At 38.1% G+C, this 144,179-nt stretch overlaps 2 protein-coding genes across 4 annotated transcripts; both read left to right on the top strand.

The window, feature by feature from the left end:
* Nucleotides 1–24,887: 24,887 nt before the first annotated feature.
* LOC111148366 (RIO kinase 2) lies at nucleotides 24,888–50,217 on the top strand. 2 transcript variants are annotated; one of them, XM_022504865.1, is made up of 11 exons: nucleotides 24,906–25,078; nucleotides 27,733–27,871; nucleotides 28,640–28,756; nucleotides 30,795–30,970; nucleotides 34,120–34,208; nucleotides 36,124–36,315; nucleotides 38,776–38,868; nucleotides 39,656–40,180; nucleotides 42,546–42,642; nucleotides 47,531–47,691; nucleotides 50,182–50,217. In XM_022504865.1, exons 1-11 carry the CDS (start codon nucleotides 25,013–25,015, stop codon nucleotides 50,192–50,194), a joined length of 1,668 nt encoding a protein of 555 aa, XP_022360573.1. In that variant the 5' UTR covers nucleotides 24,906–25,012; the 3' UTR covers nucleotides 50,195–50,217. The 2 variants fall into 2 exon arrangements, with proteins under 2 accessions (XP_022360574.1, XP_022360573.1); XM_022504866.1 differs by lacking the exon at nucleotides 50,182–50,217 and having other exon boundaries at nucleotides 24,888–25,078; nucleotides 47,531–47,959.
* A 13-nt stretch (nucleotides 50,218–50,230) lies between these two features.
* Nucleotides 50,231–109,462, top strand: LOC111148367 (limb and CNS expressed 1). Of its 2 annotated transcripts, none has more exons than XM_022504868.1 (6): nucleotides 50,231–50,282; nucleotides 74,717–74,880; nucleotides 92,500–92,640; nucleotides 95,093–95,188; nucleotides 104,459–104,536; nucleotides 106,472–107,154. In XM_022504868.1, exons 2-6 carry the CDS (start codon nucleotides 74,731–74,733, stop codon nucleotides 106,757–106,759), a joined length of 753 nt encoding a protein of 250 aa, XP_022360576.1. In that variant the 5' UTR covers nucleotides 50,231–50,282; nucleotides 74,717–74,730; the 3' UTR covers nucleotides 106,760–107,154. The 2 variants fall into 2 exon arrangements, with proteins under 2 accessions (XP_022360576.1, XP_022360575.1); XM_022504867.1 differs by lacking the exon at nucleotides 50,231–50,282 and adding an exon at nucleotides 57,396–57,755 and having other exon boundaries at nucleotides 106,472–109,462.
* Nucleotides 109,463–144,179: the final 34,717 nt, after the last annotated feature.

Genomic DNA, 144,179 nt, shown 5'->3' with positions numbered 1-144,179 from the left:
ATAAAACTTACAAGACTTAGTGAGAAAGAGAAAATACTGAAAGCAGCTTGGGCCAACAAGTCTGTAACATACAGTGGTAGAAATATTAAACTGGCAGCAGACTTATCCACAGAGACCTGGCAGGCCAGAAAGAACTGGCATGACATATTCAGAGAACTAAATGAGAAAAATATGCAGCCAAGAAACTATATCCAGCTAGGCTATCATTGAAAATAAAAGGAGAGATAAAAAGCTTCCAGGACAAACAAAAATTAAAAGAATTTGCAAACACCAAACCAGCCCTACAGGAAATATTGGAAGGGGTGCTCTAAGAAAAGAGAGAGCCTAAAAGTAGTAGACCAGAAAGGAACAGAGACAATATACAGTGACAGTAACCTCACAGGCAATACAATGGCACTAAATTCATATCTTTCAGTAGTCACCCTGAATTTATGTAAATGGGCTGAATGCCCCAATCAAAAGACACAGGGTATCAGAATGGATAAAAAAACAAAACCCATCAATATTCCGCCTGCAAGAAACTCATTTTAGACCCAAATAAACCTCCAGATTTTAAGTGAGGGATGGAAAACAATTTACCATGCTAATGGACATTAAAAGAAGCTGGGGTGCAAAGATACAGATGTAGTGAAAAGAAGGGCCATCTGTACCCCAATGTTTATAGCAGCAATGGCCACGGTCGCCAAATTGTGGAAAGAACCAAGATGCCCTTCAACGGACGAATGGATAAGTAAGATGTGGTCCATATACACTATGGAGTATTATGCCTCCATCAGAAAGGATGAATACCCAACTTTTGTAGCAACATGGACGGGACTGGAAGAGATTATGCTGAGTGAAATAAGTCAAGCAGAGACAGTCAATTATCATATGGTTTCACTTATTTGTGGAGCATAACAAATAGCATGGAGGACAAGGGGAGATGGAGAGGAGAAGGGAGTTGAGGGAAATTGGAAGGGGAGGTGAGCCATGAGAGACTATGGACTCTGAAAAACAATCTGAGGATTTTGAAGGGGCGGGGGGTGGGAGGTTGGGGGAACCAGGTGGTGGGTATTAGCAAGGGCACGGATTGCATGGAGCACTGGGTGGGGTGCAAAAACAATGAATACTGTTACGCTGAAAAGAAATAAAAAATTAAAAATTTTTTTTAAAAATGCCCTTTAGGGAGCAGGCACCCTGCTGGGGAGACTGGAAGAAGGCAACCCTTTTACAAAGGGACTTTTTAAAAAATAAAAAGTCTGTTTGCCAGATAAAAAAATAAAAAAATAAATTTAAAAAAAAGCTGGGGTGGCAATCCTTATATCAGATAAATTCGATTTTAAGCCAAAGACTATAATAAGAGATGAAGAAGGACACTATATCACACTCAAAGGGTCTGTCCAACAAGAAGTCTAACAATTTTAAATATCTATGCACCTAACATGGGAGCAGCCAACTGCATAAACCAATTAATAACAAAATCAAAGAAACATCATCCAAACAAAAGATCAATGAGGAAATAAAGGCCTTAAATGACACACTGGACCAGATGGACATCACAGATATATTCAGAACATTCCATCCCAAAGCAACAGATTACACACTCTTCTCTAGTGCATGTGGAACATTCTCCAGAATAGATCACCTCCTGGGTCACAAATCAGGTCTCAACTGGTACCAAAAGTTTGGGATCATTCCCTGCATATTTTCAGACCACAATGCTCTAAAGCTAGAACTCAATCACAAGAGGAAAGTTGGAAAGAACTCAAATACATGGAGGCTAAAGAGCATCCTTCTAAAGAATGAATGGGTCAACCAGGAAATTAAAGAAGAACTGAAAAAATTCATGGAAACAAATGATAATGAAACAAAATTGTTCAAAAACCTGTGGGACACAGCAAAGGCAGTCCTCAGAGAAAAGTATATAGCCGTACAAGCCTTTCTCTAGAAAGGTCTCAAGTACACAACCTAACCCTACACCTAAAGGAGCTGGACAAAGAATAGCAAAGAAAGCCTAAACCCAGCAGGAGAAGAAAAATAATAAAGATCAGAGCATTAATCAATGATATAGAAACCAAAAGAACAGGGGCGCCTGGGTGGCTCAGTGGGTTGAGCCGCTGCCTTCGGCTCAGGTCATGATCTTGGGGTCCTGGGATCGAGCCCCGCATCGGGCTCTCTGCTCAGCAGGGAGCCTGCTTCCTCCTCTCTCTCTGCCTGCCTCTCTGCCTGCTTGTGATCTCTCTGTCAAAAAATAAATAAAATCTTAAAAAAAAAAAAAAAAAAAGAAACCAAAAGAACAGTAGAACAGATCAATGAAACTAGGAGCTGGTTCTTTGAAAGAATTAATAAGGCTGATAAACCCCTTGCCAGACTTATCAAAAAGAAACGAGAAAGGACCCAAATTAATAAAATCATGAATGAAAGGAGAGATCACAACCAACACCAAAGAAATACAAACAATTATAAGAACATATTATGAGCAACTATACGCCAGCAAATTTGACAACCAGGAAGAAATGGATGCATTCCTAGAGAGATATAAACTACCAAAACTGAACCAGGAAGATATAGAAAACCCAAACAGACCCATAACCAGTAAGGAGCTTGAAGCAGTCATCAAAAATCTCCAAAAAACAAGAGCCCAAACCAGATGGCTTCCCAGGGGAATTCTACCAAATATTTAAAGAAGAATTAATACCTATTCTCCTGAAATTATTCCAAAAAACAGAAGTGGAAGGAAAGCTTCCAAACTTATTTTATGAGGCCAGCATTACATTGATCCCCAAACCAGAAAAAGACCCCACCAAAAAGGAGAATTAAAGACAAATATCCTTGATGAACACAGATGCGAAAATTCTCATCAAAATACTAGCAAATAGGATCCAACAGTACATTAAAAGGATTATTCACCACAACCAAGTGGGATTTATTCCTGGGCTGCAAGGTTGGTTCAACATCCAAATCAATCAATCTGATACATTACACCAATAAAAGAAAGAACAAGAACCATATGATACTCTCAATAGATGCTGAAAAAGCATTTGACAAAGTAAAGCATCCTTTCTTGATCAAAACTCTTCAAAGTATAGGGATAGAGGGTACATACCTCAATATCATCAAAGCCATCTATGAAAAACCCACAGTGAATATCATTCTCAATGGAGAAAAACTGAAAGCTTTCCCCTAAGGTCAGGAACATGGAAGGGATGTCCACTATCACTACTGCTATTCAACACAGTACTAGAAGTCCTAGCCTCAGCAATCAGACAACAAAAAGAAATTAAAGGCATCTGAATCGGCAAAGAAGTCGTGGAACTCTCACTCTGCAGATGATATGATGCTTTATGTGGAAACTCAAAAGACTCCACTCTAAAACGCTAGAACTTGTACAGGAATTCAGTAAAGTGTCAGGATATAAAATCAATGCACAGAAATCAGTTTCATTTCTATACACCAATAGCAAGACAGAAGAAAGAGAAATTAAGAAATCAATCCCATTTACAATTGTACCCAAAACCGTAAGTACCTAGGAATAAACCTAACCAAAGAGGCAAAGAATCTATACTCAGAAAACTATAAAGTACTCATGAAAGAAATTGAGGATGACACAAAGAAATGGAAAAATGTTCCATGCTCCTGGATTGGAAGAACAAATACTGTGAAAATGTCTATGCTACCTAAAGCAATCTATACATTTAATTCAATCCCTATCAAAATCCCATCCATTTTTTTCAAAGAAATGGAACAAATAATCCTAAAATTTATATGGAACCAGAAAATACCCCCAAATAGCCAGAGGAATGTTGAAAAAGAAAGCCAAAGTTGGTGGCATCACAACTCTAGACTTCAAGCTCTATTACAAAACTGTCATCAAGACAATATGGTACTGGCACAAAAATAGACACATAGATCAATGGAACAGAACAGAGAGCCCAGAAATAGACCCTCAACTCTATGGTCAACTAATCTTTGACAAAGCAGGAAAAAATGTCCAATGGAAAAAAGACAGTCTCTTCAGCAAATGGTGTTGGGAAAATTGGACAGCCACATCAGAAAAATGAAACTGGACTATTTCCTTACACCAGACACAAAAATAGACTCAAAATGTTTGAAGACCTCAATGTGAGATAGGAATCCAACAAAATCCTTGAGAGGAACACAGGCAGCAGCCTCTTCAACCTCAGCCACAGCAACTTCTTCCTCGAAACATTGCCAAAAGCAATGGACAAAAATGCACTATTGGGACTTCATCAAGATCAAAAGCCTTTGGCACAGCAAAAGAAACAGTCAACAAAACCAAAAGACAACTGTCAGAATGGGAGAAGATATTTGCAAACAACACATCAGATAAAGGGCTAGTATCCAAAATCAAGAAAGAACTTAGCAAACGCAGCACCCAAAGAACAAATAACCCAATCAAGAAATGGGCAGAAGACATGAACAGACATTTCTGCAAAGAAGACATCCAGATGGCCAACAGACACATAAAAAAGTGCTCCACATCACTCGGCATCAGGGAAATACAAATCAAAACCACAGTGAGATATCACCTCACACCAGTCAGAATGGCTAAAATTAACAAGTCAGGAAATAACAGATGTTGGAGAGGATGCAGAGAAAGGGGAACCCTCCTACACTGTCAGTGGGAATGCAAGCTGGTGCAGCCACTCTGGAAAACAGCACAGAGGTTCCTCTAAAGTTGAAAATAGAGCTACCCTACCACCCAGAAATCGCACTACTTGGTGTTTACCCTAAAGATACAAATGTAGTGATCTGAAGGGGTACCCGAATATTTATAGCAGCAATATCCACAAAAGTCAAACTATGGAAAGAACCTAGATGTCCATCAACAGATGAATGGATAAAAAAGAGGTAGTGTATATACACAATGGAATACTATGCAGCCATCAAAAGAAATGAAATCTTGCCATTTGCAACGGCGTGGATGGAACTAGAGGGTATTATGCTAAGCGAAATAAGTCAATCAGAGAAAGACAATTATATGATCTCCCTGATATGAGGAATTTGAGAGGCAGAGTGGGGGGGTTGTGGGGTAGGGAAGGAAAAAATGAAACAAGATGGGATTGGGAAGGAAATAAACCATAAGAGACTCTTTTTTTTTTTTTTTAAATATTTATTTGACAGAGAGATCACAAGTAGGCAGAGAGGCAGGCAGAAAAGCAGGCAGAGAGAGAGGGGGAAGCGGGCTTCTTGCTGAGCAGAGGCTTAACCTACCGAGCCACCCAGGTGCCCCACCATAAGAGACTCTTAATCTCACAAAACAAACTGAGGATTGCTGAGGGGAGAGAGAGTGTAGAGAGGGTGGTTGGTTTTTGGACATTGGGGGGGGGTTTGATATGGTGAGTGCTGTGAAGTGTGTAAGCCTGACGATTCACAGACCTGTAGCCCTGGGGCAAATAATACATTATATGTTAATAAAAATTAATAAAATATATTTAAATATATTAATATTGATATATTATATTAATTTATATAAATATATTTTTAAAAATCATAGTCTCTAAAGCAAATTAAACTCTGAAAGGATCACACTTATGCAAAAACAAAGAGAAAGAGAAAAATTGCCAAAGACATCAGTTATTCAAAAGCTGATGATGAATGCCATGGTTTTTCTTCCTGCTATTTACCTTTGATTCATAGGAAAAATGAACACATGGGATATTCTGAAATAAAGAAACACTGAATTGTCTTAAAACTAAGTATATCATTTAGTACACTGCAACTTGGGATACTACACTGGATTGAAAATTCAAGAATTTTTAATTAAATTCTTCATTTCATGATTAATTTTCCCTATTACTCAGAATTCATCTCTATAGAAGACTTGGTTAAAACCCAGTATAAAGGGATGCCTGGGTGGCTGAGAGGGTTAAAGCCTCTGCTTTCAGCTCAGGTCATGATCTCAGGTTCCTGGGATCGAGCCCCACATTGGGTTCTCTGCTCAGTGGGGAACCTGCTTTCCCCTTTTTCTCTGCCGGCCTACTTGTGGTCTCTGTCAAATAAATAAACAAACAAACAAACAAATAAATAAATAAAATTTTAAAACCTAGTATAAATTACAATATTGACCTTGAAAAAGTTTTATGAAGGTAAATTAAAAAATTAATGAAAACTAAACATATTTAAAATCAAATTATTAATAAATTATCACAAACAGATTGAATAGACCACTGTGTGAATGACCTAAAAATTATCAGCATGTCTGTTCTTAGTTCAGTCTGGTGTTTCAGAATTTGGTATTTTCAGAAACAGATTATAATACAACCAACTTTGCTCTCATCATAATAGAATAAAGGAAAGCATTAAAAACAAACTACTGCTATTGTTTGGACCTTTCCTTATAGATTCAGGATGTGTGAAGACTCAAGAATGTGAGAAGAAAGGATTTTGGGGGTCATCAGACCATATAACCCCGATGATATCTCTTGATAAAACAAGAACTTAACCATATATTCTAGAAAAACAGAATAAAATCTAGAAGTTATCAGAATATTTTTTACTTTTAATGATAATATGGAGTGAGGGGTAGGGATGAGACAGAGTTCTGAATCTTTAGTGATATATCTGTCTTCTCCAGGAGATGACAGGCTCCTCAAAGGCAGGTGCCATGTCTGCTTTTTTAATTGTGGCATACCTAGCACCTAGGCCATGGTAGAATACAAGTATTTTAATAAATGAGTAAAATAAATAAGAATATTGTGTGCTATCTGATAGTTACACTGTAAATTTTACTAAATATCTCATTCGGTATGGTCATAGAGTGGGATTTCTGATTAAGAATATATATATTTAATATTATACATTAAATTATATTATTAATTATATATAATAACATATTATATATTATATATTTAATATATATTAAAGAATACTATTAATAGAAAAGTCTCCTTTCAATTAGTTTAAAAAAAAGGAAAGACACATGGACTTTGAATTCAAGCTCACCTGAGTTTAATTTCTTTTTTTTTTAATATTTTATTTATTTGACAGAGAGATCACAAGTTGGCAGAGAGGCAGGCAGAGCAAGAGGAGGAAGCAGGCTCCCTGCAGAGCAGAGAGCCTGATGCGGGGCTCGATCCCAGGACCCTAAGATCATGACCTGAGCCAAAGGCAGAGGCTTTAACCCACTGAGCCACCCAGGCGCCCCCTGAGTTTAATTTCTAATTGAGTTTAATTTCTAAACCTGCCACTTAGAATTATTTAACCTCTCTGAGTTTGTTTCCTCATCTGTGATTAACACTGGGAGTAACACTGTCCACCTCATTAGAGATGGCAAAAAGACAAACAGAAAGTACATGTAAAGTGTATGGCATAGGCATTTGGTCAAAAGTGGTAACTACTATCATTGTTTTTTTAACTACTATCATTTTGAAGAAACAATAATTTTATTAAAATACTAAACCCTAAAATCCATTCCAAACTGAGTTTTGGGTGTTTTTTGCTCATTCAGGTCATACTTCAAGATCTTTCAGGGTTCTTATTTGAATGGAAAATAAAACAACAAAATAATTGCAGAACTGGCAGTTAACAGAGACCCAGCTGCTAAAATTGCGTATAATTAAAGATCCTCCTAATACGCTGAACTACTATGCAGCAGGCATCTGCATGACAAGCACATTGAACAGACAAAACTCTCTTAAGAGAGTAAATTTTGTGGGAGTTGGATGAATGGGGCCAGGAGACAGACAATTAATAATAAACATTATACATACGGTATTTCAGCAAGAGATTAATGCTATTTTTTTTAAAGATTTTATTTATTTATTTGACAGACAGAGATCACAAGTAGGCAGAGAGGCAAGCAGAGAGAGAGGGGGGAAAGCAGGCTCCCTGCCAAGCAGAGAGCCTGATGTGGGGCTCAATCCCAGGACCCTGAGATCATGACCTGAGCTGAAGGCAGAGGCTTAACCCACTGAGCCACTCAGGCGCCCGAGATTAATGCTATTAAAATAGAGAGTAAACTATGGGAAGATTGGCAGTACAGGGTGGGTGGGGATAAGAATTATCATTTCAGTGCACCTGGGTGGATCAGTGGGTTAAGCCGCTGCCTTCGGCTCAGGTCATGACCTCAGGGTCCTGGGATCGAGCCCCGCATCAGGCTCTCTGCTTAGCAGGGAGCTTGCTTCCTCCTCTCTCTCTCTGCCTGCCTCTCTGCCTACTTGTGACTTCTGTCAAATAAATAAATAAAATCTTAAAAAAAAAAAAAAGAATTATCATTTCAAACTGGGTGGTCAGAGTAGGTGTCTGAAAGAGGACATTTAGGTAAAAATCTGAAGGAAGAGAGGAACTTGGCTATATGGATATTATTCTAAAATAAATGCATATTCAGTAATTTTAATTTATGTCATTAATTTTATAGTTTCTTAATTATCTAATTATTAATCCTCTTTTTTCTCATGTCAATTTTTTCTTACTCTTTCTTACTTGAAAAATCCATTTCAGGTCATGAGTGTGAAACAATGATCAAAAGAACACCATTATTGGGTGAGCACTCAATAACCATATTTTTAATAAATGTCTTTTAAGAGGAAAAATAAATTAGGATGCTTAAATTTCAGAGATGACGCTTCACTGAATTGAATTATCTTTTAAAAATAATGCATTTAAGGGGGACCGGGTGTCTAAGTTGGTTGAATATCCAACTCTTGACTTTAGTTTAGGTCATGATCTCAGGGTCCTGGGATTGAGCCTCACTCAGCATGGAATCTGCTTGTTCCTCACCCTCAGCCCCTCCACTCCCCCTCAGCTCTCTCTCTAAAATAAATAAATAAATAAATAAATAAATAGTCTTTAAAAATAATTAATTTAATAGTGGCATCTCTCTAAAATCACTTAAAAATGTGACTTACACTTTTTGGCATAACAGACAAATATGACTATCATGCTAAATAGACCGGCAGGTTTGTGGTTCTTGTGGAGAAAGATAAGCATAAACTACACTTGTTTCTATAGGAAAGCATAATAAAAAGAGCTGATAAATAAGATTCTTCAGAATAATTATATGGATTTTTCACTAATCAGATCTCTGTGTGTGCCCCCAAAAAAGAAGCAATTAAACAACTAAACTAAATAAAATCACTTTAAGAAAAACAGAGAAATGGTAAAAATCATACAAGATTAGTACCCTTTAACAGAAAAAAAATGAATCATATAATAGAGCTATGAACTCTAACAGTTCTGAAAAATGTTTAAGCTGAATTATAAACATTCAAATATATATTTTAATATCCTCCCTAGCACATTTCAGTATTTCCCTGAACCAATTTTATGTACATGTAATTTACGTTTCTGTGTCAAACACCTGCATGTTATAAATTTATTAGCACAAAAACCTATTTTGGGGATTTTATTAAATCAGAAGTATATACTAGTACGCTTCCATTCAGTTGAAGAAGTTAATACAAGAATTGTTGGCTAGTTATGGTACAAAACTGAGCCAGGAAAAACATTCATTTATTTATATACTGTAGCACCTGAAAATGTTTCATTTACACTGTGCCCAGAACCACAAAATTTATCAAATAAATTTCCAAACTCTCCCATCCATGTGAAGGCTACATTTCCAAAGACACTGTAAAATTCACATTAATTTTAAAAATAAAAATTAGCCCTCCATAATTGTATCTGAAAACCAAAAAAAAAAAAAAAGAGAAGAGAAAATAGTATTTGTAAATAATGAAAAGAATAATACATTAAAGATTTTGTAAAATATGCAGAAGCTGGGAAAATGATCTTAAGAACATTTTATACAAGAAAAAAATTAAGACTGCATATGATAAAGATGAAAAGTCAGGGGGTCTGGGCTTAAAACATATTATTGTAGCAAACATGGTGAGACCTGAAGTCTTCAATTTTTAAATTATTCTTTATTTATAATACTTACAATCAGCCTTTAATATAGCATGGGAAAATTATGGCACCTAAATACCCAAATCAAGTCAGCCAGCACCCATAAGGATGGAACCTAACTAAAAATTCACATTCCCGTATTTCATTGGTTCACAACAAGGGGTGATTCTGCCCCCGCCCCCTGGACATCTGGCAATGTCTGAAGACATTTTTGGATATCACTACTGGAAATAGGGGAGGAAGGGCTACTGGCATCTAGTGGGTACTCAATGCTGCCAACCATCTCACTGTAGAGGACAGCACCCACATTAAAAAACTATATAACCCAAAATGTCAATAGTGCCCAAGTTGAGACACCCTGCTATTTAAGATAGATGCCTTTGTTTAAGACCCCATCCTTGGGTCAGTCATCTGTAACTGACTGGATAGTGGGATCTACTTGAACAAAGTAGATAGTGATTTCCATAAAGAATCCCTCAGAAAAAGGCAATATATGAGAAGGCAACGTGATTGGCCTATCTCATACATTGGCAAAATACAGAACACCTTCTTTTCCACCTTAATGCAATTGCTTCCAATACTTGTCCCATGGGTTCAGAATCTCTACTTGTTTGCAAGTTTGTATGTTTGAATCCTCCACATGTTTGTTTGCTTGGCTGGGTTTTTGTTGTTGTTTTGCTTCTGACTGGAAAATCCATACATATACAAAAAGAATAGTGTAATATAGCCATCACCCAACTTTAACAAGTATCAACATTCTGTCATTTTTTAGCGTGTCATTTTCATCTTTTGTTTCTACCACTCTTTTGTTGAATAGTTTTATTAGAGTATTTAAATGCAAATCTCACATGCCACATTATTTCACCAATGAATATTTCAGCTTCTCTGTATATGTTTACCCCTCAAGAAAGATATTCAAGACGACCTGGATGTGATCAACCTAGAAAGTGGATAGCAATAGAATGAGATTAATTAGGTCATCCTGACAATCCAAGGAGGGGAAAAAATCCAAGATGGGTAGGGAATACACAAATGATAGCACCTATGTTACCAAGTTGTCATTTTTTCTCTGGGGGCTATAATAAAACCTGGAGAGGAAACAAAGCTTCCATGTAAAAGACAGGCATCACCTGAGACTCCAGGGGGTCAGAACAAGGAAACCAAAAGTAGCACACATCATACTGCAGAGCCATACAAAAGGCTGGTGGTCTGCTTTGTTGGCTTCCTGCCTATCCATTACCAAATGTGGATGGCCCTACGCCGACAAATTTGTTCAAGAAATACCAGTAAGAGGGGCGTCTTGCTGGCTCAGTCAGTGGAGCATGCAATTCTTAATCTTGGGGTTGCGGGTTTGAGCTGCAGGTTGGGTGTAGACATTACTTAAAATCTTAACAACAAAGTTACTGCATGGCTTGCAAGTGTGCTATGACGCCAAATTTAAAGTTAAGACACTAAGATTCCAGGTGTGTGCACTCATGGGAAGGATCTAAAGACATTGGTTTAAATCAAAGATGTCTAATTCATAAACACACAGTCTAAGGAAAAGACCATGGACCCTGGGTCCGCTGTTTTCCAGTCTCCAAATAGCAGCCTACATGTTCTTTTCAAAATACAAATATGATTATGTCACTCCTTGTTTAAAACACTTTGGTGTTTCTTACCTTACCCCAGAATACAGAATACAAAATCCTAACACAGTCTGACTTGGCCCTTGCCTAATTTTCCTCCTCCAATGGCACAACATTCTGCCTCATCCTATCCACACTGACCTCCTTTCAGTTTCTCTTTCTCAAATAAAAATCATTGTACATTTATTATGCCCCAGGCACTGTGTTAAATACATTACATTTACATTTAATTCACTCAAAATCTTACAGGATAAGAGTCATTATCTCCACAAAAGAAGTAAGTGCCTTACCACTGAGAGCCAAGTGTGAAGCCTAATAAAAGGCTTCACTACATGTATTTCAACTATTTGCAATAAAGACTTGCAAAAATATGAAAATTTGCTTTTAGATCACAAGCAAGCACTACTCTCAAGTTATTCAGTCATGTTTCTTTAAAACAAGGTAGCTATAAAAATGCAATAATGCTTCCACTTAACTCAGGTCAGACCTCTGACAATCTCTAGTCTTGTACTAAAAGTTGGTTTAAAAAACTCTGAAAGGCTTATCATGAAATCCATGAATGTTACACAACAGGAAAAGCAGAATTATATGTAGATTCCAACAACTTAGTAAACCATATCATGGTATTATATGTGGACACAATAGCCAGTGAGCAGTAAAAGCTGGTAGATCATTTAGAAAGAGTAGACCAGATCTTGTTTTCTTTTTGTTTTTTCTAACAATCTGAAGGCATTCAGTTTTAATGAATGATAACACAACATACTCAACAACACGTCAGTGCATCACTGTTTAGTTCAATATTTGAGATTTAAATAGGATTTAAGTAAGGGAAGCCAATCAAGCATTATACAAATATTCTCATTTTAAAAAACTAAAACAAAAGCTTTGATCTTCATAGATTTAAGCTTTGGTTATTTTTAAAATTCTATATTATCTCTAAAACACTGCCTAAATGGGTATTAGTGTACAATATAGTGGCCAGTCATATATTAAATATTCAAAATATAATTTCTTTGAGAACTTGAGAACTAATTGCCCTAAATATAGGACATGAGTCTATTGTGTTAATGAAGACATTTGTGAGATTGTATTGTGTTTGAACATGTATATGTACATTTAAACACTGAGCATGAACAATTTGTAGCTGTTTTATAAGCCACAGGAAGTGAACAAACCTTGTAAATTTTAGGTTCATTTATTCAGGAGAACAAAATGTATTTACTTTTTCTCTGTGTTCCAATGTGTCCTCACCATCCTACTATATGTATACATATATGTTTTTAAGATTTATTATTTTTTCTGATTGCAAAAGTAGTGACATACATTGTACATATTTCTGAAAATGCAGAAAGGGAAAAGGAAAATTTTAAATACCACAACTCAAAGATGATTACTCCCATTAACATTTTGGTATATGTTCTTCCAATTTACATATTTATTCTAACAAAACTATGAAAATATTATAGAAACTGTGTAACTATTTTTAATGTAACAATTACCTTACCATGTTCTTAAATACTTTCTCAAACACAGCTTTTAAATAACTATGTGTGGGTTTTTACTGTAACCTAATTCAAGTAACTTTTGGAAACTGGTAGACTACAAAATGGAAAAAAATATTAACTCTCATGGTATAACATTAGTTTAATCTGATTTTTATCATTATTGAAAGGAAAAATAATCTACATTATACTTTAAATTAAAATAAATTGAGGGGTGGCTGTGTTGCTTAGTTGGTTAAGCATCTGCCTTCGGCTCAGGTCATGATTTCAGGGTCCTGGGATCAAGCCCTGCTTCAGGCTCTTCACTCAGCAGTGAGTCTGCTTCTCCCTCTCCCTCCGTGATCACTTTTGTTCCCTCTCAATTAAATAAATAAAATCTTTTAAATAAATAAAAATAAACTGAAATATGACTCCTGAATTTAAATATATGTTCAAATTATTCAATAGAACAAGAACTCTGTAACATTCAAATTTTTCAAACATGGGGAATCATGGGAACAAAAATACATTGTTACAGGTTTTAAAATTAAATAATTAGTTTGATGAGGACTGTAAAGACTATTTCTTTTACATAACAATAAAAAATAAATAGCCCACATAATTCAGGATCGGCCTGGTTTTTTTTTTTTTTAGTCACATAATTTTTTTTAAAGATTTTATTTATTTTAGATAGACAGCGATTGTGAGAGAGCAGGAATGGGGGAGCAGAGGGAGAGGGAGAAACAGGCTCCCCACTGAGGAGGGAATCCATTGCTGGATACGAGGCTCAATAGGAGCTCAATCCCAGGACCTCAGGACCATGATCTGAGCCAAGGGCAGAGAGTTAACTGACTGAGCCATCCAGATGCCCTGGGTCACATATTATTTTTAAGAGGATTCTTTCTGAGGGATTTGCCCAATAAAGGAAAAGAGGAAATTCAGAGCACGCAAATTACAGTAATATTTAAAACATAATTTTGAAAAAAGTTTATATTTACAGAAATATTATAAAGAAGGTTACAGCTGCCTTTAAACTCCCAGTCTTAACATCTTACATAAACATGATAAATTTAGCAAAACTAGGAAGTGAAAATGGGTGAAACACCAATAACTAAAATTCAGATTTCATCAGTTTTTTGAGTAATGCTCTTTTTTTGTTCCAGGATCCAAACCAGGATGTCAAGATAGTCTTGATCTCTACTTAGTCTCCTCCAATAGCTGTCAATTTCTTAGTCTGTCTTTGTTTTCCATGACTTTGATACATTTGTAAGGTACTAGTATCGTATTTTGTAGAATGTTCCTCAATTTGGGTTTGCTTGATTTTTTTTTCTCATGACTATACCAGGATTAGGAATTTTTGCGACTACTACAGAGGTTATCATCACATAATATCAGAAGGTATATGATATCAACTTTACTTATCTAATGACGGTAAACTTAATCATTTGATTAAAGTAATGTCAGCCAGTTTTTTAATGATAAAATTACTATTTTTCCCTTTCCATTCTACTTATTGGAAGTAAGTCCCTAAAATCCTGATTACCCTGAAGGGGGAGAACATAACTCAACCTCAGAGAGAAGAGTATCAAAGCATTTTTACACATATATTAAGTCACCAGAATAATTAATAAGTATTTGAGAAGAGATACTTTCAGGCTATGCAAATATCCTGTTTACTCTTTATAGTGTTGCCCCCTAATTTTAGCATTCATCAGTACATGAATCATTACTGGGCTGTGCTATGATTTTCTATTTCCCTCATTATTTTTACATTTATTATTTAGAATTCTTTTGTAAAAAATATTTGTCTTTTGTCCTCCATTCATTTATTTATTCAATTACTTATTTGTATCAGTATTGACTCACAAATATCTATTTTATACTTTAAGTTATAATTCATTACTATTGCTATTTATTTTGTTGCTCAAATTATTCCATCTTTGACTATGGTTCTTTCAGTTTGGCTCCTGCATCCTCAAAGCAGAGAAATTTTTATTTCTTTTTTCGGATGTCAAGGAAGAGGAAAGGATGGGTACACAGCACCACTCCCACAAGGCCAGGTGGAAATTACACCATTGTCTCATCTCACACACAAGAGCTAGAAGTACTTGGCTTGGCCACAGAACCCAGGTTCTGGGAACAGCCAGGCTAGGTATCAACTGGTCCTCAGGTCCTTAGAGCAAGAGGACATGAAGGGATCAGGTGAGTTGGTAAGTGCCCCACACACCATGGACTGTGCTGTGAATGACAAAGCAGAATAATTTTAAGTGTACAGTTCAGTGCCTTTTAGCATATTTTCGAAGTTGTACAATGGTCACCTCTAATTCTAAAACATTTTCACCATCCCAAAAAGAAATGTGGTTCTTCTGATACTTTTTTTTTTTTTAAGATTTTATTTATTTGACAGAGAGAGGTCACAAGTAGGCAGAGAGGCAGGGAGAGAGGAGGAAACAGGCCCCCCGCTAAGCAGAGAGCCTGAAGTGGGGCTCCATCCCAGCACACTGGGATCATGAACTGAGCTGAAGGCAGAGACTTAACCCACTGAGCCACCCAGGCGCCCCTCTTCTGACACTTCTGACACCAACTATGTAGAGTTTTCTCCACACCAACACCAAGTAGGTGTCCAACAGACCCCACAGGTTATGAGCTCAGTCCTACAAGACTGTGTCTACTTCAGATGCTGGATACAAATGGGGTGCTCAGCCTATCCACACTTCTGCCTAGCCAACTACAAATTCAGAAGTTCCCACACCTATCAAGTTCAAGAATTCACAGAACTCAAAAAACCACTTTACTTATATTTTCTGATTTATTATAAGGGATACAACTCAGTCCAGCCAAATGGAATACATAGAACAGGGTATGGGGAAGAGGACTGGCACAAAGCTTCCATGCACTCTCAGGGACACCACATTCCCAGTACATCGATGTGTTTATCAGCCCAGAAACTCTCTCAGAACTCTTATCTATTTAGCAATTTTTAATGGAGATTTCATATTGTAGGCAGTGCTGATTGACTCACTGGCCATTGTTGACTGAATTCAGTCTCTAGCCCCCCTCCCTTCCCTGGAAAGTCAGTGGGTGTGGCTGAAAGTTCTAACCCTTTGGCAACTAACTCCTATCCTAAAGCAATCTAGGATTCCTCTAGGTATTATTTTATTACCATACAAAAGACAGTGTCAAAATAAAATAAAATGGAGACCAGGTTTGAAGAATCCCTCAGGCAGCACACAAAATCATGCAAGCAAAACTTAAACTAGCTTACTTCATGAATGTAAGCAAAACTTAATTTAGATTATTTCTTATAAATGCCTCAGATAATCATAAATAAAACTTAAGCCATCTTCCTGAAATAGTATAAGATAATCACTTTTAACCAATCCCTGCCATCCGGAAATCTCCTTTGTAATAAGCAATTATTGTAAAGGTTACAACATCCTCATTTTCACTTTATAAGCCACCCTGTAATGTCCTGCCTCTGAGCTTCATACCACTTTTAAGTTTGACGTCTCCCTGTTTATAGTTTGTTTCTCACCCAATATAATATTCATATCAAGTAAAGCTCTGAATTTTCTTCTAATAAGAGTACATTCCAAGTCCTTTAGGAGCCCTCTGCTAGGAACACAGGACAAACACCAAATACTTATTTTTTATTATACCACAAAACCCCATTTCAATTAGAAGTCATTCCACATTCCCCCTCCTCTGGCAACCACTAATCTATATTTTGTTTCCATGGATTTACATATTTTGGACATCTCTGACAAAAAGATTCATGTAGTATGTTCTCTATTATGTTTTCTTCATTCATTTATTACAATGTTTTCATTTTTCAAGCTTACAATGTTTTCAAGGTTCATCCATGTTATAATACAATCAGAACTTCATCCCTTTTTTTGGCAAAATATTATTCCATAGGATGGATATAATACATTTTGTTTATCCAATCATCAGTTGATGAACATTTGGATGGTGTTCACCTTTTGGCTACTATATATATATATACACACACACACACACACACACACACACACACACACACACATATATATAAAATGATGTCCTATTTTTTACTATATATATATATAAAATGATGTCCTATTTTTTCAATGGCAAATCCAATTAAAAAGCTTTTTTAAAAAAAAAGAATATATAAACTTTTATGTATATATATATATATATGGAATCACCAAACACCTATTAATAAAATTAAATTCACTAAATTTAGTTATATACTTAAATCACATATAAGATTATATATAAATCTAGAAATATTGCTTTGTTCCACTTAGAGCTTGATGAAACAATTTTATTCAAACTCTTCACATATATCTTCAACATTTGGTTCTTCACCATTAGCCCAGCCATTCATACCATAAGGACATTTCAAAATAGGTGGCTAAGAAATGGATAGACAATTCACCTTTACCAAGTCTATAAAGCCTTGACCTCTAGAGTCTTCTTTGAAACTCCAAGTCATCAGAAAAATATTTACTTAAAATCTTGTTTGTATTATTAGGTAAGAACAAATCTTTTGTAACAGAAGACCCCCAAATACAGTAGCTCAAAGAAAGTAGAAGTGTGATGCTCTTCCATGTAACATTCAGAGCCACGCAAGTGGAGTGGAATCGGAAGGAAGACTGCCCCTTGATGTCACCCAGGGATCAGGGCACTTCCACATTATTTTTTAGATATCCCCTCAGAGTATTGCCTTTATCGGCATGGTTGAAGATAACTCACTACCATAACAGTTAAGGTCCAGTCTATAGAAGAATGGAATAAAAGATGGATCTACAGGGGTGCCTGTGTGGCTCAGTGAGTTAAAGCCTCTGCCTTTGGCTCAGGTCATGATCCCAAGGTCCTGGGATCGAGCCCCGAATTGGGCTCTCTGCTTAGCGGGTGGGCCTGCTTCCTCCTCTCTCTCTCCCTGCCTGCCTCTCTGCCTACTTGTGATCTCTGTCTGTCAAATAAATAAATAAAATCTTTAAAAAAAAAAAAAAGATGGATCTACGTACTCAGTTTTTTAAAGGCAAGACTTAAAAGGTGCATTTATAATTTCTACTGACACAACATAGGTAAAAATTAAGACATGTAACCACATCTAGTTCTAACAAGGCTGGGAAATATCATCTCCAGCTTAGGGCCCATGTGCCCAGCTGGAAATCAGAAGCTTCTCTTGCTAAAACGAAAAAGGGAAGAATGGGCATTGGGGATAATTAGCGGACTCTGTTAACAAGTCTTATAAGTAAATTCAAAATTAAAAATGAATATTGAAAAAGAAATTACTGAGGAAGTTTAACATGAAATGCTATATTCAGAATATACTTTTAAAAATAAAAATGTATTTCTTTAAAAATTTAGTCCTAAAATACCTCAAACATGCATAAATTATAATCTATCTTGACATTTAAGAAACTAATGTTGAGATCTTTGGGATCTACTTTCAGTGATCTAGAGAAATAGTGGAAAATAGTGGGGAAAAAATCCTTAGATAAGCCAGGACCCTCAATGTAATCCCGTCAAACTCTCAAATATTTTATCTGAGCTAATAAAATAAAAACAACAATAAAAATAGCATAGTTTTTGTTTCATCTACTTTTATCCACCTATCCTGAGTTAAACAGGTAGGAAAATGCCTAGAGCAGGAACAAAAGAAAAAACCCAAGAGAGGGGTTCAGTTTATTCACAAACTAAATAATTCCTCCAGTGACTGTAAAGAGGCCACATATTACATACTAGAAGACATCACTTCTTTTATAGAAATAGTGAAAGTTCTAAAAATTACCAGCCAATGGGTTATTTTTGGCTAAATTACACTGTGTGAGCTTTATTCCATGCAGGCTTAACATATGTTAGATATGTTCAGAAAAATAAATCAGTTCAGCATGAACTAATAATCAGGTGGCAACCAGATCAGTTAAAGCCAAGTTCTGACTTCCTTGATGAAAACTCCTTAGTAGGTTAATAAATGAGTTTGGAGTATCAGAGTATTAGGGACTATGATAACTCCAGTCACTTTTTAAAACCTAATTCCAACATTTCCAGATGTCTTCTGACTATAGGTGGCAGCTTAACGAAGTTGAGAATTCTAAGAGAACTAAACAATCTTATCCTTAGAAGTCCTGTTTGAAAGAGGACACCTGCAGTAATAAAGGTAGAACCATCTGAACATGTCTTAAGAACACTGATTTCCCAAAATGAGAATGAAAGAGCCCATATTTGAACTGCTCTGTTCAGGGTGGGCTTTCAGCAAGTATTTATATAAATTTACCTTTGGAAAAGAATTTGCAGCATTTGGGGGTCTGGCATGAGTACTACCTTTCATTAAGCTTAACTAGAACCATTTTCACAATTTGGATCTTAGAGAATGTGTATTTTTGGAACATCCCATATATTTTATATAGAAAATAAAAGTGTTTTCATTATTATTTAAAATAAAGTTTCAACTGATAAACAGAAGTGACTAAATAACTACATTTTCATACATTTATTAATGTCAACAGACATTTTTAAGTAACCAGCTAATTAAACCACCATTCCACTTTTGAACCTCATTTTTAATATTTTCTATTTATTTGGTCATTTCCCACTATAAGTTTAATACCACATTTTATATAAAGTCTACTTTAATGAGAATTCCTTGTGAGCAAATAATGTTTCCAAATTGAAGCATAGCATATTAAACTATGTTAAAAGGGGAATAGTAAGAATGTTTAACGAAGTTTGGAATTCAAGTAGCAGCTTAGCCTAAAAAAAGCTATTCTAACAGAAGACCAGTTAAGTGCTCCACTGTCAGAAAAATGTTTTTAAAACCCAGACTCACAATTCAAAGAAAAAATCATAAAACTAAATAAAATTGAGGGTGTGGAAACTTAAAATTTAGGGTGTGGAAACTTAAAATTTGGAAGAGTAACGTGGAATAATAGGTCAAGTGCTTAACTTGTATTCAAAACAATTACACTATTTTTAGGGAACCCAAGAGCCCTTATTTATTAAAAGTATGTAACAGAATAATGAGATGACTTTTGATTCTTGTAAACAATAAAATAACAAGAACAACAACAACAACAGACTAAAACTGATACATCCATTAATTCAAGTAAAGCAATAAAGTAGAAGAACAAAAATCTGAAACAAGTTATTTATTCTCTAAATCAAGGTACATAAAAAGAAAACACACCAAAAAAAGACAAACCATAAAAATCTCACTTGATAATTACTCAGTGCAGGTCTATAAGGCAGACAAGTAGAATATTAAATCTCAAAAATCTTTTAGAGATTGTGCCAGTTATTAAGCTATTGTCTCTAGGTTTCAAAACCCAGACCTCTAACCCCACTTTCTGGCACAAGAGCTGGAACCTTGTAAGCCACATTTCTGCTTTGCCAGCTAGCTCCACACTGCACTCCCGAAAAGCAATCCTAAAGGAGGAAGAATTAATTAATCCTAAAGGAGGAATAATCCCTGCTTCCTGTTTGCTTCCTCCAGGCTTCCTAGGTATTTCATTTTTGTTAGCATTGTCCCAACACTTATTCAACCCAGCAGCATCTTTCCATAGCAACACCTGAATCTAGTTTGCAGTTGTTCCAAACTTGCCAAACTAGTCTTATCAAGTCTTCCTGCTCCTGAACTATCATCACCAACCTGGCAATGCCCCTCCTCAGAGGTCTGGGTCTCAGGTCGATGGTGCCTTTCCCCTAAGCTTCCAAGTCATTTCAGTTTTATTTTAGTTGCTCTAGCCTTAGTAGTGGCAGTTGTGGTGCCTCAGTATTCTCCTTTCCCATTTTCAGTTTTCTATTTAGCTTTATGCCAAATTCATGAGTCTTAATATTAACATCTATGTTTAAATAACAAATATGGTTTCTGTCCTGACTGAACTCAAAGTGATTGTTCAGTAGTTCCTTAGGTGCTATCAAAATCACTAAGGCGTGGGAATACAAGGCATATCTATTATCACGTTACATAATTTTCTATTTGCAAAATAAAAGAATCTTATTTTCATAAAATAAATCTTAACCAAATATTCTTGGTTCCTAGGGATATACAGAAGAGAGTGATTCTCACCTTGAGTGGAATGGAGATTATGGAGCTTGAGATGGGAGACTTAAATTAACAAAAGGTTTAGAAACACAATTCAAGTTGAGTCCTTTCATAATATAAATAAACAACCTAAGCATCATTAGACCTATAAGCTCCTTGAGGAAAGGAACTGAGTTTTGTTTACCAAAATATGTTGTATAATAAACATTCAAAATAAAAACTTGTATGAATAAGAAAAGTTAAAGAGAGTACCTAAGATCAAAAAGCTAGCTAGTGGCAGAATTAAGCCTCAGTTGGCTGGTCTTATTCTGCCTGTCCCAATTTTTTTTTTTAAGATTTTATTTATTTATTTGTGAGAGAATGAGTGAGAGAGAGCATGAGAGAGGAGAAGGTCAGAGGGAGAAGCAGACTCCCCACGGAGCTGGGAGCCTGATGCGGGACTCGATCCCGGAAGTCCGGGATCATGACCTGAGCCGAAGGCAGTCGCTCAACCAACTGAGCCACCCAGGCGCCCCAGCCTGTCCCATTTTTATAGCAGTGCCCTATTAACACTGCACTGAGGGCCCAAGAAAGCAATGTTAAAGGTTGAGTTCCTCAGGAACCAAACCTGTACTGTATTAGGGGTATTAATTACGATCAACCCCTGGAGGAGAACGGGGAAAGACAAGGAGTAAACAAAGGAAGAGGTTTAACTAGAGAGCAGTACCAAGGGAGGTTGCAGTTGACTCTACAAGAAATTTGAAAGATTCCATGATCCTTTGGATTATGCTGAGTTATGCTGAGCTGGCAAAGAATTTGAGCCTTTAGACGTCTATGTCAATCAGCCATTGGATCCAGGCAAACCCAGAAAGGAGTATGACCTTCAGTGAGGTAGTTCCATCAACCTAGACAATCCCAGTGGAAGCTGACTACTCAGCATTTTCTGCTGGCAGTACTTCCAGGAGCTGGGGGTGGGGGGAAGTAAGTCCATCATTCCTGGAGGGGGACAGCTGGGTGGTATATATCACAGTGTCCACTAGAGTCCAATCCTTGTGCTACCAAATGCAAAGACATGCATTTTTATAAGACAGAAAAAGAGAGAGACACACATAGAAATGGAGAAGGCAATGTGACTCCAGAGGCAGAGATGGAGTGATACAACCACAAGCCAAGAAATGTCAGTAGTCATCAAATGCTGATAGAAGCTGAAAGAGGAAAGAAACTGATTGTCCCTTGGAGCCTCCAGAGGGAGCATGGACCAGAACTGTAAAAGACTAAATTTCTATGGTTTTAAACCACCAAGTTTGTGGTTATTCGTTACAACAACCCTAGGAAAATAACATAAGGATAATAAAGAAAAATGTTATGGGATGAATAGTATTTTATGAACAGTAGGTAAGACTTAGATATGTGGTGACTAGAAAGAAGGAAAAAAAATGTGGGAAGGTAAGCATTACAGATGAAGGGAAATGGCAGTAAGACAGGAAATCAAGGGAACAGTACTTGACTGAACTGTAAAAAAAAAAAAAAGAGCTGTTCAATTAGGCAAGAGCATATGTTATTTGAAAGTAAGCAATGATACAGATTATTGAAGATCCTGAATGTCAGCCTAAGAAGTTTAATTTAATTTCAGAAAAGAAGTTTGAACTTCCATCTACAGATGGTCAAGATCCTCTTCCAACTTGTGAGGGCAAACTGTGTGTGTGTGTGTGTGTGTGAGAGAGAGAGAGAGAGAGAGAGATGGGAGTCTGGGAGTGGGTAATAATAATATGCTAAATCCTTTGCACACCTCTGTCCTATTATTCTCCTATTTTCTATTCATCTTCTTCTATCTCAAGACTTAAGGGTTAGGTTTCTTTCCCCAGGACCAAGCAAAAAATCTGGCATGTATTTTTGATAAATAGTAAATGAGTGAATAAAAAATACTGTGTAATTTTTGATTGTCATTACTAAGCATGGTAAGACAAAGTAAATCAGGATACTGAATAATACCTGAATCACTTCTACTCTTCAAGGGTCTGATTAAGATAATTGTATTAAAAATAAATATAAATATTGAAAGTAGAAGAGATTTGGGCTCAATGTGATTCTCAATTCTGGAATGCTCCAGAAACGGGACAACTGTAGCCAAATCCCATCAATTAGCGGTGGTTGTCTGGCGCATAGTTTAGAAGTAACATAAGGTTTGTGCCTTAATAGATTAGCGATGTCTGCTAGAATGTTGGATTAGTAATTGACAGCCAAATGACTTATGTTTCCTATTTCACTCTCGCTCCATAAAAAAACCTTTCATTTTTATGTCTTACGTGAAGTACAGAAAGAAAAAGTCCATTTCAGTGTAGGTTTCCAATAGTTAAGCATGGTTAATCAAAGGCATACTGCATTCAAGTGTGAAAAAGAAGCCAAAGGTTGTAGTGTAAAGGGGATAGAAGATGGTTCTGCTGCTTGTATTCTACGGTTTCAGAGTTTTAACTATTCTGACTTGGAAAGAAAGGGAATGTTCAGTTGCTTGCCTTGGAACTGCAGTCAGGTTTTATGATAAAGCTAACTGTTTTGGACAAAGCAAGATACTCAGTGGGGCCTTGGAGAGTTGGAATATGGGCCCACTGGCCAGTAGAAGCCCAGCAGGAAAAAATGGACTCTGTAAATAATGAACTCCAAAGTTTATACTTAAAGTTTGAGACTCAACCCAGAGAGAGGCTAAACAGCAGTCGCTGGAAGTGAAGTCAAGGCTGAAGTAGGCCACCATCTTCCAAGTGACCGTATGTAGTACCCACACCAAACGTGTGAGGAGTGTACCAAAACAGGTAATTGTCTTTTAAAGGTTTAAAACGTAGTACATGAAACAAGACAGAAACACGAACATTATCACACGTTTTGTTACCCTTGTTGCTTTTGTAGGGAAGGTAGAGTATCCACCCTCTGAGGAGCAAGTTGTTGAAGGGTTGCCCCAGTTACCATTTTTTTTTTGACGTGGAGAGGAGTTCCAGGTTCAGTGTGGGTAGCTCTCCTAAAGCCCTGAAATCAGGCTTGGTCTTTGATAAACAGCCCTCGTACATCCTTTCCAACTCCTCAAACTCGCCAGCTTTTCTCTGGAAATGGGCGGGAGAAGCAACCACGCCAGCACGCTTGCCACAGAGACACGGCTCTGTGGACCCTCACACCGCTGCCCACGCCCCCTCCCGCGCCACGCCTCCACACCCCCACCGCCACGCCCCCTCCCACCGCCTAGCCCAGGCGCAAGAGCATTCCGAGTCTGGAGAACTAACCTAAAGCGGGTACCGAAGCCAAGAGAGCTCTCTTGAGCTACGCCTACCTCTTTTCTAAACAGGAGCGGTTAGGGAAGGGACTAGCTGTATGATTACTGTTTTTATTTATTTTTTTAAAGATTTTATTTATTTGACAGAGATCACAAGTAGGCATAAAGGCAGGCAAAGAGAGAGGGGGAAGCAGGGTCCCTGCTGAGCAGAGAGCCGGATGGGGGGCTCCATCCCGGGACCCTGAGATCATGAGTTGAGCCAAAGGCAGAGGCTTAACCCACTGAGCCACCCAGGCGCCCCTTTATTTTTAATCGCCTTGTGTATCTGGACGCTCTTGGGTTCATTTCACCCCCGTCTCTTGTTGGAACTCACTTTGCCTAAAGTAGGAGTTGCTGGTTGGGGATGAAATTTGCTCCTCCCATTTGTTACCGTTCTGCTCTCACAGGCGGAATGCGTCCTCTACGCAGCCAGTCCTGACAGATATGAAAAACTAAATGACTTATCATAGACACTCAAAATCCGTTCACTTACATGACAAAAATCCCCTTACAAAAAAAATTTCTGCGTTGTTCCATTCTACATGATCATAGGCCCAGACTTTCATTTTCCCAAGCCAGACAAAAAAGTTCTTTTATTTATTAACAAGGACCTGCCCGGAGGAGCGGCGCACGCGCAAGCCACCCGCCGGCTGTGAAGCTCGGGAGAGGCCAGTGTACACGCTTACCTTGTGCTCTCCAGCTGTAGTGAAGGAGTTTCCTGGCTTGATCTCGGGCCGCCATGGGGAAAGTGAATGTGGCCAAGTTACGTTACATGAGCCGGGATGACTTCAGGGTTCTGACCGCGGTAAGAAGTTTGCTGTTTTTCCCTGCCCCCAGTCCTTTCCCACCGCGCGTTTTTCTCTTCTGCGATTCGGCCGAGAGCTGAGTGCGCTGTAGGCCCTCTGAGGAGACTCAGGCTGGGAATGAGGAAGAGAGGACCCCGACGGTCAGATTGCTCAAAGCCGTTGTTCGGAAGCTTTTGTCTTCCCCCAAACTGATTAAAGTCCTCTCTTCTAATCATTTCCATCCTTTTCTGCTCCCCGACTTGTGCTCCAGAGCTTCACTGGCATCTCAGTGGCCTAGAACGCTTCTCTGACCCTGGGCCTCCGACGCCCACCACCCCCCCCAACCCCGCCCCGAGAAGAGTTGAAGGCTCCTGAGAATTGATAGCACTGAGTTCCTCCCTCACAGATTCCCTCACATAGCTTTTATTCAATTTCATTCTGTCAACACTTACTTGTCTGGTTTTTAGTCACAATTTTGGGATACAAGACGAGGGTAACAGATCATCGAGTAAACGAGTAAATAAATGAGGAAGACAGTATCTGATAATAAGTGTTGTGAAGGTGATAAAGAGGAGAATACAACAGAAACTATTTGCACGTTTGGGCTGGGGAGCATGAATGCCATCTTTAAATTGTGTAGTCAGAGAAGATTGCCAGAGTGAAAGAATCTTGTCTGTTAAGTGTTGTAGCCAAAGTGTTAAGGCCTTTTGAAAAAGTTCCTGTCGTTTGGTAGGTACTGAGTAAATATTTGCCAAATGAAAGAAAGACTGGCAGGGGAGAGGGGGAAATAATAGGAGCTGAATGAGAAGGAGGTAATCCAGTGGCCTTGGAAACAGCTGTACTAAGTGAACAGCTGAGCTAGAAACAGTTTTTGAAGAATGGAAAGGCCAGTGTGGCTGGAGCATAGTGAGCAAGAGGTTGACTGGTTGGAGATGAAATTGGACAAGGTGAGACAGATCATGTGCTGTAGAGCCTTGCAGGCTTGGTAAAGAAATTGGAATATATTCTAAATAATAGGGGAGCCACTGAAGGTTTTAAGCGGGGAAGTGACAAAAACTGATTTTAATAGTGGTAGTCTTATGGCACAAAGATCGACAAAATGTAGATTAGGCATCTCAAGAATAAAACCATGAATTTTTTAGAAGCTGTTATCTTTTGCGTAAATAGGCAATACTTAAAATATCAAATTCAAATTCAGTATGAAATTTAGAAGGCACTCAATTCATCTGCACGTTCTCTAAACACCTACTATCACTTCTGAAAGATACCTTCCTTCTCTGCTTCCTCACCACATTGATTTATTCCTAATGTGGGACAGAAACAGGGGAGTCAAGAAAGAGTATTAGAGGCTAACAAGGGAATGAGTTAAGGTGTGAGATTTTGGTTGGGACATCATAACAGTTCCAGTTTTGTCTTCCAAACCTTTATCTCTGCAATATTTAACTTCTTTTTTGAAGCTCACCAGTAAATGACCTACTTGTTAAATATATTTCGATCTCTGTTGAGTTTTAACCATCCTTGGAATCAGCAGCCATCTTTCCTTGACTCTCTCTTTACTTCTCAGGCACTCCTACATCAATAATCATACTTTGACTGACTGCCCTTACCTTTTAATGTGAACTTCCCCCAAAATTCTGTCCCTCAGCCCTCCTTTGTCTTCCATTATCTCTTGTTTGATGATCACATCCACTTTACAGCTTTATCTGTCACCTCTTTCAAATAATTGACAATTTTACCCTTTAATTATGACTTCATTACTGAGTATAGATAAATCTTTCCAAATTACCTTAAACATCCTCGTTTGAAAGACCTTCCAGAACTTTGAGTTGTGATTAATGTCCTTAGAACATCTCTGTTCATGTATCTCCCTTGTGTAAACACCTTCAGGGGTTTTCAGTTTTCCTTAACAAGAAATCTAAAACTCCTTGATCTACATTTCAAGGCCTTCCATACCTTTCTCAAAAGCGTTTTCAAGCGCCTTTTCACGAATTCTGTTTGCCATCGTGTATGAGGTAGCACTGTCCTAGCTGTTGCTCTGCTTTTATTTTCTTGCCTGTGTGTCATATCCGAATCTTTTGTCTTTCTCTGATATTCTCTGATATTGTGTGTTTTTTTGGTTTTCCTGCATCTGAAAGTCCGCCTCAAGTGCCGCTTCTTTGAAACTGATCCCTCAGCTAGAATTATTTTTGTTCAGCCCTGAGCCACTTCTTTTTTAGCTCTTTCCATTTCTTGTCTTCTAATAAAGTTAGATGTCTAGGTTCTTATTTCCACAATCAGATAATAAATTCCCCAGGGGTAGGGATTATTTTTATATATGTTTAAATCTTCCACCATGGCTGCATATGATACTTTCATAGTAAATAACTTCTCACTGAATATCTGAAATATGTATAGTTTTTAAAGATAAATATTTAGATGTCAACAAATATCTTAGTATTTGCCACATCAGTAACTGTTAAGTACTTGCAATTTTTACTCTTAGTAGAGAGGCAGAATATGAATATTTGTGATTATATAATCAGATTGTGATTAGAAATATGTCTAGAATTACATCTCAGAGTTGGCTGGGTAAGTGCATGGTTAGAGAAATTTGAAGAAGTTAATTACTTAGCAAAGTTTTGGTAGACAACAGCTCTATGTTGATTATGATTACATATGATTCCTTTAATTTCAGGTTGAAATGGGCATGAAGAACCATGAAATAGTTCCATGCAGTTTAGTTGCTTCTATAGCCAGCCTTAAACATGGTGGCTGTAATAAAGTTTTAAGAGAATTAGTGAAACATAAACTCATAGCTTGGGAGCGTACCAAAAGTAAGTATTTATGGCATTATTTGTGATTCTTCATGTATCTGGGTTCCCCCAGAGCAGGCATTTCAAAAAGTGGAAAGTGAAAGTTGCCAAACCAGCAAAGTACTCTTTGTAGACTTGAAAGTGGCATACATTTACCATATTCTATTAGAGCATTGACAGGGCCCACCCAGATCAAAGAGAGTAGAGAAATAGCCTCCATCTCCTGTTAGGAGATTAACAAGTTCTAATTGGCAGAAGAGCAAGTAGGAGAGAATTAATGCCACTATCTTGGGCAAATACATTGTACTGCACTACTCTAAAGTATTAATTCTCAAACCGTCTGCAATGAGGGTTGTTTTTTTTTTTCAACCTATCATGCATCCATACTTTAGTAAAATAACAATAAAAAAGTAATTACTAGAAAAGTGAAATTTAAAAACTGATAAAATACAGGCACAAATTCCTTACTAGAGTTGAAGACAAAATAACTTGGTCTAAGTAATATAAAAATTTCTTAAGGTAACCACTTCATTTCAGTTTCTGTGTCTTATCACAGACTGGTAACAAATATTTAGAGACTGGTCTCAGTCTGTGAGTTACACTTTGAGTAACACTGCTCTAGAGAAAAAAATACAAATTATAAGAAGAAATGCCACACTCTGAAGACTGGGTAAGCTAATCATTCCAACTAAGATTTCTTATGTTTAAATTCCTCTCATGACTTGAACTAATGTGACTTGATTGTACAATGTAAGTAATATACAGTCTTTTTTGTTTTATTTTGTCTAGCTGTCCAGGGCTACCGATTGACAAATGCAGGCTATGATTACCTAGCTTTGAAAACACTTTCTTCTAGACAGGTAGTTGAGTCTGTTGGAAACCAGATGGGTGTTGGCAAAGAATCTGGTAAGTGCTAACAGTACTACTGAAATCATTTTCTTCGCTCTAGTTTCTATTTATATTTCCCCCTGAGAAAGCGTTATTTTTTAATTTTTCCATCTTTTTCAACTGAGCAGTGAATTGAAAAGTTGGTTGGAAACAATATAGATGATGAAATTACCCTTAGGTTAGGTTATTGTTTTTCCTAAGTCTGTCACTGAAAATTCAGTTATAGCAGGAATTAATTTTCTTCTAATGACTGACGTCTTTGGCAAATATTTTTTTTGCTTTTGTTTTATATATGGTAAATGGATATTTGTAATAGTTAAAATGTGTAACACAAAGGAGTATTAGAAGACAGTGAATATTTAAAAGCCACAAGCACGTTTTTCATCATAGAAATATGGTAAACTTAGATATTTGTAAAACACAGAAAAAAGCATTCTAAAATAGCATTGAGCAAATAAGTATTGCAGGAGTGCTATTTAGCACTGTTATATTTATAACACTGTGTGTGTATGTGAGAAATTTATTATGTGAAATGTATAAAATGAGGTAATGAACACCTTTTCTTAGATATGCTGCCTCTTTTTTATGTCCAATTTTTTTATTTTTAAAAAACGGCTTTTTTTTTTTAAGAACTTCACTACATGGAAATGATAAATAGTACAAAAGAAAGTACAATAAAAAGTAAATCTTACTCCTAACCCAGGTCTCAATCTGCTGTTATTACTTCCCAAAGTTGTTACTGTTGAATAATATCTTATATGTCCTTCTAGATATATTTTGTTAGTACATAAGGTACATAAGGTACTGACGATATATGTATATGCATTCACATATCTTTTTAATCACAGGTGAAACCAAATATTACTTAACTATTTTACACCTAGATTTTTTCCACTTGATGCTTTTATATATATATATATATATATTTTATTTTTGAGTAATCTCTACACCCAACCTGGGGCTCCAACTTACAACCCCAAGATCAAGAGTCCTGTGCTTTACTGACTGAGCCAGCCAGGTGCTTCTTGGTGCATTTCTGATATCATTTCATGTTAATAGATGGGTCTTTTTCATAGTTGCAGAGTTTTACCTAGTAAATCAGTAATTGATTTACCAGTCCCAGTTGTTAGGGCATTTATGTTACTTCATCTTGTCTTTTGTAAGTAATGACGTGGTATACATCCTTGTGCACATATCTCTATGCAAATGTGCAAATAAATTCATAAATACAGTCTTAGAAATTTAATTATTAGAGCAAAAGTTATGTACATTTGAAATTTGTAGTACCAGATTTCCCTTCAAAAGTTTACACTAATTTATAATCCTGCCAATGTGAAAGACAGTTTCTTGATGTGTGATAATTAAAATTTCTCATGAATAATTAGGATGTGTTTTAAATATCAAGATTTCAAATAGCAACTATTTTTTGATAATTGCAATACTTATGGGAAGATCTCCATTCTGATTACTATAGGATTATATATATTTTTTTATTTTTAAGATTTTTATTTATTTATTTATTTAACGTAGAGCACAGGCAGGGGGAGCAGCAAAGGGAGAGGGAGAAGCAGGCTCTCCACCAAGTAGGGAGTCCAATGCAGGACCCTAGGGATCACGACCCGAGCTAAAGGCTGACACCTAACTGACTGAGCCACCTAGGCACCCATACAGGATTATATTCTAACAATTGAATATTATTCACTGAAGCAGTTGAAGGATTGAGCTTCATATTGTTGAAAAAGGTATTAAATCACTTATCATATATGTAGGACACTAAGGGACAATGAGATTTTTGCCACTAAATTGAACTTAGTATTGAGCACCTGTGGGAGCAGTAACCTTTGACACACCACATCTCTGTTTTCTTTTGTATCAGATATTAATACATGTCATCTTATTTTGCATTGTATTTAAGAGAAAGAATTTTGCTGAGTAGTAAATATTCCTGGTTATTAGGAAAGAAAATTTGATACAAATAAAATCAAAGTTTGGAAATTACAAATGAACTTTTTGGAATGATAGTATAATAATGATCTTTTCTAAATCTTGGCTCTAGATATTTACATTGTTGCAAATGAAGAGGGGCAGCAATTTGCATTAAAGCTTCACAGATTGGGAAGAACCTCCTTTCGAAATCTGAAAAACAAACGTGATTATCATAAACACAGGCATAACATGTCTTGGCTTTATTTATCTCGTCTCTCTGCCATGAAAGAATTTGCCTATATGAAGGTATTTGGTGAATAATTTTATATTTCTTAACCAAATAATACATGTAGTCGAAAAGATGTAGTGACAGTTATCAGTCTGCTGCCCCTACATCTCTATACCCCTAGTCCCAATTCTTTCGCTTACTTTTAATTATTGCTTTTTTCTGTTATTTGCTTTTCTGGTGACTCTTTTTTTTTCTGATATGAAGGCACTTTTCATTGTTACTAGTGCACATCAAGGCAAAATGGGTTCTACAATACTAATAAAATATTATCTTGTAGTATGAGATAATATTCTACAATATTAACAAATGACCTTAATAATTAATAACCTTAATAATTAATGATGTAATTGCCTCACAAATGTTTGTGTGAATGTATATCTATTCAGTATACATAAATATGCATACATTTGTCTCTAATTGAAAATCCCAGGGAATTACCTATAGTAGTTATCTGTAGAAACCTTAGTGTCTCGGGTAAGTTGACTAGTGTTTTTCCTTCATGTAATAGAAAAGAAATGTTGATTTACAAATATGGATGCATATTAGGAATGGTAAAAATCTTTAGCCTTTAACCTTTCACTTTCAAAATTAAGTTCAGGATAGATTTATTAAATATCTCTCTCTTTTTTTTTTTTAAAGATTTTATTTATTTGAGAGAGATAGAGTGAGAGAGCACAAGCAGGGGGACTGGCAAAGGGAGAGGGAGAGGGAGAAGTAGGCTCCCACTGAGCAGAGAGCCTGACCTGGGGCTCCATCCGAGGACCCAGGGATGATGACCTGATCTGAAGGCAGATGCTTATCCAACTGAACCACCCAAATGCCCCAAGATTTGTTAAATATCTTTAATAACTAAATTAAATATCTTCAATAACATTTAATTAAACAGAAAATAGTATCATATTGTTATTATTCTCCAAAATAATAGTGTTTATTTATTACTACTTATCTTCACTTTTTAAAATTTTGATTTATTAAAAGTCACTCTAGGGGCGCCTGGGTGGCTCAGTGGGTTAAAGCCTCTGCCTTCAGCTCAGATCATGATCCCAGGGTCCTTGGATCAAGCCCCACATCAGGCTGTCTGCTCTGCAGGGAGCCTGCTTCCTCTTCTCTCTCTCTCTGCCTGCCTCTCTGCCTACTTGTGATCTCTATCTGTCAAATAAATAAATAAAATTTTAAAAAAAAAAAGTCACTCTAGGAGCACCAGGCTAGCTAAGTTGAAAGAGCATGCAACTCTTGATCTCAGGGTTGTGAGTTTGAGTCCCATGTTAGGTAAATAGATTACTAAGAATACATACATACATACATACATACATACATACATACATTTAAAAAAAAAAAAAAGGAATCCCTCTAGTATATGACCAGTATATGAAACTCTTAGGAGTGTTGAGTAGGTTATTTTAATTCATGTGCTTAAATTTTTAGTAATCATGGGAGAACTCTCAAGACAATATAAGTGATGCTGATACCGTACATGATAGATGTTTCTTGTCTTATACTGATGGTTTGTAACCAATCATAAACAATCAGTAAGTAGGCAGTTTGGTAAGGATTGTTACACATTTTCCCAAAACTGCACTAGGTGTTTTCTCAGATGTTTATTTGAAGGTACTAGAATAGAACCAGGTTGTGCATAAATATGCTTCTTAAATTTATTCTCTTTTTTCCTAGAGTGTAAAATAGGATTAGGGATACCTTAAAGGATTAAGCCATAGTGCAAGGGCTAGACCACTATGACAATAGTTAAGATTATTATATGCTATTGAGCTGCCAAGGCATGTTCAAAAGTATTTGCATCGGGAGAAAAAAAAAATTATTTAAAGCCAAACAAACAAAAACCTTTGGGGAATGAGAAGTAATTCAGTTCCTCTCACAAAAAAGGTAGGAAGTAAAGAGCTTTCTAAAACTAACCCTGTTAATAGATAATATATTAAATATCAGTTGTATGCCTACCACTGTATTAAGTAGCTGGCATACAGTGGGGTGAAGGTGTGTATACCAAAGAAATAAGTAATGCAGTCAGTGTCTTAAAATTAGGAACACAACACAAATATATATATATATAAAGAATAGTTTAAAAATTAAATTACGTCTTATATTTAGAGAAACTTCTGTAGACTAGAATAGTTGATAACGGAGGTTTCATAAAGTGAGTAGGAGTTGAATAGAGTCATGAAGCATGCATATAATTTGTCTCTAAGGAGAAGATAGTAAGACAGTGTACTTTGCAGAGGAGCCACTATGGGCAAAAACATGAATATGGATGTAAGCCCTGTGTGTACTCCAGAGTGCTTATTAAAAAGAGTACTGGAAAAACTAGGACTGGATAAGTAGATTAAAGAGAGTTTTGACAACCAGGAAAAGTTTTCCAGACTGAAATCAATACATACAACATTGTAGGTTTTCTTAAATGGAACATTGACATAATATTTAAGTTTGGTATTGGTACACAGAGTAAAGGTTAGATATTGTGGCAAAAGCTAGAACCACTGTTGGAGCAAATAGGTGTAAGTAACAAAGGCCTACATTGAAATAGTAGCATTCCAAACTGTAGAGGGCATAAATTTCCCAATTACAACTTATTTCCATGTGAATTTTTAAAGATTTTATTTATTTATTTGAGAGAGAGAGTACAAAGGGAGAATGAAAGGGAGAAACAGACTCCCCACCAAGCAGAGGCAAGCCCGATATGGGACTTGACCCCAGGACCCTGAGGTCACAAACTGAGCCAAAGGCATACACCTAACCAATTGAGGCACCCAGGCACCCTCCATGTGAATTTTTAAGTACACTCCCAATTAGTGACAAAAATTTAACAAAATAAGAAGATATATCCTAAGAGACTGTAGGCTTCTTGGGGACAGACTTTTTAACATTCATTTTTGTAACTCTAACACCATGTATAATATTCAGTAAATGTTCAATTAATGCTTAATTAATTAATGCTTTGTGAAAAAGTGAATTAAGTAAACTGGTTTAAAATTTTGTTTTATGTATAGTTCATTTTTGCTGTGAATAAGCCATACATAAATAAGCGTGTGTTAACTGTAATTTTGTAAAGACTTCTGTGTTTTTTTTCTGGTTGTGAGCCAGTATGTTTGCTTCTATTTTTCCCTAAAAATTAATGACATCTTCATTAGTTTATACCTGTTTTGCTATGTTTCAGGCATTGTATGAGAGGAAATTCCCAGTCCCAAAACCAATTGATTATAATCGCCATGCTGTGGTCATGGAACTCATAAATGGCTATCCTCTGTAAGTATTTATTATTCTGGAAACTATGGATCCTAATAAATAAATATAAGGTTTAGTTTTCAAAATGTATATTAATTAAATGGAATATTTAATAGAGATAAGAAATTAATAGAAAGCTGTAGTCTCATGCAAATTAAAAACTCAGTTTCATTCTAACAGTATGGATTTTGTAATCTCTGTGATTCATTCAACAAGTATTTATTAACAATCTAGTATATACCAAGCACTGTTCTAAGGTATACCAAGGCTCAGCAGTGAACAAAACAAAATCTCTGCCTTCATAGAGCTTATATTCTGTTGGAAGGAGACATGTAATAAATAGCTAATTAAGGAAATGTATGATTATCAGATGGTAGAAAATGCAGTGGATAAAAATAAAGCAGGTAAGGGGGACAAAAAGTACTGATGTAGGTGGAGGAAGCTGCTATTTTCACATAAATGGGCAGGAAGAGTCTCATTGATAAGGTGTTTTTTGAGTACAGTCCTAAAGAAATGAGAGAGAAAACCATATAGCTATCTAAGAGATCCAGAGAGAGGGGACAGCAGCTACATAAATCCTGAGATGGGAGCATGCCTAAATGTTCAAGGACCAGTTGAGAGGCTGGTGTGGCTGGAGTTAAGTGAGTGAGGGCAGAGACTACAAGTGATAAGATCAGAGAGGCTGCTGGGAACTAGATCATTTAGGCTTTAAAGGCCATTGCAGGGAATTTTTAATTTCTTTTTTAATACATTTGATATATAAATATAAACTGTGCAACATGTTGATTTCACACATTTACATATTGCAGTGGCATTGCCAGTGTAGCAATAGTTAGGACAAGGGCTTTTTTATTTTGATTGGGATAGGAAGCAATGGAGGATTTTGGACAAGAGACATGGTGTGACTATTTTAATAGGATTACTGAGGCTATTGTTTTGAGAATAGACTGAAATGAGATAAGGACAGAATTAGGAAGACAAATTAGGTGATTATTGTAATAATCCAGGCAAGAGATAATGGTTGTTTAGATCAGAGTTGTAGATTTTAAGGTGATAAAAAGTGTTCAGATTCTGGATATATTTTTTGGGTAGAGACAACATGATTTGTTTGGGATTGGATATTGATATGAAGGAAGAGGAATGTCAAGGGTAATACCAAGGATTTGGGCCTGAATAACAAATTAATTGGAGGTTCAAAGTTTTCATTTACAGAAATGGGAAAGATTATAGAAAGAGCAGCTTGGAGTTAGAGGGTGAATTAGAATCAGCGGTTCACTGTGGGACTGAGATGTTAAGTTTGAGAAGCCTTAGAGTTCAGAGAAGTCTAGGTTGAGGTCAGTATATATATAGTGTTTAAAGCCATGAGCCTGAATGAGATCACCAAAAATGATTGTAAATAAAAGCTCCTAACAATAACCTTTGAGGAGCGCCAAAATTTAAAGGTCAAGGAAAGATGAAGAACTAGTCAAAAAAAGGACTAAGAGTAACAAATATGGAAAGAGGATAGCCTGAAGAGTTGGTATACCAAGGGTAAAGTGAAGGAAGTATTTCAACAAGGGTGAAGAGTTTAACTGACAGACCAAATAATGACTACTGGACTTAGCAACATGGAAGTCATTTGTAGCTTTGACCAGACTTATTTCTTTGGAACAAGGTGGATGAAAATGTTTGAAATGGGTTCATTAGAATGGGAGGGAAAAAATGAGGAGAAGTTTGGCTGTAATTATCAGAGAAAGTCTATAGTGGACAGAGGATACAGAATTGAGGCAGTCATGGCTTCTTTAAAAAAAAAAAAAAAGTGGGAGCTGTTATGTCTATATGCTGATAGAAATGAAGAAAAAGTTGTTAGGGAATTAATGGAAATATTAATACACATACATGCTTGCTTTCATGAAAATCGTAAATGAATACAAATAACCTATTTTCATACTTTCAGATGTCAGATACACCATGTTGAAGATCCTGCATCAGTATATGATGAAGCTATGGAACTGATCGTCAAACTTGCAAATCATGGACTAATTCATGGAGATTTCAATGAATTTAATCTCATTTTGGATAAAGATGACCACATCACCATGATTGACTTTCCACAGATGGTTTCAACTTCTCATCCCAATGCTGAATGGTATATGCCAAAACTGATTCTGGATATGGGTGTGTTTATGTGTGATGTAATAATTTTTTTCTTAATTTTTCAACATTGTAATACTCTCATTTGGGTCAGTAACTGGTTTGAAACAGCTGATGTTAATGGTCTAAAAAATTGTTGCTTTTCTTTAAGATTTATTTATTTGAGAGAGCGTGCATGTGTGGAGGGAGGGGCGGTGGGAGAGGGAGACAATCCTAGAGCAGATTCCCCGCTGAGCACAGAACCTGACATGGGGCTCAATCCCAGGACCCTGAGATCATGACCTGAGCTAAAATCAAGAGTCAGACACTTAACTGACTGAGCCATCCAGGTGCCCCTAAAATTTAGTTTTTTATTAAAGGATGTCAGACTAGGATAATCCCCCCTATAAGAGAATCTTTCTTATTCAGTGTTTTAGAAGGGGAAAAAAATGCACTTTGATCCTGTTTTTAAAACAGGTCATTAAGTATATACTGTAAATGGGAAATCTGAAGAAACTGCCCGCTTTATAACCCATCAAAAGAATTTCAATTACTTGTATAATCTGACAGACTTTTGAAAGTCAGACTTTCTTAGTCCAAGGACCCTTTATTCATACTTTTAGGTGAAAGCCCAGTTTTTAAAACAGGCCTGCTCAGAAAAAGTAGGGACATTGAGAAGGAAACTGTAGAACCCCATCTTCTCTGCCTTTCCCCTTTTCTCTCTGCTCCATGGTTGCCTCCAAGAGTGTTTCACCAAGCATAATTTGATAATTATGATGGTCTTAATAAAAATTGTGATTTTGGAGTGGACTCGGTTGCCAGAACAAGAATATCTCTCCTCTTTTTTAGTTCTTATTTTATTATTAGGAAAGAATTCATGTAAAACCTCATCCCTGACACAGGACAGAATCACTTTATATACTGTGATAATCTCATTCCTCACATTACTTAACATATAAGCTAGCCAAGCTGCAAAATATGACAGAATATTTTCCCTTGTATTTTATGATGAAACTGATGGTAATCAAGTTAAAGTTGAATATTTTTTTTCTTCCTGTTCCAAATTACAATATGAGAAACTTCTCTTTATTCCTGAAGATAACACTGCTATCACTTAGATAATAGAGATAGTGAATTCTTGGAAAGTAGGAGTTCAAACCAGTTTGTGTTCAGTCAAGATTTTCTTCCTCCTGATCCTCATTAGAAAATGTCTGTACTTACTCTAGAAAAAGAAATGTCCATTAAATATAAACTTAAAGAGTATTCCCAACCAAACAATTACTAATAGATTGTTAGGTGCTTGGGTGGTTAAAATATTTTTGGATGATGACTAATCAGCATTTTTATTATAGGGGATAACATAGTCACAATGAAGGAACATCCAGGAACCACCAGAATTATAGAAGGAAACGATGACAAATCATGGCATTTGAAATGTAGGCTGCATTATTCTATAGGGAAACAGTGTGATTTAACTTGATAGTTAATGGGCAAGTGCTAGGGTATAGAAGTTGTGCTAAGCACCAGAAATTAAGATATAAATTAATAAATAATTAAAATATAAATAACACCTATCTCTGCTTTTGAAGATTTTGAGATTTTATCTAGTTAGATGAGACATAGACATATATAAAAAGATAATTTTTAAATAATTTATTAAGGTTTTTCCCCCTGGTGTCCTAAAAGGAAAGAAGAGTGGCATTATCTTTCTGTTTCCAGACTTCATATTTTTCTAAAATATTAATTAGTTAATATTCAAGCAGGTAGTCAATTCCACAGTACCCTGTTTCTTTATTCTCCCTTATCTAGGAACCTAGAAAATTTAATCTGTTCTCACTACTTTACAGTGGCCTAAAAAGCAACGTGATATTCACAGGTCTTTCTACACTTAGACCAGATTAACATGTCTTCATATCATTATTAATAAGCCACAGTATTATTTATATCTCTTGGCTGTTGTTGCAAATTAGCTAACAGATAATAAAGGTATATAAACATAATTAATAGTCCCCAAACTTTTTCTTAGGTGTCACTAACCTATTTTATCTTTAGCTTTTGCAGTTGATTAGGTTCTCTTGGTATAGCTGATGAGAAGTATGACCAGACAGACTGGAAATTAAAGAGGAAAAGTGGAAACCCACCCCCACACCACAGATCCAGAATCTTCTTTTCTGAAATTCATATACATCTTATCTTCTCTTAGTATGTCTGTTACAGTATGGGAAGATGTTGAGTTTTCTAACTATAGGGACTTAATGCCTTTGACAGTCAAGCTTTTATTTCCTCTTCATTTCTCTGCTTTTAGTTTTAGTTTTTCAAACACACTGGCAACTGAGTTCTTTTATTTTTTTCTCATGAGTAACTCCTTTTTCATACAGTGATTAAGAGTATCATTATTAAGGATATTGTCATTGACTAATAAGGAAAAACATGAGCAACACAGGCTATATATAAAAAATGATTCTTGCTTTTACAGGTATTTTGAAAGAGATGTTAAATGCATTAGAGATTTCTTCATGAAACGTTTCAGCTATGAAAGTGAGCTTTATCCAACTTTTAGTGATATCAGGTTTGTACTCTGCTTTGTTTAAAATGATAAAACTTTAAATAACCTGATTTATTTAGTTCTAAGAGTTTTAACAGTTAGTTTCATTTTAAAAATTTCCAAATAGTGACCTCCAGCACATTATAATTGTGGAGTATCATCATTGTTGAGTATCATTGCTGTCTAATGTATAAATGAAACTTAAAAACTAGAAAATTCCTACCTTTGGTCTACTAAGGCAATGTTACTGGATTTAGGGGAAGAACATACCTAGTTTCTTACAAATTCTCAAACTTTTACTGCAAAGTGCAGCTTAATAGTGAATAACCCATTTTTAAGGAAGCAAGTGAAGTGTTCTTTGGGGTTTATGTTTTCCTTTGTTCAGAAGAGAAGCTATATTTAATTGATTTATGGAACATTAATTATATGTAAATTCTTAAAGCAAAATTTCCCTATTTATTTTATATACTTACTTAATATACAGTTTTCTGATTTGGGATGATTGACATAACTTAAAAGAAGAAATCTTTAGCCCCTTTTGAAAGTGAATTTATTAAATAAATATCAACTGATGTTAATACTTTCTACTAGTAATTGTTGCTTTCCATAGTCACTTTATTCTTACATGACAATAAGCCTGTATCTTTTACATTTGAATACTTAACTAAGTATTAGATTTTAGGGAAAGAATAATCTTTAAAGCATACAAACTACTAAACTCATTTGAGGATTATATTTTGTCATAATAATAAATACCCATGTCAGGTACATTTTTTTTCCTATTACTTAAGCAGTCATTCTTTTTTCCTAGGAGGGAAGACTCTCTTGATGTAGAGGTTTCTGCCAGTGGCTACACAAAGGAAATGCAAACAGATGATGAACTGCTTCATCCAGTAGGTCCAGATGATAAAATTACTGAAACAGAAGACGAGTCTGAATTCTCACATTCTGATGAAGAGATGTTAGAAAAAGCAAAGGTTTATAGTTTAGAAAATCATAGTGATCGAAACTCTACAGATGAAACAGCTGACTGCTGTTGCATATCATCTGGAGATCTTGAGCAAATAAAGGAAGATGATTTGTCAGATGAGAGTGCTGATGCACACAATTTTGAAATACCTGAATTTAGTCAAGCTTTAGAAGAAATAGAAGAGCAGGTTGTTAACAACAGTTCTGTAACTGAGTGTTCTGAGGAGAAAAACAAAACTGAAAATGATACCAGCCAAAATGGTAAAGCAGGTCAAGGAGGAATCTGCATGGGCTATGAAGAATATGAAGATGTATGCCCTCATCTGATTGCCTTGTCGTCATTAAACAAAGAAATCAGGCCTTTCAGGTATAGATGTCTGTGGATTGATTTTTTTTTTTTAACACTTTAATGTGGAGACCTATACTTTCTTCAGGGCTGGTAGATGAGTGGGTGTGTTTGTTTATTTTTTTCCCAAATGTTGTAGCAGAGTTATATTCTTCCCCCTTACGTGTAAATATGAAAGCAAATAACCTTTTGTTGTTAAAATTCACATTACCCTTTACAACCTATTATGTCAGTTTTAAGCAGTTCTGCCTTAAAAATGCAAACCAATTACATTAAAAGAATTATTTACAAACATTTGATAAATTGATCTTTTTTAAAAGATTTTATTTAATTCTTCCCCATTACGTGTAAATAATGAAAGCAAATAACCTTTTGTTGTTAAAATTCACATTACCCTTTGCAACCTATTATGTCAGTTTTAAGCAGTTCTGCCTTAAAATGCAAACCAATTAATTAAAAGAATTATTTACAAATAGTTGATAAATTGATCTTTTTTTTTAAGATTTTATTTATTTGACAGAGCAAGATCACAAGTAGGCAGAGAGGCAGGCAGAGAGAAGGGGGGAAGCAGGCCCTCCGCCAAGCAGAGAGCCCAATACGTTACTCAATCCCAGGACCCCGAGATCATGACCTGAGCCGAAGGCAGAGGCTTAACCCACCAAGCCACCCAGGCTCCTCAAATTGATCTTGATAAATAGAACAAGTTGTAGATGGATGAATGTTCAGATATTTTTGTGATTTTACATCTAATGTATGTTTGATTTATGTGTAGTCCAATAAATATGCAGTAAATGTGCTCTCTTCCTAAAATACCTACTTATAGTGAATTTTCTCTGGTACTTTGAATCCTGTATCCTTATTTGCTCATTTACAGTTAAGATTATATAATGTTACTATGTTATTTTTCTTGTAAGAGTTTTTTTCTTGCAAATATTAATACTAGCAAAAGATATAAAAGATTTAATTTCTAGACTTGGAATAGTTTATCCAGAATCAAATAACTATAGTTCAATGAAATGGAGTTTTTTTTTTTAATTATTTTTATTAACATATAATGTATTATTTGCTACAGGTCTGTGAATCGTCAGGCTTACACACTTCACTCACTCACCATATCACATACCCTCCCCAATGTCCATAACCCAACCACCGTCTCCACATCCCCCTCCCTCCAGCAACCCTCAGTTTGTTTTGTGAGATTAAGAGTCTCTTATGGTTTGTTTCCCTCCCAATCCCAATTTGTTTCATTTTATCCTTCCCTACTCCCCAGACCCCCAACTCTGCCTTTCAAGTTCCTCATATCGTATGATATGAGGGAGATTGTATGATAATTATCTTTCTCTGATTGACTTATTTCACTCAGCATAATACCCTCTAGTTCTATCCATGTCGTTGCAAATGGCAAGATTTCATTTCTTTTGATGGCTGCATAGTATTCCATTTGTGTGTGTGTGTGTGTGTGTGTGTGTGTGTGTGTGACATCTTTATCCTGAAATGGAGTTTTATTCAAAATAGTAATATGACAAAATTAAATTAATAGTACACTTATTAGGCATTTCTCAGTACATGTTCAGGCTTACTTGCTAAGACTGTCTTAATCTTTAGTTTTATTGTGAAGCAAAACACAAAAATTTTGTGCCTTTTTTGTATAACCATATCCAGAATCTCAGGGCTATTACCACTCAAATAGTAAGCTTGTAAAATTAAATTAAAATCAAGGGTGGCAGTGGCTGAGGAGTTTGAGTAAGTAATAGAAGAAAATCTACATAGGTTAAATAGTTTTAGTATGGAGTAATTTGTTCTCTTTGAACACATGTTGGGCAAAATTTTTATTATTCAGAATGGAAACAAGATAACATTTTGATGAAAAATACTGTTAGGGGTTAATGTTATCTGAGTTTCTTATACCTTGTATACATAAAAACTTTGAGCATATGTAAAACAAGTTATTTTCCATCATTTTTTCTGCCTTAACAGGGCAGACTACAAGAGTACTCTCTGTGCCCTCAGTTGTTGTCTAGGAGATGGCAGGAAAGTTTTACAAGGATTTACGTTGTAAGAGGCAGATATGCGTCAAGTTCAGTGAAAGAAAAGGAGATGATTAGTGGGAAAGATATGAATTGTGGGGACGTGATAACAAATTCGATGGCTGAAACATTCTATCATTTTGCAATTTTGATAGTGACTATTTGAATGCTGAAAAATGAAGTGTTAATAAATTGGGCTGAATTGTGGATAGTTTTACCTACACAGAAATTTTAAATATAATGTTCTTTCTGGCATGTGTGTTTTTTAAGTTTTACTATATTGTAGGAATACTATAAGTTAATTGCCATAATTAAATAAAAAATTAACTGGAAAATTTGTGACTTTCTTTTAATTTTAGAGATGAAGAAAATACAGAAGATATTAAACAGTGCAGAACAAGAACTCTGAGCATTACTTCTGCGGGCAGTGTTTTAAGCTGTTCAACAATTCCTCCGGTAACTATTCAGCATTTTCCAAATGTTGATTAGGTCATAACCTAACCTAATGGACAGATTGTAGACACTCATATATATGGTCCAGTCTTTGCAGTTTAATAATGAGGAAATTGAGGCCCAGTTGGTTACATGACTTTGCTCAGGGTTACCCAGTGACAGCAATGCAGCTAATTTCACTAGCTAGTTCTTTAATTTTGAAGGAGAAAAATGGGTGATTTAAAAATGTTGGTTATCTTAACTTTTTGTTACACATTTAGCAGCTGTGTTCAAAACAATTTCTTAAGGGGCATTTTCTGTGCAGGAGAGTGAACACAAATAGTCCAGCTTCTGAGGAGCTTTACTGCCTGCCATCCTTCTCTGCAGGGTACCCTGTAGGAAGTTTATTTCCTTAGTCAATTTTTTTTTTTAAGATTTTATTTATTTATTTGACAGAGATCACAAGTAGGCAGAGAGGCAGGCAGGTGGGGGCGGGAAGCAGGCTCCCTGCTGAGCAGAGAGCCCGATGCGGGGCTCAATCCCAGGACCCTGGGATCATGACCTGAGCCGAAGGCAAAGGCTTTAACCCACTGAGCCACCCAGGCACCCCTCCTTAGTCAATTTTTAGGGAAAGAAATAAAATTATGTTATTGGTGTATATTCCTAATGCTTAAAGGCATGAAGTTAAATACCATTGAAACCAGTTTTTAGTGATAACTTAAAATGAACAAAAGAAAATCAGTTTAGAAGTTAGAAAGGGGGGGGCACCTGAGTGGCTCAGTGGGTTAAGCCTCTGCCTTTGGCTCAGGTCATGATCCCAGGGTCCTGGGATCCAGCCCCACGTCAGGCTCTCTGCTCCGCGGGGAGTTTGTTTCCTCCTCTCTCTCTGCCTGCCTCTCTGCCTACTTGTGAGCTCTGTCTGTCAAATAAATAAAGAAAATCTTTAAAAAAAAAAAAAAAGTTAAAAAAATAAAAAGAAGTTAGAAAGGGGGAAATAAAATTATGTGGAATGTGAATTCAAAATAAAAGAACTTTGTTTTTACAGAACTTCTGATTTCCAAGTTCATATATTTTGCCAGGAAGTTAAAATGTATGTCCTATGGCTATAATATGAGATATTTACAAAATTAAATCAGAATTATCAAAGACAAGCCCAGGGGCGCCTAGGTGGCTCAGTGGGTTAAAGCCTCTGTCTTCAGCTCAGGTCATGATCCCAGGGTCCTGGGATCAAGCTCCGCATCCGGCTCTCTGCTCAGCAGGGAGCCTGCTTCCTCCTCTCTCTCTGCCTACCTCTTTGCCTACTTGTGATCTCTGTCTGTCAAATAAATAAATAAAATCTTTAAAAAAAAAAAAAGATAAGCTAAAAATAACATTCTATATTTTATAACATAGCACACTTTTAATGGTTATAAGAACTTTACTTGATAGAAACATTTAGAGCTTGTCAGCCTAAAATAAAAGTGTGTAATTCTGTAAATGTATTGATTTTTATATATATCAAATATATATTTAGTATATTAAAATATATATATTATATTTAATAAATTTATATTTGATATATATTAAATATAAAAAATATAAAAATATATTTGATATATATATATATTTTATACATATATATGCATATAAATGTATTTACTCTTTATTGTTGGCCTTATAATTTACCTGATATTCTGGATGTAAAATTTAAATCTATGAAATTTTTGAGACACATATTAATTATATTAAAAAACAAAAGTCTTCCTTTAAGTATTAGCAGCCTGTATTTATTAAGAATTCTCACACTTTTTAGGGGTGCCTGAGTGGCACCATCAGTTGAGTGTCTGACCTTTGGTTTCAGCTCAGGTGTTGATCTGAGTCCTGAGATCAAGTCCCAGGCCCCAGTCAGGCTCTTACTCAGTCTTATGTTTAAGGCTCTCCCACTCTCTCTACCCCTCCTCTCTCTCTTTCAAGTAAATAAATAAATCTTTTAAAAAGGAAAAGAATTTCTCATACTCTTTGATTGTCTATTCACCCTTGGCTTTGATATTTTCTATACTTAATGAGTTTTTTTTTACCCTTTTTTCTTTGATTTCTCAGATTGAAAACAAATGCTTTTATGTAATTACAGTGGTGTAAAACCAGCAATTGCATATAAAGTTTAGATTACTAATTAATGCTACTTTCTTAAATTCTAAGTTATGCTGTCTTCTGTATACAAAAATGATGACACTAACATTATCTTTAGGTTGTTTTGACTTTATCCCATTTCCCTTATAGCTAACGGGAACTTAAAGGTTAAAATGGGGTCAAACCAGAATGAATTGCATTATAAAATACAAATTTGCCTTCTAAAGAGAAAAAATATCTCTTAAGCCTAGTTTGATCAAAAAGTTTCATGTAGTCATTGGAAACAAATTGATCATCTTAATTCTTCTTTCTTTTGGAAGTTTGGTCACACTGTTTTCCTTGAGGTCACATTTTATTTTGTTAAAAGATCAGGAGAAAACAATGTTTGTTACCTCTCTCTCTCTCTCTCTCTCTCTCTCTCTCTCTCTCTCTTTTAAGATTTTATTTATTTACTTGACAAGGAGAGAGACAGCAAGAGTGGGAACAGAAGCAGGGGGTGTGGGAGAGGGAGAAGCAGGCCTCCTGCTGAGCAGGGAGCTGGATGCGGGACTTGATGCCAGGCTCCATCGCAGACCCTGGGATCATGACCTGAGCTAAAGGCAGACACTTAATGACTGAGCCACCCAGCCTCAGTAACCCCTTTTGTTACCTCTCTTAATTTGATGATTATTGTTTCACTATCTGGTAAAAGATTTTCTCTGTGCTCTTTGAAACTGTAATTGTAAGATCTGTTTTCTTCATATAAATACTTTTATAGTACTCTGTTTATAAGCAGTTGCCACCTCTTAACCCTGTTCTTCCTAATATGTAACAAATTCTAATTAAACATTAAGGTATGTAGCTTTTTAATAAATATATATGGCCAACAATAACAAAACAAACAATGGAATCAACAAAGTGCATGATTTTTGTTAATTTTTTAATGTACTCTAATAATACACAAGTATTTTATTTTGTGTTTCTTCATTTTAAAAAATATGTAGTAAGCGAGATTTTTCTCTCCCTTTTTTAACATGAAAAATTAACCTTGTAGGATTCATAAATTATTCCAGATTAGGAGTAGGTGCATGCATAGTAATCTGTTATTTCCTTAGTTTCTTCAGCTTCATGGTATGATTATCCTATGGTCTCATCAAAGTAAAAAACCAAGGGAAAATTCAAGCAGAACATTTAGAAAAGAAATTGATTTTTCTTTCTTGGCAATATTCTAGAGACCTCTGTGAACTCTTGTAGTTTAAATGTGGTTCATGTTCTACTATTGTCTTCCTGGGACTCTTAGTTTCCTATTTATTGGTTGCCTTCTTTCCTGTTCCATCTCTTTCTCTTACCTAGTGTACTTCTTTATTTGGCAGTACAGATTCCAGTAATTACATGAGTGAATGGGAGGGTCGTACTTTATTACTTAAAATGTCTTACCCTGTTCTAACACTTGATTGGGAGCTTAAGTGTTTGAGTTCTGGTTTGGGAATTATTTTCCTTCAGAATTCTGAAGGTATTGCTGTTTTGTCCTTGTTGTAGTTAAGAAGATGCTTTTCTAATTCAGGATTCTGGTCTTCTGTTGGGGTGAGGAGGTTATGGTAGTTTGCTAGTCTCCCTAGGGTATCGAAGAGTCCTGGGGGCCAGTCACACTTATTCTAAACTTTCAGCCAATCCTACAGCTTTCAGTTCTGAAACTTTGGGATACCAGTTCCTTCTAAGTCTCCTGCCTTACTGGTTTGGGTGACTACATCTCAAGGGGTTTTCTGCAGGGACTTGAATTCTGATTCTTCCATCTGTTTCTATCCTTTATTCTCTTGCCTTTTTTCCCATTGAGAATCATTAAGACTAAAATTAAGAAGGATAACTTGTTAAAGCCTGTTGATTGAGTATAGTGTCCTTAACTGTGTTAAATAATGCAAAGTCTCCATTTAACTAACCTGGTCCAAAGTTTTATAGTACACATATACAACCCAAGAAACAGTCTATTAGGCAGACTAATTCTTCTAGCCCCTTTTTACCTGTTATGCTTTAATTTTTTAACTTGACAGATATCTAATAAATTTTTTTTGTGCCTAGCATAGGGTGAGGCATATTAAAAAGAGATTCTTGCTTCAACCATTGCAGTATCTCTTTTTTAGAAAATAAGTTGGATGATACAAGGTTATATACAATTAAATAACAGGCAGTAGTGCTTCAGATGAAGAAAAGGTTATTGGGAACAGAATATTCAAACTTTTTATTCATATTGTAAGTGACACTAGGAACCTGAGTCTTAACAAGAAATCATTTGAATTTATATTGAGAAATTATTCTACATTTCCCAGGAATTGTATAAAGACTTTTTCATGTAAATGCTGCCATCAGGTCATCCCTATACCTGAAGTTAGAAAGACTCTTGGATACATTTTAACCAGTTGTGAATGCTTTCCAACATACTTTTCTACTGCAGCGCCATTTCTACTTTTATCTTGAACACGGAGAAACAGTTTTTATCCTGGGTTTTTTGGTTTTCCATTTTTGGTTTCAGTTTTCCTGATGGACACTAGGTGGCACTATGGAGATTTGTTAGTCAAAGAATTGTGTACTACTTTTTGCTATAATCTGTATTTCTGTTAGTAATTTAATTTCTCCTATTTTGTAACCATTAGTTTGTGTTTATTTTATTGTTGGTTCATATAGGACTGTCAGTATTTGGAATTCAAGAAATTCATGCTCTTAATAAATTTTAAAAAATATTAGCAATGTAAATCTTTGTTTTATTGAATATTTACTCCTTATCAAAGTGGTCAATTATCAGTAATACTAACTCATGAAATCTTTCCAGGAAATGGTGAAACAGAAGGTGAAACGTCAGTTGACGAAACAGCAAAAATCAGCTATTAGACGTCGATTGCAAAAAGGAGAAGCAAATATATTTACAAAACAACGAAGAGAAAACATGCAAAATATTAAGTCAAGCTTAGAAGCAGCCAACTTTTGGGGAGAGTAATATATTTAAAATCTTAAATATTTTTCAGAAAGTTATTAGGATCCCCTTTGAAGCCACCTGTAGTCTCTTCTAGACCAAGACAGATAAATAGATAAATAAACTCTCTTTCTCCTATTAATTTGATTCATTTAGTACGTGTCTTCCAAAGAATAATTATAGTAATTCTACTAAAGCAATCTAATTCTTCCAAGTATTTTAGGTGACTGGTTAATCTGCCAAAATTTGTTTTTCAAAATAATCTTTATTAGGAATATCTGGGTATTTAAAAAAAAAAAACACTATTTTTGTTGTTTTTTGTTCTACTACTTTGTGGGTTGTTTTGAGGACTACATAAGGTAACACACAGAAAGCACTTAGAACAATGCCTGGCACTTTATAAACATTCCTTAAAGTGTAGCTATTAAAATGAAATTGTAACGATGTTTATCTTTCTGCTGTTCTAATGATTTGGTTGCATTCCATTTAACCACTAGAAGAATTTAATCTATTTTTTTTTAGTTTCCAGTATTAAGGATCAGCCACATAATGCATAATTTTATTTTCTGCTTTTTAAATTGGTAATGCGGTCATGAGAACAAAAAGTTGCCATGGTCTCACCACAGTTTCCACATTTGCCAGTTTTTATGCAGGCCTAAGCAGAAGAGTTAGGTGTGTGAGGAGGTAGACAGGATGAGGAATGAAAACTTAGCTGGGTGGGTCCTAAACATTAAAGAATATTTGACATTAGCAAATACTTAGCACAGGAAAGAAAGAAAATACATAAGACATGGTTCCTCCCTCAAAGACTTTATGATCCACTGAGATGTGAAGATGAGTGCTAAAGTGTGTGTACCTGATGATGAATTCAAGTCTCCAAAGTGTATCTAACCTGATGATGAATTCAAGTCTCCTCAACATTGCCCAGTGGACCAAAAGGGGCATCGCCTATGGTGAAAAATGGCCACTAGATGGCAGTGTCACTCCATAGTCACCTGGCCAACTATCCTAAAATTACTTGGATCTGTGATAAAAATAATGGATTTATTTCCAAGAATGATAAAGACAGCAGATTCCCTTTCACCTTTGCAAAATTCATTCTACTATTTGCAAGACGTATCATCTAATAAATTACCTTTAATAATGGAGATGCAAGAAAATGTCTAATTCAATTCCTCTAAAAATTAACTTACACTAATTTTGGAAGTGTTTACCTAGCTTTGAATTTTAGGTGTGCCTTTAAAGCATTTACTAAATAAACCTATTTTAAAGCATTTTAATAGCATAAAATGGTGTTGAAGACAGCTTAATAGAACCATAGAATATTTCTCTTGTAATACATACTATAGTTAGAATGTCAAAGGGAAACTGGGAATAAAACTATATGACTTCACCCTCAGTTTTACTGAGTTGATGGAGTCTACTTTTGGGTACCTACTACATAAAAAACATGCTGCTACTTAAGGAACATCGAAGGCAAGTAAACATAGCTCTTAATAGCCTGAGATTTCCTGTGGTTTTCAGAACAAATTAGTCAAATGCACAAATCTAAACAAATGACCCAGTGTGTAATCACGGCAATTTCTAAAAGATGTTTTTGAGTAGCCATCAATTAGAAGTCAGTTTGCCTTATCAGCATGTAACCCTCATGTTTTAAAACACCCATACTGAATAGTGAGCAAAAATAAAATAGAAGTGCACTGCTAATACAGTCGAGACATGTACTATGATTGCTATTAAAACACTTTTGAGTCTGGGAGTTCCAAATTTAAATACTGGTTCTACCATTTCCCAAACTTAAAGTGCCTTCTGTAGCCTGTCTAACCTCACTTTTTTGATTTGTGAAACAAGGACGTTTAATAGTGCCTGTCTTAGAGTTATTGTAAAAATTAAATAACACCTGTAAGGAGTGTAGCACAGTGCCTGATAACGTGCTGTATGTTAAGAAGTACTGCTCAAATGATTTCAGGTTACCAAAAAAAGGATTCCTGAGGAATCTTCCCTATTTCCAAGGTCATTGAATTTTAACCATGAACCTTTCAGTGTTGTTTTATCTAGATGCACAAATGCATTGCTTGTAGGCTTTCATCCTCTACTTGTTACTCCTATTAAATAAGTTTTTCCTACATGATAATGCAGTTTATACTTGTTTTAAATAACTGACATTGTTAGCCATTGGTCTGTTCTTTGGTTCATAGCTGGATGGCTGTCTTTAAAAAGCTTTCTCCAGAACCCTGTAGATCTTTACAGGGTACTAAGCAGAAGATAATCCCTCTTTTAGTCATGTACGCAATAAATTTTAAGAAAAAAATGAAGAGTTACCTAATTAAAGAACTTTCCACGTAAACCTGCTGCCTTAGAAGTTTATCAGACACTTCCACAATGTGGAGGGATGAGTTCATCAGGTTCTCAGGGAAAGCACTACCCTGAGATATAGATATTTTCAAGTCACATGCAATATTCTGGGTGGTTAAGGTTCACCATCTCCACTCTTCTTCATCTCTCTTCAGAACATCTCCATAGAGAGCATCAGACCATATCTTAGTTTGACCTTGATTTGCTGTATGAAGGTCTCAACCATCCTATGCAACTGTAGAAGGCTGGGAATGAGGTAAAGTTCATAATGGGACTTACACAGTTGTTTTATAACTGGGAGTGTGGAAATTACTCCAAAGTCTACAACACTTGGAGTGAGTGACTAATACTGTTATATTTTAAATATTTTTCTTTTACCTTAATATTATAAATAATGACATTAAAATTAGCATTCTATATACCATTTACAATCAGATTATTGTAGCTTAACTCATAAATAGGAGTATGCCTCGTAACACAAAAATATTACTTGGAATATTTGTCATGATATTATATGCTTCCATTAAAAAAAGTAACCACTTGAAATGAATGAGTCAAAAAAAAAATGCTTACTATAACTGCTGTGGATAGAGGTTTGGCTTACATGAGGAAAAAAAATACACTGTTCAGATAAGTTTTGCAAATGCTTGATGTTGTCTAAAGATATTAGGGGAGTATACAGATTTTTAAAATAAAATTTTTGTTGACTGAAGGCCTCCTCTGTGTTTGGGGAGACAAAAATAAACATGCAACAATTACATGATGGTACAAAGTAGACTGTACTAAAGAGCCTGATATCATTGATCTCATGCCGAGGAACTTCAAAGACAGTGGATAAGTGAAAGGCTAGAGTAATTTCGAGAGTTGGGAAGACGGATTTGTTTGAATAAGTAGGCTGAAAAATACCTTACAAATAGGAAGTCATGCAAAAGACGAATATAATATGCTATAGTTGGGAAGGGGATATTAGGCAGCAAAGGACCAAATTAAAGATGATTTTGAAAATTTTTATGGAATTAACTCGATGTATTGCAAAAGGAGCAATTGTAGATTTTGAGCCCTGTAGTGATTTGATTTTAAAGGTGTTGGAAGGGTGCTTCACTGGCTCAGTTGGTAGATATGCAAGTTTTATTTTTTTACAGATTTATTTAGTTGAGAGAGAGAAAGCGTGCACACACATGCATACGTGAGGGCAGGCAGGGCGGGGGTGGGGGAACAGTGGGGGAGAGAGAAGCAGCCTCCCCACTGAGCAGGGAGCCTTGCAAGGCACAGGATCTATCCCAGGACCCTGGCATCAAGATCCTAAGCTGAAGGCAGACATTTAACTGAGGTATCCCAATCATGTGACTCCTGATCTTAGGGTCATGAATTCAAGCCCCATGTTGGGGTTGATGTTATTTTAAAAGTTAAAAATTTTTTAAAATTTAAAAAATAATAAAGGGGAAGGGAGAACTAAGGGAACTTTGTCAATATTAGACAATTTTTTGGAAGAAATCTAACAGAAGCTAAAATATTGCACAGTCAGCTTAAGTATTAAGGTTAAGAAAATCTGGGATAGAATCCTATTATACTAGAGGTATAGAGATTCTTGATTACCTTATTTTTATTTTAGAGGTGAGAAAGCATTTTTATATGTAAAATTACTTGCCCAAAGTCACTTGGAGTAAATAGGGTTGGGAATAAGGGGGAGGAAAAGATGGAATTGATACATAACCAGAAAAGCAAAAGGTAGAAGAAGCAGAGTACTCAAGTGGTTTAGAACTGCAAAGTCACCAAGGTCCACAAGCTTTGACTTGTCTTCCTGGTATGGAGGTTTGAGAGGAGACAGTCCTATACAACCAGGACAAGGTTTTGAGTCCTATCCCCCACAAAATTTCCTCCCTTTTTAGAAAATGGTTTTTATTTGTTTTTTCCATGATAAACCTTTCATTTTTCTCAAAGTTCCAAGAAAACCCATCTCAATAGACTGAAGCCCTGAGTGGAACACTTCTGGTTTTTCATGGTAGGGTGGGAGGGGAGTGGGGTGGTAGGGTGGGGAGTAGTACTTTTTTCTTTGATCTCAAGGCTACTAAGGTACCTGGAGAAGATGAGAAGAATATATTATTCTCTAACTTGGTCTTGCTGTAGTTTTCATTTTGTGGAAAAATGGGGCCCTTTCTATACAGTTTTCTATTTCCTTTCAACAAATTTTTGAAAATAAATATTTCTTTGGTGTCAACAGGATGCATGCTAAGTGCAGTACTCTGGTAGTTAACTGTATAGGAAGTGAAATGGAAATTATAGTTTACAGTGTGAAATGGATGGGCGCAAGGCTTTTATCTTAATGTAAGCTATCCATAAATATAGCCTGAATTGAATTAAGAGTTTACTAATGATGCAATCTTTACAGAAACCTTCATCTAAAATATATGGAGCTATGAAATTACTGGCTTGCTTAAACCTAACATATGCATCAACGAATCTCAGGTTTAAGTTGTTTATTTACAACCGGTCAACATTCTTCCCAGGTTTGTTTTAATCTAATATTATTAATTTTTTTCATAGTCTAGGTTTTCATTGTACTTTGCTTATTACTGTTGCAAAGACTTAAACATTCCAAAGATCTCATACCCCCCAGAAATATGACTATCAAAAGAAAGGAAAAAAAAAGGTAGCTTTAGTTAGCCTATGTAAACATGTGTCCCATCCCTCAGCATGCCCTTCCTTTATATAACAAAGACTCAGCTGAAGTTCAGACACCTCTTTTAGAATCAACCTGATCACATAAAGTCACAACTTGTATAAAGTTGGTTTTGTTTTTGTTTTAGCACCCAGCAAAATAAACTTCTGTCCCAGGCAGAAGGTGAGGGTTGGGGGGCATGGGAGATGGTTCCTTTGAGGAAATGTAAGGAGAGGGAGAAGAACCAATAATTAGATAACCCTATATGAGAGAAAATATAAAGTCCACTAGAAAAATTCACTCCATAAACAAAACATTAAGCTATTCTTTCCAAAATATATATTACGCTGGATATCAGCCAGCCACAGTTAAGGTAATGAGTTCAGTTTTCACAGAACATGTATCTAGTGACCCAAGGGCTTGGCGCCATTGTCTCCAATCTTGTAAATGAATATTCAAATTCTCTCACCTTTAAGTATCTCTTGAGTTTATCCTGAAAATTTAACCTGTCAACTAGTAAAACCTCCTCTGGTGAGATCTTTGGCCTCCAAAGTATTTCTTAAAGAATCAATTCTGACTTTTCTTCCAAGGCCAAACACCAAGACAGGGCTGCATAATTGCTTACGTAAACCGGTCAAGAAGGGGCGCCTGGATGGCTCAGTCAAGGCTTCAGCTCAGGTCATGATCTCAGGGTCCTGGGATCAAGCCCCAAATTGGGCTCCCTGGTCTGCTGGGAGCCTCCTTCTCCCTCTCCCTCTGCTGCTCCCCTTGCTTGTGCTCTCTCTCTCTCTGTAAAATAAAACCTTAAAAAAAAAAAAATGTGAAGAAGGCATGGGAAGGTTCAAAAAAACAGGTATACTTTCATTGTGCTTTCTGGTTAAGAGTGTTGATTCTGAATGCCTGGACAACCTTAAAGAGCAGTTCACTAACAGTTTTACCTGGGGGGGGAAGGATATTATTTTAAAAAAGCATTTTTTGTAATATTGTATGAAAATGAGGAGATGTACATTTTTCTAACCTGTAAATGGGATATTAATTCTCTAATTATCTATTCATGTAGTTAATTAAACGGATTAATACTTATTGATGATTTCCTAAATGTAGTGAAATATCAAGGTAAAAATGTCTGAGATAAAGTTATTTTATGTTACCTGTATTTTTTGAATTTTGTCTGAGGTTGCTTTTCTAACTGACCTTCTCATAAATACCTTGAATCAAACATCTCATTGGTCCTTTCCCAGTTGAGAGTTTAAAAAGTTGATGCTAAAAAAAAAAAAAAAAAGTTGATGCTAACCAGCCATTCATTCTTCCTACTAGTCTCTTCGGCTTTGTTTAGCTGACACTAAACCTTTAGTTATTGCCTCTGCAAAGTCACTTTCTTCCTGGCCTTGCCCTTCTTCACCCTCCAACATACCCCTAGAGACAATCTTGCTCACAGCCCTGACCCTCTTTTGCCAATCCAGCTCTTAGGCCCTTCCACCTCCCTTCACCCAACTCCCATTGGAATCTGGAAGGAGCTGCTATCAGTCATTTCCCATTGTTTTTGTAGAGGGTATACTCTCTCTATTTAACTTTAATTCTTTTTCATTTTATTTGCTTTATCTTAAATTGTAAATTTTTAAGAATCAAAACATTAGCAAGTAAGTGAAGAAATTATTTCAGGAAAGATAGTCTTCCAAAGTTTCAACCCATGTTTTCTCCGCCCCTCCGTCACTTGATTTCCTACAGATGAGTAGCTATGATTTGGCTCAGGCTCAGTTACTGCAGGCCTCTTCTTTGTGGAGTCTGCATGCCTGCCCACCTGAAATTTCACCCTCTTCACTACAGCCACACCTGCAGGCCCAGTCTCCTGGTTTACTGATTCCAGCCTCCTCCTCCAGGACAGAGCAGATCATGAAGTGGGGAGGCAAGGAGAAGAGTAGAAAGGTTCTTTCCTGTTTTTAACTAAAGATGATACTTTGATAAATTTTATTATGTGTTTTAACATGATGGATATTATTTCAATTGGTGACCCCCCCACTTCCTTACCCCTTTTGTGCCTATAATGAGCCACTTAACAACAAAAATATTACTGGAATGATAAAAATGAATTTTCTTTTCCTGTTTCCATAGACTTTTTTGTTGCATTGTGCATGAAATGGTGCAAAATATACCACCTTGATTTCTTACATTCTCAAGAGTTCTGTACTCCCTGGGAGCTTAGTAAGTGTGCTGTTGCCCTGAGCCTTCCTCTTTTACCATAGGGTAAAAGTTTTGAATACTAAATATGTCAGTTGGATGCCATTTCTCACTCTTCTGAGTAATACAGAATTTGTAAAGACATCATTTTGGTTTTCACTGTAGTCATCTACCCTTGTTTTAATACTTGAGGTTTTTTTATGGCCTATGACTACAGGTAGTTGAGGTTGACAGTGAAATCTAGCATGTGAACCATAGAGTCTGTATGAAATAGACATATTGCTTAGGGGTTTCTTAAGCTTTGCCAACTCCATCAGGTACTTTCTACATCAAAGACAGAGAACCGGGAGAAGCCACTGAGTTGGTTTTTTATGTCTTACCTCAGAACTCTCGGGTGAGAAGTCTTTATGGGTGGACAAGGAAAAATGTTTATCAGAGGATTTGGAAAACTTCTGCTGAAGCTTTGGACCTGAACTGAAAGAAGAAACTATACTATCCAACTGGAATGTTGTACAGTCCCCTTTCTATAATTCTTTTTTCATTTCTTAAAATATAACTCAGTAAAGATCATGATATTTTTATAGAATTATCTTTGCAAAGCTGTTTTGTGGTTCTCTAAGCAGACTCTTACAGTTTGCCTTCTTTAGAAAAATCTTGGGGAAGTTGAAGATTAATTTTCTTAACAAACTCCTAGTTGGCATTAGTGATGAGTATCTTTGAATTGACCCTATTAATTTGTATCTCTCATTTGTTGAAGGGATATTAGGTTTACTGTGGAATTTTAAGTGATCTATTTGAAGACCAGTCCAGCTTTTAGGAAATAAGTGTATTTTCAGAAGGCTAGACAATGTGTGATAATATTTGTGGTCATTTGTAATATAGCCACAGTATCATAGATGTTAAATCTGAATGAAAGCATCCGACTCAGCTCCCTAATTTTCTAGGGGGGCCAATGGTGAGGACACTGAGCCCAGAGATGAGTAACTTCTTCAAAGTCATAGAGGTAACAAAAATCAAATCCTAGATCTTACTAATATAAAATTCAGTGTTCTTTCCACCATACGACACAACCAAAATATTTTTATATACTGCTAGAATTATTTATGCCCATTAAAAAGTCTATTATTGATTGAAATCTGAGTATCAACCAATTTTTATATTATCAGTCTCATTCCTTTGAGAATTTCTGTTTCTCTAATGGGAACTTCCCTTAAATATCCTGGTTTCCAATTTAGCATAACACTGAAAGTACTTACGTTCATTTATATGTTGTGTCCAATCACTGTGTAATAATAGGCATTTATCTAGTTTCTCTCTTAAATTTATAAACTCATGAATGGCAAGGATACTGATGGTTTCTTATTCGGCTCAGCCCACATAAAGTACACTTTGGGACCCTAAATAAGTGTCTTAACATGAAGTGCTACTTCTTTCAAGTTCTTTCTTTAATAGTATCTGCACAGTGGGGCAGCCCCATGTCTCTGTTGTGCGTAACATATACTCTTGGGGGCATTTACTAAGTAATAGTCATTATGATAAGAATTATTAGTATAGCCCTATTTCTTCTGTTTCCTTTTATCAAGCCCACCCTTCTACCAACTAGCTGAAGAAGCCTATCACATGCAAAACATTTTACTTTTATATTGCCTTTAAAGAACTTTTCAGTTAATCATATACCACATAATTATGGAATCTGAAAATTGGAAAGAACATTGGAGGGCACTGTCTTGTGCCTACTCTGGAAAAATATTTTAAGTAAAAGAGTGGTCCTCAGCAAGTCTTCAGTAACTAACATAGGTCACAGCCATTAAAAGTCAGTTCTGGTATAAATCCTAATTACTGCAATGGAATCCCATGACTTATATTTATGTCTCCTGTGGAAAAACTATTTAACCTTGTTGTGAGTGGTACGGGAATTAGAAAAAGGTACTAAAATCTGTTAAGATATTTTAGTAACTATAATCTTTAGAAAAAGACATATTTTGCTTATCCTGAAAATTTTAATAGAAGGAGTTATCATGAACTAAAAGGAAGTGAGTGATATCAGATTTCACTGAACTCAATCCTAGGAATGATTGCCTTGAAGAATTAATAGGAAAACAAACATTCTCAGGCAAGCCAAAAGACAGTGCAAAGGTTTTACTTACTACTACCCTCAGAAGTTACTATAACTTGGGTGGAGGTGGGTATTTTAAACTTGGTTCCCATAGAGACGCTCTGAATTCAAATACAAAGCATAATCTGGTCCCTGGCGATATCCATAATCTTTTTTTTTTTTTTTAATAATCTTTATAGCACTTCTTTACCAAAGAATTTAGATTGTACTAATTCTTAACTAGAAATCCTGAGCTGGAAATTCCTTTGTTACTAAAGTAATTTCCTTGAGAAATAACCTTCTTGATTTTATACTGGGGACAGCACATTTGAAGGTGGGGGACCAAAAGAAATACCCAAGTCAGAAAGCCGTACACCATTCAGGCAGAATCTGGTTGGAGAGGAAATCTGGTCCCATGATTATCGAGCTTCCCCTGCTAGCCTGTAGGTGGGTGTGTTTAACAGAAGGAAGCAATGGGAACCAGCCTGTCAGCCAGCCTTTAGAGCTAATTAGCTCAGCCTACAACAAAGATAAGTGAGCCTGGGAGGAGGGCCCCCTGAGGGGTCTTTAGATTCTGGGAAATGTCTGATTGGCAGATGTTAAAAGGGATTCTTTGGTAATCCTGTGCATCAATGAGCTGCACAAATTCAGTCCAGGACTGCAAGAATTCAGGCATGAGGACACTGTGCAGCAGGCTCACACAGGCAGACCCAAGATGGACAGAACCTTGGAATCCCTGAGACACATCATTGCCCAAGTCTTGCCTCACAGAGACCCCGCTCTAGTCTTCAAAGACTGTAAGTACTGAAGGGGAAAAGTTTTCTGAAAATAGTCCTAAACGTCTAGTCACATCCTATTTAAGTATGATTTCTCCTAAATCTCTGTAGTCGTGTGCTGTGGTCTAAGTGATATTTAACTTGTTCCTGACTTCAGTCAGGAGAATGATTTCATTTCACCTACGTGTATTAGTTGCTGGGTTATTTTGTCAGTGATACATCTTACTAACTGTTTGGAAGTCTTTCCTAAAAATAAAGACTGTCCAGAGACTTAATGAACTCTTCCAGATGCTTTTATAAATAAAGAAAGGCTGATTGCTGCTGAGATTAAAGCTAAAAATAACTTAGATATGATAATAAATATTCTGTATTTGTTAACCTGTTTAATCCTCAAAACATATTAACTGTGTTAAATTAAATACTGTGTTTGAAAATTTTTTTTTCAAACAAACAACAATAAATAAATCAGTGAGCTTTTGAATTTTGGTAACAAATAATAACACTTTAATTAAAAGGCCAATAAAATTAGAGTCTTCCCACCTCTGCAACATCTCCCCCTCCAAAAAAAAAAAAAAAAAAATCTGAACAGCTATGGCAAAGTTATTTCAAAATCTTTTCTTTAATGATTACGAAAAATAATTCAATCAAGCTCTCCAATCCTAGCAATACTATTAAACCATTTGTCATGTAACTTAGTTTCTGGAACCAATTTGATTTCCTGCTGCTGCAAAACAGACTATCTTCGTGTTGTATCTTATCTACAGTGAGTTTCATATTACAAAGGGCTTCTGAAATAGAATTTTGCTATGAAACTGCCCAAAAGGTAAAATGCATATGGATTTTTTTTTTCTTCAATAAGTTACAGCTTTCTTTGTGAATCTTGTTATGTTTGTCTCCATCAAAACATCAATGCTTTGGATTTTTGCTCTCTGATTGGTGAATAATGTTAGTTTCCAGATGTCCTTTTAGTTTATATTTCTATTATTTGTGATGAAGACAAAAATGTTAGGCCATTTTTTTCTATAAAATTTTCTTCTTAGAAATTAAATTGTTACCAATGTGCCCTTCAATACCATATTTAAGTGCTTTATTTCCTTCCTTTCTTCCGTCCTATCTTCCTTTTTTCTGTCTTTTTAAATATTCTTTTCAAGAATATGTCAATAGCTATGCTAGACAAATAAAAATCACTCCTCCCCCAATCTAACCTGGAGTCTATTCAGGTTTAGTGTGTTCCTTTAAGTAAAAAGGGAAAAAGTCTTTCTCCTACAATGGCACTGAATTCACTAGTGAAGGGTGAAAGGGCTCTTGACCTGCTCAAAGCTTTGGATAAGTTGTATAGAACCAGGGGTCTTATGCTGCGGGTTTGGAGAGTGGAAGCAGTAAAAAGAAACAGAGGAGCAACTTTTCACTGAGTTTCTTGTGAATTTAAGAAGTTTAGTCTGTAATTATATGGTCACTTTCTAAGCTTAACTAAACCCCACCAATTGTTTACAGTTTAGCAGAGAGAATAAAATAGAAAAAGGGTTAAAATAAAACATACATTATGTTCTATCATCCAGACCTTCGCGGGAACTCTCTTGTATGGAAAGATAAAGAAGTCTCCTATTTCATGTATCTCATTCATTAACATAGAACCTAAATGTGATCAGATAGCATTGCCTGCTTACCCTCAAATGGGTTGTACTCTGCAACTGCTTGCATGGCCTAAATAGGTATGAGTATTAAACTGCTGATGCTCTCCACTCAGGTGTTTCTAATCTGAAAAATGACTAAGTGAAAGTAAGCCAAATGGCAAATTTCTGTACCAGCACTTTTTATAACATTGAAACATCCAGCCACTCACCATCCTCATGGAATAAATGGAAACAGGCTTACTCATTTTCTGGGGCAGGACATCAAAAGTCTGCCTGGGGGTTATGCCATACCCTGGCAGCCTATCACGCACATGCCAGAGTTTAGCACGTGGACTCATTTTCTTTGGCACACCCATAAGCTGCTGCCACCACACTCATCTTTTTTTTTTTTTTTTAAGATTTTATTTATTTATTTGACAGAGAGATCACAAGCAGGCAGAGAGGCAGGCAGAGAGAGAGGAGGAAGCAGGCTCCCTGCTGAGCAGAGAGCCGGATGCGGGGCTCGATCCCAGGACTCCGAGATCATGACCTGAGCCGAAGGCAGCGGCTTAACCCACTGAGCCACCCAGGCGCCCCCACACTCATCTTTTAACACAGCTTGTAAAAAGCTGCCATTGGCCCTGAATGGCAGGTTCTGAGCAGCCTCCTCTCCTAGTTACTTGTGGCCCTTTTTCCCCCACCCCAGTCCAGTGTCTTCCTGCCAGAAGAACAGAGCTAAGCACTTGAGTACATCACTGCCAAATCCTTAAGAAAAATTGCTACCTTGCTTTCTTGCAAGGTGAAAAGCCAGTCCAAGAATTCTTAAAACCCAGCTCAGTTGAACAAAGGAGCATTAACACACACACACACACACACACACACATACACACACACACACACACTGTCTCTCTTTCTCTCTCTCTCAAAATGTTTTTCTTAATTTTCTATAAATGCAGGGACAGGTTTTTTCTCTCTTCATTCTTTGGAAACACATAATACAAGAGATATAAATGATCATTTGATTTTTTTTTTTCTTTTTGGCCTTCAGTGGCTTTTGATTTATTTAAAAACAAGCAATTGTAAATTGAATTTTCTCTTCAAGTTGGTCAGGAAAAGTACCCAGAGAGTTTTCTGGTCTGAGACTGATACACATGGGGATAGTTACATTCATTTAAGGAAATATTATTTAGCTGCTTTTCTCAGCCAAGGAGGCCCTCCAAGTGGCATTTTGCAATGCATTAAATCTCTCATTTGTTTTAGACAAGGTGTTCATCTGGCAATAGTTGCACCTTGTTTTTTTTTTTGTTTGTTTTTTGTTTTTTTAATGTTCTTTCCTGGAAGGAAATGAATTCCATAACAATTTTTTGCTTTTTTCCAGAACTATTTCACATTTCAAATAAAAAATAATGGAAAGACATTTTAAATAAAGTGGGCTCTCAATTTGAAATTTGCTCATCTAAGCTGATATTGGATTGTTCTCCACTGTGTAACTGTCTCAAATTTGTAACAAGTAGCGCTAGGAGTCTCCAAACCACCAGCCAGAATCTCTTTGCAGGGAAATTAAGGCATATCTCCATGTTGCCTTCCATTCCTGGCTTTGTTCAACGTCCAGTTTCTTTTTGTTTGTCATATGTCACAACCAAAGATGAGCTATCCTAAAAGCAGCCCTTGTCAGCTCTTTTAAAATGTGTGTCTGAGCTTACTATTTGTTTGCCACTACTTGACAGTTCCTAGTATGCTTTCTCAAAGGAAATCTACATGATTTCAAGATGGCTGCACTTTCAGATTCAACTCTGAATGTTAACTCTTCATATAACAAGAGTATAATATGCTTATCTGCCATCTTTGGGCTTGCTCTTTATCCATTCATAGTAATGCTAGGATATCAAGTCCTCATCATGTGATGACCAGCATTATGCTAGGAACATTTATTCACAACAAACCAGTAATGTAGGCATTATTGTTGTTTGTAGGTGAGGGAACTGAGTCTCCTGGAGGTTAAAGTGCCTTGCCCAAGTCCACACAGTTAATGAGTGATAGAGCCAGAATTCAAATGCTATTCCAACTCTTCACCTTTAGCCACTAGATGATATTGCCTCTCAGAAGTATTATATTACCTTGTCATTTGTGCTGTCATGGGAAAATGGGGGGTTGGGAGGGAGGGCAAATGAACTCTTCTGGGAATATGGAGGAAACTCATTAAATAGGCCCATCTGAACAGGAATGTGACAGGAGAGTCAGAGGGGAAGGGCATTTTTTGAGGAGAAAGAAGAGCTTGTCCAAAGACATATCAGGCAATACAAAAACTGCATTGGGGAAGGTGGCGACAAGGCTATAAAATCAGGTGGAATCACACAAGTGCAGGCAACAGGGAGCCACTGGAGTTAACAGTGTTGTTAGATTATTTCTGCAAGTTTATGGCCTTATGTTGCATTGGAGGAAATATTAGATTGATATGTGTTGGAGGTACACTTCCTGATACTAAGGAAGAATCGCAGCTTTTTCAACAGCAGAAATTCCCTTGCCCTCTTGCCCAGCCACACAAGATGCAAAATCTGCAAATGTATACAGGCCTGTAGTGAGAAATCACTTTGACTAACTGAAAGCCAAAATCAAGGCAAACTTTCTTAAAACAGATTGTTAAAAAACAATCTTCAGGGGCGCCTGGGTGGCTCAGTGGGTTAAAGCCTCTGCCTTCGGCTCAGTTGGTGATCCCAGATCCTGGGATCGAGCCCCGCATCAGGCCCTCTGCTCAGCCAGAAGCCTGCTTCCTTCCTCTCTCTCCGCCTGCCTTTCTGCCTACTTGTGATCTCTGTCTGTCAGATAAATAAATAAAATCTTAAAAAAAAAAATCTTCATTGTCGTTAAAGCCTTGAGATCTGTTGGTTTCCAGCATTGACTGACAAAGTGATGTTAGATTTCATTAATATGTTTTCCCAAATTTCATAATAAAAAAGTGAGAAGGAAACTTTACTAAACATTGCACAATTAGAAGCAAATTTCTCACATATTTGAGGTGCATTAACTTCCATTTGGGAAACATTTTTCTGCATGAAAGGTTTTATTTATATCAGGTAAATATTTCAAAAGGTACATTTTTACCCTTTGGAAAAATTGGACCAGACTATAAAGCTATTAAAAACATCTTAGTAATATGAATCTGGCTGTATGCAACCCAAGAGAGCAAAAATCCTCAAGAGTAAAGTGTTTTCTCCATCCCATGCTTTTTAGTGTAGATATCTGAAATCTATAAATTTGATGATACATTTATGGTTTTTGCATTTCACAAAAAGGAATGGAGTAGGATGTAAGGGATGAAGGTACTTGTGCAGTAAAATCTCTACATATGTTGCATTGCATTCCACCACGTAAAGTATGCCTCAAAGAATATGGTTAAGGAAAAAAAAAAAACAAACCCTCTGCTGCTCACTAGCTTATTTTGCGTTAACAACATCATCTTAATTACAATAATTTGAATTCTGATAATTTTAGCATCTAAAGTGTGAGCTGAAGCCTACTCACATGCTGGTTTTACTTTATTACAGGATACAACTAGTTTTATTTTAATTATGCCAAGAGACAAATGCAGATTTTGGTTTCAGCCATTAGTGCCATAAGCACTGTTCTCTAATCCTTTATTCAGTATATATACATTTGGTAGATTTAAATACTGAAAGTCTCAGCCCCAGAGGAAAATTTTTCAAAATGGAGAAAAAAATCAGTGGCCTCTTGATCGTTTAATGGCCATCTGTCCTAATACGTTTATTTTTTTAATATATAAGTAAGATTTAACAAATAAACTACATTCGACATTCAACCTGTGATCAAATCTAGTCCTTCTTCATGGTCTGCCATGTCATCTCACCATAGGCTTTTTTTTTTAACAGTTAAGATTTGTTAGCCTGATCTCAACTTTAACAACTTCTGAAACTCATGTGTTAAGTTACAGCCATAATAGGATACAGCTGCACAAGGGTGAGTTTCTAAGTCATGATTTTTCTGTTTAAATGATATGGTTTTACTGATTATGTGCTACAGATTGATTTAAGAAATGTAAGACAACTTTAGAAGCCTTTCATAAAAGAATCTTCTGTATTTAATACATTTCATATTGAAGTTTTAACCCCAAAGGCTCTTACTTCTTTTCCTCCATGTTCAAATGCTCATGTAAGTTTAGTCTGTCATGGTAGTTAAAACCATCTTATTTTAAAAGAAAAAGAAAACAAAAAGATTCTTATTGAAAGCTTAATATTGACAAAATAGTCAATTATTACACTCCCTGTAGTTCTCTATATTCTATATTCTTTCTCTGGTGTCTGTGGAATGCTGTCTGAATTACGGTCTTTTTTTTTTTTTTTTTTTTTTTCCCCTGCTGTGATGATAATTAGTTGATCCCTATTTTGACCTCATCCACTTAGGCAGCTGTGGGAACCCGTCATTTTGTCACCACTCCTTCGGCACTCATGGCCTATACTATGTAGTTTACATTTCTCTTCTGCATTATGAGTTACAGCTTTGCTGGCATGTTTTTGTCTACACCTAAGTTGGAAGTCCCAGGAGGGCAAAGCCATATCTTGCACTTCCATCTGCCCTCCCACAGGGTCAGGCACCTAGCAGGTGCACAAAAGACATTTTTTGGTTCCTGAATAGTTGGTTTTCTCCCTCACAAAAAGGGAGAAAGATTTTTACTATTGCCAGATATTCTCCTTTACTGTAAAATAAACTGTACCTTCTAAAACATCATCACTGACCCCTTAATCACAGCTTAATTGCATGCAAGGTTAAACTGACAGCCAGATGAAACAGGATGGAGGAAGAAGGGGCTCTGGAAATAAACACAGCCACCTCAGACAACTTCCCCAGAGCACTGTCTTGGGTTGCCCATGGTAGAAGACCCTAAATCATTCCATACACCACAGTGGCACAGTAATTTAGATTGCCAGTCCTCATATTCATCTTCAGGGTCTAACCTCAACTGTGGGTAACTCAAAAGCCATGCGCCATGCTCTTTAGAGCAAAACTCTATCTATCTTTGAACTTGTACATAAACCCTAGTTAGATAGCTATTGCAGAGTCGTGAAGGGTTTTCTTATGACTTTTCCTAGGGAGAGTACATTGTATGCCTAAAGCCACATTTGCACAGACTGACCATTTTAGCTAAACAGAATTTGTCAGCAAAGCAACCAGTGTTTGCTTTTATTTTTTTAATCTTTGATTAGTTACCTATAATCAGCAGTCCTACAAAGTCTCCTAAATACAGTGTAATGTCAGTGCCTGATGGGAAATGGGAGAGATATATTCTTTCTGATTGGTTAAATAGATTACATCAGGTTTTTATTTTATGTAGCTTTTGTGATTGGATGACATCATCTCAACACGGTGCATGTATAAACCACACATGGAAACTCAGGCATACTGATGCTGTTTAATTCTGGTATACTTAATGATCTTTTATTTTCATTTGTCTTTGTGATTCCTTCTTGCTCCTTCATATTCTCTCCCCTTTTCCCTCTTAAGAAAAATTATGCAGTACTTCCAAAGATATAAAAAAAAAAAGTCACTTTAATTTCCCCCAAAATGACTCAAAGTTCAGCAATTTTGAACTCTGAAGGTGAAAATTAAACGAAAAAGAATGGGATACTTTTTGCACATTTTGGACAGTCTCCCAAGAGGTTAAATTTGTAGAACAACCCAAAGGATCATAATTCCTTCAAGAAAAGTGTTCAGGGAAGCACATGGGACCAGAGCAGAAGAAAAGAAAAAGCAAACAAAAGGAGAAACACACCAGCTTTCCAGCTGGTCAAAGAGCTAGGTGCTGACTCTGAAACATTTATACTAAAGGAGAGTTCCTCTCCTGGGAGTATAGCAAGACTCCAAGCTGTCTCAGTCCTGCAGTGTAGCTGTAGCTATCTTTGAAAGAGTATCTACACCTAAGAAAAAGAGGCCCAAGATTCCTACAAGTTGTACCTGACCTGATACACAAGCTGTGTCAGCAAGATTCCATTAGCCTGATCAAAATCTCGCAGAACGTGAAGATAGTTATAAATGATTAGACAACTAGGTTTTTTGGTCAGTGTCCTGGAGTTTACCAAGCCAACCACAAGACCCAAAGATACTCTGTTTTACAACCCATTTGGCACAAATCATAAATTGACATCACATCTTGAGCTTGCCCTTAAATTATTTGGGGGTCCTTTTTCTATTAAAAAAAAAAAACAAGAAACAAACAAAAAAAACCAACAACTAGGAAATCACATTTGGCAAGTTGTATATGATCAAATTGCTAGAATAGAAAATACTCATTAAGCTTATTTTAAAATGTCACCTGCTAAAGCTAATTTAATTAAAGATTATATTAAAATATTACATAACATAAATCTATCTGGTTGGAGGCAGAGAATCAATTTGAAAATATATTAATCATCTTGAAGCCTTTTAATGATTTATCCTTAAATGGTAGCCTTTCCAATTTGTCTTTAACTGTTTGGCAAGGGGTATTTTACCCAGCTAGAATTTTTTCTCTGTAAGGCAAAAAGAAAATGATTCCTTTTTTCTGATAGATTTATAACATACTTTTAAGAGCCCTTTTTGCTGACAAATGACTGTCTCTCACACAGGACTTACCACATATTAAGTAATTGAACTGGGCAATGGACTGTAATGTTTCTCTTTTCCTGAAGCATAAGCAGTCATTTAAACATTAATTTTAAATAAAAGTTAGCTCCTCTCGTTGTTTCTCCTAAGAGCAGTTCTGTTGCCTTTAGCATCCATTAGAAAGTGAATAATTTGGACAAACATCCCTATTTTCAGATTTTGAGATATAGCATTTCATCCATTATTTTCTGGCTAGTTTGAAGTTTTGACTTTACTAGTGAATAATATCAAAAGAGCCTTCTCTTTTCCATCTCTGAATTCTTTACATATTTTGGAAATAAATAGCACAATATGTGCAATTAGAGAATTTTCAGATGCGCAGACTTTTTTAGAATGTTTAATGATATGGTTTCTAACCCAGGAATAGTCAGTTTCAAAGATTCATTATGCAAGCATATAATCATGCCATTTCCTTTCCTCCTTCACCTTCTTTAACCACAAATAATAGCTAACATTCTCGTGCTTACTATGTGTCAAGCTCTATTCTGAGCATTTTCCATTTAAACCTTATAGAAACTTTGTGTAGGAAGTACTGCATTTTACAGATAGAACTGGGGCAGTTAGGTAGGTATCTTAGAGTGGTACAGACAGAATTCGAACACAGGCATTCTGGCTCCAGATTCCATGCTTTTAACTACTAAGTAAATTGCCTACTGGTTGATAAAATGTAGAGAGACAAGATCCAGTATACACGTCGCGGTGTTTGAAACAGTGACTATATTTGAGGACTCTTCTATAACATATTCTATAATCCATGGGGCATTTACATTCTATACATCTCAGAATGCCCATATGAAAACATAGATCATGCGTCCTTTTTGGCATCTTTATAGCACCCAATCCATGAAAATGACAAGTTCTGAATTTGTAAGATAAAAGCCCTCTGAGCATCCAGTTATTGATGATCTTGTCTTAAGGGGCTTTGTGCTCTTCCAGGCTGCAAAATGAACCTTCTCTTGCTTGTCTCATCCCCTACCCACTTCTCATAGATTTTTATGCCCAAACTCCTCCCAGAAACGTTCTCCTTGGGGTCACCCAGATCTACAAGAGCAGCCAAGCATTCTCTCCACATGTCTGGGCCCTCCTTCTTGAATGGAGCCACCATGAGCACAATAGCATCTTAGGCAAAGACAAAGGGCAAGGGACTCTGTGCTCCTGCCATTCTTACCCACTCAGGTAAAGCTGGGGCACTAGAACAGTAGGCTTGATTTCCAGTTCTTAGAAGAAACTAACTCCCCTTCCCCTGTCTTCTGTCAAATCATACCCCTTTCCTATGCCTCCTTACAAAATTCCTTGGCTGAGGCATTTTCGTTTTCTTACTCTTCTTGTCAAGCCATCCTTACTCCTTTGAGAGCACAACTTCTCTCTCATCATGGCTAGATCTCTTCTCAAGTGGCTCAGCTTAGCTTTTTCCAGGGCAGATTTTTCCTGAATTTTTCAGCCCACATTCATTTGCTTTACCCCCTGTGTTGGCTTAATTATTGTGCAATAAATTTTTAGGTTTTAAATATTACTTTAAAATCATATCTGTTGGGGGATGCCTGGGTGGCTCAATTGGTTAAGCCGATGCCTTTGGCTCAGGTCATGATCCCAGGGTCCTGGGATGGAGTCCACATCTGGCTCCTTGCTTGGTGGGGAGTCTGCTTCTCTCTCCGCCTCTGCCTGCCTGCCTCTCTGCCTACTTGTGATCTCTGTCTGTCAAATAAATAAAATCTTAAAAAACAAATAAAATCATATCTGTTCTACAATGTAACACCCTTAACATTTTCTTCACTAATTATATTACACATACATTATTTCTTCAATCAATCAATTTTTATGGGAAGAAGCCTGTTTTGAACTTTTTTTTTACTCCATATCACCAAGGTCAGTGTTGTCAAATAAACCATGCCAGTGCCACAACACTGGTTAATTCTGGTGTTCTTTTCCACTTATCCCTGAAGCTACTTTCAAATCCTTTCCAACATGATGTTGCAGGCAGTCAACATAAATGGATTGGGGTTGGCACTCCAAGATAAAATTACTCACCATCTCCATTCCAGGATTTTTCTAAACCTTAGCTGTTATGAAAGTAAAGACCTAGCTAGAAAGTGACCAAAAAAATCATGTGTCTACTCTGACCAGGCATGATCTATCTGTACCTGCTCCAATCTCCAGCTGAAGCATGGCTGCCACCATCACATCCATGCTGTGTGAGCATCATAGTGGTTCATACATGAAACCTCCTGTTCAAGGAAGAAGCCTCAAACTCTCCAGGAATCATAGTGACTTCACTTACTTTCTACACATTCATTCAGTTGCATTCAAATGGCTCAGAAATGTAGAGTCTTCTTATATTCCAAGTGAATTCAACAGTTGCTTCATATGTTGGGTACCAAAGAGGCTAGAGAGAAGAAAGAACCAGAGTCCCTGCCCTCCAGAGTCTCACAGTCTGCTGTGAATTAAGTAACAAAACTGTATGATATAAGATGAATTCTTATCATAAGGCATTTCATTCCTGCAGCCAGAAAGAAGTCCAGCCAAGTCTGACTTGATCAGTTTAGCCTGGAACACCACATCCATTTCATTAGCATGGTTTAGAGGAGATTAAGTGCTAAGACACAGGACCACTAATGGAATGAGAGCTCAGAAAAGGAGATTCATGTGGGCCAGAACCAGTGAGTAAGGCATGATGAAATAGGTGGTATTTCCTCTGAAGTTTGGGAGTAAGTGGGGTAGATAAAGGGGAGCAGCAGAAACAATACTCCTGGGAAAACTTGAACCAAGGCACAGGTCAAACAAACAAACAAAAAAAAAACCACTCTACGTTCAGGGACAATAAAGACACTGCTTTTCTGAAGCTGATTGAGGATTTCTATAGAGCAGTTCAAAGGTTGGATGGTCAATGTATTCCACATTGTTGGATGTCTTCTCAGTTCAACTGCCTTTTGTGAAAGCCTTAATACTCACCTTTTTATAATCAAAAAGAAAGCCTGAGGTAGGGAAAAACAAAAACCTCATTCAAGAGGGATTTACTTGGGGATTGAATTACCACTCTCAAAACTCTGTCACGTTTCAAATTTCAAAACACTGTGACAAAGAAGTTAACTATACTAATGCCTATAAACTACTTTGCAAACTGTCTTGTTGATACACAAAATATTCAAAACTGCTAAAGAGGTTTGTGTTAGCTCAGGCTATTGCAAAAAAATGCCTTAGACTGGGTGGCATACGTAACAGGAATTTGTTTTCTCACAGTTCTGAAGGCAGGGAAGTCCAAGTTCAAGTTGTCAGCACATTTGCTTCCTGGTGATAGACCTTTTCCTGACTTGCAGATGGCTGCCTTATTGCCATATAGTCACATGGCCAAGAAAGGCAGCTCTAGTGTCTCTGTCTATTCTTAAAAAGGCACTAATCCCATCATGGGACCCCCAGCCCCATGACCTCCTCTGAACCGAATTATCTCCCAAAGGCGCCACTATCCTGTGGGTTAGGGCTTCAGCATATGAACTGGGGAGAGGGAAGGTACAGGGGAGAGAGGTAGAAGGTACAAATATTTAGTCCATTTCAGGGTCTATCACTTGTGTCTGAGAAAGCGATTTGGGGCCATGCAATGGATTTAAAAGTTTGATGTGCAAAGTAAATTCAGAGGCTAAATTGCTTTCTTTACTCTCAGATGTTATAAACTGAGAGAAGTCACAAAAATGAACTGGATTTCATGCAGTTATTCTGGGATCTCCCCAATAATTCTCTCTCCTCCTACTTCCTCCCACATCCCTTATCTCAGCCATTTAATATTCTACTTCTTCATAGTAATTTTACTCATTTAATATCAGTGACCTTGATAAAGGTACCTCCAGTAGAGTAGACACACATGAAAACAACTTAAATTCCGTCATATTAGAGAGTGTCTTGGAATGAACAAAGAGCATGGACTATGCACTCAAGACAGCAGTAGGTTAAAAATCCCAGGTCTAAGACTTTGTAGCTGTGTGATTATACCTTAAGCATCTTTAATTTCTAATCTGTAAATTGTGGATGATAATTCCTGTTTCTAGGGGATGTTGTAAAGATTAAATGAGAAAATGCATGGTGCCTGGAATGTAATAGATACATAATAAAGGAGATGAGAATAACAACTTCTTCCTACAAAAAGGCTTCTCAAACTTCAATGCACATCACTTTGCCTGAGAATCTTATTAAAATGCAGATTCTGGTTCAATAGCCTTGGGGTGGGGCCTGAAATCCTGCATTTCTAACGAGAACCCCTGGTGATATCTAGGCTGCTTCTTAGAGGGCTGCAATTTCTGTACAAGGGTTTAGTGATTATTTTGTTTTTATTTTTAAGTAACTGATGGTGGAGGGGAATCTTAAAAGATGAGTAGACCACACAGGAAGACAATAGTCAGTGGAAAAAAGGGCATTCCACATGTGGGAATGGAAGTAAAGTGTTTGCCAGTAGCATAGAAAGCATGGGAGCCTGGAAGGTGTCTTGAGGAGGAGAGAAGTATGGAATGAGAAACTGTATCAAGACAGAGGGTCTTCTATGCATTGCCAAGGAGTTACTTATCTTGTAGGTAATGAAGAACTCACAGAAGGATTTTAAGTTGTGAATGATTTGATGAGCTATGAGATGTAGATTACCTGGGAAACAATGGGAGGATAGGAGAATAATGGAAGTCAGGAGGATATTGTATATTTGGCGAGATAAGAACAAATGCAGCAATGGTAGTACAAATTGAGAGGAATTGAGAGGAAGTGAGGACTATAGGAGGCATCAGGATATAGAATCAATAAAACTTGGGGATTTATTAGGAAGGAAAGAGGACATGAAGTTTAAGGTGCCTGCCAGGTTTCTGATTAGGTTATTGGGTAGGTGATAATATTACTTTCTTTTTTTTTTTTTTTTTTTTTAAGATTTTATTTATTTATTTGACAGAGAGATCACAAGCAGGCAGAGAGGCAGGCAGAGAGAGAGGAGGAAGCAGGCTCCCTGCTGAGCGGAGAGCCGGATGCGGGGCTCAATCCCAGGACTCCGAGATCATGACCTAAGCCGAAGGCAGCGGCTTAACCCACTGAGCCACCCAGGCGCCCCGATAATATTACTTTCTAAGCAATTCAGGAGGAAGAGAAGAGTTTGTGGGAAAGAAAATGAGTTGAGCTTGGGAAATGTTGAATTGGTGTCACATCTGACAAGGAAGTATCTGTAAACAAAGTTGGAGTTATAGGAGAAGGTTGTGGAAACTGTCAGCTTATATTATGGTGGATGGATGGAGTAATGGAGATAGGTTCTGTCATTTAAGGAGAATGGTAGAAAGAGAGCAAGAAAAGACAAGGACAAGATTTTTATTCAAATCAACATGAAGGGTGAGCAGAAGAAGAGAAACCCACAAAAGAATTTGAGAGGAAACAATTAGAAACAGAAAAGCAGAATGAGGATAAATACTGTCAAAAAAGCCTAGGGATATGAGAGTTTCTAGAAGAAACTGATCAGCTGTGTGAAAATGCAATTAGACGTCAAATACATAAAGACTGAAAATTAGGAATTGGTGGTGTTTGCTAGAGCAGTTTCTGTGGGATAAATTGTGGAAGAAAGTCAGATTATGGAGAGTTAAAAATAAATGGAAGATAAGGAAGTGGAGATAGTCATATAAAATAGTCTTTCTAGCAGCTTCTTTACAATAGGAAAATATTAGTAATTAGTAGTCTGATATAGTCTGATATAGTCTCAAGGTTGAGTGTTTCATTTAATTAATGGATTGATTCATTTATTCATTCTCTAAAGCATACTTTTAGCTGCTGAAAAGGTGTGAATAAAGAGGAAACCTTTAAAACTAAGAGGTGAAGAGAATTACTATGGAACAATGCCATTTGAGACTGGAAGAAAATCTTATGGAGCTGGGCACTTGTGCAGATGGGTCACTAGATGTGGGGATGGATATCACATGCTTGGTAGCCCAAATCTGTTCTGAAATAAGGAAGGCGGGATCATCGCCTGAGCACTGAAGGGCAACTGAAGCTAGGGACTAAACTGTGTAATGAGGCCTCTCTTCAAACTTGTGCTTTTCTTCAGCAGAACTTGAGCTTCTGCTTGCATTATCTGTGACATTGTCCATGAACCTTGTTGCTACTTCAAAAAAATAAGCACGTGTTTCTTAAATAGAGCGTCCTCTGATATACTGCTCTTTGGAATTCCAAATAGCAAGCTGGCCCTCTTCTCTCTGCACTCCATTCATCTGGTTTTCCAGTCGACAAGAGGAGATAGAGATAGAAAGATGGATTGTGTGTGTGCATGTACATACATTGTACTCTTTAGAGGTGATGACATACATAGGACTATCAAAGAAGTCTTCTAGGGTTGTAGAATGAAAAATTTGAAAACTGCTACTTTTATTCATGTAGAATTCTACTTAGTACATACCTTTGAACTCTTTAATCCACATAGCTTTACATGCCAAAAGTCTCATGTTCATTTTACCTGGACAGTCATGAGTCTTCATCTTCCTACTCCAGTACGCAGCTCACATCCACTCAACAACAAACTAACTTAAAATCGCAGGCTAATATGCCTTGTTGACTATCAAAGCAACAGGCCGGTTTTTGTTTTAGCCTTCAATCTTTAAGACATCGTGCTGAATTCTGGAGGTCACCTGCAATAGAAATGCAAGTCAACCAACTCAAAAATCCTTGTTTTCTTGGAGTTGGGAGGCAGGAGAAGATGAGAGATAGAAAATATTATTAGATATTTTGAATAAATGAAAAACTCTGTAATGACCAATGTCACCTTTACCACTTCAAAATGTACCTTTTTGTTAATTCAATTATTCCCTATGATAGTCTTACCTTTTCCCAGTTTTTTTTTTCCAAAGCACTTCTTAAATACTCAACACTGCAGTTTTAAAATATGCACAGGCATCTGATTCCTTAGGCATCTTGAGAATTTGCCTGAACTACACACGGTGAAGCTGATCCATGTCCTAGGGATGAGGTAAAGGAGGCAGGTGCTCTAGTAAACAGCTTAGAAAGTGGTTGTGCATTATTTTTGCCTCCAGGTCAAACTCTGTGACTTTCTTGACACCTGAAAAATATCAAAGCCCACATTTTGAAGCACAGTTAGGAATGTGTTTAGGAGGGTGCCCAAGGGCAGAGACAACATGTTATACAAAGACTGGAAGAAAAAAAAAAATGATTTAATTGAGAACTTGAGGAAGCCTGGGAGTTCTCTGTTTTGGTATACTTTCATATACAAGTGAGAGACATCAGTTCAAAATGATTTAAGAAAAAGGTAGATAGATGTGTTGCCTCAAGGGCTCAAAGTGTGTCAGCAGAACTTAATCTTTCTTTCTACATCCCTTGGTTCTACCCTTCTCTCTGTAGGCTTTCTTCTCAGCCAAGTTTTCCCCCTGCTTCAGCTGTGTCACACTTATCTCCTATTACCCCAGCAACCCTAGCGAAAAAGGAGAATCTCATTTTCCAACATTTCCAGCAGAAGTCCTGGACTCATTCATTGGTTCTAAATGATTTGTCTTTGGTCAAATCCCCATCCGTCAACCCCAGAGAAGACATGGTTGAATGAAGGAAAGACTATTGTTTAAGGAAAACCTTTGTGCTGTTCCTAGGCAGGCAAAAACACAGATGTCCTTATATTGCCTTTGTGCATGCAGTGGACTCTCATGTGGATAAGGGTATAAACTTCTGTGAGACCCCAGAAATGAAAAATAGACCACTTGCATGAACTTCACAGGAAAGCAGATTTCAGCTTACTCCCAAGAAGGATCTTTTCACAACAGGTAGAACCATTAGGAGTTGAAATGGGCTGCCTCAAGGTATGCCAAGTACCAGGTCCTTCCATTTGTTCAGGCACAAACCAGATAGGCAGCTGTCAATAGAGTTGTGTAAGGAATTCCTACATTAGGCAGAGTTTTGCCTAAATGACCTGAAAGGTCTCTTTTGACGCTACAATTCTATTATCCTTGTTAATTTCCACAATTCAATTTGCAGTACAGGATAAACAAACCAACCAAATTTGATCTGAAACTTCTGCAGGCTATCACAGGTCATTTAATCTAAACCACATGGCTATAGCCATTACTCTGTTTTCTGAAGTCATCTAACAGACGTGGTCCTTAACAAGGTCTCCATGTTATTAGTTTCACTTATGGCTTTTTTCAGCCTCCTGCTTATTACTCAATTGCCTTTCATTCTCCTTTAGATTGGCATGGAGAGGAGCATGAGAGTTTTCTTCTTTCTGCCTTTCGCCTCTTAAACCTTATAATAGGTGGGCCCCAATTAAAATTACATTGTTTATACCTTTACCTCCAAATTTGGCTTTCACTTGGCAGGTTCAGGAATCGATCAGAAACAGGAGCAGGAGCCATGGATAACCATAGCTCTAAACTTTATTGAGGCAAATTTTCAAAGAAGGAAGAGTGAGATTTTTAAACTTTTGATATTAAAAATTAATCTATAAAGTGAGATTAACATATTGCAATATTGTTAGAATTAGGGTACCAAACCACTTGAGCCATACTCGAGAAGAAATAAACACATTTGCGTTAAACAGGATTTGCTCCTTTCACAACTGAAAGCACTCCCTCCCCCCCATATACAAGTATACTCTGTTCTGCTTAAACTGGAAATGACATGTTACACAATCCAGCCTGCAAATAAAATTTTGCTTTTGCCCGAATACATCCATCCTTAATAACTGATTATGTTTTTTTTTATGTTTTTCAGTGAATGTTGTGTCAATGTTACAGGAATTTTGGGAAAGCAAGCAGCAGCAGAGAGCTGCATTCCCAAGTGAAGGCGTGGTGGTCTATGAGTCACTGCCGTCTCCAGGACCTCCCTTTGTGAGTTATGTGACCCTCCCAGGGGGAAGCTGTTTTGGCAACTTTCAGGTAAGAAACAACCATAAATTGGTCAGTAAAAGTTAATTGGGTTAAAATAGAGTAAGTCCTTTAATAAAATGGTAACATTATCAGCTTTCTTGGTTGTAGTGAAAAGAAAGTTGTGTTGCATTCCATTATATACCCAGGAAAGTTGGCCAGGTGTTTCAATTTTTTAAAAATGCAAGTGTTTTATATTAGAGTGTCCCCTGATATTTCTTTATGGAAAATTAATTTTATATCATTTTATTTGCCTGATAGCTGCTGCCTTCCTCCAAAATATTTTGAAATAAACCATAAAGAACAAGGAAACTTCTATAAAGTCCTTCCATCAGGGCCCTTCCATTACTAGGAAGTCTCCACTTTCATGAATTTTGAATCAAGTCCTAATCAATCTACTATACAGCAAAGCATGAACCAACAGCAAAGGTTGAGACTTACCAGTTTTGGGTTCAGGCACCTGTGCTAAGCCCAAGTTCTACCTCTGAATAACTGTATATTCTTGGGACACTTACTTAAATTATTGATTTCCCTGACTTTGAAATGGGGAATAATATCCATGGTGTTGGTTGAGAGCCATGAGATATACATACAATGTATTTATCTGACACATGCTAGGTATTCCAATTATTTTTTATGATTATTATAAAGACCCTTCTAGCTGGTGAAAGCTTTATTATGTCTATGATAAGGGTAATGATGACCATCAACACCTGATTGTCCAGTGTATATGACAAATATTTGTTCAGTGACTAGGAAATATCAAGCATTGGGCCAAGTAATGAGGATATAGTCCATACCTTGAGGAAATCAGTGTGCAAAAAAATTATAGTAATTAAATAGGGTTATATTTGGGGTTTGATGAATGCATAAAGAAGAAACTTCTCAGTTTATGAATACTCCTTTAGTGTAGTAAACTGTCTCTCAATTTTCAATAACTTTCAATATGGACAATATGCTCAACAAGCATTCAGGTGTCCCTCAAAACTTTAATAAGAGGCAAATTTTCAGTGTATCTCTTGGTAGTGTAAGTCTACAAAACTTAAAGTCATGTAATTTTTTGGACTAATGTCATACTTGATATTATTTATATTTCACCTTTACTCTCCCTTTGAACCTAGCCGTGCCTCACTCATTTATTTTATCCTGTTACTGTATATCTATTACATGTTATTTCAAACCTTTATGAAGTGAAGGGAGACTATAGTTTAATAAATAGACCCACAAACCTATGTCTGACCCAGATAAGTCAAAGGATTCATGGGGAGTGCAAACACAAGCTGAAATATGCAGTTGAGGGTGTCTTTGCCAGTCACTACGTGACATTCCTAGCATAGGGAGCAGTATGTGAAAAGGCCCGCCTGGAGCAAGAGAAAACCACAAGCACTTTCAGAATTTGGGAAGCCTGAGTGCGTCTGTGGCAGGGAAGTGGTAGGAGATGATGAGTTAGGCACTCATATCAAACCATAATGGGTCTTTATGCTCTGCAAGGAAGGAATGCAAGGAAGAACAGGTTTTATTCCATATAAAATCAGGACCTCCGAAGGGTTCTGAGTCGGAGACTAATATAGTCAAATACGTTTCAGAAAGATTATTCTGGCAGTAGCATGGGGGTTATTTTAAGGCTAATTAAAGAACTATTTTCAAAATTTCTGGCCCAGACAGCCTCCAAAGTCTTGCTTTCTCTTACCCTGAACATTGGTCCACAGTGGACCTCTGTTTCCCCTCTGTCTAGTGACAGTGAATTGCCTGATGAGGGTGATTTGAAAGTGGGTCTAGAAGCCTCAAAACAGAGCTTAATAGGTGCTCTTGGGTAACTCAGTTAATTAAGCATGTCCAGCTTAGTTTCAGCTCAAGTCATGATCTCAAGGTTGTGAGATTAAGCCCTGCATCCAGCTCTGCCCTCAGCAGAGAGTCTGCTTGAGATTGTCTTCCTTTCCCTCTGTCCCTCCCACTACCCATGACCCCCTCCCCCTCTCAAATAAATAAATAAATAAATAAATACAGTCTTTTAAAAAAAGCCCAAAAAACCCCACAAAAACACAGAGCTTAATATAACCACAGACAGACAAGGATGAGGGGCTGGAGAGGGGGAAGAAAGCAGCAACTGAGGAAGGGATTTCCTAACCCATGTGAGCCTGGAGGTCCATCATGAAGCATTCTAAGGTGAAATCAGCCTACTCATACAGAGCTTCCATCAGACTTCCCATTCAAGGTAGACCTTCTAGGGAAACAGAGCACAGACACAGAGCAAGGTCTTGCCAGCCAACTGAATGAATCTCTTTGTCCATGAATGTTATTGGACTAAAGACCACCAAACATTTGAAGAAAACCAAAAACAAAAGAGAAAGGCCAAGTGAAACAAACAAAAGGATATAAATAATTCAAGCCATAGATGACATAAGAGAAGATTCCAGTGAGTATCCTCAGAAAATTGTGGGAAGATATTTATCCCTAAAACAGCTATGAAAAAAGGAGCAATCAGGGAACAAGAAATTTAAAATATGATTGCCAAAATAGAACAATAAAAATAAAAAAGAGTGAATAGATGAGTGGACATAGGTCACAGCCAAATTAGTGAAGGATGACAGAATAAAACATAAATAATAAAGTAATTCTTTTAGAACACAGAGCAAAAAGACAAAGAGATGGGAAAAAAATAATACAGGAGGCATGAAGATAAATCCTGGAGGTAAACATTAACAAGAGTTCCAGAAAGAGACAAAGGAAATCGAGGGGTGGAAATAAGTAACGGAAGCAATTTTCTTTTCTCCCCCCAGATTTTCTTTTTCTTTCTTTCTTTCTTTCTTTCTCTCTTTCTTTCTTTCTTTCTTTCTTTCTTTCTTTCTTTCTTTCTTTCTTTCTGCCTGCCTGCCTTTCTTTCTTTCTTTTCCTTCTTTCTTTCTTTCTTCCTTTCTTTATCTATTTGAGGTGGGGTGAGGGAGAGTGAGCATGAGTCTAGGAAGGGTCAGAGAGGGAGGGAGAGAATCTCAAGCAGACTCCCCATGAGCTCAGAGACCCAGGGAGGGCTCAATCTCACAATCTCAGATCATGGTCTGAGCCGAAATTGGACCCTTAACTGACTGAGCAACCAAGGCAGCCCAACAGAAACAATTTTCTTGAGTTAAAGAAAAGCACAAATTTTCATATTGAATTGGCCCACCATATTCCAAACAAGATCATGATGAAAGAATCACAGGGCTCCATGGCTATTAGGAACTTAGGGACAACTCTCTACATAAAAGATGGATCAAGGTGCTTTTTTTTGATACTGGATTTATAATTGATCTCTGGTTTGGTTTTTAGTTTTTAATTTTATTTTAATGTAGATTGAGTGTATACATAAGATATGGAAGATCTAATGTAAAAGGGCAAAAACTGGCAAACCCAGTCAACAAAACCAAACTATTTTTTAAAAAAGATGAGTAAGAAAGAAAAATCTTTGGCATTTCTGAGTAAGAAAAAATGCAAAGCATATACTACACTAAGCATGATAAGAGGAATGCAATCATGGGTGTATGATGTAAGAATACTACATAAACAATTACATTAAACAACAAAGATGATATTGAATGCTTTTTGGGAAGTCTTTGTATTATCTGTGAAACTCTTCCATAAGTCTAAAAAATTAAAAGTTAAAAAAACTTCAGTGTCTCCCTATTACCTTCTTATTAAAGTCTGAATCTGAATTCTTTACTCTGAAAATAAAAGTTCTGCAGCTGACCCCAGCTTTCCCTTTCAGCTTTATCTCCCTGAATTCCTCTTCTGACACTCAGTGCTTCATCCTAACTGTTCTTCATTCATGCCTTTACTTCTTCTAGCTGCTATTTAGGCATGTTCTGTCTCTATAATAAAACATAAATGCCTCAGGGACAGGGTCTGTATCTTCATATCCCTATGACTCCAAGCACTGTGCTTTGCATATAGTAAGTGCCCAATAAATTTTGTTGAATGAATAGCTAAGTGAGTGGATAAAAAAATCTCAAATATCAATGGAGTTTATATTTGTCCACTATTATGTATAATCACTATTGATTGATACACAAAATAGTGAGTACTATTATATACAATATAACTATTATATACAATATAATATATCTAATAGGATATTTTACCTAATATTTTACCTAATAAGATGGTGGGCTGGCAAAGAAAAGTCAGGAACATTAAAGTCAGGTAATATTATTATGTTCATATTTGTGGTTTTAAGTTTTGAAGGTGGGTTAGCTTAAAAATATTGATGTAAAAAAAACAGCCAGTTCTCTCTGAATTTATTTTGTGCATAGTAACTTCCCTTCCACCAAATACCCATGACCAAAAATAAGCAAGATTTGGCCATTTCCTCACCCAGGTGTGCATTATGTTTATTTATATGTAATAAATGCACTCATTATAATCTCTTAGAATGTAACATATTTGACAGATCAGTGAATGGATCTAGAGGATATAAATTTTAGAAATTCAAATTTCCTTATTTTTGTTTTTGCTTTCACTATCTTGAGAATTATGAATTTCCCAAGCATCTCATAAATTTCTCCTCAAAATGATAGGACTTCCCCTTGATAGTACATTCAACATCCTCCTTGTGGTCTTTAAAAAATAGAAGACAAAATGAAAAAACTGAACTCTTCAAATGGGAGGCCTCTTGATGATTTCTCTGATCATTTCAGGGCTCCTTTACCTTATGTTTAAATCATTATATTTTAAAGTTCTCAGGAGGATTGTTAACATCCTTGCTTTAAAAGATGCAGAATTTCCTGAATCAAATGTTTTGAAAATGTGTTCGGTTGATTGGCTGACAAATCTGACCCCTTAACCCCTTTGGCCCCCCAAAATATGATTTGAGAAAGGAAAACCAGGAAGTTAAAAAAAAGAAAGAAAATTTCTCCTAAAGCAACATCCTTACACTTTTCTTTGACTGTTCAAAAGCCATCTTAAATGCTATTTTCACCATATAACATTTCATCTTGTTTTTGCCAGCAATTGGCCAGTAAGAGCCTACATGCTCATTCCTGCAATGCCTTTCACATAATCAAATGTCACCCTTGTGCATTGCAAATCATTTCATGATGGATTATTAATGCCAAGACCATGTGCTGAGACATGGAGAAACCATTATGCCAGCAGTAGCCTTCTTACTGAGCCATGGACGTCACCTCCAATGGTGCCAAGTAATTGAAAATACTTGAAGTGGAGTTTGGGACTGGATTGAAGGATTAATCCTTCTGGTTTCATGAAAGCTGTAAGAGATTATGCCCATTCATTCTTTAGAAAAATGGTATTCAGACTGAGCTTTAGTTTTCTGATTAATCAAAGGAAAGCAGTCAAAGGCTCTGATGGACATAAACCACTGGTTTTATGCAAAGAAACCTCCCACTGAAGTAAATGGGAGGCTTGTGTCCAAGAAGACTAATTAAGGAATTTTCAGTTAGTCTTGACACCACAACCCACAAAAAACAGAGAGCCAGAGGGAAAGAAAGCAGTCATAATCTTGTTTAAACTTTGCCTTCATAAGCTACTACAGTATTAGAAAAAGAGAAGTGAAAATGATTCATTTTTGAATTTCAAAACAATAAAATGATCTATTCATATTAAATTATTTTTCTTTTAGAAAGTTATATTGAAACACATTAGTTCTTATTGTGTCTTTTATAAAAGAAACCATCCTCTAATATTACAGGCATTCAGTAGGAATTCATGCATTTTGGACATATTTTCTTTATGCCATTCTCGTCTAGGCAGTTAATCCTTCCCTAGCCACATATCATGACCATGAAAACTTGCAGTAATTTCCATTTTTTACAATAAGAGCAACACAAGGGCCATCAGATCAACGTCTGGCTCCCCTCTTGATGAACTCAGAAGGAAAGCCACTCACTGCTTCAGCAGCTGTTTTTGTTTTCAAGTGCAAAAGGAGAACTTATTTGAGCATTTTATCTTATTTTATATTTTGATTAAAAGGTTTGTGATTCAAGTTTTTTTTTCTAACCAATGACGTGACCTTCCATGTCATCTGCTAGAGTGATTTGGATTAATGAATTTCATTCTTATTTGGAATAAAAACCAAAAATTCCTTTGAGTGTAGTATAAGACCATATGATTATTTGTGTGCATAAGTTAGGATTGATAAAAAAATGTGTCCTCTGGCTAAAACACGGATGTGATAGCTTGATTTATTTGAAGTGTAGGACACTAATTCATTTGGGTATCATATATTTTTCACGTTATTATTTTTTGTTTTGTTAAAATTTCTTCATGGAAAATAAATATAGGTGTTAAACACGGTTTAGGTATTTAGGCTCTTTGTGTATTGCCAAGCAACCCATGGAACTGAGACATTTAATATTACCATAGGCAAGCTGTTACTGGTTTTTGTTTTTTGTTTTTTTCATTTTCAACCAAAGCTTGGTGTCGCATAATTGGGTGACATGAGAGGACAAAGCAGATAAGCTCCTGGCAAAGGAGCCTTTGCCTCTTTAAGCAGTGAAAAGCACCTTAATTTTCAAAGCAAAACCTTTGCTTATGAAGATACCTAGAAAAATTACTTTTCCAAGATGCGTACTGTCTAAAAGAAGATAGGACTGTTTGATTTTGTTGTGTTTAGTTTCTTGAGGCAGTAAGCGTACTTCACCTGTATTATCAGATATAAAACATATGTTTTACACTTCCATGCATTGAATGATTCTTCTCAAGGTCCAGGGAATTGAAAGTATATTTAAATCACAATAAACTAAGTTTATGAAATTAAGTTTTTCCAGGAGAGAAGGACTAAGAGAAATTTTTATTAATTCATAGACTTGGCTAATTCAAATCGTAAGGCTCTTTTCACTGCTTATTAAATGAGGCTTAACCTTAACAGTCTATGTCTCAAATACAGATTTAGCTCCTGCCACAAAACTGAGACTATTGCACTGCACTGAAGCTGTTTTAATGCCAAGTGTTTCTATTTAAAATCATCCATGACCTCTTCTTTGTCTCTAAACTTGTATACCTTGACTCAAATGCACAACCCACTATGCAATGTAACTTAACTTCTAACGGAGGCATTTCCTGGTAGGAATCTCCACAGGAAAGCATCCTGTTTTGTAACTAATGAGACCCAAAGATAGGAAGGTTAGTTATAACCCCTTCCCATTTGAAAGCCGTATGTCAAGACTTTAATGACTTGCCCATGAAACTGGGAGTGCATATTGTTTTAATGAGACGTTGTATTTATTCCCCAGTCCCATTCCCTAACTTTAATCTGTGTCTCTTAGCAAGTAAAGTGAATAGAGATGCTTGGCCTCCAAAGAGAACAGGAGAGTGCAGTGAAAGAAATTCTTAGGAAGAGAATCTGAGTGGTAAATAAAGACTTGGGACTATCTTCACAGAAGTCTACAAGCCCCTAATCGATGAGCTTTAGGAAGATGCTAACTGTCTCAGGAGTTGCTGAGTGAGGAAGAAAAGCTGACTCCATCTTTCCCCATCCCCCCTCCATCCCTCTCAGTGCAATCAGAGCCAAGTCCTTTTACATCAAAGCAACTATAAAAATAAACCAAAACGTTGAGCCTGATCAATTCATCTTGTCTTCACCTTAACTTGAAAAAAGAAAAAGAAGAAAAGAAAAAAGGGAAAAGAAAAAAACCTCAAGGAGCAAAACACAACATGGTTTTGTAATAGTTACCAGGGACCTTGCTCTAGGTATGTGTGTAGAATACCATTTGTGGCAGAGGTAAACGAGGAGGAGGCCAGGTGGTTTATATTATAAAAATAACATTCTGACCTACCATGTGCATGAAACATTTCTTTCAGTTGACAGGAACTGGTGAGTTTTCTCTGAAAATTGGACTCCCAGACCACTCCCCTCCCCCATACCTAGCAAAGACCCCCATTCCCAGCACACACAGAGCTCCAAATTGTTCCCAACATACTTGCAGGCAGCCTGACCTAGGGAGAAAGAGACACAATATTAACTTGGGTGACTGAGTTTCAACGGTTGCCCTTTTTCACATCACCATCTGGAAGGGGGGGAAATGCTAATATATCCACAATTAGATAAATTGGAACACATGCAAATGTTCATGCTTAGACCGGGGCAGTCAAGGTCTTAAGGAACTGAAAAGGGGACAATTAACAGCAGGGCCTGGCTTGAGGCACTCTTTGTGCCCATGCCTTGCTGTCAGGATGAAACAGAGGTGTTGGTGACACTGACCAGAGCTGACAGACCGTACACACAAACTCTGCAAGACACTTGCTGAGGCTTGAATTCTGATTCACAAAAGCAAAACATTCCCAGCCACCTGAATGACAGACTTGACAGCCTAAAAGATTTGGGCAAGAATTCTCACCTCTCACAGGGTCAGTTTATTTGGTTTTGCCACCTGCAAAGCCCCAGCTCAGGAGATCCCTTGGGTAAATGTGCTATTGAATGAATGCCACCTAAATAACATTGACCTGCCCTTGACCTCCCCTTCTCCACCTCCCCTCCCCTGTAGGGGGAGTGGGAACAACATCTTCAGCTTTGAGTTCATATGTACATTCAATCTGTCACATTTGCGACTATATTATTGTTCTTATTCAAAAACCTCATTCCTTACCACAGACTATTTTTCAACTCCTTGGCTACCATTGGTAGTGGCTGAGTAAAGTGTACCTAACTTGGTTTTATACATTTTGGATCTACAAACCTTTTTTTCCTTGATATCTTTAAAATAAAAATACAAAAAATCTTTAGAAGTCAGTTAAGGGGCACCTGGGTGGCTCAGTGGGTTAAAGCCTCTGCCTTCAGCTCAGGTCATGATCCCAGGGTCCTAGGATCAAGCCCAAAATCGGGCTCTCAGCTCAGCAGGGAGCCTGCTTCCTCCTCTCTCTCTGCCTGCCTCCCTGCCTACTTGTGATCTCTGTCTGTCAAATAAATAAATAAATAAAATCTTTAAAAAAAAAAAATAGAAAAAGAAGTCAGTTAAGATGGAGAAAAGTTACCTAAATTGATGTCTTTCTACTTGCTTTCCAGTAGGAAACACTGTAGTTGAGATGCATGTGCAATTAAATCTTGGCATCTAGAAACAGCTTTCAACATGTGTATCCTGCCTATTTTCTAATACTAAACCTGGGGAAAATTATTAATCAAATGAAGGCTACCAGGAAAGTAACTGTTCAGAGAATGTCAGCCTTGTTAGAAATGGTTTCTACAAACAAGTAACACAGTTGTCAATAATTTTTAAATATTTAATAAATAATTAACAATAAAACTAGTTTCTTAGTAGGCATTTATATTTTTATACACATACATGACTACCAAAATTTTATTTCACTTAATTTAAGAACCGTACATCTTGGGGCACCTGGGTGGCTCAGTCATTAAGCCTCTGCCTTCAGTTCAGGTCATGGTCTCAGGGTCCTGGGATCCAGCCCTGCATTGGGCTCTCTGCTCAGCAGGGAACCTGCTTCCCCCCACTCTCTGCCTGCTGCTCTGCCTACTTGTGATCTCTCTCTCTCTGTCAAATAAATAAATAAAATCTTAAAAAAAAACAACTGTACATCTTAAAAGTTGATAAGTCACTATTTTATTTCAGGACAATCTACTTGGCCCATGAATTAATCTTGGTTGATTAATTTGCCATTGTACAGTGTCACACTTTGGAAAATTATCATGGTAGAAATAAAAACTGCTCAGCAGAAAAGGAAAATTGAGACCTCACTTACTTAAGTCAGCAGTGCTTATATACTTCCTAAGGGCCTAATTTCAGAACTGTCATAAAGAACTTTTTTTTTTCAACCTGAACACTGCTTTCCTTGATTCTTGGGTAGAGGCAATTTCACTAGTGAGAAATAAAGATTTTGATGTTAGCAAAGGTGGACTTACCATTGTGATATTGTCATTTATAAAAAGAAATATATATTTGGTCTTTATCCTGGTCCCTGGCACAGAGCTCCTAAAACCCTTAGAATTTCCTAAGTGGTAAGAATGAAAAAGGTATCTTTTATTATTCATAACAAAACCCTTTCTACTATACTTAAGTTTATGTTAATGAGGTGGTTTCTGAAAAGTCCCTAATGTTGGTGACTGGTTGCCTAGGTAACAAATCACATGATTAGAAGGTTGAAAGTTTCAGCCCTAGCATCTGACCTTCTTGGAAATGAGAAGGACTAAAGATTGATTTAATCACTGGTGGCCAAAGATTTAATCAATCATGTCTATGTTATGAAACCTCTATAAAAATCCTAAGTGTTGGAACTCAGAGAGATTCTAGGTTGGTGTACATATGGAAGTTCTGGGAGGGTGGTGCACCTGGGAAGGACATGGTGCTCTGGGCCTCTTCCCACACTTGTGCTCTATGCATCTTTTCCTCTGGCTGTTCCTGAGTTCTATCCCTATATCATAAACCAGTAAGCTCTTAAGTGAGCCATCTTCCTGAGTTCTGTGAATTGTTCCAGCCAATGATAGAACCAGAGGAAGGGGTCATGGGAGTTACTCATTTTTACCTGGTTGATCAGAAACCCAGGTGACAACCTGGAATTCCTATTCATGTCTGAACTGGGGGTAGTCTTGTAGGACAGAACCATTAATCTGTGGGATGTGATGCTATCTCCAGGTAACTAGTTTGAGAATTATGTTAAATTATAGAACACCCAGCTGGTGTCATGGAATTCATTTGTGTGACGCAATTAGTTGTGTTGGTGAACAGAGTATAGAAGTGTAGAATGATACAGTGTAATAGAGGAGAGACTTCCCTTTTCATGAAGCCAGTGAAGCTTCTGCTCAGACTTCTTCTAAATCCAATGTCAGTTTTTCAAATTTCTTACTGTTCTTCTTAAACAAGATCCCCCAAATTATGTAAACTTCATGCCCCACAAAACCTGGTTCTGCTGCTGACATTTAGAAATGGGACACGGAGAGATAGAAGTTAGAGCAGTGTTCCTCTGAAAATAGTCATGGGTTCACTTGCCTCAGAATCACCTGGAAGCTTGATAAAATGCAGACAACCTCCCCCCACCCCCACCCGCCCCAGTACAATCCAACTAAAGATACTGATTAAGTAGGCCAGATTGGGGCCTGGGAATCTTCATGTTTAACAATTTCCCCCAGGTGATCTTACTATCAACACTAAAGTTTTTGAACTCTTGGTTCAGATTCCTGGCCTAGGTTTATCATTGATCTTCGTGTACTCTGTGGGCTTCTAGCATCTTGTTGGTGATCTAACATGCAAAATAAAATATAAGGCAAGAATGAGTTGATCTTGGGATAATTTCTTATCCAATAGAGCTGGAAAAGTTTAATTTAAATGATTTTTGCTCTTGAAAAATTAGCAAACACTTCTTAAAATTATTGAGCAATCTTATGTGGCAGAATTCCAAATTCTCTTGGCCCCATACTTAATCAAGGGGTCACTTTCAGGAGAACCCTCCTACACTGTTGGTGGGAATGCAAGCTGGTGCAGCCACTCTGGAAAAAAGTATAGAAGTTCCTCAAAAAATTGAAAACAAAGCTATCCTAGGATGCAGCAATTGCACTGCTGGGTATTTACCACAAAGATAAAAATGTAGTGATCTAAAGGGGCACCTGCCCACCAGTGTTTATGGCAGCAATGTCCACAATAGCCCAACTATAGGAAGAGCCCAGATATCCGTTGACAGATGAATGTATAAAGAAGATGTGGTGCATATATATACAATGAAATATTATGCAGCCATCAAAAATGAAATCTTGCCATTTGCAATGATGTGGTTGGAACTAGAGGTTATTATGCTGAGCAAATAAGTCAGTCACAGAAAGATAATTATATGATCTCACTCATATGTGAAATTTAAGAAACAAAACAGAAAACCAGAGGGGAAGAAAGGAAAAAAATAAAACAAGACAAAACCAGAAAGGGAGACAAACCATAAGAGATTCTTAATCTTAAGAAACAAACTGAGGGTTGCAGGATGGGAGTGGGGGAGAAGGTTGGGGTAACTGGGTAATGGACATTAAGGAGGGCCTGTGATGTAATGAGCACTAGGTGTTATATAAGACTGATGAATCATAGACCTGTACCTCTGAAACCAATAATACATTATATATTAATTGAATTTTTTAAAAAGGGGGGATCATTTTGAGCCAGCATGAGAAACTTCCTGTAGGACATTTGATCTTCTCATCTAATCAAGCTGATGCCTCTCTCCATGTTCCTTCTCCCTATAGTACAGTAGAGGAAAGCATTGAAAAGACAGTAGAAGGGAAGCAGATATTAAAATAATTGTCAGCACATTGCCCTCCTCATTGAGCACATTTGCTTGCCACAGTGTGCTGCTTCCACATTTGGCCTTTTGTTCTGAATGAAGTTGAGTTTGTTATGCAATGGGTAGAGATAAGCTTGAAGTCTTTTGTCAAAATGACCCACAGAATATCAAAGTAGAAGGTTTGGCTAAAAAACTATATTGATTTGTAGAGTGCTGTGAGATTTTAGCCAAATTATATATTCTACTTCAAGGTGAGTGATCATTTCTGTGATAAGCAGAATAGTGTAGTAGTTAAAAATTTGGACTCTCAAGTCAGGCAGACCTGGGGATGAATCTTTTTTTTTTAATCATCTTTTTTTGCAGTGGGGCGGCGGGTGGGGGGTCCTTGCGTGCAGAGAGAGAGAGAGAGAGAATCTTAAGCAGGCTCCACGCTCAGCATGGAGCCCAACTTGGGGCTCAGTCTCACAACCCTGAGATCATGACCTGATCTGAAATCAAGAATCGGAGGCTTAACTGACAGAGCCACCCAGGTGCCTCTTTTTCATCACTTCTTAAGTTGTATGACCTTGGGATATGACTTGTTTCCTCATCTGCAAATTAAGGATAACAACGAAGAGAAATGCCTTTATATTAGTGATCTTTGGCTGGGTAACAAATTGCCTCAAATCTTAACATTCATTGTCTCATATTGTTTCTGGGTATCAGGAATCTGGAAACAGCTTCGTTGGGTAGTTCTGGCACAGGGTCTCCTGGACATTGTAGTCAAGCTGTTGGTTGAAGCTGAAGTCATCTGAAGTCTTGATTGGTTCCAGAGGATCAGCTTCAATCTCATTCAGATGTCTGTTGGCAGAAGGCATTAGTTGCCTACCATGTGTGTCTTTCTGTAGATCTGCTTACAACATGGCAACAGAGTCTTCCCAGAGCAAGCCATCTAAGAGAGAAAGCAAGTGTTACCAAGGCAGATGGTCACAGTGTCTTTTATAACCTAATATTGAAAGTGACATACCATAACTTCTGTCATATTCTATTGGTTACATAGACCAACCACAGTATAGTGTAGGAGGGGATTGCATAAGGGTAGGAATGCCAGGAGCAGAGATCACAGGGAGCTGTCTCAGGGCTGGTTACCCCTGCCTTCAAATAGTTTTCCTCAGCAACGAGGCACTCTTTTATTTTTCTATTTTTTTTTTTTTTTTTTGCTTTAATTTTAGATGAGAGCCAGGAGACTTTGAAATGATCATAGTGGTTCGTAATGTAGCAGCAAATGAAAGGCATCTGAACATCAAGATAAATGTCTGAGTGGGTCTACTAGCCACTTGAAAAGCATGTGGCTCCACATGCCTAAGAAATCCATAGCTGACTTTAGTAAAATCTCAGATATTAAATATTGCAGCTCTGCACTCTAACAAAGTGCAAAGGACAGAAGTTGTCTCTCTATGTTAACAAGTAAGAATGGTGAGCGGATAAGGCATGGTTTACAAATCTGTATTTATGATTGGGGTCTGGCTGAAAAACAGCAAGAATAAACCATACAACCTGGGAAGTCTAATTCTAGCAGGAAGTTGTTTTGAAATAACATCATACTTCATTCACTCCCCAAGTATGTCTTTGATGACCGGTTTGGACACATCAATAAGATGTCCTGTCACTTACCATATTTTATTTTCTTGCAGCATTTCCTACTGATGGTAATTCTAATGGTGCCTGTTCTTACAGTGGAATCCACACTCTGATTTAGATTTGCCGAGCAGATTGCTCTTGGCTAAATTTCTTGCCCAAGTGCAGGCCCTTATGCTTTGAGAGATCTCATTTAAAGATCCCTAAAGAAAAATCCAAGCCTTTACTGGCTTGGATTTGTAGCTCCAAATTTTAGAAGAAAGCGGCTGGTTAACATTATAGACATTTTGAAGTACTTGTCTTTCAGAAATGCGAAGAACAATAGCAAGAAAAACCTTTTGATGGTTCAGAATTTATTTTATTTTATGTACTTATTAATTGGTACACTTTTCCCCCCCATTTTAACCAAAGATTCTGTACATTGAAACAATAAGTAAAGACATGTGTCTGCTTTAAGATCTTGATATTGGTTAAGTCTCCGTAGTCCTTTTTCATGCTTTCTGGGAAAAGGCTCTTCTGTTCTCTCAGCCCAGCAGTACTTTGATCTCAGAAGCAGTGCCATTTGGTTGTAAATGTATGTGGTGCCTTTGATCTACTATTTAGCTGGTCTTTCTTAAAATAGATAGCTTCTTTTATCTAAGTAGTGTTTACTAGGTCTCTCTCTATGAAAGATGGCTTAAATTGCTATTATTTAGATAGAAAGTTATATAAAGTTTCTTAGGATTACCCAGATCTGAATCTAGTTCTCTAAACTCTAAAACCCCAATGGCTCTATTATAGATTTTGTAAAGCAGATTCCTATTAAAATGGGCTACTCCTCCAGATGTCAGGTAATATTTGCAAAGACTTTGCTTGCTTTTTGATAGGAAACTGATTTTCCAAAGAATAATAAACATATCCTACACTTGGGCAAAATGGTAATTTTAGAGTGTCTGAACTTAACCAATTACCCCCTGAAATCAAATATTTATATATTTTTATATTACATACCACATAGGGTCTATTGAGATGGGATTTTTTTTTTTTTTAATAATGAGTATATATATTTAATTCTCTTCTTTATGAGGATTTCTTGAACATTTTGTCAGGTGCCTTAATGACTTGTGTTTGACTTTTCTAGGCCTCAATCAGTTATTCATTCAACAAACTGTCTATTTCAAGTACAGAGACACAAAGATAACTTAGTGACAGACTCTGCCTTTAGATGGCTCACAGCCAAGGGTTGTGGGGCAGAGCACTTGCAGACAATTTCATGGCAGTGTGGTGAATGCCTCTCATGGACGGTGATCCTCCCACCCTGGCCTTGGGAATGGTCATGGAATACTTTCTAGAAGACGTGGCATCTGAGCTTCTTTGCAAGCCTGTAATGAAGAACTCAATGTCCTATAAATTCCCAGCCAAGTCCATAAGTCAAAATCGACCTATCTGTCCAGACCTCCCTAATTTAATAGAAGTGTCCTAAACCATAGGAAAGGTCTAAAGCTTCAATGGCTTTTGCTGCCTGAAACTACCCCAAAGCCTTCTTACTTGTCATTCAACTCTAAGGAGGAAATCCCCAAACCACTTTCACATACATTTTAGAACTCTTGCACCATTCTTTATTTAAAAGGAAGTATTGGAACTCTCTTTGTGTTGTAAACAAAAATAACTGTGTACATTTGTTGGGCTACCAACACGTGGTTTGTTTTCTTCCCCCCTCCCCCATCCTCCTTGGTTTCATGTTCCTATTTCAGAAGTCTTGTCATTACTTCATCTGAATATTAACCATGTGTGAGCACTTCCAAATGCTGACCCTGAGAGCAGGCACTCTGGAGGACTCTCAAGAAATATATAAGTGACCCTTCCCAGGCCTGAAGGTTGGGAGAGGGACAGAAGGAAGCAATCTGTAGTCACTTTTGGGGTCATTACAGTAGCAGTCACAACTGTCCAAAGAGGGAGGTCAAAGCAGAAAAATCAGAGGGACCTGGGGCCTGACCTTAGGGGACTCCTACAGTGTTCATGGAGATGGAGAGGAGAGGCCAGCCTCTAGAGGATACAAGAACATGAGTTTGGAGCATTCTTCGGTCAGTGCAGGAGTGGTCAGTGTGGGACAGATGAGGTAGAGGCGGGCATGTGTGGAAAGCAAACTGAAGGGGTTTGGCTTTTTCCCAGGGGAGTTACTGAGTCCTTGAGGCTGCAAAATGGGAAAATAAAGTATAATCTTTGGTACTTGTCCTGTTCTTTCACATCAGTCACCAAACATTACTGATTCTGAGAATTATGCATTTTAGGTGGTAGAGTCCTAGAGATCAGAGAGACTGGCCTTCCCATTTGTCCAGTGAGGAAGTAAGTCCCAAAGTTCCAGAGGCCTGGGTCTCACAATCACTAAGTAGCAGAGCCAGGGATACCGGTCCACCCTGTTGACCAGGACCTGAGCCTGAGTTTCTCTTCCTAGGGCTTGTTTCCCACCAGGAGTTTTTTAAAGTAGGGTCTAGGACCTTTGATGGTTCCCAGGAACCTATAGGAGAAATGGCATCCCACCCTCCAGTAGGAGTGGGCTCCAGTGCACTTCTCATAGGGCTTCATCCCTTTATATGGACCCCCAGGGTCCACACCAAACAAGAATTTGAATGGGAGCTGTGATTGGTAACAAAAGAGACAGAGAGAATAGAAAAGAATCAGGATACATTGAGCAGGCCCAAATGAGCCACAGGAAAGCCAGGTTAGGAGAATAGAGAGCAATATTACTTTTAGGAGAATTTTTTTTTTTAAGATTTTTATTTATTTGACAGACAGAGATCACAAGTAGGCAGAGAGGCAGGCAGAGAGAGAGGAAAGAAAGGAGGCTCCCTGCTGAACAGAGAGCCCCATGTGGGGCTCGATCCCAGGACCCTGGGATCATGACCCGAGCTGAAGGCAGAGGCTTTAACCCACTGAGCCACCCAGGTGCCCCTACTTTTAGGAGAATTTTTTAATGAGTTGCTAATCATAGTCTGCCTATGGTTCCTAACTTCAGAAAAGCCTAATGGAGCATGTCCCACCCAAACTGTGGCCTGAGAGCAAGGTAGATATGGTAGTCCTCAAGAAAATCAGGGAACTATTAATAGAAGGAAAGTGAGAGGCTAAATGCTGGAAAAACCAAAACAATAGATTTTGACAGCAGTTCCCTTGTCCTCACCTGGACATGTGAGTACATAAAAGACTGGGATAGTCCCATAGAATATATATACCAGGTATTCTCATTGCTTCATGTATATTTAGTAATTGTGTCAATCCTCAGCTCGATGACATAAGCATTACTAATATTCCCATTTACAGAGGAGGAAATTGAGGCACAGAAAGGCTAACTTGCCCACAGTCATTCAGCTAATAAGTACCATAGCTGGGATCTGAATCTAAGCAGTCTGACTCCAGAACCTGTGTTCTTAATTATTGCATTAAAAATATACCATTTTCCTTCTTTCCTTACATTTTTTCCCTCTGAAACAAGAATTCGAGGAAGGTACTGAAAGTGAATGTAATCCCTAATTATACCATGGTAGCTATTTCTAATTTTATTACTATTTATTAATAGTATGAAAAGTCTCTGATGCAGAGTAGACATTCAAAGACTGCAAAATAAGGCAAAAATCATTTGAAGACCAACCAAGACATTTGCATGGACTCTAGGGCAGAAAGAAAATCTGTATGATCTTCAGGGGATTAGCAATGGGTAAGAAAGAATAGGAGCAGAGTAATGTATGAATGAAAATGTCCAGAAATCCACTGAGGCAGTGACAAAAATGGTGAGATGCCAAATCCTGTAATAATTTCCTTTCTCCTTCCGTTCTCAAGTGCTGCTTAAGTAGAGCTGAGGCCAGACGGGACGCAGCGAAAGTGGCCCTAATCAACTCCCTCTTCAATGAGCTGCCCTCTCGAAGGATCACTAAGGAATTCATTGTGGAAAGTGTGCAGGAAGCAGTCGCCTCCACCAGTGTGAGTACCCAGCAGGGTAGAGAGCTGGATGCACTGAGACATCGAGGCCCTTGAATCTGGGGAAATAGTAAAGTGAGCAAATTCAATGAGAACTGAGCAAGTTTAGGAAGACTGGCTGACTTGGTGGTGAGTTTCAGCCTCACGCTGGGCAGAGAGTTTACTTAAAAAAAAAAAAAAAAAAAAAGAATTGTGCAGGCTTCATTTTGACCCATGAAATCATTATCTTCAACAAAATGAACACTTGGATTGAAAATCAAGAAATTGGAGCTGGTTCCCTATGCCACACCTCAGAAATATTTTTTAGCTGCCCTGGATGACCCTTAATCAAATTTTAAGTCAGGGGTGCCTGGGTGGCTCAGTGGGTTAAAGCCTCTGCCTTCAGCTCAGGTTGTGATCCCAGGGTTCTGGGATCAAGCCCCGCATCAGGCTCTCTGCTCAGCAGGGAGTCTGCTTCCCCTCCCTCTCTCTGCCTGCCTCTCTGCCTCCTTGTCATCTCTGTCAAATAAATAAAATCTTTAAAAAAAATTTTTTTTTTAAATCAAAGTAGACAGTTTGAGCCGTCCTGATTTATTTATTTGAATGTTTGCTGTTTGAAAAGTATTGATTTTTTTAGGGTCTGGGAATGCATGCAATTGAATACTGCTTTAATCTAGAGATAAACTAGCTTATTTTTTCCCCAAACTTGACTAATCATAAAAATTATCCTAAGTGCTTATTAAAAGTGCCAATTCCCCAGTCACTGTGGGGATCCTGCAACCTGTATTTTTAAGGAAAGGCTGACTGCTTAGCATGGAAAAGGCATATGTCCAATTTTTTTAGCTCTTAAATTATTATGCTCAATATTAATTCTTTCAGAGAGCTGAAAAAAATTTTTTTCGGAGAAAATTTCTGTTAATGGCCATAATTAATGCAAAATGCTTTAAGAGCAAAAACTCTTGTCTTGGAAATTTAGATAGAATATCTTCTCAGCAATCCAGGAGTAGATGATTTGCCCCATGAATTATTTAGAACTTCTGATACTTGATACCTACCAATTACAAACAATGGAGGAAGCCTTGGTTTCCCACTGTAGCAGGTGTCTTCCTGTGAGTCCACCAAAGGCAGAAACTTGGCATTACTGAGGGAATTAGCCACCTCCTGGCTTTGCCTTTAGCATGGACAAACCCCATCTAAGATGCACATTCTCTGATCACCTTAATCTCATTATAAAGGTTCTGTCATTTTGGAGAAGCTGCTGAAAACGAAGGACACATTGTCACTCTAGCAGTGACCCTTTTGTTCCTTTTTCCCTCATAAAAGCTCTTGTCACTCACAGAAGAGATAAGAGAATGGGCAGGGGACAGAGAGTGGTTGACCTGGCAAGGAGACATCAGGGAGATCTGTTCTGTATCTGCTGTCAGGATGAAAGGAAGCTTTTATTTCCTTGACTTGTAAATTTCAAGGGCCTTTGAGGAAGAGAAGTTAGGAAAATGATGCCTGATTCATACGTGTGGAATTTACTCAGGAGCATGGAGGGGCCCTCAGTGTAAATGTAATTTATCGTTTTTTCATGGAAATTTCTAAGGAAAGAGAATATATAAAGTTTGCAGGCTTCTGGATGGATTTCCTCTGGGATATTTAAAAAGCCAACATAAATATTTCAACAGCAGCACGTTAATGTTATTGCATCCAGAAGCTATAAATTTGCTGCTATCTGATGCTGGTAGTTGTTTGTTCAGCCTCACAAAGGCATTGCCCACCTTCCCAGAAATCCGAGGCCCTGGGATCCGGCAAGATAGGCCCCAATGCCAATCCAGCACTTGCGTTAGCTTTTTTTTTCTGCCACTACCCCTAACCAAACTGAAGGGCAATTTCATTTCTACTCGTCACCCCACCCACTTTGTTTCCTAAAGATTAAGGAGTCCAGATGTGAAAAAAATACATACCAAGATCCGTGTCTCTAGGTCAAACACCAGCGTATTATAAAAAGCTCCCATTAAGAATCATGGCAATAAAATATGAATGGTCCAAACAATCAGAGAATTCTTTCCCAGTCAGTTATACAATCTTGCCTGGTTCCCATCAAATCAGAACAAGGTCAGCATTTCAAGATTTCAGACCGATGAAGGCAGCCTTCCAGAGGGCAACCACTCTAACATTACCACCATCAACAGCAAAAACTTTGTGCAAAGATACAGGAATTTCTCCTTTGGGAAAATTATTCTTTTAGCAAATATATAATCAGTTAACATTCGAATGAATGTTCAGATTGATTACAAAAATCTTCTTTACTCTGAGTCATGGTGAGATTAAGAACTTTATCCCAAATCAACTGGAGACCTAGTTGTAGAATGCACACCTGAAGGCTCAATATAATAGAAGTTTCACTGTAGGGCCACAGCATTAGCTCATGACCACAAAAGAAGAGAAGGGAAAAATCCATAATATTTTCCTTTTCTGGTTTCTTCCCAAGGGCACTTTGGATGATGCAGATGACCCCAGCACCAGCATTGGAGCCTACCACTACATGTTGGAGTCAAACATGGGGAAGACCATGCTGGAGTTTCAGGTACCTGACTTCCTGCTTCGTGTTTATTTCGTTACCCAATCCAGAAACCCGGGAGAATGCCACTCTTATCGTTAACATCTCCCATCCCAAAAATCTAGTCTTTTTGTTGTTATTGTTTGGGTCATTTTAATTTAACCTTCTTTGACTTCAGCATGGTAGCTCTGTCTTAGCCACACCTCAGGAGGCTAAAACAAACAAGCAAGCAAGGCAAAGTCTTTGCTTTCTTGAAGCAGAGTAAAGCACTTACGTCTACGAAACAGCTGGGGAACCCCACCCTCTGACCTGCAACATTTCACCAGCTTTTCAGTGCAAAGTTCCCTTTTAAGTCAGTTGAACAGTTTGAAGTGTTGGTTGTGACCATTTGGTTCTTAATTTTCCGCAGTCATAGACATAGTTGTCTGTACTGTACATTAAACAATGCCCCCCCCTCAGTTCTGGTATTTCCATTAAACAAGATCAGCCACCACCCGTTGTTAACTAGATCAAAACATTCAGCAAACTGTAATCCTGTTTCATCCACTGCTGACAAGCAGTAATAGAGCTGAGGAACAATACCACCTATTATTTGCAAATTAAATAACTGCCTGAATAACATTAACAATAAGAATAATAGTAGCCAACACTGATTGGATGCTTACTTTCTCTGACACTGTGCTCACTGTACTAAGCATTTAACAAATGTAGTTTAACACTCATGACAAACGTGAGTATTTACGATCCCCAAGTCATCGTTGTAGGAAGGAGTGCTGTATGGCTTAGTCAATTGCAGAACAAGGACCCACACAGTCTGATTTCTCAGCTCACACCCCCAATTCTTATCTTCTATGGGCTGGGCAGATGAAAATTCAGTAGTTATTGGGCATGAAATGTGTGCCCTCTACAAATACTAACTTTGAATGTTGAATAGCTGCATTTCTGTAATGCTAGTAGGAATCAATACACGGTGTTATAATGAAGAGATTGTGCCCCCAGTATTTCTATTGCTTTAGGTTAGAGTCCCAGAAACAATCAGAGATACAAGTTTTATGGACCAAAATATTCATCATAGTGTAAATTACAACAGTGTTTCATCTGCGCCCTGAAACCACTAACTTTCAAATACCTTTCAGACTGTTTCTGGACTACAGTGGCATAGTCACTTTGCAGGCAGATATGTACCTCCTGCCCATTTATTAAAAAATCAGTATTTTTTGTTATTAGTCCCCATGTTTAGCTGAAGCAAAAATACTCTCTCTTCATTTGGTCATCCAGTTTGTTTTAAGTGGCAGTGGTTTCACTGAATTTTGATGTTGATTGCCTTGGGTTTGAAGACACCAAGTATCCCTAAATCCTACCCTCTGGAATAGACAGATGTTGATTCTGAGCTCAGCGGCTGAAGTGGGCTGGTCCGGTTTAGCTTGCCTCAAGTCAACTTTTCACCTCTAAATCTGTTTCCTCATTATATGTCTATTAGGGAGACTAATAGTACTAGTGCCCATGTGAGCATTAAATGGGACAATAATTGAAAGAGTCCAGAACAGTTCCTGGCATATGGTAAGCACTCAGTGAAGACCGACAACTGTTATTATACATACTTCTGAAGAAGGACCACTTCACTTGAAATGCCATACTACCGGATGGATTCCCTTGACAACTTGATCTAACTTAAAGGTTTCAAATGAGGACAAGGCAACTCCCTGCAAACATTTCAGGCCTCTTTTTTGAATAAAAGGGTGGAACTATAAAGGGCCTATGCTTTTTCCCCCATAATGATCTAAGGTCAAGGAGAGTAAAAACAAAAGGGAGGACCGTAACACAAGAGAATTTTTACAAACTGAACAGAACTGTGTGTGAAACCTGCTCTACCACTTTCTGCCTGCACATATAATTATCTGAGACTCAGTTTTCTCATCTATAATATAAGAATCATAATGCCCATTGTGTAGGATATTTGTGGAATTGACATAACATGTAAAACATAGCATCTAGTATAGTAATTTCCCCAAGGAAGAACCCCATTTATCTTAATTCCTCCCCTCTCAATCCCAACAAAAGAATATTTTACATCTCTTATTATAAAATGAATGTTGCCTGCCCTGGTACATAGTAACTTATATGTGATTTAGTAGCTATTTTCAGAAAATTAAGAATGAGTTTTGAATGCAGTCAAATTAGTCTCCCAAATATGGAGAAGGTAAGATTATTTAAAAATTATTAAAGTTTTGTCCAAGTACTATGAATGGCTGTACTTAACCACCTTGTGGTAATTCTCAATCACCCTGCAATGGGCTGTATGTTTTCCGTGTGGTCTATGTAGTAAGTTACTTAAATACGTGAAATAATAACTTGAATCAAACTATGGAAATGCTTCATAAATTCTCATAAAAGAGGCTGGGAGCAGGATGGGGGACACAGGAAGAGGAAGATGTGAGGGCAGGAAAAATCCAAACTCGGTCCCCCAGTAGGGATGCTGGCAACCCAGGAGGAGGGCCATGGAGCACAATCCTTTTCCTTCCGCCAGTTTTAGGTTGCCTGCTGGGTCCAGCACATTCCTTGGTGGCCTGGGTTCAATACATCAGCTTGTTTCTGCACGTAATGGAAATTGACCACAGACCCGGGCTGTTTGTAGCCAACACAGCACTTCAGTGCCCTGGTGGGTAATGGATGTGTGTCTGTATCTAGCTACGGAAGACTATCCTGTATAAAAACAAGGCTGGTGTCTCCTGACTGCCTGCAGGCTTTCCAGGGAGGCTGTCAAGGAGGCAGCACTCAGAGGAAACATGATAGGCTTCTGCTTACCTTTACTTCGTGGGAGGGAAGCGGAATAGCCTTGCCATACAGAAAACTGCCTGGTATCTGGGGGGAGGGATGGCGACAGCACTAGCCACTGGGTCTTGTCAAGGTCAGATTGAGACGGACTTTGACTGAAGCTGGTTAATATATTTATTCTGAAGCCTAATGCAGTCCAAGACGAGTTGTTTATTTACATCTTTGCTAAATTCTCCAGGTCGCCTTTTAAAACCTCATCCCATAAACAAATTTCCTCTTAAATCCATTCTCTTGGGTGGGGAGATGGTGCCCACCTGTTTTTCAAGTTCTCCATTTACAGTGTTTGTTTTTCTTATTTCTGATGAATCACAGAACCAAGCGAGTCTCCCAGACAAAGTTCCAGAGCGAAGCATAGTGCATTTTCTCCCCATGAAGTAGCTGAAAAGGCAAACATTGCTCCTGATAGGAGGCAACACCAGGAAGCACTGTGAGGACAGAGCCCAGCTGTTGGTGGTTTAAACGGAATGAATGACAAATAAAGCTATAAAATGAAAGCTGCAACTTGCAGAAATCACAGAGCTTTCTTCTCCATTTGATTTCAAATTTACCTTACTGGTCGGGACTGGCCACATCATTCTAGGGGCCCATACAAAGTGAAAATCCAGGGCCTTTTGTGAAAAAATTACTAAGAATTTCAAGTCAGCGGAGCATGAAATCAAGCTTGGGGTCCGGTGCAACTGCCCACACCACAAGCTCATGAGGCCGGCATTGTCCCTGAGAGAGACTCACCAGAAGGGACCAGACTAGGGTAAGGAGAGTTAGGCCTTCACCCCAGGCACAAAATTTAAAGGAGTGTCAGAAAACTCAGTGATCAAGACAATATTATAATGCACTATTTTAAAAACTCAAAATGAATGTGTAAAAATTCATAACAAACAAAATATCAAAATTTTAAATAAAGACAGAATATTTTTTAAAAGATTTTATTTACTTAAGCGAGAGAGAGAGAGAGAGAGTAGGGTGTAGGGGCAGAGGGAGAGAGAGAAGCAGGCTCCCCACTGAGCAGGGAGCCTGACATGGGGCTTGATCCCAGGACGCCGAGATCATGACCTGAGTCAAAGGCAGATGTTTAACGGACTGAGACACCCATGTGCTCCTAAAGACAGAATTTTAAATAAAAGACCCTGAACTTTCATGATTCACCTTAGATCTTGCTTCACTCTCCTCACCGTAGTCCCAACCCAACCTATATGCCAGCTTCTTGTTTATCTGTCAGCCTACCCTAATTCCTCGGGGTTCTAGATCAGTCACATAACAAATAGCACAGTCCAAAGACTTGCATGAGGAGTGGGACAGATAGCTCACCAAACAGATTTCCTTTAAAGTGATAAGGCTTTGACAGAAAAACAGTGAAAAACTGTGAAAACCAGGCAACAAGGAATCCTGGTGAAACTAGGAAGTCCTTACTGAAGTCCACAGCTCCCTCCTTGCCAGTCTATTATAACGCAAGGATTTCTGATGGAATCCATACAAGGATTTCCTGGGCTCATACAGCTTCGGGAAGATCTGAGGATAGTGAATTTGGTCTTATGAGGGGGGAAATAAAAGAGGTGGGACACGAAGAATGTGGCAATATTTCCATATATGTTACATAGTGATGGTAAGATTAGTATCTCTACAGAGGAGGGCAAGAACTAGACTGGGACATAATGTACAAAGGCAGAAAGAAGGTGATTTTCCTTGTGGGATTTTAGGAATGAGAACAACACTGAGAAAGAGGCAGTTATGTTACAACAAAAACTCCTTGGGGATGGAATAGAAATTTAGACAAACCAGAAGGGGTATGGGGATGACTCTCCTGCAGTTAAAAACAGTTCAAGTCTCTGTGGGGAAGTTTTTGAGAGACGTACGTTGCCAAGGGACAAGAGAATGGTTTCTGGCTCTGTTCACAGCAGAATTGTGGGTCCTAAAGTCTTAGGAGCCTTGATGGGTGGAATGATGGGAGTTTATCTGGAAGAGGGGCAATGGTTAGTATATAGATAAGAATGAGATCTTAGAAGACATTGGAGGAAGACTATGTTACTAAGGCATATGTTGCATATGTTACTATGTTTCTGGGTTATACAGAGTTTAATCATTATAAACTTGGGTTGGGGGGAAGGTGGAGGACTGGAGGTGATATTTATTATTCTAAAAAATGGACATATATAATACAATGCAAAATTCAAATGGAGTCTTAAAACATTAAACAAAAAGAACTGTCTTATTTGGAAATAGTGGCCATTCTATAACACCACAGAGACTGTCCCCTATCAGGACATAAAAAGGGTTCCTTTTCATATTTACGGCTACAAAGTCTTTAGTGAGAAGATTAAAGATACAGTAGGAAAGGCAGCACAGATTTACCCTCCTCAGTCACTGGGGTTACTTTGATGAGAAGCACAGGGTGAGAAGCAGATTATGTGAGATTTGGCCATAGAACTAACCGCACTCACAATTCCAGATTATCATTGTGAAGTGACAGAGCTCAAATCTGGATGGGGCAGGGAGAGGTGGAGGAGAGAGGGCCGGAGAGAGGCGGCTTCCCTCAGCTGTAGGCCCGGGACCCTTGGCAGATGGTGACCTCTCTGTTTGGGGCGGGAGGAGTAATTCCCCTGGTATCCATCGCATTTTAATTAATGGAAACACATGGTTTTGCTTTTACTGAGGTCTCTGTGGGCTCTTCGAGTGCTTACTGTATAGTAAAATATAGACAAAGTCCCCAACTGAAAAGAAGACAAAAAACCCATTACATTATACTGGCTATTTCAGACATAAGAATAGTGATATTTGCTCTTCTGAATATCCTATAATTTTAAAATTTACCTAATAATTTTAAGATGTCTGAAATCTTAGAATTCCTTTGGTCTCCTCATTTTCATAATTGAAGATTTTTGGTAAGCAAGCAGAGGTAAAGACAATAAAAATCAGCTTTTTTGAATGGTCAGTAGGACAACTGTCTAAATGTTAAGTTTTCATAACTAGTGTCATAACCAAAATTTCCTTAATTTCCTGAATTGTGTTGAGTGTATGTGGTTTGTGCTGTCAATACACAATATATGTCTCTTCTCCAAAAAAGAAAAAATGCAGATAGCTTTCAACTGAAGACTGCTACTTATAATCACATTAGGAAAATAAAGTCTTCAGAGTTTATACAGTTTAGGTTGCCCTTGATATCATGAAGGAAAAGGATGCTGACAGAATCTTAATGCTGTGGTCAACAGCGGCCATTGGGTGTGGAAACTAGGGATTGGTTTTAATGTCAATTCTACTTGATTATCCATATTTTCAGGCACTTTCTTGACTGAATTTATACACATAGGAGTATTTTACAGTTTCTTTAGTTTGTCCATTATATGTTATCTATATTCTTGATCAAAATTTTTAAAACTTTAAGTGGTTTTCTTTAATATATATTGTCACATGATTCAAAACTCAAAAGGTACAAAAGAATGTCAGTCAGTGGTCTCCCTTGTACTTCTGCCCCACAGGCATTCCTGTTTCTACCCCAGAAACAACTATGTTATCCAGTTCTTTTGTATCTTGCCAGAACTCTCACAGGCATTTACAAGCAAATATTCATAGGTATTTTCTACTCTTTTTTAATCAAATACTAGTACACAGTATATATGGTGTGCACCTTGCTTTTCTTTTAACACCACATCATAGAGATTCTTTATATTAGATCCTGGGGGGATGCCTGGGTGGCTCAGTTGGTTAAGCGTCTGCCTTCAGCTCAGGTCATGATCCCAGGGTCTTGGGATCAAGTCCTGCATCAGGATCAGTCCTTGCTTAGTGGGGAGCCACTTCTCCCACTGCCTGCCACACCCTCTGCTTGTACTCTTTCTCTGATGAATAAATAAATCAATCTTAAAAAAAAGAAAAAGAACTGGGAGGGCCTTCTCATCCATTCTCTATGAATGAAAGTATTCAGTGGTATGACTTCATTGTAGGGGAGGAAAAATAATTTTTTCTCTACCCTTCTGAGTTCTTAGGTGAGACCCCTGTAATAAAAGATTAATAAGAGAAAAACTGAAGTTTTTTTTTTTTTTTTAAACACACATACTTCATGTGTACATGAGAGATGCTCAGGGAAAAGTAGTATCTTCCTGAGGTGGCTTGGAATTTAGGATCAAATACCATCTTAATAGGGAAAGAGGAGGGGGATGTAGGCCTCTTAGGAGATAGTAAATGATTCTTAAGAAAGATGAATGTCCCCTTAGAAGAATAGCTGGGAGGTATGTTAGTCTGTGTCTTCTTTTGTGATAAGAGTCGATCTTCACCAGTTGATGAAATGACTCGGGGGGGATTTATCATAATTGGGTTCCTTCTGGAGGATGTGTCTTTAGGCAGATAAGGGGAGTTCAGAGAAAGCCTTTCTTTCCATTTGCTGTTTTTCAAGTGCTTGCAGCTTAAAATGAATATAACAAAGTGGCGTGTTTTGGGGTGGCATGTCCTGAACTCATATTTTGGGGACAGCAAATTCTGCTACTCTTCAGTATCATTCTTTTTAAAACTATTCCTTTAAAAGTGAGCATTTAGAGGAGCCTGGGTGGATCAGTGGGTTGAGCTTCTGCCTTTGTCTCAGGTCATGATCTCAGGGTCCTGGGATCAAGCCCCGCATTGGGCTCTCTGCTGGGTGGGGAACCTGCTTCCCCCTCTCTCTCTGCCTGCCTCTCTGCATACTTGTGATCTCTCTCTCTCTGTCAAATAAATAAATAAAATCTTAAAAAAAAAAAAATGAGCATGTGAGGAGTGCCTGGATGACTCAGTCAGCTAAGCATCTGAGTCAGTTTTCAGATCAGTTCATGATCTCATGGGTGGTGAGATGGAAACCTACCTTGCGCTTTGTGCTCACCCAGAGTCAGCTTGAAGATTCTCTCCCTCTGCCCCTCCCCCCACTCACACACATTCTCTCTCTAATGAATAAATCTTTAAAAATTTTCTTTAAGATTTTATTTATTTGAGAGAGAGAGCATGAGCGGGGGTTGGGGGGAGTAGACTCCCCACTGAGAAAGGAGCCTGATGTGGGGCTTGATCCCAGGACCCTGGGATCAAGATCTGAGCTAACGGCAGATGCTTAACCAACTGAGCAACCTAGGCACCCCTAAAAAAAATGTTTTGATGATGTCCACCTCAAGCTGACACCATCTAATTAGATGCAGGAACCGAAATCAGCTGGGAAAATAGTAAATTTATTCTCTGCCCTACAATCAGAAAACTGCACCATTCCGTAAACTAAAAGCAGAGGTTCTCACCCCTTGGCCAATGGCAGTTTTTCCCAGCCGGACAAAACTGCCCACTCTTCCTGGAATGGCATGGAACCTACAGCAAAAGAAACAAAAGTCAGAATCTTTGCCATTGCTGAGCCCTTTGATGCTCATTTATAGCAAATTAATGTCAGCTAAGACACAAGGTACATCAATCAGTACCTGTCAGTACATCACTCAAACATTCATAATTCCGGACTCAAGAAGAGCCAGGTTGAAAAGCAAAGTCGATTATTACTACTTTTCTTTTTCTATATCTTGCTCTCAGTGATACACTGTGCTGAGGAGGATTATAGTGGAGGATTCGCTATTTAAATAAATCCTTAAAAAATAAAAATAAGCACTTAAAATATTTTCAACCTTAGGCAATTTTAAAAAACAGTACAATGAAAAATTTTACCTACACATTATTCTGAGATGTGCTGATATATTTAGATAACTTCTTGGGGGTAGAATTGTTTGAGCATATGTATTGTTATTTTATTTTTTATTTTTATTTTTGGAGAGCTAATGGGGAGAGGCAGAGAAAAAGAAGGAAGAGAGAATCTTAAGCAGGCTCCAAGCCCAGTCTAAGCTCGATGCAGGGCTCCCATCTCACAACCATGAGGTCAAGACCTGAGCTAAAATCAAGAGCCCGACGCTTAACCAACTGAGCCACCCAGGGACTCCAAGCATATGTACTTTTAATGTTGAAAGATATTTGTCAACTACATAGTCATTTTATTGTGCAAATATGGATATAACAGAGGAAGGAAGGAAGAATGCTCCAGAGGCCTGGGGACTCTGGTGTTTGAAAGGTCTCTAAGTATTCCAATGATATTGTATATTCTGTTTCCCTGAGATAGCTGGGAATCAGAGTTATGCCCTACCCAGCTTTCACACTTTCTTTTTTTTTTTTTTTAATTTAATTTAATTTTTTTCGGTGATCCATAATTCATGCACCACACCCAGTGCTCCATGCAATAGGTGCCCTTCTTAATACCCACCACTGGGCTCACCCAACCCCCCACCCCTCTCCCCTCCAAAACCCTCAGTTTGTTTCTCAGAGTCCACAGTCTCTCATGCTTTGTCTCCCCCTCCGATTTCCCCCAACTCACTTCTCTCCATCTCCCAATGTCTTCCGTGTTATTCTTTATGCTCCACAAGGAAGTGAAACCACACTTTCTTTCACATTTCTGCTTTGAGAGTAATGACAGGTGTTTGGGTTTTGTAGGAGCTGATGACCATTTTCCAACTATTGCACTGGAATGGAAGCTTAAAAGCCCTTCGTGAAACAAAGTGTTCCCGACAGGTGAGGTTTTCCAGTCAAGAATGGGTTTGTCATCTTCCTAGATTTCCCTTATTTGGATTTTTCTCTGTTTAAATCTGATACTTTATCTATTAAGGGCAGAGGATATATGAAAAAATATATATATAACAGTCCATTTGAGTCAGGGACTGATCAAATATGCACATGAAGGAGAATGTTGCCTACACATAGGACTAATTTAGATACCTGTACTAAATGCCTAATAGAGGGATCACTAAGACAGACTTGGTTTCTAAGTCAAATGCTCAATCTCTCTATGCACCTGCCCTGCCTTAGAATTTGTGCCCTCTTTTACACTCCAAGGCAGGTATGTGCTATGGTGAGTGCTGTGAATTGTGTAAGACTAATGATTCACAGACCTGTACCCTTGAAGCAAATAATACATTATATGTAAGTAAGTAAATAAATAGATTATACAGTAAAAATAATTAATACAGTAAAAAAAGAAAGAAAGAAATTTGAGAATGTACTACTTCTAAACCACCTCACTAAAGAGTACTAAAGTTGATTATAGCAGGAAGATTTTTCTCACCCCCACCAAAAGTCCCCAGAAGACAACAAAAATGATTATAAAGTTGGGCAAGCCGGCATTCAGTCACCTCAATTTTTTGGTCTGGAAGTTTCTTCTTTATTTTTCAGAAACAAGGTCTCACTATTTCTTCATTTCCTATGAGATGCACCCTCCCCCCCACCTTTTTTTAATGGCAAAGGCAAATCCCCTCCTATATCTTTGACAGTTTTCACCTTCTATCCTGCAAGATTCATCCTTCCTTTTTGCACCAGTGGAGTTTGAAAGATAGTGTTTGTTTTTGAGAATTTGCTAACAGGAATTTGTATGAGGATTAAAGCCTCTACCAGTCAGCTAGATGTGGGTGGATATAAGTTTTCCATGCACTGCAGCCCCAGGAGTTTTTTAGTTGTTCTTTCGTTAGAAAGTCTGGCTTTCAAAATGTCAAAGATGGAAAAGAAATGAGTAGTTGACAATGGCTAGGGCTATTTTTTTCTTTTCCTTTGATTTTATAAAAGGTCTTTGAAATTCACTGGGCTGGTTATAAACACTTTTCCATGGTTGTTTTTAATTTGTTAAGGTCATAAATAAATACCATATGCTCTTGAAAATAAAAGTAAGCAATGCATCCACTCTAGGAGATCTTCTTAAAGTGTATCCATTAAACCTATACATGATGTTACAATGTATTGGCAGATTTCTCACATGAAAATTGACAAGTAGTGATTCATTTCAACTAATTTACAGAACAGACAATGTACATTATTATGATTATCAATAATGATAATGCCTACATTCCACAGTACATTCTTAAAGTTCTTTCTGTAGTTTCTGTGAACCATTTGGACTGCCATCTATCTTCCTTACGCTAACAAAACAGCAGTTAGGAAATTGACCCTCCTTGGTTTCTAAGCCTTGTCCTGACTCAAAGCCTCCTGCTCTCTGCAATGGGTGTGACTAAACCAAATTCTGCCCTAACCCTTCCATATAATTGTTCTGTCTCTCTACGTTGCTGACAGAGATAATGTCGGGTAAAAGAGTTCAAGGAATCAATGAAGTAGTAATATTCATACATAAAGGAATGCATTTTCAAAGGAAGACATTTTCTAGCAAGGTCAGAGTTCTGTTTGTGGACATTATTGAGTCATTCTTGGTGGTAGTGTTTTGACACAACCCGCAGTGACTCTGTTTTACCTGACCAGCTTAGCCCTTCATTTGCTTTAAGAAACGTATCTTGAGATTTGGCCTCCATTTGTGAACATCAGAGAGGTTCGGTTGTTGGCAAAACTCCTATGGATGTGGATGTGGGGGGTGGCAGAGACAAAGGAAATGAGGTGTTGGAAAGCCATGAGCACAGGTGCCTTTATTGCTCTTCACTGACACTCTGGACTTTGTCTCTTGGCTCCCAGGAAGTCATCTCCTACTATTCCCAGTATTCCCTAGATGAAAAGATGCGCAGTCACATGGCCCTGGATTGGATCATGAAGGAGAAGGAGTCACCAGGAATCCTCTCTCAAGAGCTACGGATGGCCCTGAGGGAGTTGGAGGAAGCCAGGAAAGCGGGACAAGAACTGCGGTTTTACAAAGAAAAGAAAGAAATCCTTAGTTTAGCCCTGACTCAGATCTACAGTGATCTTGACACATCCTCACCCAGTGATGATCAGCTGAGCCTAACGGCCCTTTGTGGTTACCACTAGCAAGGCCAAGTCCCGGCTGCCCCGAGCTTGGCAGAGACCGGACTAACATTAGAAAGCTCAGTGAAGGAGGTCCATCCCAGGCTTTAGTGGCTACAGCTACTACCTGAAGGCTGTACTAATTCTTCCCATCCATTCCATTCACAGAATTTGAGAGTAGTAGGACCCTTACAGGACCCAACATCCCAATCGATGCAATTTTCCCATCATGCTTTCAAGAGTTCCGCCTCTTACTGAAAGGATGGAGGAAAGATTGTTGGAAAAATATTTTCCCGGTTTGGCTTCAGCCTAAAGCCCTGTTGACATGTGCCTTGCTAGATTCTATGTGTTGTTATAAACAATGGGCCAGTGTAGCATCCCCCAAAAGAACATCAGCCAGCATTGGGGAAAGGAGCATGATAGCAATTTTTAAAAATACTTGGGATTAAATAAACAATATAGAAAAAAATACACCGGTTGGAGTTTCTTCCTAAGCTTTAGAAGCTAAGAGATACTTATACTCTACTAGCTGTAATCCCAAATTACAGTGGGGATTTTATCTGGACATCCCACAATCAAAGATCTGAAAGTGGTAATAGTATGAAAATACTTGATAAATTTAATTTGGCTTAAAATGCCAGTAATAATCATTTTTAAAAATCTACACTCTTCCATATGGGGGTGTCACCTAAAGTAGTACCGTTACTTGTATTCCTCAAGAAGAATTAATATCTAATGTTTATGAGTCCTGGAGCTAGTCATGTTTATTTTTAATTTGCAGATAGATTACTTGATTTGTTTTTATTTTTGCCACCACAGTCATATGTCTATAATGGAGAAAATTACTGGCATTTTAAAGGTTAAAGCTTTTAAAAAAACATTAGCTTTTAACAGTGCTTGCGTTTGATTAGTTTCTCATGCATTAGAGAGGAGTCTTTAGCTGTCTTTTTGTTGTTCAAGAACGCGAGCCATGAGTTGCTCAAATGGAGTGTCATTTTTAGGTTTTAATTAGACATCTCTCTTTGAAAATGGCTTGGGTCAATTAATTGATTAGAAAACCAAAAGCAAATACAGACCAATTTTTGAATAGTTTCTGGTCATTCAAATTTAAGAAGGGCAGTGGCAAATTTTAAACATTTGTAGGAATTTCCATATTTATAACATGAAAACTATTATCTTACATTTAGTCCCAAATTTCAAAATAAAGAACAGAGTTTTTTCAATATTAGACAGGTTTTCTTTTTCTTCATCTTTAGGCAAATGCAAACTAACTCTCCTGAAGGCTAAAACCACTATATTTACATTAAAATTTACAGAAACATGATAGTTCAACTTTGTATCTAAATACGTGCAGATGTGATTGTCCCTCCATAAGTCCCCATGAAAACTATGTATACTCATCATGTATTTTGGAAGTAGCCTTGATAATAAAAAATTAATTTCATATATCCTATTTCTCATACCAGGGGAGAATTTAGCTTCGTGTCTGCCCTACTCTAATGTGGGAAGGTGATACTATATAATATTAAATAAATTTAATTTTAAAATATTATTTTAACAAATGTCACATTCCTCCCCATAATGAGGCTAAATGTCACCTAGAATAAAACTGCATTCTCTTATAATTCCAAAAAGGAATTAGGATTAATATTTGTAAGTTGAATAAATTTTAAAATTAAGGAAACTTTCTATTTAAAGGAATTTTTTCGTAAAGTAATTACTCTTTAACATTTCAAAAAGCCATAATTTCCCATGTCGGGTGTATGAAAAGCTAGGTATATCTTTGTTAGCATTTGCAGACTTTGACAATGACCACCTCAAGCTGACACCATCTAATTAGATGCAGGAACCGAAATCAGCTGGGAAAATAGTAAATTTATTCTCTGCCCTACAATCAGAAAACTGCACCATTCCGTAAACTAAAAGCAGAGGTTCTCACCCCTTGGCCAATGGCAGTTTTTCCCAGCCGGACAAAACTGCCCACTCTTCCTGGAATGGCATGGAACCTACAGCAAAAGAAACAAAAGTCAGAATCTTTGCCATTGCTGAGCCCTTTGATGCTCATTTATAGCAAATTAATGTCAGCTAAGACACAAGGTACATCAATCAGTACCTGTCAGTACATCACTCAAACATTCATAATTCCGGACTCAAGAAGAGCCAGGTTGAAAAGCAAAGTCGATTATTACTACTTTTCCTTTTCTGTATCTTGTTCTCAGTGATACACTGTGCTGAGGAGGATTATAGTGGAGGATTCGCTATTTAAATGTATGGGGCTCTGGGTCCTAAACTTTTGTGGTGACAACCCCTTTGAGAATCCAGTGAAAGTCATGGACCTCTTCCTAGGAAAATAGAGTGCAAGATATACATTCAAATTTGCATAAACAGTTTCAGAGAGTTTGTGGACTTTTCCAAAGTCCATGGATTACTCTGTCTAACAACCTTCAGTTCAGAACTCTTAATTTTCAGCACAGACTTACCATCTCTTAAACTTTTCAGCAGGGATCTGAGCTAGTTTAGACATAGCCCCGTGTAGCCTATTTCTAAGATAAGTGTCATTATCCTTACATACAGAATCACATTGTGTCTTGACAAGAGACAGTTTAATTTTCACAAAATCCAAATACACCAAATTGTTATGAAAAAGCAGTTGAAAGCAAACTAGTCACTAAATGTGTGTGAACCTATCAGAATATCACTGATTTAATGAAGTCATCATTCCTCTAATGATCAGAATTTGGTTGTCCATTTGTTCAAAAGCTATAGTCCACTGATATGTTTTCTCTTAAATTCATTCACTTACCTCTACAAAAGAAGAAGAAGAAAATCACAAATATTCTTGAAATGCTGTACCCACATCAACTTTGAATCTGATCATTTATGTCTCAGGGAAAAGAGGAAAAAGCATATAAAGATTTAACACTTCCCTGATTCTTTAGAGGAAAATTTTGGAGCTAGCAGTATTGGTGTAGTTGACTTTATCTCTGAAATGCTTTAGAGAATTTTGAGTTGTATCATGCCATGCCTTTCGTTCTTGCCAAAGGACGGAAGAAGCCAGATGAAGAATATTTTCATTATCCTTGACTATGTTTACAAGTAAACACTATTCAAGATATTATCACTTACATATTATTGATACTTTTTCATTTTGCCTTGTAGAAAGGCAAATATAAAGTTTTCTTCTAGGGTGTCTATGGTGTTAAAGTGTGAATATTATTTTTAGCCAGGGCTCTTAGGAACATGAAAATCACTTTCTCTGCCACAGTGGTTCTTAACTTTGGCTGCACATCAGAAATAATTAAGGAGCTTTAAAAAATCCTAAATGTCTAGACTATACTCAGACCAATGAAATCAAACTCTCTGGAAGCGTGGCCCAGGCATCAGTGTTTTTTAAAACTCTCCAGGTTGTTTCAATGTGCAAGAAGATTTGAGAATGACTTCTACCCAGGAAGGTCCTTGGCCTAGCTAGTGGGAGCTATTACTCCATTTGGCCTTGGCCCCGATTCAAATGTTGAGCTCCTTCGAGCGAGGTATGACCTATGTAAGCAGCACGCTTTCCTGGAGCCCAGAGCTAAAAGAGGGCAAGCACACGCACACACACACACACACACACACACACACACACACACACACACACACACACTGCATCTTAGCGGTACAGCCAGGTTCTGCCCCAGGATCTAGGCTTTCTTTCCCATATGATACATAAAATATCCATACCAGAATCATCTGGTTTACTCATTTAAAAATAAAAAGTTCCTGGGCCACACCCAGACCTGCTGACCAAATTACAGGAGAAGATCTGGATAATTCAACACTTTACCAGGTGTTTCTGATCAGACTTAAATTTGAGCTCTTGGCCCAAAGCTACCTAACACATTCTTTAGTGGGCAGCACAGCCCTGCCCCTTCGGACGTAACCAGCCTCTTGGGGCAGAGTGCAGAAAGGAATAAAGGAGAGAAGGGAAAGTTGCCCCTCTACCTTTTCTGGAAGCTGGAGAAAAACAGAAGGGGCAAAGAGATACGGCTGCCTTTTTTCTACTAAAAGAGCAGCTCCCAGTCTTTTATCACTTTGGCCTTAACAACATTTGGACTTAGTTTTAATCCCTTTACCAGAGACCATGGAAATCTTTTTTAGCTCATGTTAAAGTCACTTCTCTAAACCTGACTAAAGCCTGGTAACACTTTGTACCTTGGAACAAAGTAGGCTGTGGGAAAGGCTAGCAGAAGCTGCTTCTCAAGAAGCACGGATTCTTTAGTGGTTTGCAAGTGAAAACCCCAGATTGCTAACTATAGCAGTTCCCACTTTGTAGGGGCAATTATGCACCACAAATACATTGTAAGTCAGTTGTTCAACCCTGAGGGTGCATTTTTCTATAAAGGCAAGGTCATAAATGGGGGCAACTTTCCCAAACTAGCCTTTTCCTACTAGCCTAGCAGTAGGGCACCCCAAATATTGATCTATGGGATCTAATACATCCCTAGGTTGTGAGTAGGCAGGGGAAGGTAGAACAAGGGTAGTCCTGGGTCTAGCGCATAGTACTGAAAACATCCCGGGGTGTATTTCTCAGCCCCAAACTGGTTCTCCAGTTTCTTTATTTTCTCTTTGTCCCCCCTAGATTACCTTGCCAACACCCCACCCACTGCTATTACTTGTTGCTTCTTCTGATCATGATTTCTTCCACTTGCTGACTTACCGAAGAAAAGGTAACCTTTTCCTGCCTTCTTACAAACTCTTTGAAAATTTCTAACAGTTGGTATCACCAGAGAAATAGGAATATTTGTGTGACCTACAAATGGAAGCTACTAAGCTTCTCTGAAGACTGTTTTCACCAGGGCTGGTGAGGAAAGCCACAGACACACAAAGGAGGACTACACCAAACAGGGTAGCCATGGAACCTGTCCCATGCACCCACAGTCCTAAGGCTTCCTGCTTCTTGGGTGTTCTCATTAGGCTCCACATGACACTGCCCCATCCTGATCATAGCTGCCCCATAATTAGCCAGTGATTCTGGGTAACCTGGCTCGAAACTCCAAACTGGACTGATCAGTCTGTCCCCCCCAGGAATGTGAACTAAGAAACACGAAAGGATTTTGCCAGGTTGAGTTGGGAGGGGAAGTTGGAAGAGCCACCTTCACGAGAGCTGTGGTCTGTACAAGCACAAGTGATGAGGAAGAAGAAACCATCAGTCAGTAGAGGAAGCTGCTGAGTAGAAAGAGGAGATGCTGAATGGTGCAGAGAACAGATGCAGAGAAAGGCAGAGAAGCAAGGAGAAGCTGAAAGTATGAAGTCCACGCAGGGATGACAAGAGCTGCTGGCCCAAGCGCCCTGCACAAAATTCTTACTTTTTATCTGAGTGGATCACATACCTTGCAACCAAAGAAATTGGACCTTTCTCATTTCAGAGCAAAATCACACTATATTATTCTGGTTTGTTTGTTTTTTTTTAATCCTCCGAGGGACCAAAAAAAAAAACAAAAAAAACAAACCACCAAACTGATGTGAGGAAGAACCTCTTCAAGTGAAAAAAATGCTGCTGAAAAAAGTAGATCTAAAACTGGTGACAGAGTTGACTTTTTCCCCACTCACTGCCTCTCTCACTCCAATGTCAGGTCTCACAGAGTTCAGGAGTTCTTCCAACTCTGAAATAAATTTATGTATTATGTGCTAATCATCCTCCTGCTCCCCTACATAGAAATTCTTGTGTTCTCATGTTCTACAGGAGGTATGACCACAGAAGGAAAACGGGACTCTATTTTTAAAAAGATAGAACTCATAACCTCAAATAACTGTTGTGTTCTTAAAAAATTAGTCATCTCAGGAAAATAGTAACATGCTCTGACAATGCTCAAGAATGCCATCTTTGGCAAAGACATTCCAGCCATGAACTTGTCTTTGGAAATGATCCTCTGAATTCATTTGAGTAAAGGAAGAAGAAAAGCAGTGTCTGTTGTGGGCTGAAAACTCCTTCCCCTGAACCAACTAGTTTACTTTAGCATCTGGACTATTAGATCAAATACTTAGCATTTGCTCAATGAATATTTCTTGAGTAGAAATGTATTATCAGTGTATTGGGGTGTCTTCCTTACTCCCTGATGATGAGTTAATTCATTGACCAGACCTGGCTTTGTTCTACTGGACTAATCAGGGCTCATTTGGTTGTAAGGTAGAACCCCAAATCAAACCTACTAGGCAAAGGGGGAATTTACTGGCTTGTGACACAAGAGTTTTTGTTCCAGATACATCTGTATCTAGGAGCACAAACCAGGACTTGATCTCTCTCATGATATTGATGTGCACATATGTGCATACATGTGCATCATTGTTCACTTCTCAAATCAGCTTTCTTTTGTACTGACTCCATTTTTAGGCAGGCTGTCCCTGTGGAGCAGCAAGATGCTGACCTGCATTTTCATGCTCCCCTCATAGCAGCAGAAGAAATTCTCTGCCACCAGTTCAAATCCAAATTCCAGAACTGGGTGCTCTACTGGTATTTTAGTTCGATGAATCACTGTACCATTCCCAAGTCACACGCCTGTCCCCCCAGAACTAGTGGTCAGTTTGTCCAATCTAAACAACGTAGATCTTGTGGAGAAGGAGGAGTCACCTGAGGTAAATATGGGTTCAGTTACCAAAGTGAGAAAATGTGGCCATTTCCCAAGACATTTTAAAAATATTTGTCCTTTAGAGCCTTTAGAGACAGAATGAACAATAGAAGAAATGCAGTCTCTAACCATTAATTGGAGAAAAGGATTCTGGGTAGACAAAAAAATAACAGATGTCCACTGTGAATACATTGTACCATTTCCAAAAATCAAATCCAGCCTCAAAGACAAATTTTGTCACCATTAAGGATGTTCAAAGAACACTCTCCCCTGAGGGGAAGTCTAAAAGTGTTTCCAGACCAATCACATCACTGGAATAAGCATGCAAGTTCTCTGAGGACTCGCCTGAAGGGGCCAGTGCTCATTTATATGTAAGAGTTCTGTCATGTGGAGAAGCCTAATCACTCACATTAATCTGCAGTCACACTTCATACATCTTTCGTGCTGATGAATCATTGCTATGCAAGTGAGTCAGGAAATTTCCTCCGGTCTATTTCTGGTGGGCCCTGGCTTTCATTATCAGTGGCTGCTAACACTGCTTAATAGAAAAAAACAAAACAAAACAAAACAATTTACGCCGCCAATTGAAAACAGTTGTGGCAAAACTGGACAGTTCATAGCCTGGGTACTTTATTTTCCTCTACTTAGGGCTGAGCACCTTACCACCTCAAGAATGGCTCCACTCTGACCCATAAGTTGTGACATAAAATGATTTTGGAAACAGTTGATTCTGAGGCAGTCCATGGTATTTCTTCCAGATAGTTCCATGTTTTCATGTAGCAATTTGTTAGTTTATGTCTGGAAATGAACAGGCTGTACATAGTGCAGGCAGGTTTTTGTACGGAAATCTTGAAAACACAGGTGACCCAGTGAAACGCCAGATCACCAAGAGAGTTAAAAAGTCAACCTGAAGACATAATGAACTAAAACTAAAAAATGGAAGTGATTTTTTACCCTTTCAGTCAATCTTCTCTCAAATGACCTGGGAATTTTATTTATTTATTCACTTGTGGCTACTTTGATTTTTTAAAAATATTTTTTCACAAGGCCACCAAAGCAAATAAATCCAAAAAATGGGAGAGGATGGTTCAATTCTCCTGAAGGCTGAAATGGATTCTTTTATCTTAAATGATAAGTCACATCAATGTGTTTGTTAAAGACTGGGTCACTAATGTCGTGACTTAGAGTGAGACAATCATACAGACTTTCCTCCAGAGCACTCTAACTGGGAATGTGTTCAGCGTCCTTTTTATTTTCTTCATGGAAATCCAAGGATAGTAGCTCCTTGTCCAGTTTACCAGTCGTCTGTGAAAAGCCAAGGGGGCTCAGCTCTCACTCCGCTGAAAAGAGGTTTCAGTAGGCTATGTCTCGCCACAAGGGCAACTTCATCCCAGGCATTGCACGTGTCACAAACGTTGACAGTAGGATTGGCAGGGTCTAAAATGAATGGCCTAAAACAAAACAAAACACAAAACTATCCATGTCTGACCTCAGTTTTGATTGTTGTATAGTGAGAAAAGGGGATGTCTGAGTTAAAGAAGGAACATGGTTAAGAAAAGGGCCCTTGGAAGGATGGGAGCAAGCCCATGGAGGGCTAATACCCATCAGGAAGCAACATCTTGCTTTTGCCTCCCCACCACAACCCCACAACACAGACGCCTTCTCATTTTTCCTCTTCACTTCAGGAGGCATTTCCTCCCTGCTTTCCTGTCTTCAATTTCCTCCCCATTTGCCGTGTGTATCCACATTTGATTCATTCCACTCAAATTACTCATAATTCACACTTGAGAATTAGAGTTCTGTGAGAAGTAATCAAAGGGAATTGACTCTGTGCTAATTAAGGACTTCTCATTTACAGTGAATCACAATAAAGCTATCTTTGCTCCAGACTTTCTTTGTGGATGACAAATATGCTTCTTCTTTCCTAAGGGCACAGAAATAGTTACCTTGTGTGTTTCTGCTTCACCTTTACAAAAATGGGAAACTTGGGATGGTAGTGTCTGTGCCAAACAACCTCGATTTCTGTGTATCGAACCAGAAGCTTGAGGACTGCCCTCATTCCCTGCACCAGGCTGAAGAGCAGCGGCTTTCCCGCCAGTTCCCAGATGTGAATGGTGAGGAGCTCCACGGTGTAAGAGGAGGGAAGTCTCCGGAACCTAGACACACAGATGGAAGGGTTGTCTACTTCCCTGGGTTGTCTATTTCCCAGAAAATGAAGACAGATTTATTCAGTTATGAGAAAAATTTAAGCCCAACAGGCAATTTACAGAAGAAGAAATTCTATTTTCAATCTCACTGTTTATCAAGCAATATTTTTCCACCCAATAGATTGACAAAATATAAAGAATGTGAAATATCCAACATGGGTAAGTTTGTGAGAAAACAGACACACTCTATTGGTGAGAATGTAAATTAATACAGTCTTTTTTGTAAATTAATACAATCAACTCTATACAAATTTGACATATGCTTCCCTTTATCAGCATTTTCCACTCTATTCCTTCTGTAGAGAATGTGGTTCATCTGACTTGAACACACTCTGGATTTTGAAGACTTATATTTTTAAAAAAGGAAAATATTAATAAATTTTATATTGATTGCATGTTGAAATGGTAACATTTTTGATATAGTGGACTAAATATATTATTAAAATTAATTTCATCTATTACTTTTTACCTTTCTATATATTGCTACCAGAATAGCTAATATTGCATATGTGGTTTGTATCTGAACCTTACATTCTATTTGTCTTAGCAGTGATTTGTGCTGTGCACTCATTAAAAGAAGGTAGATCTCTAAGATCTCTAGGTACAGATATAAAAAGATATAATATAGATTAAATGAAAAACAATTTTTAAGTGACACATAAACTGCAAAACCCATTTGTCCTTTGTTTCTAAAAAAAACTAAGCATACATAAAAAACAAATTTGGCGAAATATGTCCTAAATATTCTTAGGGAGATGGGAATTTGGGGTAAAGAAGGAAAATTTTTTTACATTAATCTTTTAAGTTGCAGTTTTATGTTACACCAGGGAAAAATGAAATAGAAATTAAAGCTGAGGGTTAAAACAAAATCATGGGAGAAAATAAAATAGGTGGTTTCAGGATTTTGTGTTGATTGATATCCAAATATGTATTTTTGTTGCCTTGGCATTCATTAGCCATAACAATCTCTTTTGAGGATATGTTGCAAAATCAAGCAGTTTTTTTCCCCAAGCAGAATGGAAATATTTTCATACTATCACTATCGGTTGTTTGTTTTTACTTCAGTAAAGGAAATAAGAAAAACCAGAAGTAAACAACATTTTTTATCCTGGTCATGAAATAACAAACCAGATTTCAGCTGATCAATAATTCAGTTCCTGCAGTACTCCCTTAGGGATTGACAACAACAAACACCAGACTCCAAATCCATCTCCACTGGAACCAGCTAATATTCCCATGCGCCAAAAGGAAACCATGGTTGAAAAGCACTCAAGCAGGAGACGCTCTTCATATTCCATGAGAGTAAATGTAGGGGGAGAAAGACATTTTACGGCATGTTCTCGTGGGTAGTTACATACCTCTAACACTTGTTCTTATTCTCCTGTGTTCTATTTGGGCCATTTAACACTGTTTCATTTAACTCTTTCCAGTTGTGTGCAAGTTTATTTGTTCTTCAGGAGCATTTCTGTTGTTCTCAGCTTTCCCTATCATGGGAAGCACAATTCTAAATATATTTATATGAATTCCTTTTTAAAATATGATTTATTTTCCCCAAGGTTGGTTCCCTAGGTATTTCTAAACTCTTTTTGTTTAAGAGTACTAAAAATAAATGTTTAAATTTGGTTTTAGTACTCTTTTTTTTATAACATATTTTTAATAAATGGCCTCAACCTTTTTTTTGAAACCAAGTAATAAATAAACATTTTTTATGTTTTATTGTCTCTTTATATAAGAGAATAACCTTGAAAAATGGTTTATTTTAAAATCCTTAATACATAATAAATATTTAATACAACCTTACCAGATTACTTTCCCAAAATAGAAAACCAATTACCGTATTATAACATATGTGGTCCAATTTCCCCACAATACCACCTTTTTTAAGTCTTAGAATTATTGTTCTGCTATAGCAATAGATAAGTTTAGTCTTCCAGACCTATAAATGCTCTCCATTAAAAAAAAGAAAGTGTTAGATTTCAAAACCAGTGCTTGTCATCTGACCAAGAATCTTACTTAGGCAAGAAGCTTTATTTCTTTGTTCTTCTGTCCTTCTATCTTTAATAATAAATTTTTACCCAACCAAATGAGAAAAAACATATAGGATGTTTAAAGACGTTTAGAAATAGGAGGAAATTATACAGAAGTAATACATGTTTTTGCAAAGTGACTAATATTTTCAATGGTAAACAGAAAAATACACAGAGTAGAGTGAGTGATTAAGATGAACAAATCAAGATATTAACAACTTTATACAAAGACAAAGAAGACATCGTTCTTGTAGAAAGTACCATATATAAATATGTTATAGTAAATACCTTGTCTCTGCTATTTCTGCCGAATGGAGAATTCATTTCTACATCTTTATGAAAAGTTTATCTTAAAATACTCAGATGAGTCACTGAATCTCCCTCACATTCCTTCATCATAAGTTAGAGCACATTCCTACCAAAGGCAAGGAAAGATACAAGGACACGCACGTGTCAGCTTTTGAGGATCCCCTTCTCTGAAAGACAACTCTGCCCCTGATAAAACTGGCTAAAGAGGAAGGAACAATTGAGGCTTCAAAGAGTAAACATCCCACTCACATTGTGCTAGTAGTTTCCCTTTTCTTTTTCCTCTGCCTTCCTTCTTTGCCCCAATCCACCTGGTTATGCCAGTGAATATTTTTGTTTCTGTTCCTTGGTTCCTACCAAACCATTATGTTGTTCTAGAACAATGTGATACAGATGTCCCATATCCTATACAGCCCTTTCTCCTTCTCTCTCACTCTCTCCATATATTCCCTCTCCTCTGCCTACCAAGGAAAGAGGTGGGGCCTGGAAGTGTGAAGGAAAGGGATATGAAAAGAGGAAGGCTACCATGGTGTCCATGTGCTGGTACATACTTATTTTCCTCTGTGGAGTTGGCAAATGATGTCTTGAACCAATGTATCATTAAACGAGTGAGCTCCTTCACCCTTGCCACAGATGCCTTGACAAAATCCACTTGGTATGGCAAGAGGGCCAAGGCACACAGCTGCGCCATGTCACTGTCGTCACAGAGGTACAGTCTGCGATAAAGGTGAAGTTTTAAATCTGTTGACAGCAAGGAACAAAGACCATTGTGAGTATGTGCTCCCTCCTCTCCTTTCTTGGTTTCCCCTGATACAATGTTACCCTGATTAATTAGACCTTGGTCATTTAAAACAAAACTTTCTTTTTTTCTTTTTAGGAAAGTTGTTCCGTTTGCCCAAGTCATTAAAAGAGAAAGCTTCAACATCATGATCCTGGAGCAGTTCAAATTGAGCAAACTCTGCTAGGAGCAACTCTGATGAGGCAGATTTTCTGTCTATTCTCAGAGGAAGTTTACTTCCAGAAGCAGATTTCATTACCTTACTTCAAATATCATCTACATATAAGCTAAATGTCATCAGGCTCTCTCAACAACAACCTATATAAACCCCCTTGTTTCGTATCTAAATTGTTTCTGTTTGTACACATACTTGCGGAAGAGATTGTACCACCTGGACTCTTGAGGGAACTTATTCTATTTATAAGGTTAGAGAAGATTTAAAGATGTGTTAAGGTCAAATTTAAAACAAATAATCCACTTCAGTTAACTGTATAAAGAGGGAGGAAAACTAGATTAAATGGCAAGAATGATCAAATAATCATCTGTAGACTTACTACTACAATCTCATAAAACATCAACTCAGGTTGTGCTTACTTTACTTGTAGGAAATATAAATGTTTAGTATCTTTGATCATAATCTATTTAAATTTTCCCAATTCAACATAATTTGAATTTCTTTTTTTTAATTTTTTTTATTTTTCAAGATTTTATTTATTTATTTGACAGAGAGAGAGAGAGAGCGCGCATGCACACATAAGCAGGGGGAGCGGCAGAGAGAAAGAGGGGGAAGCAGGCTCTGCACTGGGCAGGGAGCCTGATGCAGGGCTCGATCCCAGGACCCCGGGATCATGACCTGAGCCGAAGGCAGATGCGTAACCGACTGAGCCACCCAGGCGCCCCCATAATTTGAATTTCTAATATGATTTTATTTTGGATAGCCCTTATACATACCTATCCTTCTCTGCCCAACTAAATTGTCCTACAATGACACCCTTGTTAATTGTGGCAAATTTTGAATCTACAATACATATTTTAAAGTTAACTGGCCAGGGACTTATTTAACTTATAAAATACATTTTACAAAATATAACATATATGCCTTGATCTAGAGTCCTAATTTCAAGCATATCTATACAGCCTTTTCATACTGGTCCAGTTGTTCAGGGTCAAATCAGAGTTCTAAAGTAGGTTGATTATCAACAGATTAGAGAGTAAAATCAAATTCCTATGATAAACGTAAGTGAATAGAGTTACATATGGCAAATATTCTTACCAAGGCATATTATAACACACATATTTTAGCTCCAAACTTTCTAAGCCACAATCATTGGAACAACTTCCAAAAGACATTTCGGTTCTACCGGGAGGCTTTCTGCCTTTCTTAGCAATCAGACTGGGACAGAAACTCAAGATTTATGATGATAAAGTGAAAAGAAACAATAATTTAACTCAAATTTTGGTATTCAATAGGTATGTCAGGTATTTGATGACCTACTCTAGCTGATAAGATGTCCTGGCTGACCCAGGGATTATCTACTCAAAGCTACTACTGTATCAACATTTACTCTCCTTCAAAGTTCCTCACGGGCAGGAACCCAAGTTAGAGGTCTCTAACTTACTTTTGAGGCTTATGATTTATTGTTTCTTCTCTGTGTGACTTAGGTGAGTTTATTAAGCCTTATTTTATCATCATCCTATCATAGCCACCACTTGTAAAGCAGGAATACTTGGCTCCCTTGCTTTGAATCAAATACTATTCTAAGTGCTTAATAATTATTAACACATTTACTCTTCGACATCCCAGAGATGCAGGAACTATGATTCTCGCCAGCGTGTAAGTGAGGAAGTAGAGTCCGAGAGGTTAAGTAAGTTGAGCAAAGTCAGCATGGCTGGGAAGTTAAGCCATCTGTTGTCACCTTACTGCCCTCTATTGCAGGTTGGATCTGAGCCCAAATGCTTCCTAACTGGTGGCTAATTCAGGTGTTCTCACACTTTAATGAGTACGGGAATCATGTGGGAATCTTTTGAAAGGCAGTTTCTCGTTTAGAAGGTCTGGGATGGAGCCCAAGATTCTGTATTTCTGGCACATTCCCAAGGGACGCTGGTAGAGCTGGTCTGAGTATCCTATCTGGAGCAGAAATTTTATCAATCAGATCTCGTCAGATCTCCCTGCTCTGGGCTGCATTGTGGCACACGGGCCGTGCTATTAATTGTTCAGTGCGTATGTAAGATGTGCAGGGAATAACAACAAGATGCCTATGAAGATTTGAGGTGATCATCGGAGTCTTGTTCTGACAATTATTAGTAACACAGAGCTGCCCACTAAAATTCCTTGAAATCCTAGGACTTGTTGGAGTTGCTGGACTCTTGTTGTTCTATAAAACCCACTCCCCGACCTCAGTGGAGAGAAGCGGGGCTACATAATAATTTCAGGCTTTTTCAATTCATTTCACACAGCTGTGCTCAAGAACTTAGGGGACTTAGAAGCCAGTGTAAAAACATGCTTCTTCTCCTCTGGGGGACATTTTCACCTGAGAGCTACTGATATAGCCTCAAATCCTCAAGACAATTACCCAGGAGCTGCTGTTAGCTAACCACTGTGCTTTTGAAGTCTGCACCAAAGAGAAAAAGCAATTTGCACAAATATGAGAGCATGGTGAGCCTATGGTAAGACTTAAAGGGATAGAATTACTTAAAAATATATATATATATTCATTGTACTAAGTATTTTGCTACATGATTTCAAATTAAATCTCATTATTATAATTCTTGCAACTATCTCTATTTTATAGATGAATAAAAATGAGGCTTGAGAGTTTTATAGGACTTACCTAAGATCTCATAGGTAATATGAAATAGATCTGGGATTTGGCCTCAAGCCCAGGGTGTTCTCTCCATTACAGAACTTGGAGATTGTTATAGTCTACATGGGTCCTAGAGAGTCTGAAGGCCCTGGATTGACAACCCAGCCCCTTTATGTACTGATGACATAACTGTGGGGTAAGTTGCTTACATTTTCTAAGGCTCAATTTTTTTAAATATTGAAACTGGAGATAGTATCTTTCTTTTAGGTTTTTAGTGCAAGTCAAACGGGATCATTTATTCAGATTTTAACTTTAGCAAGGAGAATTATATATGGCATATAATGGGTGCTGGATACATCACAGCATTTCAAAAAAATCTGACAGGATCAGCAAGATTATCAGAGCCAAGAGGACTTAATAAAACTGCAGGATAGCCTAAGAGTCCACACTCCCTTTCCCAGCACCTTGTCTTATTTCAAAGTTCCCCATACTTTTGTCTTATTATAGGTGATGTTATAGTAAAATGACCTATGTATGTATCTGTTTTCCCCTCCAGACTATAAACCTCATTGGGTCTTATTCATGTTTGCAACCCCAGTGCTAATACCTTCTAGAAGGTGGCAAGCATGCAATATATGTAATTTTAACATGAGCAGCACACTGTCCAACAGTATTGATAAGTAAAAGAACTAGATCAAGAAAGTCAACATGTGGGGCGCCTGGGTGGCTCAGTGGGTTAAGCCTCTGCCTTCGGCTCAGGTCATGATCCCAGGGTTCTGGGATCGAGCCCCACATCGGGCTCTCTGCTCAGCGGGGAGCCTGCTTCCTCCTCTCTCTCTCTCTGCCTGCCTCTCTGCCTACTTGTGGTCTCTGTCTGTCAAATAAATAAATAAAATCTTTAAAAAAAAAAAAGAAAGTCATCATGTTCCTCTGGAGTGTGGCTGAGAGGGTAGGACCAATGTTATATGTATTCATTCCCTTTATTCCATAAGCAGTTATTGAATAAAACAGTGCCAGAGGGGCACCTGGGTGCAGTGGGTTAAGCCTCTGGCTTTGGCTCAGGTCATGGTCTCAGGGTCCTGGGATGGAGCCCTGCATCGGACTCTCTGCTCAGCAGGGAGTCTGCTTTCCTCTCTCTCTCTGCCTGCCTCTCTGCCTACTTGTGATCTCTGTCTGTCAAATAAATAAACAAAATCTAAAAAAAAAAAAAAATTAAAACAAAAACAGTGCCAGGCAAAAAGAAAAAGCTTATGCTCACGGAGCTCAAAACACTGTAGGACGCCAAACCCGTGCACAGTGACAATACAGGAAGACCGTGCTACGGCAGTGATACAAGGAGAAAGGAGAAAAGCACAAGAGGCAGGTCTAGGAAAGATTAGAGAAGGAAGTTGATCTGACACTGAGCTGAGTCTTGAAAGGTAAGCAGAAACTACAAGGCAGAGTGTAGGATGGGACCAGTTTAGAAAAGTATACCATTAGGGGTGCCTGGCTGGCTCAGACAGGAGAGCTTATGACTCTAGATCTCAGGGTCATGAGTTCAAGAACCCCACGTTGGGTAGAGCAATTATTTAAATAAACTTAAAAAAAAATAAAGAAAAATGTATCAATGTAAACAGTGTGCGAAGACATAGAGATGGGAGAGAGCATGGAGCTTTAGGAAAAACAGATACTTCAGGGTTACTGGGCTCATGAATCTCTCGCCTACAAAATGTGAGCTCCAAAAGAACAAAAATCTTGATCTCCTATCTAATCCATTATAAGTATTTAAGAGCACAGGGTAGATATTCCACAAATAATAGTCCAAAGAGATAAATAACAATGAAAATGTTTAATATGTCCTGATAAACTGCAGAAGAATCACTGACCATGTATTGGCTCATGGCAATTTGGCAATTTGTTTCCACCTATTGCCTCAAAGAGAATACACACACACACACACACACACACACACACACACACACACTTATATATGTATATATATGTATACAAGAATATACATGTTCTTCATGCAGAAGCCTAGATTCAAGTCCCAAGTTCTCTGGAGAATATATTTATATCTATATAAATCACTTAGTCATCTGAGCCTCTTCTTGGGCTACTATAACAAAATACCACAGACCAGATGGCTTAAACAACAGAAATATATTTTTCCACGTTTCTGGAGGCTGAGAAGTGCTGAGAAGTGGCCAAGGTGCTGGTAGATTTGGTTCCTGGTGATAGACCTCCTCCTGGTATGCAGTGGGCAGCCTTCTTGCTGTCACATGGCCCAGAGAGGAAGCTAGGAGATCTCCTTCTCTTCTTCTCAGGACGCTAATCCCATCAAGGAGTCCCTAGTCCCATGATCTCATCTAAATCTGATTACCTCCTAAAGGCCTCTCATCACAATACCATCACACTGGGGTTAGGGCTTCAATAGGTGAATTCGGAGGGGCCCATAACAGGGCCTTCGTCTTCTTGCCTAATGGAGATACTTTATCCTCCCTTTTTATACATCTGACTAAATTTTACATTTCATATCTCATTCCAGATACCACAACTAACTTCTTAGGGATAAACGTAACATCACAATGGCCATAACAATGTCATTCTATGACTCTGTCCTTCTCATTTCCCATTTCCTGAAGGAGTTCCCTCAGATTCCTCCCCTATCTAAGATGCCCCCATCGACTAGCTCACACGTGTTTGTAGACTCTTCCTTTCCATACCACATGCTATTTGTCATTACCATCTTCTCTGGATCTTTTGCGTGGTCCAATGTCTTCTATGGCTGCTGTTACCAGAAGTATTGAGGGTCCTACCGAAAACAGTAATGCCATCAGGGTGGTCGTGCTTGCCAAAGGCACAACCATTTCTGCCAGTACCAGGAAAGTAAGAGCATCAAAGAGAGAGGGCTGTTCTTGCCTCTTCTCAAGGCAGAGTGAGGGTGCCTCTTGACTACTCAGTCCCTCTGGACGCCTTCCTCACACCACAATAGCCCCAGAGCTACAGTCTACCACTCAGGCTGCAAAGCTGGGCTGACTTGAGCTCTGGCTACCATAGCAGAGAGCCAGAAAACTGCTCTTCCAGTTTTCACTCAAAATTTTTTGAAATCTTCCTCCAAGAGACAGGGAGGGGCATGCATCCACTGGTGCTAAGTATTAAGCCACTCTCTCTTCAACATTGATCTGTTGAGTTTGGGCTAAAGTTGTATTTCTAACCCATCCCTTCCCCTGGAGGAGACTCATTCATCCTCCTGAGTTTCCCTGATGGTGAGTGAATCCTGGTGCAAATTCAACTTAGGTTCAAAAAGGGATTCTTGCGCTCTTTCTCTACTCCATTATACCAGACAAACAGTCAATCCTTGATCACACTTCTTAAATTAAAAACTGGTGGCATACAGATACATGGTGTTCACGTGCTATAGAAAAGTGCCTCCTAAAAACACTCCATGTTCCAGTTCTACTATAAGCAGTCTGGTTCCCTATGCCTCAATCAATATGGTGTCCAGGGTGCTCAGCCCTCCTAAATACAATCTGAAAAGGCACCCATTTTAAGGCTTCCTGTGAAACAAAACAAATATATCTCACCTGTGGAGGGGGCAGGCCCCAGGATGTCACAGTAGGCCATGATCTCAAAGGAATGACTGTGAAGACCTTCCGTACATACAAAACTGAATCTTAAAGACAACGGTGCTCTCTTTCCCATTAGGATCCTTAAAAAAGGAATATGACATGGCATGAGAAAGAATAGAGAAAGAATGAAACACAAGATGATTTTCAACCATCCTTCACCTTACTCTACCCCTGCTACTCTCTTGACTATTTCTTGAACATTCCAGAAATGTTCCCTCCTCAGGGTCTTTGCAATTATTGTTCCTATACCTATAATACACTCACTGAAGATGATCCACGTGGTTTCAGCACTGGCTTTATTCAGGTCTCTGCTGCACCAGTTGGCCTTTCCTGGCCACCCTTTAAAACAAGAGCTCCCTCCCTGTTTCCCCTTCCCCTGCCCCCTTCCCCTGCTTGATGATTCTTTACAACATTTAGTTACCACTTGGAATTATATTATTTGCTTATTTCTCTCACACTTGGGTATTAGTTGAACAAAGGTAGGAGCTGTATATATTTTCTTCACTCCCCTGTCCCTAGAAACTGACACATAATAGGTGATTAACAAGTAATTTAAATGAATTAGCATCTGAATATGGACTGGGGCACAAGATATAGCCAATCATGAACATGATGAAGTAAAATATTTTAAAGAAAGCTGGCTTCTACTTCTGGGTATAATGGAGTAGTTTATAAAAGACAGATGCTCAATAAGAACAACCAGAAAATTAGATTTTAAAAACCATGTGTACAGGGTGCCTGGGTGGCTCAGGGGGTTAAAGCCTCTGCTTTTGGCTCAGGTCCTGATCCCAGTATCCTGGGATCGATCCCCACGTCAGGCTCTCTGCTCAGTGGGGAGCTTGTTTCCTCCTCTCTCTCTCCCTCTGCCTGCCTCTCTGCCTACTTGTGATCTCTATCTGTCAAATAAATAAATAAAATCTTTTTAAAAAATTAAAAATAAAAATAAATAAATAAATAACCATGTGTAGGCATATTTGAGAGGCACCAGTTGAAGGACTGGTTCAACTCTAGTTGAAGCTAGAGAGGCTGAGGTCTGGTGAGGGTGGGGACAGCAGATCATGAACAGATGGGCGTATACTCTGCTGCTTTCTTTCTGGGGACATACACTGATTTGGGGAATAGGTTAGAGGATGAAAACATGGATTTTGTTTGGGCAAAGAGAAGCTGCTGGGGTTAAAGGAACCAGCAGAACCCTGCCAAGCTCCTGGGGCTAACACAATGTGGAGAGACTTAGAGGCCACAATCCTGATGAAAAGGGAACAGTGGAGAGTTGAACCTGAAATATGACCTTTTCTTCTCCCTCCAAATGTCTGCTGAATTCTAAAGATGCTTGAGACAGGTATGGTTAAAGAAACAAAGCAGGACATCTTGAAGAGTTGAATGGGATTGTTGACAGTCTTACTGGGTTGAGACAACATGGATTAGGGTTCAGTCTCAAGGGCTGAGGTGACAAGGACTAGTGGGGAGTTCCTGACAAACATACCAAGCTCTAACAGTGGTCCATTAACTTGGCCACATGGTAGAATCACCTGGGGATCCTTAAAATATACCTATGCTTTTGCCTCCACACATGTTTTTTTTTGTTTGTTTGTTTTTGTTTTTGTTTTTTTTATGGGTATGAGGTGTGACATGGATAATCAACTCTTACTCTATCTATTTGGTGAAGAAAGAAACAGTAAACCCTCATTGGAAAAAGAACATACCCTGGTGCAACTAAGATTTTTTATGCATGGTGTCCTGGCTTTAATCTTTAAAAAATCACTAGAAATTCCAAGAGATAGGGCTATGGGAGACTTGGCCATAGGTGTGTGAAGCCTACTCTTGTGGATATCAGAGAGTTTGAATGAAGTGTTAGATCTACTGAGGAGTTCAGAGTTCTAGAATGGGTCAAGATTAAAGAGAATGCCTGTACTCTCTTATGCTACCCTGCATGTATCTTACTCTCCAATGAATATCCCAAAAGATTTTTGCTAATATTATTAGTAGAAATGACGCATGAGTCATAGCAGGGCCTGCTCATAAATCCTCAGGTGATATTATTTCCCATTCTGTTCTTGTCAGCCCAGTCCCTGAACAGGTCTTGTCTTGTCCGTATCTTATTAAGACAATGCCTGCGATGTCCTGCGATGTGGCTCTGAAAAACTATTTCTCGGAGGAGAGTGTTAAGATGCTCTGACTGGATAATATAACAAAACAGAGATTCCTGTTTTCAAAACCTCTAAATCAAAGCCATAAGAGATAATGGGGAGAACTCCCCATTATAACCATAACCATTATAGGCATGATGCATATTTTATAGCTGTGTCTCCTTAAAAGCTGAGAGTATGTTTTCCCGTTGTGGTATTTTAATAATAAACACACTGACATGTAAAGAGAGGAGCACAGTTCCTCTGGCATATAAATGATTTCCAGTACCTTGGGCTTAATGAGAAAGTCTCCTGAGATTTCATTCACAAGCAGGGCCCAGCAAATGACTGACACAGAACAGTTGCTGTTACTGGTAGGTTAAGACATAGAACAGTTTCAAAGGAAAAGAAAGAGGTTGTTTTTTTTTTTTTCCCTCACACCCATCTCTCAAAATAAAGTAACTGAATAGCTTTAAAAATAATAGCAACAAACAATATATCACCAAAAACCAGGCATCAACTGAAACAATAAACTCTATACTCTCAGTGGGTGGGAGTCTAAACCAACTGTCAGACCCACATATCTGCTTCTTTTCCATGTTTAATTCAATTTTCCCTTCAAATGAATTGCGATATGGTCTCAGTTGCTCTGAGTAGTGGAGAAGAAAGCCCCAAAAAACACCTGTTGCGCACAGATCTGGGCATAGGCCAACACCTCCGACAACCTGCTTCCTTCCCTGCCTCCAGGGTCCTTCCTCAGTTTGCCTTGAAGCCTCATTCCTTAGCAAATACGCTCCTATTCAGCCACGGGAACCATTCAGCAAAATAAAACATGGGCTAAAACAGATTCTGGGCTGAATTAAAACAATTCAGTCCCTAGAAAAGTCACTTGGGGGAAGAGAAAATGAACAGGCACTTAACAGGTGCAAAGGAAAGACAGTGGTTACCTGGGAATTCGGTTCAACCTTAAAGGGTTTCAATTAAATTATTTAATGAGTTGAAAGAATAGAAGGAACACAGATGAGAAAATGAGTTTGCTTGTTCTTAGTCAGGAACAATTAGAGTAAATGAACCAAGGTTTTCAGGGCTGTTATTTTTCATGGGTTTTACTTCAAAACTCATTCTGGAAATCTAAAAAGTAAAGACCTTCAAGGACTGGTTTTGGGGGTTTTGTTTGTTTGTTTTACTTTGTTTTGTTTTGTTTTTCCAGGAAAAGGGCACCTGAGTTGTGGAGGAGGGGAAAAAGGTTTAGGGAGAGTGTGTCCATAAGGTTCTTTGAAGTTGGGTGGGCGAGGAGTATAGAAAAAGGACCTAACAATGAAAAACAAATATTTTGATTCCAAATAAGGTCACCATGGGAAGCATATAGCCTAACTCTTATTTTTAATGTGCCTTTAGAGTACACTAACATTCTGTTTTGATAAATAATAATAACAATGGTATAATGTACCATATAGTTTACAAATTTAATGGGGAAAACTTGGAAGAAGCAATGGGTAAAATGAAAAACACATTCTCCCATTTCTCCTTTTTGTTTTCCTTTGCCTTAAAGGTGGTCTTTCTCCATTCAAAGTGTAATCATATGTGAAACTCCATCATTTCCCTTTCTGCCTTTCCAACCCAATGGACTTCATTACAGTTACCATCATGCCATTCATCTGACGTCTTTTGCTAACTGCCACAATTTAGTAGGTGTTTGGTATTCCTGAAGGTAGTGTTTTTCAATAAAAGGCAAATTCAAGCTACTTCTCTATACTCAGTTGAAGCAAGGACTTGGTATGAATCTATTATTTAAATTAAGAAACAGTTCTGAGACACTGTTTTAAAATGCTGATCTTATTTTCACATCCAAGCGGCACCTAGCTTGGTCTGTTTTACGCAGGAGAACTATTTTCTTCATTTTATAACACAGATATTTGCATTTTTCTTCAACCACAATTCACTAGACTGGAAAAAGTAACAGGTGATATAAAAATAAAATAGAAAAATAAATAACAAGTCAAGCCTTTTTCATTTCTTTCTTTTTCTCTTTTTGGAACTTATCAAAACACACACACACACACACACACACACACACACACACACACACAATCCAGGCCTGATTAGTTCAACATTTGGAGCAAAGAGGAGACATTGTACGTAATGTCAGCAAAGCCACATCAGCAAGAGACCCCAGGATACCGCTGAAGGGAATGTTTATCAGACAAATGTGTCTCAAAGATTCTTGGTACTTGGAGGCACCTTTCCCACCCCTTCCTGTTTGCATTCCTCAGAGTCAGATTTCAGCTAAGGGGATGGAAATTAAATAAAGGTGCGTTGGAGAAGACATAATTAGTCCTTAAATCATAAGATCTCAAATTCATGAACTTTCATTGGAAGTTTATCTAGAAGTCTTTTAAAAAAATGCCTCCGAGTCAATCTCTCCAAATTTCCTCCTAGGAATTTAATGTTAGTATACACAAGTAATTATTATTTAATAATGCCCTTTTGTGTCAAGCTAAGAGTTTTCCTTAGCTGACTTTTCCACCTATGGAACAAGAGAATTCATAGTAACACCTTCACCCAGACCTGTTTCCATGTGAAGTTTGCTTCAAGTTTTCTCTCAGAGCATCCAACCCTTCTGTCAGTTGTTTCTTGCAATGGTTCACATCGGCAAACACATCACTGAACAACAACACGATGTCAATCTCAGAGCATCCTTGAGTATCAGTCCCCTTTATGTAAGAACCACCCTGTGAAGACAAACGATACAATGTAGGTAAAACCAAACTAACCCTGAGAGAAGCACAGATTTCAAGTTGTAGCATTTTAGGGTCAATTAACATTGTGGAATAGCTCAAATATGTGCAGTTGAGCCCCACTCACCCTGAAAGAAGAAAAAGAAAAGGAGGAAGGAATCTATCATGGTCTACTGAGAACTGAGCCTTGCCTATGAAAAAGGAAGTATTCTTTGCAGAAAAAAGCCTGAAAATCCATGGGAAGACTTAGCACCACAAGTTCTTAGACTCTTTCTGCTTGGGAGCCACTGGCCCGGGGCAGAAATCAAATTTGCCACTGTACAGTCCAAAGCTCACAATGGCAGCCCTCAGTGAACACCCAGACAGGCAGCCCCAGCCCTAAGTGTCCTAACAAACCTGACCCGTGAGAGTTGTAACCAGAAGTGACTACCATTCCTGGTAGATGTTCGTTTGCTCTGCTTCTAAATAGATCTCGAATGATTTTTAATAAAATGTTCTGTAATAATAATACATTATATGTTAATAAAAATTTTTTAAATGTCCTGTAATTAATGAGATTTTACTTTGGATCTCTTGCTAAATGTAATTTTATAAAAGTTAAAATGTTAAGTAATTAACAGTACATTGTTGCCTTCTTTAGCACTCAAGGAAAATGTAGGTTGCCAGTTCCCAAAGGAATCTCTCTGTCAGTAAAAGAAGGCTGTTACCTATGATTTGGGAACCATAATGTCCCAAACGAGGCAAAAGCAGTCTGTCAAAGGAGGACCGTGACACACAAAGGGACAGCGCACTTTCACGTGACATTGGAAAGCATTCCAGGGTTGGACTCCAGCGTCGTTCTCTATCTGCTAGTCATGAGGACTAACTCTAGTGGGTGCCTTGTGTCCCCCTGTCTCTCCCATCCTGACTGTTCTTAACACAGTTCTCACTAGTGCAATTAATTTATGAAACCTATTTCCCATTAGAAATTACAGTGACAAAGGAATACGAGAAATGGCGTTTTGAGCAGTCTTAACCCAAGAATTCTCAACACACTAATGTGTACAGTCAGTCTCCAAGAATGGGATAAAGGGCACAACAATTCTGCAGCTTAATCAAACAGTGGCCCTTGTTTTGAGCGAGTGTCGTACAGGACCAGAATTGAACACTGGCTCCCAATATCCAGCTCTGTGTCCACACCTCATCTCTGTAGAAGAAAATACAACATTCGTATGCAGGCTTTGGTCATAACTATCTTCAGGAAGAATTGAATCATACTCAAGTCATATTTGCTATTGAGTTACATTAAAAAATCACTTATTATTTCAAATGAATGCATGGCTTAAGGATGATTTTATAACAATTACATGTGCACTCGGGGGCACCTTTTAAAATTCTTTTTTATTTATTTTTTAAGTAATGTCTACACTCTTCCGCAGGCTCAAACTCATGACCCCGAGATTAAGAGTCTCCTATTCTACCTACTGAGCCAGGCAGGAATCCCTATCTGTGCATTTTTAAATGAAGGAGCAGAAAAATTATTGGAATGAAAGGCCCTCAGGACTGCCCTACATTGTTTCTCTAAAAACTGATTCAAAAGTATGCACTGATGGTATTAATGTTAACAATAATAATAACAATAGGGAGAAAACCATATCATCCTTGTCATTGGGATCCCTTTTTTGTCCAGGAAATTTTCTGTGCTCTGCGGACAGCCATTCCTGGACACACAGAGCTGTCTTCAGGTTGACAGCGAGCCCATCAGTGCAGCACCTAATTACTTCCACAGGCAGACTGCTCAGCCATGAAACGGGGCCCTGGGGGACAGGCTCACCTCCTTTGCCTGAAAGTCCCTTAAGCATTTACAAACATCGGTCAAGTGTGAGCCAGTTCCCTGGTCCTGCCAATGTAAAGGCACTTTCATCCCTTGGGCAAAAATCGCCAACCCTAATGGGCTCCAGATGTCGCGTGGTTGCGTGCCTGCTCCAGCAGCCTGAAGCCTTCCCTGGCATTTCAAAGGGCTCCTTGCAGGCCGTGTCACCCCACGCAGGAGGCAACACTGGCCTTTGAACACGTGACATTGCCCGGTTGATGTGCATTACCTCCATGAGAGAAAAATGGCTTCCGTAGGGCTGTGTGGCCTGGCCAGAGGGCTGGGGGCTCAGATTACCTGGATCACTCGGGAGGTGGGCACTGGAAAGCAAGCCTGGATCCGTGTGAGCAGGGCCCCGATCTCAGCCACACAGGCAGCGTTCTGAGGACCTGAGGCTGGGCGGATATTTTCATCTGCAAATCTCTGTAGCTCTTGGGGACTCTTACACTCCAACATATGATGAGGTGAAAATCCTATAGACATTTGGGCTGTACAGAGAAATAACTAGGATTTCATATTCGCTGCACAGAAATAGATGTGTGTCAAAGGCAAGAATCTAATTTTACATGCAAATTCTGTCTAGTTAATCTCCAGGACTACCTAGCTGTGATAATGGGGAGACTGACTCTGCTTGCTAGTAAAACATCAGGTGAACACCAAACGTCACCCCCTCTAGACTTAGCTGACATTTAACCCTTTATATTATGTATATATATATATATATATATATATATAAATAACCCTAAATATATATATTTATATATATATAGGTCTTTATAGAAGAATGGCTGAATTTCTTAGAAAACAGATATTCCAACCGTTCTATGTGAGAGAAAAAAAAAAATCTTTTGTTCCAGTCGATGAAATCATTTAAAGTTTCTAAATGAAAAACATGTATGCTAACAAGTTTCAACAAATGATCCCAGGGTACAGAATTCCAAGTTCCATCTATTAAAAGTCTGAAACTAGCAGCCCACAGGCCATATTCTGCCTCCAGAATGTTTGGTTTGGCCTGCACCGTGCTTTCTAAAAGAAAAAACTAAGCCAACATGTAGAAATCTGGAGATAGTGCATTATTTTTAAAGGGGGACATCGCAGGTGTGTGGGGTTTTTGTTTGTTTTGAGCCAGAAATGCTGACAAGACTGACCCCACTTCAGGAGAAGAAAGTGAACACTGAATTGCTAGGTTCAGTGAAAGGGACATGTGAACTAAACTGACAACAGACAGAGTCACAGGAGAGGAGGCATACACATTTTATCACTGTTAACATTTCTTTTTAAATATGCACAGAATGCTTTACAGAAAAGAACTCAAAGTAGCTATGAGACCTGGGGGCTCGTACACCACTTATACAAAGTATAATAAATTGGAGACAAGTGACTAGACAAAGGGAAGAGGGTTTGGGGCTTCTCAGGCCAATAAATTGTGGGAAAGTGACTAGGAAATATAAAAGGGGAACTAATGGCAGATAAAGGTGATAAAGGTTTGCTTGTTTATGAAGACTCATATGCCATCTGTCTCTAGGTCTCCAGTGATAAAGGCTATTCTTCTGGTCCTGGTCCAGGGGAGGGGGTGATCACTGGCTTGTTTTTAGGTAGGGAAAGCAGAGTGTTCTTGTTTTTCCTGTTTACCAACTGCCTCACCTCCAAATAATCAATACACCAAATTGGCATAATTTGGGGTGGCATATCCTGAGCCCCTTCAACAGCAAAGAAACTTTCATAATTTCTGCATTGGATGGACCAGGAAAAAAAAAATCCCTGAGTATCTGCAATCACAAGGTGTCCCTCAATCAGGTTCATACAACCAATTCATATTAGCACTGAGAATTCATTTTAGATTGGCCACTGGCTAGAAGAGAGCTCAAGTGCCTTAAAGCATTCACTAATGCTCTCTGGGAATGAACTTCCTCCTCAAGCATGCATAGAACATTCACAAGAATTGAATATATACTCAGCTACCAATAAAACCCAGCACGTGCCAGAAAACTAATGTCCCACAGATTACATTCTCGGGCCACTATGCAATTAAATGAGAAGCCAGTAATAAAATAACAAAAAATACTTCAAGCTTTAAGGAATTTTAAGAACCACAGACTTTAAATAAATCATGGATCCCAGAAAAAATCATAATGGAAATCAGAACATACTCAGAACTAATCAGTAACAAGAAACTTGTATCAGCACTCAAGGGATACAGAGCCCCTTGGTTAAGCTTTGTCAATTAAGCCAAGTTAACAGATTGTTGGTTTTGTTGTTGTTGTTGTTTTGATACTTTGATTCTTCAGCTTGAAACATAATATCCAATTTATATACTACTCTCTTTAGGGAAAGTTCATCAAAAAATGATTACTTTTCAGTGACACCTGTGTATCCAGAATCAATTACTACTTCCTGGAAGAAGTTCTATTTATTAAGAGCCTTTCAGAGAGCAGCTGTCACCAGTTAGTTTAGAGGACAGACTGCACATATGAGAGCAAAATGTGTTAAGATCTTAGTTCTGTGGTTTATCTTGTTTTTGACATGGATAAACCATAACTTGACTCCCACCTGAATTCCTGACACGGTTCCACTTTTGACTGCAAGCCCACAGAATTGTGCTGTATTGTCTCTCTGAATGATACCTTGGCTTTCCAGCTTCTTCTTCAAATTTGGCTTGGCAAAATTATTCTTCATCCCTGCCACCCCAAAAGTGTGTAGTTCTAAGCCACACCCTGATTCCATCCTCCGTTCTCTATTTCCTGTTCCTGGGAGCAACCCTAAAGCCTTGAGCTGAGGGAAAACCAAAATATGGTTTCTACGTTGCATAAATATACACAGAGGGAAAGAGCAAGGCAACTTTTTTACCTCTTTTACTGGCTGTGAATCGATGCTCCTGTAGTTCATGGTTCTCCCGACTAAGGATTGTTCCAAAGCGCCTCGAACACATCCTACAGGTTTTTGATATTTCTGTAGCCATATGCTTTATATTCCTTTCTTCTAGATTTTCCCAGCCAAACTTGTGTGTCTGCATGGTTGACCTCTCATGTACAGACTGAGAAAAAGTAAACACATAACATAGGAATTACAAGAGCTGTTTGAAAGGTCTCCTCATCTTCATTTGGCTTCTGACTAAATGCTCCCAATCATGAGCAGAGAGATTCTCATTCTGTTTCCTAAACACAACAAAGTCCATTCGTTCTTTAGATATAGATGGAACACTGCTGTAGTTTTGTTTTGTTTTTTTTTTTTTTTAAGATTTTATTTATTTATTTGACAGAGAAAGCACAAACATGCAGAGAAGGCAGAGGGAGAAAGAGCAGAAAGCCCAACATGGTGCTTGATCCCAGGAACCTGGGACCATGACCGGAGTGGAAGGCAGACACTTAACCAACTGAGCCACCCAGGCACCCCTGAGTACTGCTATAGATTAATAAATGAACCATGAAAACCACAGTGCTGAAAAAAGGATACTTTTTTTTTTTTTTTTTTTAAGCACTAGGTTTTGTTTTATAAAATCAGAAGAATGACATACTGGCTCTTTTTCTGACATTTACTATTTGGAGACTTTGGGCAAATCATTTTCCCTAATTGGGTCTCTGCTCCCTTATTTGTGAAAGGGAGAGGAGGAAGGTGAGAAGTATATACATGTACCTCTAAGGTTACACCGAAAGTAAAAATTCTAGAACTGTGAGAATCCCAACACGTCACAAGCATTTTGGAATAATAATTACAACCACAGCAGCTGCTCTGAATACAACACTTGTGTCCAGTGAATTCTGCTGAGCAACCTTAACAAAGGGAAGCCCCAGGAGGTGGGTATTTCCTAGCGGACACTGAAAAGTGTGCCTTCCTGCTGCATCCCACCACCTGGCCTATGGCCACGAGCTCTGTTCTAATTTTTAGTCTCCTGTCAACAAATCTCCATGAAGAGAATTAAAAACCAAATAAAAAACAGGGGTGCTTTCCCCACTTGTACCTCACTGTGATGCTGCAGTCTTTCCCTTGGGACTTCACGGCCACATTCTTCGCAGTGAACTTTTCCAAAATGCTTCTGTCGAAAGTGATACTTCAGAGCCTTGCAGCTGACAAAATCAGTCCCACAGCACTCACACTTATAGCATTTAAGAGCCCACATCCTCTCCCAGTGAAGTAGTAGATGTGGATCCTGCTGATGACAAAAACAAAAAGCATAAGCCCTTTGAAGAAAATCTAGCCCCTCACAGTTAACTAGAACACAGATGTTACTTCTAGTGCATTAATTTGTGCTCAGTCCCAGGAGTGTCTTCTAAGAAGTTTCTCCCTCACTAAAATCAAACACAATACTTATTTAGATGAGCTGTTTGTAAACTTGGGCATGTAAACAGGAAGGAAACTGTAACATCAGTAAAACCAAATGCAAAATCGTGTCTAGGTATATATGCACAGTCTTCTAAAAAGGATCTCAAGTGAGTCTGTGACCCAAAAGACATTAGCATCTGCTCCTTTAGATGCGCTCTTTACTCAAGGATTCTCCAAGAGCCATCGTCTCTTCAATTTTTACCACCCCTGAATCCCATATTTGAGAAAATTATCATGCGTAATGATTTACACATGTCTTTTGAATCACTCCCTGGACTTTTAAAAGTAGTTAGAAACAGACAAAGAATAGAAGTTTGTACCAAGAGACACAGTAAGGTAGATGTCCGGGATTCCGGTCTCCAGCAGGCTGCTCCTGAAACGGTTTGTTTTTCTGGTTGCCAAGTAACTCTGCTTGCATTGGTAAAGCTGGTCCTGAAGCTTAGACTTCCTTTCTCAGAGGTTAGAAGTCCGCGATTTATAGTTACCAGCGTCTTGACAATTGATTAGATCCAATTTCTATTTTGATTTTTTTTAAGATGTATTTATTTATTTTATTATTTTTTTAAAAGATCTTATTTATTTATTTGACAGAGATCACCAGCACGCAGAGAGGCAGGCAGAGAGAAAAGGGGAAGCAGGCTCCCTGCTGAGCAGAGAGCCCAATGCGGGGCTCCATCCCAGGACCCTGGGATCATGACCTGAGCCGAAGGCAGAGGCTTTAACCCACTGAGCCACCCAGGCGCCCCATGATTTATTTATTTATTTTAAAGAGGTGGAGAAAGGGAGAGAGAGAGAAAGAGTGTTAAGCAGACTTCCTTCTGAGCGTGGAGCCTAACACAGGGCTCGATCCTGGGACCCTGAGATTAGAACCTGAGCCAAAATCCAAGGTGGGCTGCTCAATTGAGTGAGCCACCCCGGCACCCCAAGGTGAAACTTTTCTAACTGCATGCATAAATTATTTTGCATCTGCTGCTGTAACAAATTATTACAAACTTCAGTGGCTTAAACACACAAAATTATTACCTGACAGTTCTGGAGAGCAGGAGTTTAATAGGGGTCTCACGGGCTAAAATGTAAGCATTGGCAAGGCTGAGTTCCTCTCTGTAGGCTCTGGGTAAGATCCGCTCCCTTGCCTTTTTTCACCTTCTAGAGTCAACCCATATTCCTAGGCTGGTAGTTCCCTTTCTCCATCTTCAAATGCCACAAAAACGAGTGGAGACCCGCTCACATTGCATCATTCTGATCGGTCTTCTTTTTCCACTTTTAAGGACCCTTGTGACTCCATTGGGTCCAACTAGATAATCCAGAATAGTCTCCCAATTTTAACGTCAGCTCCTGACAACCTTAGTGCTACCTGCAAACTTAATTCTTCTTTGTTTTCCATAAGGTAACAAAAGCTCCCTACGGTTAGGACATGGACTTTGGGGGACCATTTTTTGCCTACTACATTGTAGTTCTGAACTTCAATCAGAGGCAGAAATGAATCCAAAATGTATCTGTATAAAATGAAAGAGAGGCGGGGCGCCTGGGTGGCTCAGTGGGTAAAAAGCCTCTGCCTTCGGCTCAGGTCATGATCTCAGGGTCCTGGGATCGAGCCCCAAGTCAGGCTCTCTGTTCAGCAGGGAGCCTGCTCCCTCCTCTCTCTTTGCCTATCTCTCTGCCTCCTTGTGATCTCTGTCTGTCAAATTAATAAATAAAATCTTTCAAAAAAAAAAAAAATGAAAGAGAGGCAAACTGTTTCCTCCCCTTGCAAAAATTCCCGTGCTTAAATGGTTTTGGAGTCTGTCGCACAAATAGAGAGCTGCTGAGCACGTGTACTTCTCGCCGCAGTCCGATGCGGCTTGCCAGTTGCAGGTCCTATTGCATTAGAAAGACGGGAAAACAATTTAGTAGGTTGTGACTCATGTTTTAAAAAGTCAAATAAGACAAGATGAGAGCATACTGAACATAGTGAAGGTAAATAATGATTTGTGAAACATTTATTACAGCTAAACATAGGTTGCAGGGTAAAATGCATTTTAAAAAAAATCGCAATGACTCTAATTAGTTCATTTCATATCTTCTCATTGGTCAGCAGAAGTTCCATCTCTTGCTTTATTTCCCTTAATCCCCCATCCTCCACTTTCATTTACCTCCTTGTCCCCCATAGACAACCATTATCATGTGTTAAATGTGTTAACTTTTTTTTGTTATACATGTATGTTTTTTTAAAATATTCCTTCTTCTGGGTTCATGTTTTTTATAAGTTACATGACATGAAACTAAAAAGACACTATCTATACTCTGGTCCATTGCTTTCATTGCTGCAGAGTAGTTCATGGTGATATCTACCATATTTGCTGCATGTCTTTCTCAGGGTAGAAGTAAAAAACTTCTGAAAGCCACTGGTCTAGTGAGAACACCCAGGATTCATTGGAGACCTTTTAGAAAGGAAGGAACTGGAAGTTTTCTTCATCCAAGTTGCATGTCTAAAATGTCTGTTTAGTCTTCTTGTTCCCAACCATTAAGACCTATGGATGTCACTGTTCCCAAACTTGGTCCTGTAGGAGGATACAGGTTGACATATACCATAAACAGAGAGTCCTTTATCCATTGATGTGAAGAGTTGTGGAATTTTTTTTTTTTTTAATTTGACAGAGAGAGATCACGAGTAGGCAGAGAGGCAGGCAGAGAGAGAGAGAGAGGGAAGCAGGCTCCCTGCTGAGCAGAGAGCCCGATGCAGGGCTCGATCCCAGGACCCTGAGATCATGACCTGAGCCGAAGGCAGAGGCTTAACCCACTGAGCCACCCAGGTGCCCCAAGTTGTGGAATTTTTAAGCTGAAACACCCGCTTCCTGCCCTCTTCCCTGTGCCCTCCATCATTTTAACAGACAAGTATTTAAAGATAGTTTGATTTCAAGGAATAGAGACTCGCTGAACATAAAATAGAATTTCTTGAAAGGGTTTTGGGTATCTTGGAAAATCCAAGAATGGGAAGAAATCCAGGCCTCAAGACCATCTTTATCCCTACCAAATTGCCTAAAACAAGGTGAATGGTCAATAAACTTTGGTCCGGTATTAGATGAATAGGTGAGAAGGGGAAGGAACTGGAAAATCATCAGGAGAAGAGGCAGCAGCTCTCACTGATTCTAGGGCTGGCCCTGTAATTCTGCATCTCTGCTTACATACGTCTGCTTCCTTTATCTACTTCTGCACCAATATGTATCCTGGCTCCACAGAGGCACCCTTCTAGGGTGACAAGCTACCCAGTTTGCCTGAACTGTGGGGGTTCTTGTGATGCAAGATTTTCAGTGTTAAAACCAGGAAAGTTCAGGCAAACCAGGAGTTGGTCACCTTACCATTGCATCAGGGTATGCTTTAAAAATCAGCTTCATAAATGCAACCAGTTCCTGTGAATTGATGGATTGAGTTCCTCCAAGCCCCAGTATTGTGTAGTTTGGAGTACTTGATTGGATCTACCCAAGTTGTGATTTATTTCCCCTATACCAGGTGTTCATTCCTGGGTCAATCAATCTTGACTGAGCTACAGTGAAGAGGCTAGGCAGGTACCTAACTCATCCATAAGCCAATGGACCAACTTCACCAAGAAAGGGTGCTGAGGCAATGTTGGGCCTTTGTAGTTCACAGATAGGACCTAGCACATCACTCAGAGATTTACAGCATGAGCTCTCTGTCCAGGATCAGAAGAGTGAAGGAAAGATAACAGTGAAATTATTAGACTTTCTCAATGAGATGTATCTCCTCCCACCTTTCACTTAGTATGATATTTCCAAGATTCATCCATGTTGGAGCATGTTATCATTACTTCATTCATTTTTACAGCTGAATACTACTCTGTTGAATGGATATACCACTTCTCTTATTAATTGATGAATTAATTAATGACACTCGGATTGTTTCTGCTTTTAGCTAATATGAATAATGCAGCAATGAACATCCACACATACATCTACAATTTTTTGTATAAGCATTGGTTTGAATTCTTGGGTACCTGAATGTGGGTCTTACAATAACTCTCTTTAACCCTTTGAGGAATTTTTTTTTATATGCCCACCAGCCAATGTATGAGGGTTTCAATTTCTCTATTTCCTCACCAACACTTACTATTTTCCAGTTTTAAATTATAATTGTGAATTGGACCTCATGAGTTTTGATTTGCATTTTTTGATGACTAATGATGTTAAGTATATTTTCATGTGCTTGCTGACTATTTTTACATCTTCTTTGGGAAAAGAAGATCAGATCCTTTGCTTATTTTTTAAGTGGGTTGTCTTTTTACTGTTAAATTATATGAATACTGTATATATTCTGGATACCAAACTCTCACCAGACATATTATTTGAAAATATTTATGCCATTCTGTGGTGTATCAATTCATTTTCTTCATAGTGTCCTTTGATGCACAAAAGTTTTTAATTCTAATGACCTCAGGTTCATTTCACTTTTGTTGCTTGTTGGCAGTTAGGCCATTGCCTAACTGAAGGACATGAAGATTTACAGTTGTTTTTCTTCTAAGAGTTTAATATCTTTAGCCCTTACATTTAGGCCTTTGATCCATTTTGATTAATTGTTGATTTTGTATATGATATGAAGTAGTGGTTCATATTCATTCTTTTATATGTTGATATCTAGCTGTTCCAGCACCATTTGTTGAAGAGATTGTTTTCTTCCCCATTGTATTACTTTGGCACCCTTGTCAAAAATCAATTAACCATGGGAGCCTGGTTGCCTCAGTCTCTGGGACATGCAACTCTTGATCTCAGGGTTCTGAGTTTGAGCCCCATAATAAGTGTAGAGATTACTTTAAAAAATAAATCTTTAAATAAAAAAATCTTTAAATCTTTAAATAAAAAAAATCAATTGTCTGTAGCTGTATGTGTTTATTTCTGGACTTTCAATTCTATTCCATTGATCTGTAGGTCTGTCCTTATGGCTCTACCATACCTGTCTTGACTGCTGTAGTATATAGTAGGTTGTGAAATTGTGTAGTGTGAGTCCTCCAACTTTGCTCTCCTTTCAACATTGTTTTGGCTATTCTGGGTTCCTTGAGTTTTCATGGAATTTTAGGATGTGGTCATTGGCTCCTACAAAGAAGCCAGCTGGGATTCTGGTAGAAATTGTGTTGAATCTCTAAATAAGTTTGAGGAGTACTGACTTCTTAACAATACAAAGTGTTCCAGTGATCCCATGAACATGGGATCTTTCTGTTTATTAAGATCTTCTTTAATTTCTTTAAGCAATGATTTGTAGTTTTCTTTTCTTGTGATATCTTCTGCTTCTACTACTTTGCTTGGGCCAGAAATGATTTCTTATCCATAACAGGAAAGGAGATACACATGATATACAAGGATACGAGGAAATGAGTACCACTATACACCTCAGAGGTTGAAAGCCTTAATCTACCTGCTTCTCTCGGGCCCCTCCCCAGCTATTGGCTGGCCTTCATGAAACAAGGGAGAGGCTTCCTGGCTCCAGGGATGCTTCTTAGTCTCCTAGGCAAGTCTACAAAAGTGGACTGCTAGTGTGTATGGTGCATCAGTAAGCTTGGAATTCCAAATCATGAATCACCTGCCTCAAAGCATCATCACCTTGAACAAACCCTGTGGAGAGTGGAGCCACAGAAGTCACAAGGTCATGTTTGCTAGACTGCCTTCCCCAAGTCCAGGGCCCAATACCTGCAATACCCAACCTTCCTGTTAGTCTGGTCTCAATGCATCTTCTGTGTTTTTCTACAAACTATTTACAGAGTTGGCCTGGTAACAAGTGAAAGAGGACATTTGCTTGGAGCAGCTGGAGGCTGAGGACAATGAGCTGCCGTTCTCTTCTGTATACTCAGTGTGATGCCCTTTGGAAGCACATTTCATGGCAAATAGTCAATACTTTGGCCTCCGTACGGATGGCACATGCTCCTGGGCTAACTCGGGACAACCATCTGCAAGGTAACCAAGGAACAGCTCTGAGGACCACACTCTTCTTGCCTAACCCTCGGAAACCCTTATGTCACAGATCCTAGGGAAGATCCCTTGCCTGCAAGGACCTGGCAGCACATTCCCACCTCTGGGAGGTGGTAACCTCCATCCAAGGCCCTGGCCCGACTCCTCCCAGATGGGATCTGGCTGTCCTGGGAAGGTACCACCTTCCCAGTCTCCTGCTGCAGCAAGTCCTGCTTAGGACAGCTCAACTCATTTCTTGGTCATTGGAGATTTCTGGGCTGCCTAAGTCAGATCACAGCTTCGGCCACTTTTCAGGAAGGTATGGGATGTCCATTAGAGCTGGCTAGCCATCTCTTTCAAACTAGAGAGAAGTACTTCTGTTTTTGTCCAGTCTTCACAGACTTGTTTTCTTTAGTGTCCTCTCACAGGAGCACATTTTCCAGGATTCCTTCCATTTCACTCAAATTTCCCTAGTCTCTATATGAGTCTGGGATTCCTTCTGTGTGGACTGTATGGACCCTCAGCCATCTCAGGACAAACAAGTCTTCCCACCTGCTCTTGATCACTCCCGGGGAGCACTGGCAAGGACAGAAGCCATCAGAGGTTTTGGTTTTTATTTAATCCACTGGCTGCTGCTGATGCATCCCAAGCACGTTCTAAAAGGTCTCTGCAGACTGCTCTTAATTTAAAGCAGGGAACTTGGAGAGATCAAGCCTCCTTGCTAAAGCTGAGAGGCAGTCATTGAAATAAAAGAGGCACAGTGCCTATCCTCTAGAAGCCTCTCAGACAAGCAGTGCATTTCCCATGTGGCGCATTTAACTCATCATACTCTGGGACATCATCTATTGGTTTTTCCACAACAGGCAAGCCCTCTACCTTTTATTGAACGTTGGTGTAAATCAAGACTCCCTCATTTATGAGTCTACCTTGAAACACTCTTCTTATTCTTGCTTGGCTACACGGAGCAACTCAGACAAGAAAGCACTCTTACAACTTGGGTTGAGGTGAGCCAAGCTCATTTATGGCTAATTAGAACTTGGGGGGAACCTGGAGTAAAACTGCAACAGGCAATTAACTTCCAGCCTCTTGTCATTCACTTGGAACACCCTTAGGAATGAATCCCTGCGTGGTCACTCAGAGCCCAGCCAAAGTGCCTGTGGTTCCCAGTCAGTGACACAAGGCATTACATGTGGCCACTTATGCAGTCCCTGTGGTGAGGCCTCCGTTTTTCCCTGGTGCTGCACACCCAAATGAGCAGAGGGGAATTCTGGTGGAGGACACGAGGGTCCCCCCAGCCCCGCCCCACTCAGGGCGGTGCTGTTACTGGGGTGGTTGTAAGCACTCCGGGCCTCAAAGTTAGAACCTCCCACGGGACGCCCTTCACTTCTGTTCCTCAGGAACCCAAACGCCCTCGCCGGTTTACCACCCACCGCGCAGGCAGTGTTTATAAAACCCAGGTGGCATTCTCCCAGCTGGAGCCAGCTGCTCACATTAGAGCCGAGCCTCACGTACCCACCTCTCACAAGGCCTGGTGCAGAGTAGATGATTACAAATATTTATTGAATGAATGAGCCATGAAAAACTTTGAAAACGATGGCCTGGTTTCCGTCTTCTACCAGTTCAATTTAGGGCTGCTTTCTCTCACCCAGAGTCAGGATGTGCTCAGATATTATAAACTCATTCTCATATTAACCTAGAAAAAACAGGAAAAAATTGGTTGCCAATCAAATGAGGTGGATAAAGTTTCCTTTTATGAGAACAATGTGCTTGTTTGAAACATAGTGGATAAGGTGCTGGGAGTAAGATTACAAGGAGTATAGCAAAATAAATAGCAAAAGGCCACAGACGGTCCTCTAAATCACCGGGCCAGCTGCTCACCACAGGCCGTCGGCTGCCGATGTGCAGTGCCACAGAGGAGAGACATTTCAAGTTCAAGGAGATGTCTAGGAGTACAAATGAGCAGTCAGTGAGGCATGTGTGTGTTTGCGTGTCCCGGTGTCCATCTGTATGCACACTTTGGTGGAGTACAGTGAGTGAAAAGATCCCACAGAAACAACAAGGTGAGGGAGGGGCTCTGGAGAAGAGAAATATTAAGTGAGGATGAAGCTGTTTGTTGTGGCACGAGAGAGATTCTCCC

Source organism: Enhydra lutris, unplaced genomic scaffold, assembly GCF_002288905.1.
Source record: "Enhydra lutris kenyoni isolate GAN:26980312 unplaced genomic scaffold, ASM228890v2 scaffoldscaffold19, whole genome shotgun sequence".
In the NCBI taxonomy this organism is placed as follows: Eukaryota; Metazoa; Chordata; class Mammalia; order Carnivora; family Mustelidae; genus Enhydra; species Enhydra lutris.
Note: the sequence above shows the minus strand (reverse complement) of the source record. Positions and strands in the feature narration are given on the sequence as shown.

Excerpts from the sequence above, each read along its gene's own strand:
- LOC111148366 (XM_022504865.1), top strand. The coding sequence starts at position 25,013 with ATGGGGAAAGTGAATGTGGCCAAGTTACGTTACATGAGCCGGGATGAC. Across the intron at positions 28,757-30,794 it reads GGGTGTTGGCAAAGAATCTG|ATATTTACATTGTTGCAAAT; the intron begins GTAAGTGCTAAC and ends TCTTGGCTCTAG. Across the intron at positions 38,869-39,655 it reads CCAACTTTTAGTGATATCAG|GAGGGAAGACTCTCTTGATG; the intron begins GTTTGTACTCTG and ends CTTTTTTCCTAG.
- LOC111148367 (XM_022504867.1), top strand. The coding sequence starts at position 57,674 with ATGGACAGAACCTTGGAATCCCTGAGACACATCATTGCCCAAGTCTTG. Across the intron at positions 57,756-74,716 it reads CGCTCTAGTCTTCAAAGACT|TGAATGTTGTGTCAATGTTA; the intron begins GTAAGTACTGAA and ends TATGTTTTTCAG. Across the intron at positions 92,641-95,092 it reads AAGCAGTCGCCTCCACCAGT|GGCACTTTGGATGATGCAGA; the intron begins GTGAGTACCCAG and ends TTTCTTCCCAAG.